The 139,470-nt window shown below is 47.6% G+C and overlaps 6 protein-coding genes and 1 long non-coding RNA gene across 12 annotated transcripts; 3 read left to right on the top strand and 4 right to left on the bottom strand.

Moving 5' to 3' along the window:
- Positions 1 to 10,341: 10,341 nt before the first annotated feature.
- LOC116963855 lies at positions 10,342 to 14,696 on the bottom strand. 2 transcript variants are annotated; one of them, XM_033001732.2, is made up of 4 exons: positions 14,415 to 14,696; positions 12,067 to 12,157; positions 11,363 to 11,634; positions 10,342 to 10,559 (listed from the first exon to the last, which is right to left on the bottom strand). In XM_033001732.2, exons 1-4 carry the CDS (start codon positions 14,578 to 14,580, stop codon positions 10,474 to 10,476), a joined length of 615 nt encoding a protein of 204 aa, XP_032857623.1. In that variant the 5' UTR covers positions 14,581 to 14,696; the 3' UTR covers positions 10,342 to 10,473. The 2 variants fall into 2 exon arrangements, with proteins under 2 accessions (XP_032857623.1, XP_032857624.1); XM_033001733.2 differs by having other exon boundaries at positions 11,363 to 11,631.
- A 6,166-nt stretch (positions 14,697 to 20,862) lies between these two features.
- SPINK4 (serine peptidase inhibitor Kazal type 4) lies at positions 20,863 to 24,076 on the bottom strand. Its single transcript, XM_009973219.3, has 4 exons — positions 23,822 to 24,076; positions 22,962 to 22,996; positions 22,522 to 22,634; positions 20,863 to 21,029 (listed from the first exon to the last, which is right to left on the bottom strand). The coding sequence occupies exons 1-4, from the start codon at positions 23,883 to 23,885 to the stop codon at positions 20,975 to 20,977; spliced, it is 267 nt and encodes an 88-aa protein (XP_009971521.2). The 5' UTR covers positions 23,886 to 24,076; the 3' UTR covers positions 20,863 to 20,974.
- A 12,153-nt stretch (positions 24,077 to 36,229) lies between these two features.
- B4GALT1 (beta-1,4-galactosyltransferase 1) lies at positions 36,230 to 65,076 on the top strand. The gene is made up of 6 exons (XM_042787694.1): positions 36,230 to 36,637; positions 49,101 to 49,336; positions 56,615 to 56,802; positions 58,238 to 58,360; positions 60,967 to 61,071; positions 61,690 to 65,076. The coding sequence occupies exons 1-6, from the start codon at positions 36,361 to 36,363 to the stop codon at positions 61,823 to 61,825; spliced, it is 1,065 nt and encodes a 354-aa protein (XP_042643628.1). The 5' UTR covers positions 36,230 to 36,360; the 3' UTR covers positions 61,826 to 65,076.
- Positions 65,077 to 78,366: 13,290 nt separating this feature from the next.
- LOC116963853 lies at positions 78,367 to 96,349 on the bottom strand. Of its 3 annotated transcripts, XR_004408425.2 has the most exons (5): positions 96,179 to 96,349; positions 95,656 to 95,737; positions 93,408 to 93,482; positions 79,498 to 79,720; positions 78,367 to 78,543 (listed from the first exon to the last, which is right to left on the bottom strand). It is a non-coding gene; the product is annotated as an uncharacterized LOC116963853 (long non-coding RNA). The 3 variants fall into 3 exon arrangements; XR_004408423.2 differs by lacking the exon at positions 96,179 to 96,349 and having other exon boundaries at positions 95,656 to 96,165; XR_004408424.2 differs by lacking the exons at positions 78,367 to 78,543; positions 96,179 to 96,349 and adding an exon at positions 79,178 to 79,265 and having other exon boundaries at positions 95,656 to 96,165.
- A 151-nt stretch (positions 96,350 to 96,500) lies between these two features.
- Positions 96,501 to 111,127, top strand: SMU1 (SMU1 DNA replication regulator and spliceosomal factor). Its single transcript, XM_042788027.1, has 12 exons — positions 96,501 to 96,614; positions 96,949 to 97,159; positions 97,267 to 97,419; positions 97,976 to 98,086; positions 99,398 to 99,526; positions 100,765 to 100,884; positions 101,275 to 101,391; positions 101,551 to 101,678; positions 106,161 to 106,287; positions 107,562 to 107,729; positions 108,022 to 108,174; positions 108,808 to 111,127. The coding sequence occupies exons 1-12, from the start codon at positions 96,589 to 96,591 to the stop codon at positions 108,904 to 108,906; spliced, it is 1,542 nt and encodes a 513-aa protein (XP_042643961.1). The 5' UTR covers positions 96,501 to 96,588; the 3' UTR covers positions 108,907 to 111,127.
- A 7,258-nt stretch (positions 111,128 to 118,385) lies between these two features.
- Positions 118,386 to 126,681, bottom strand: DNAJA1 (DnaJ heat shock protein family (Hsp40) member A1). The gene is made up of 8 exons (XM_033001722.2): positions 126,432 to 126,681; positions 126,070 to 126,247; positions 124,808 to 124,912; positions 124,491 to 124,718; positions 122,960 to 123,074; positions 120,886 to 121,001; positions 120,232 to 120,332; positions 118,386 to 118,992 (listed from the first exon to the last, which is right to left on the bottom strand). The coding sequence occupies exons 1-8, from the start codon at positions 126,561 to 126,563 to the stop codon at positions 118,774 to 118,776; spliced, it is 1,194 nt and encodes a 397-aa protein (XP_032857613.2). The 5' UTR covers positions 126,564 to 126,681; the 3' UTR covers positions 118,386 to 118,773.
- A 64-nt stretch (positions 126,682 to 126,745) lies between these two features.
- Positions 126,746 to 138,024, top strand: APTX (aprataxin). 3 transcript variants are annotated; one of them, XM_033001726.2, is made up of 8 exons: positions 126,746 to 126,948; positions 127,958 to 128,094; positions 129,009 to 129,055; positions 131,453 to 131,782; positions 133,273 to 133,332; positions 136,157 to 136,383; positions 137,261 to 137,364; positions 137,665 to 138,024. In XM_033001726.2, exons 1-8 carry the CDS (start codon positions 126,746 to 126,748, stop codon positions 137,817 to 137,819), a joined length of 1,263 nt encoding a protein of 420 aa, XP_032857617.2. In that variant the 3' UTR covers positions 137,820 to 138,024. The 3 variants fall into 3 exon arrangements, with proteins under 3 accessions (XP_032857617.2, XP_042643552.1, XP_032857615.1); XM_042787618.1 differs by lacking the exon at positions 126,746 to 126,948 and adding an exon at positions 126,969 to 127,249; XM_033001724.2 differs by lacking the exon at positions 126,746 to 126,948 and adding an exon at positions 127,148 to 127,574.
- Positions 138,025 to 139,470: the final 1,446 nt, after the last annotated feature.

The following is a 139,470-nucleotide window of genomic DNA, read 5'->3' as shown; positions in this document are numbered from 1 at the left end:
CAATGGAGATCTTTTGTATTTACTCTTCTACTTAATTTGTAATAGAAATAAATCTTTGTCCTGTTGTTTGTAATAAAGTGCCTCTGAGTTTTTCAAGTACTCCTAAGAGCAGGAGAGTGATAATACAGAGCAAGACCCGTGCCACGTGCTGCTCCTTGCATTTCACTGTGTCTGTCTTACTTTGGCTTTTTTTGGTCTGATGGGATTGCTGAAGACATCAGAGGGAGGGAGGGGTGCCAAGGCCAGGTCAGAGGTGGCTTACTGAACTTCTGCAACCCACCGAGTCACCAGCCTGGTTTCAAGGACTCCTGTCAGGCCATAAATGTGTCCCAGACATCAGTGCATGAAGTTCTGGCCCAGTCAGGTGCCTCTGCTGAAAAGGGGTGGGTAGAGAAGCCAAGGCTACTACCTGTGATAGGAACACAAGCTGAGAGATGGGCAAGGGAATCATGCTTGGTGTTATTTACTCTCTGATTGCTCCAGCATGGAGCCAGGCCAGCTGGAGGAGGTTTTACTTCTGGACATGTTATGTTGCCTGTCGTGTCGTAGCAGCAAAAGAAATGCTTAGTCTTGCCTTCCGCACCCTGGGCCAGCCAGTGAATTTTTTTGTCTGCAGAGATGGAGCTCCCGCAGCCACAGCCTGACACTCTGTTCACCTTGTACAAGAACAGCATCTGTGGGAACGATTCATCAAGAAACAACTGTAGCTAATGGAGGGTGTAGGCCTTCAGGGGCAACTCCACACTGCAGGGTGATGATCTGGCTTGTGCATGGCTAAGATAGTGGCAGATGTTGCCCCTGGTCCTGCTGAGAGGGTGGTGACTGGCTTCCCAAGGGGTTTTGAGGGAAAGCCAGCTCTGCAGCTGGTGCCCTGTCAACAGCTCAAGCTGCCTGGAGGGCTATGAATGAGATGGGAACAGGTAGTTTAATGGGATAAGTTATCAAAAAGTGGATAGGAAGGTCTTCTTCAGTAGCTCTGGGACTTCCAGATATGATTTATCTGCCTTTGGAAGAGGCCAAGAAGTGCATCAAATTTCTGAGAAAGAGTAGAAGGGTGAGGCAGCTACCATTTGGCCAGGAGGGAGTACCTTGGAGGGAATCCAGAGCTTTGCAAGTTGTAGAGGCCAGTCTGCTCAGCTGGAGATGGGCTTTAGCTGCATCCGTTACCTAGAACTGTGATGCCAGCATTAGTGATCAGAGAGGATGTCCCACTCAGGGAAAGCCTGAATGTGAACTAATGTGATCACGGGAAGGCTGATGCTCTTTGGAGGACTGACTGTACAGTGTGTGGTGTATGGAGATACAGTGGCCCATGTTGGCACAAAGAATATCTTCACATGTTTGTCTTCGTGTAGACCCAGAGCCCTGAGTGGTAGGAGGCTGTTGTGGTTTAGGCCTGATTGGCAGCCAACCACAATGCAGCAGCTCTCTCTCCCTTCCCCTCCGGCAATGAGAAGGGACAGAGAGCCAGGCTTGGGGTTCAAGATAGGACTGGGATGGGGAAAAATCCCCCTTTTATGATCACAAGCAAAAGGCAGACTCGTTAGGGGAAGAAAAAAAGAACATACATTTATTACAGACACTAACAACACATAACAGAGTAGGACAGTGAGAAGCATTGCCACATCTTGAGAACACCTTCCCCCCACCCCTCCCTTCTTCCCGGGCTCAGCTCTGCTCCCGATATCTCTACCTCCTCTCCCAGTGGCACAGGGGCAGGGAATGGGGGGTGCAGTCAGCTCTGCCACTTCCTTCGTGTTCGGTGAGGGGAGTGTCCGAAACTTGTTCCCCCTGCTCCATCGTGGTCCCCCTCTCACAGGAGACAGTCCTCCACAAACTTTCTCCTACATGAGTTCCTCCCATGGGCCGCAGCGTTCCCCACACTGCTCCGTCATGGGTCACTAACTTCCTCCGACTGGATTCCCTCCCACGGCTGCAGCCCTTCCCGAGCTGCTCCGGCGTGGGACTCCCCGCATGCTGCAATCCTCCCAGCACTGAATTATAGCAGTGGGGCTACCTTTTCCCATGAGACCCCGGCCTTATTCGGGCACAGCACCTTGATCAGCTGAGCAGGAGCAACAGGCTGTAAATCAATGTCTGCTCCACCGTAGATCTCCATGGGTGGCAGGGGGGGGGCCGCCCTGCCGTCTCACCACAGGATACAGGGGGGTCTCTGCTCCAGCACACCTCCCCCCTCCTTTCTTCCTCCATTCCTCCACTGACCTTGGTGTTCATGCAGCTGCAGCAACTCCTCCTCACAAGTCCCACTGCTCGTCACCACGTCCCTTCTTAAATACATTATCGCAGAGGCGCAGCCGATTGGCTCAATTTCCCAAACAGAAGTGGAGCTGAAGTGGAGCTGGGGGAGCTTCGAGAAGCTTCTCACAGGGGGCCGCCCCGATAGCCCCCTCCCCTGCCACCAAAAAACTCCACCACTCACTCAACCCAGATCAGAGGCACCATCTAGGCAGTGGAGCTGATTTCTCAACTCAATCCTGTTTGAGTTTATGCCTTCTCCCTGTCCAAGGCCAAGAAGTCAAGGTTGGAGATGGCAGCATCAGCTATACCTGGAAGCTGGGGTTATTTCTAGGAGCTACTTTTGGATATGAAGTAGTCAACCCCTTCTTGTGCAGGCAAACTGAGAGGGAGGGAATTGGGGGGTCTCGGTGGGGAGCCCCAGCTCAGGGCTGCCAGACTCTGAACTCTCACCACCTCTGTCAGTATTTGAACACGGGGTGCAGCTGGTGGTCCCTAGGGAGTACAGGGACCAATAATGTGTTGAGCATGAAATACCCTGGCCACGCTACTTGGGCCAAGAGGAAAAGGAGGCTGTATCCTAGCCTCTTCTGCTGATTGGAAGTCCATAGGGTTGTTGTCTGTTCAGGGCCAGTTGTCTGTCTGAAAATGGCCATGGAGCAAGTAGGAAAGGTAGCCGTGGGTTGGCTCAGAAGAGCTTACTGTGCCCACTGCTATCCCTTCTCTTTCTCTGATGCCAGGAAGCTCCGATTTGCTAGTCAATTATAAATTTGCAAAGCTGTTGTCTGGATGTGAACTATCCAAAGAGATCTTTAATTGACAAAGGAGGTAACAAGCAGCTTCTGACCTTTTTGTTCAGAGACAGTCCTGAGCCAGCAACAGAGCTCTTGGTCTGACAGCTGAGATGCAGCTCGCTTGGCGCATGAAGCCCTCTGAGTCAATCATATCTATGTCTGGCTCTTGCAAGGAGACCCTCTGCACTTCATGCTGACCCCTTCCACCTGGAAAAGGTGCTCATGAGTCCAGGTTGTGACCTTCACACAAACTGCATCCTAGGCTTCATATCACGTCGATAGCTCTATGTTTTAGCACACAGGCTGTCATCAGGTTAGTGCTCATTGGGGCGTCAGCCCTGGAACTGACCAATTAAACAATGGTTCTTTGGACACTCCGTCCCAACCCATCATGCTGAGTTTGGGATAGGCTCGTCAAAAAGTTGCAACCATGGAGATGTCTGCTGTGATGGAAGTGGCAGAAGGTGGTGAGCCGTCTGGAAGATCTTGCTGTGTTGATCAAGATCTGGCCATCTCATCTGAGCATGTGGGGGATCCCCAGAGCTGTGGCAAAATGGCACATTATTTAGCTATGAACATTCAAAAACTGGGTTGTGTAAGTAACAGCCCAATGCTGGACTCTGGAAAGAATATTTGACACTACAGATATTCCCCTTGCTTGAATGCTGTAGTGGGGTGGATCATGGTCCAGTTGTTTAAGCAACAGCCAGTAACACTCCAGATCTTGTTGTGGACAGAAAAGGAAACACTGTAAGTGAAGCCAAGGGTTTACTATTACTATATGAAAAAGTTTTAACAATATTTTCAATTATTAGTCTCATAGTCCAAATTAATGCAGAAAAACCTCAGTAATCCACCTGAGGTTGCTATACACACACACACACATTCTTAGTATCTAACCCCAAATCTTGATGTTATGTTCACTGTTCCTGTGTCCTCAGGTTGATGGTTGGAGGGGTGGGGGAGAAAGAAGAGGGGGTCTTACAACAAGTTACCAGCATCCTGATGGTTATTAGGCAGATCATGATGTCCCTGGTGAAGGCTTCCTCCTCTTCATCAGGAAGAACATGGTGTTGATGGTGATTTCTTACTTCTCAGTCTTGGGATTCACTTCAGTTTTTTTATGTATGTATGTTGTTTTTCAATGGTTCACAAATTGTTTGGGGCTTTGGTTTGTTTGCTTGTTTGTTTGGTTTTTTTTTGTGGTTTTTTTTGGTTGGTTGGTTGGTTGGTTGTGGGTTTTTTCTGTTTTCCTTGTTTTATCTAAAATTGCCTTTACTTAAATAGCATGAGTTTACACTCCAGCAGCAACAAGTGACTGACCACTACGATAGGCTGGGATCCATGGTGTTGCACTGGAGTCACAGACAGTTCAAGCTGCACCAAATAAATAATCGTTATCAGTATAAATGAAAACAATGTAGATTCTAGTTATCTGACTACTGATTGCTGTCACAGCCAAGCAAGATAAAGATCAGCTCAGGCCAAGACAAGACCAGCGAAGTCCCAGTCCTCTGCATTTCTGTCCCAACCCTCTGACCTTGTGTGAGGTCAACACAAAGCTATGGCTCTTGAATGACAACATATTTGCAAGCTGCATTTAAGACCAGGTCTTATTGACCATCACAATCAAGAGACCCCACACCAGAAGACTGTCTTTTGGGGTATTCAAAGTTTGTTCTTCCTGTTGTGTTTCAGGGCTCCACATCTGTTGTGACCTGGCCTCCTGTTCTGCCAGTGGGCAGGTCTTGGGGGTATAGGTGAGACAGACACAGCCTGGGGAGGGGGTTCCTCAGCTGGGGTTGTGTCCACTGACACCAACCCAGAGTCCCTGCTGTGGGATGGAGGCTGGGAGCAGGGCTGGGGAAACACAGAAAGGCAGTGGAACTCTCAGCACCTCAACCCTCATTGTGGATTTTTTGATGACCAGATATCAGGTATATGTGACTTTGTCAAACAAAAGGAAGTATGGATGGGAGAAATCTGAATGCAGACCTGTATGAGAGAGCTTCCACCAGTGTGGGATGTGGACAGCCCTAAATGCAAACACTATGAGAAGGAGAAGCAGAAAGGAGATACAAAATTTCCCTGAAAGACCTGCCTGAGCATGGCCACAGATGCCTAGTGAGTGGTCCCACTCTGTCATGGTGTGAGAGACTATGCCTGAGGTATTTCTGTTTAATAGTATTGGTGGCTTTATTCATGGAGGAAGCAGAGGATAATTCAGGGCTTGGACCTTTTTGCAGGGAACATTAATTAAAAAAAATAATAAAAAAAAAGAGGCCATGTTGCAAAGAACAGTTTTCCTTCTTGGGTCACCCCTTCCATATTTCGTCTTCACGGAGGTTTTCTCCATCCCCTCCCATCTAGAGAAAAGGCAAAAGAAAGCCCCACTTGAAGCAGCCAAGGCAAATGGTCTCAAGCCTTCGCACTTAAGTGGCCATAAGATACACTACCTCTCTGCCATAACAGGAGCTAGACTTAAGTATATCGACACTACCAGCTGTGCAACCATTAACGCTGTTACGAAGGAAATTCTCAGCTTTGCATATCCAATAGAAACAAGGCGCCTTCTTCTTCCTTAAGAGCCACCGCAGCCCTGCTGCGGGCAAACTGAGACACCAGGAGCTAAACCAGGCACCGGGGGCCTTTCAACAACCGTGAGGACAAACTCTCCCCTTCGCTGCGCTCGTCGCCACCGGGGCCGGCACCCCGCTTCTGCACCGGCACCGCCGCTCCCGCAGCGGCCTCCGCCGGGTCCCGCCGGGCCCCCGGCACAAGGACAGAGCCTTGCGACCCCCGCCCCGGCCCCCGGCTGCTCCCCTGCGGGTCGCCCCGAGGGGTCCCGGGCCCGTCGGGGCCGGTGCTGCCGCTAGAGAGCACTGCCGGATCGCGCCGCTGACGGAGGCGCCGCCGGGAAGCCGCGGGGACGGGCGGGTCACGGTTTTGCTGCGGTGGTTGTGCCCGGAGGCTCTGCCGGCTCGGGGAGCTGTCTGCTTGGGGTCTCCGGTTCGTCGCTGAAGGCTTTTTCCTGCTGGAAATGCAAAGCTGCTGCTTTGGGTGGCTGAGAGTTGGCGGCTAGTTCGTTTGCTGAATACAACGCTTAGCCGTGAAAACGCAGCGCCGGAGCTGCGCCTTCAGCCTGCAGTTAAACATTTCGAAAAACAAGCAGTAATTTCCAGGGGCATGTAATTCTGCGCTGAAGCCATGCTTAATGCTTTTGCAAATTACTTGGAAGATGGTGTGTACAGGAGAGGGCTGAAAAAAGAATCGTTGTTAAGGCTACGAAGCCCAGATCACACAGGTTACCACACAAGCCGTGTCTTGGTTTCTTTGCTCAAAGTTTTTTTGTGTTTCATCAGTGAAGAACTCGGGCAGTCTGAGGGAAACAAAGGCATAATCGTGCTCAAAGCCCCAAGTCCATCCAGATGGACTGAGTTTCAGCCAGTGGGCTCAGGCAAGTGGGCATTGCTCCTGCTTCATGTGGATGAGCCCACACCTGGAATACTGGATCCAGTTAGAGTAACCCAGTACCAGAAAGACATTGTTACACTGGAGCCCAGCTGAGGTCATTGAGGTAGGGAGCTGGAGCATAGGACAGACTGAAGGAATCGGGTTTGTTCACCTGGAGAAGGCAAGCGTGGAGTCGAACTTGCAGTCCTGAAGAGGGTTACAGAGAAGATGGAGCTGCACTCTTCTCTGAGGTGCACCGTGATGGGGCAAGAGGTAAGTAGCAAAAGCAGTTGGTGAGGGAAAGTCTGGTTGGACATAAGGAAAAAGCTTTTTCCCTCGAGAGTGGGGCAGCCCTGGGATGGGGACCAGAGAGCAGGGGGATCTCCAAACTTGGTTGTAAAAAGCACTAAGCAGCCTGGTCAGAGTGAGCCATGCTCAGAGCAGGAGTTGGATTCAAGATCTCCAGAGATCTCTTCCCACTTAACTTTTTCCACAGTTATGTGATTCCCTGGTGAAACAGGAGAGCCAGGCCAGCCAGTGGAGCACTGCTGAGCCCAGCTAGGCACTCAGCTGCAGTCCATGCAGCCCTGGAGTATGAGAGGTATTTATTTAAATGGCTAACACAGAACAGGAAGGATCAGAGCTAACATGTTCTGAGCAGGAAATGACAGCCAAAGAGGGAGTGGGTATTTGCTGTCACCAGGATTTACTGCTTTAAAGTCAATATTTATAGATCAACTAGAAAGTTTTCTTATCTCTGCAAGACCAGGCTCTTGTGGCATGGAATGGATTTCCATTGACCTCTGGTGGCCTCTGGCTCTAAGTTGCTGGCCCACTTCTTTCTGCTCAGACTTAGCTATGACTTCACTTCTGCTAAGGTCCAGAAAACCCTCCCAGCTCAAAACATCACCTGTGAGCAACAGCCTGCTGCAAGTCACCCCTGACTTTCTTCAAATGCAGGGGAGCCTGTTTCATAAGAGCAATTTCAGAAGCAGGAAGCCTGGGTGCGCAAACCAGACAGCCTCTCTTCTCTCATAGAGCTGGAAGCATGTTTCCTGGGAGGACATTGGAAGGTAATTGGCAGTGGACAGAGGACAGTCTGGTTCTCCTGGATATGTTAGCTTCCCTCTCCTTAGCTGTCCTGTCATGACTGTCAGCCCTCAGGGTGGCTCCCCACCCTCTGCAGGACCTGGGGACAGGACCTGTGACCCTGAGATGAGCTTACAGCATCATGGTCAGCCCAGCTCAGTTGACATTAACAAACACAAAGCTGAACTTCACAAGTGAGGAGACAATCATAGCGGTTGTGCCCACCGCATATCACAGCGTGCCTGCCTTGGTCTGTGTGGCGCAGGTAGTAAGTAGATCAGAGCATCCTGGAAGAGCCTCATGCAGCCCTCTCACCACTACAGCACAGCAAGGAGGACAGCATTGTGTCAAGCACTGACCAAGTTCCCTATGCTCAGAAGCCACCTCCCTGCACCCATCACCTGTTCTTCATCATCAGGAAGGCTTCAGTCAGTTAAAGGTCTCTGACCTTCCCCCAGCCTTGACCTTCATGTCAGACCCAGACCCTACTTGTTATCCCAGAGGGTAGAAATTTCCTTTATTGGACACTGTTAAAGGCCCTGGATAAAGACATCTCTCTGGGGCTCAGGATAGAGGGAAGAGAGGGAGAAGGTGATGCATTGCACCTGCGAAACAGCATCCTCCCTGCCCTAGATACAGCTGTCCTTGCCAGCCTGTCCCCAGCTCCATTCAGACAGCAGGATCTACCTCAGGGATGCACATGGACCTCTACATGTCCAGCTTTGCACTTGAACCCCATCCGTATAAGCAACAGCTCTGTTATCTGTCCTCCTGTCAGAGAAAGAAACAGTGCGTTGTAAGTGAAAGTGCTGATAGGGAGGGCTTTATCTTTCCCTTGGTTATTTTGCGATAAGATTTGTTGCTTGCAGGCACACCTTTCTTACCGGCTGCCAAAGAAGCCAGTTAGAGTGAAAACAGCTCTAAGACAGAGTGTGCAGTACCTGGGGTGATTCCAGGACCTCATGGCCTCCAAAGGCACCTTTGCAGAGACGGACAGAGGTGCTTTCTCTGGTTTCTGCAAGCTTCTGCCCAGGGGGAGCTCCCCAGCCTTTGTGGTGCAGGATCGGCAGTGGTGTAACTGAAGAGGTCATCCCAGGATTTCAGGGTGGGGAAGTGGCAGGAGCACACACACACACCTCCTTGCCCCCCCCTGCCCCAGCAGGGGATAAGGCTTTTAACAAGGCCCTCAGCCAACAAAATGCCTTGGTCAAAATAAGTTTCTAGAATGCTGACCATATATCACCACAGTTCAGATCAGACCAGGCTATAAAATGGGGTCCCCGCCAGAGACCCCCTTTGAGTGGTTCTCCTCAGAGCAGCGGGTTTGTGATCAGAAACCCTCCCCGTGGACACCACCCAAAGAAACTTCCTGGGATTGAGTGCCCTCACACCCTCCTCGGTGAGCAAATACTTCTGGGTATCCTTGAGAGAGCCCTTGCTCTCTTGAGTGAGCAATTACATCTTCTGGGTACCCTTGAGTGAGGGGGAGTGAGAAGTCTCCCTTTCAGTGAGTGAGTGCACGCACACTTTGGAGTCATCGTTCTTATGTATCATCGTTCTTCTGTGTCCTTGTGTAGTAATAACTTCCCCAGCTGGTACACCAAACTTATAGTTTGTTAAATGTTATCAGAGCATTGTTTAGGTTACCCCCATTGTATGGTTGGTTTTGGCTCTTAGGATTTGGTTACAAATTAAAGTTTGTTCAAGTTTATTGTTTGTGTGAAGCTGCTTTGGTATACCTGCATAACAGGTGCTAAGCACTTGTGAGGGCTTGCCCCACATGTGAGGCCCCTAGGACTGAAGCAGGGATAGGAGTGTTAACTGGTGTCACCGGTGAGATGTCGCATCTGCTGAGACACAGACCCTGCAGGGCCCTGGGACAGTGGCAGCGACATCTCCAGAACCACAAAAAATCCATAAATCGCCCAAATTGAGGGTGACCTCAGGATCTGGCCAGCCCTGTGCTCTGGGAGACAGGCCCTTGGTAAATCAGATAATGGCAATAGAGACCTCCACCCCACCCCAAGAGAATGGCTCTCTGTGTCAGGACATTACAGGAGCCTAAGAGAGCCATCCCCCCTGCCACACAACGGAAAGAAGACCACAAGACCCAAAATGTGGGAAGAAAGAGAAACCGGCCCATTCCTTCCTGGCTTCAAGACAAACCCTGGGTGCATGGCTGTGGAGCCAGGGACACAGCAGCTGTGCAGAGTGGCTCCTGTCTTTGCCCCAGATGTTGTTTCCATAACAAAAGTTTCAGCCTGTCACACCCAACTGTTTCTAACCAAACAGCATCTCAGCAAGATCAGCAAAGTGAGGTTGCCCAGAAATTGAAAACAAAACACTTTCCAGGCTTTAGGAAAGCAAGCTGTTTACCAGGAAGGAAAACAGAACATGAAAAAGGCCTTTAGAATGAACCTAGTAACACAAGGAGCTGGAAAAGGCCAAGCTGGGCGGCTCCAGACAGCTAAGAATCACGGTGGGTTTCAGCTTCACAATGCCATTTGCATTTCTGCAAATCAGAAATGCCTTTCAGAAACATGGATGTGGTCTGTACACTTAAACTACAGTGTGGTGAGGCACCATGCAGCCCTCCACAGGACCACTACCCAGGTAAAACACCCTGCAGGCAGAGAGGGCAGTGGGGCTCACAAGCCGCAGGCAGCAGACAAGTCCCAAAGGACTGTCTTTATGTGAGTGACCATGTTCTCCCTCACCATAACCTGAAAGAAGCAGAAAGTAGACTGACTATGAGAGGATGAAATTTATTGCTTAGCAGAAAGTAGTGAAAGTTGATCTCCAGTGCTTATATGTTTTGCCCAGGCATGAGTAAAAACAAAACAAAAAATAAATTAGTGGAACTGGAAAACCTGTGTGTGCTCTATTCATTATCTTGGTGGTGACTTTCCAGAGAAGCATTCAAATCTTCTTGGTTTTCTGTTTCTGATGGTTGCAGCACCACTTCACCTACAAGGCAGGTGAAAGGTAGATCATTTAATATTGGAAGGGCTTTTGTGCGTTACCCCTCCATGCTGTAACAAAGCCGCCATGGCCAGGCTCCTGCAATTGCCTTTGATGTTAGATAGCTTCTGGTGGCCTGCCTGCTTTTCAGAGGACACAGCAGTCCCAGGGGTTGTGGAGGGGAGTTGGAGAGAGTAAAGCCCTGGTGGGTTTAAAGGCAGGAGGCAAATAAATGCATCCCTGATGCTGGCCTATTTCAAGATCTCCGGGCTGGCAGCTAGACTGGGATGGGGTGGAGTAGTCCCCTGCAGACACCCACCCGTTGCCCTAGTGCCCACCTTTCCCTCCCCCCTACTTTGGTGTCAGCCCCAAAACTGGGTGGACTGTGGGCAATGTGTCCAGGCTTTGGATTTCCCTGACCAGCTCGGGCCTCAAGAGACCACATTTTCTCTCCACAGCATCTCTGCTCTATCCTGGCCCTTGGCCGAGCCACATAGGTGTCCTTAGGACAAGGAGATATTTGGGACCAGGGACCACAGACCCTGTGCTTGCAACTCTGTAGACAGCAGTGGGCTTTTTATTACTCCTCACGACTTGGATAGTGGCATCTGCCCCCCTCCACCGCAACATCCCCCCCTCCCCGCCTTTCACAGCTACCCAAGTCACATTGGTGGAGTAGGGACCCATGTCCTAGTGGTGCTGCAGGCTGGTTGTTGATAAGGTGGGCAACCTTGTCTGACAGACCTCAGGAGGTCACACTGAATGGCCTCCCGAGCCCTCGCAGGGCCAGCAGCTCTCTGGCATCTTACCCCTCGAGTACAGGCTCCAGTCGGGCAGTTCCCCTTCAAAGGGCCCCACTTGCATCTCATGCATCTCACTGAACACATCCTTGCTGGCTAGGGAAGTTTCTGGAGGCACTGGGTCAGCCAGTGCAGGCTTAGTGTGTGCCGGACCAGCCTCCAGTGCATCGGGCTTTGAGTCTGGCTCCAGATGTGGATTGGTGGTGGTCTCATGATTCAGCTGTTGGATTTGTCCTTTCTTTTGTCTTCTGCCTCTTTTTGTCTGTTTTCTCCTGTCCCTGCTAGGGGATTTCACAAGGGTGAAGAGTTGGGCTTGGGGTGGAGGCCTTTCCTTCCTGCCCCAAGGCAACCCGATCCATCCCAGCAGGAGCTGCAGTTCTGCAGCCCTCCTCCCCAGCCCCTCACAGCAGCCTCCTGTGGCCATCCCGGGGGGGGGGGGGGGCAATCAAATTTTTCCCCAGCCCCACACTGTGGTTGAGGATTGCTTGCCACCCAACCCACCACCTACGTAACCCAGCCCCCTTCCACCTCTGCCTCCCGATGCCTGCCTAGACCTTCAGCAGCTACCGGCTGCAGGTCACATTTCCCCACTGAAGACTGATGGGGCCCAGCTCGGCTCTGTCTTTCTGCAAAGATGGAAGGGCTGAGCTGCCACGCCTGGGCTCAAGTGAAATGCACCAAGAAAATGACTCCACAGCATAAGTAAGACTGACCCTCTATACAGCTTTGATGCTTTTTCCATGGATGCTGCTCTTCTTTTCTGCATAACCTCCCGATCTCTCAAGTTGTAGCGGCATCTGTTACCTACAAGGACAAATTGAATGTTGACATGATATCCTGGCAAAGGGAAAGTTCAGTCCCTCCCTGGCAGGTGACGGAGCACTGATGCAAGAGGCATTCTTTTTGTCATGAGTCAGGTCTTGCTACAAAGCTGCTTGGGCACTGTACTTCCACCTCAGCTTCAGTGGGTAGGATCTGATGACACACTACCCAAAACTCCTAGGCTCCTGTGCTAGAAGTTACTCTAAATTTCTAGTTGCAGTTTTCCTCCTGCTGCTGCAGCCTTGGGGTGACACTTCTCTAACCTACTCACCATTGTAGGCACCTGGGGCCTGGTAGAAGCACAGGGCAGGCTTCCCATGCCATGAGGACACCATGAAATGCCTTGGCCAGATATCAGTACAGGCTGCAAGACTGTTATGTTTGCTCAGTTGTTACCCTTTTCCTCATCGAGCTGCAACTGGCCACTGCTGAGATTAGGATGCTTGTCTGACTAACTAGCTCAGGAGAAAGCCTTGCCCTGCAGAACAGCCAGCCCAACAATGTAGGAACAGGTCTGGGGAGGGGCAAGGGGATGTGCCAGAGGGCACAGGCTTTCCTGGACACAGATGCTCATGTGTATTAGGCTGAGACCCTGTAGGGGATGGTGACCCAACCAGAGACCAGGACAGGGTTAGTACACACTGCTGGGGGTGAGGAGACTGGTCCCAAAGACCACACAAGCAGCCCCAAGCAAGACTTTCCTACTTTCTGTTGTTGCCTGCGGGCGGCGGAGGAACGACACGCCGAGACGGGTTCAATGTGGGTGATAGAGCATCATATATCGTGTTTTTTTATTGGTCCAGGGTACATATATTTATACAGACAACACTAATTATTATGCCTACTAGTCACTAGCTGACTGGCTTAATCTCTAAAGGTCGTATTCGCACGGTCCACCTACTTGCAGTTAGCTAACAGCACAAGCTTCTCATAACACTAAGTTTCTCAGACCACTATTTCCAATTCCCCTTAACCTGTTTTCGACACACCACGGTACACAAGCCCGAAGCATCCTTGACATTCCTCCTGTATCAGCAGCTGCGAGCAGCTGCAGGCAAACCCTAGTGAGGCCCAGCATCAGCGAGGCAGCATCAGCCCCTAGAACAGGCTCTGATCGTACAACTGCTCGGTGGGCTCATCACCCTTGTCTCTGAGCCATCCTCCAACAGTTGCCTATTCATTTTTACGTTCTTTTATTGCTGTTTTTTGTATGGTAATTCAGTGAGCCCCCTTTGCTCCCAGCACAATACCATACAGGAAAGGATGTCTCCTTTCCTACAAAAAATTACAGCCTAACCACCTGAAAGAGAAAGGGCACAGCAGGAGGTGGTACAGATGTGAAGTCCATGTGCAACGACAGTGCCAGAGTATCCCAGCCATGGCAAGGGCACCTCAGCAGGACCAGAGACAGTGTCAGCCTCTGAGACAAAAAAAACCTCTGCACGTGGGCTGCACAACATATAGTCATATAGACCATCCCCAAACAGGAGGCAGTTGCCCAAACTGAAGCCGTGCTGGAAACATCAGGGTGCAGCCGGCAGAGGACGACTCTGCCACACACATCCTGGGAAGTTGAGGTTTCGAGCTTCAGTAGCAGGATCTGCACGGGGCTTCAGCCTAACTACTTAAGTATATAATCCCTTGCACATCCCTTTGCACCCAAAGTAACTTCCTTTCCCTTTCAAAATGTCTTGTGAGCCCTAAAAGCATTTTTAGCTGCTTGCAACCAATCTCCTTCCCAACCCATACTAAAAAAATTGTTTCACACCCGGAGCAAACACCCTTCATTCATTTCTAAATGTTCCAAGAGAGCACTCCCACAGCTGCTCCAAAGCTGTCATCTGCTAGCACTAGGCAAGAAAGATCACAGTAAAACATCTGCATCCTGATGAAAAATCATTTAGCAGAGGACACAAAGTTACAGACATGAAGTAAAAAGAAAAAAAATAATCCATCAAGCTAAGATAGCAATGAGACACTATTGCCAGTCTGCAGGCAATATATTGATGCTACCTGAGGGACTTTGTCTGAGTTGAAAGGCCTTTATAGGTGCTTTTGCCTGCCTTTGTGATCTGAAACATAACTCTGGAAAAGCCACATATATTTTCAGTTAAATGTGCATCTTCCAACCTCCAAGCATAAACTGGCAATTACTAACTCATTTTTTAGAAACCACTGGTCACAAAGATCCTTCTCTCCTCTCTCCAGAAACTCAAGTTAGAAGTGGTTTTATCCTTACCTGGCTGATCCTGCTCCACAGTGGAGTCAGTGGGTGGCAGGGAAGAAGAAGAAGCTGAAGCAGCGGAAGAATTGACATCAAAAAAAGTGGCGGCCTCAGAAGAAAGAGCAACAGCAGCAGAAGGAGCAGTAGCAGCATCACTGGGTATTTCATTGGGCTGCTCCATTGTTCTTTGCAGTTTTAAGAAGAAAGCAGCTTAGTTAGGGACAGGCATCTGGAGTTAGAGGAGAAAGGAGCGTAGTAAGAGCTTAAAAAAGGGCAGACTGTCCGCCCCAAACCTCTTATCTATCCAGGCCAATGACAGGGCTGTAATACTCTCCTTATCAGAGCATGAAGTGTTAAGAGTCTCTGCACTTCTGTCTGGATTGTAAAATATTTTAGTGCTTTTACACATCAAATAATTCCACTTCAGCTAAGAAATTTATACTCACTGCTGCTAAACTGTGGCTCAAATGCCCTCTTTTATACTAGAGGGAAGCTGCATGGCAAGACAGGACACAGCACTGCCTCTCTGCTGGTTTCTAGAGTAAGATGCAGGGAGATGTTGTTAGTCCTTGGGGACCCTTTGTGAGGTTTATATGCTGTTTGAAAGGTGTTTGCATAAGACCGTACCAGTTCTGGTGGGAAAAGACCTCTGTCTCCACTCCAGCCCCCCTCACAGCAGGACTGTCCACTGCAGAAGGTCAGGATGGCTGTGGCATCATATACTTCATAAACCCCCTAAGGATGGAGGCTGCAAAAATTCATGTGACCTGTCCAAGGGCTGCACCACCTTCCTGGGAAATTCAGACAGAATAATGAATCTACATCGTGACTCCAGACGAGGGCCTGTGTTTGCTGAGAACCTCCCAATGACCTGGTCCAGCTCCCCAGCAGGCTATGAGCAAAGCACTTCCCTTGTGAAGCAGGATGACAATGGGCATCCCAAGTAAAACCACTAGGAAAACCCAGCTGGTCCTTTGCTCCCACGGGAGGATATCCTCTAGTGGTCACTTCTAGCTCCCTGTTGCCCATTGCAGCCCCAGACCCGCCCAGCATACAGGCACACATAGCCTCTGTAGGACCATCTTTGGGATCAGTATAGATGCACAGGGGAAGCTTCTGCTTGGTACAGTGGCTTTGATCCTGAGATCCTGCTCCCTGCCTTGTGGTCTGCACGGCCGGGCCCCCAGGTCAGTCTGCCTTCCATTTCCTGCATGTGAGATGAGTTGGCAGTCTTGGCCTCCTTTGCAAACTGCCTTCAGGTTTCTTATGCTGGGATAGTGCAGAAAAGCTTATTATACCTGCGTAGAACAACTCTGCTGGACCAGGGACATGTCACCACTTTGGCCAATTTCTACCATACTCAGTGCCAGAGTATTTGGGATTCAGCTTCTACCAGCACTTTTCTCCATGAAATACTCAACTGTTTATGCTCTGGTCAGGTGTTAGTGCCCCTAACACCCCCACCCCACTCCCCAGTGAATTCAGAGTGATTCCAAGGCTGGTAGAAGAATCCAGCTGTGTGGCTACCCCCAGGTCCTCTGGGAATTGCCTGCTTTTAATGTCAAGGATGATCCCACCTTCTTGTGCAGTCCCAAGACTTGCCCTGGAGCAGAGCAGTTCCTCAGGGATCTGAGCAGATCTGGCCTGCCTCCAGTCTTTACCAGGCCTTTTTTTTTTTTTTTTTGATGTACAGACTTCACTCTCTGCAGGTTCTCTCTCTAGGTCCCTGGAAGATCCAAAATTAGAAATTTTGTGCATGTGAGTTTCTTAACACATAACCTGGGGGTCCATGGTCATCTCTGCTGCCTTTCTGCTTATCCCTTGAGTTACCACTTTGCTCTAGGGCTCCTCCCCTGTGTCCACGGCAGATTACATGGTAGCTCCAGAGAGGTGGGGCAGGTTTAACAGCCCCAAAAGAAGAAGCAGGGTGGTGGCAGTAGAGCAGATATGGGAAGGCTCTGATACAGGAGGGTGGGCCAGGAGCATGGATGGCATAAAGAGATGTGAGGCTTCCAAGTCATTCACAGGGGAGTTTCTTGTAGTTCAGTCACAAGGGAAGGCAAAGTCTTCCATGCTGGTGTGGGTGACAGTGTTCCAGCACTGTGTGATGCTGCATAGCCATGGGGTCACCCTGCCTCACGCAGACATCCTGAAAACTGTACCTCGCAGGATGCTCTACCATGCAAAGACAGTGCTTTGGAAGGAGGTAAACATATCACACTTCAAATACTGTGTTCAGTTTTGGTGTCCCCACTACAAGAAAGACATCAAGTTGCTGGAGTGCATCCAAAAAAGAGCAATGAAGCTGGTGAAGGATCTGGAACACAAGTACTGTGAGGAACGACTGAAGGAATTGGGGTTGTTTAGTCTGGAAGAAAGGAGGCTCAGAGGACACCTTATCACTCTCTACTTCTGAGAGGAGGTCGTAGTGAGGTGGGTGTCAGGCTCTTTCCCCAAGTAACAAGTGATAGGACAAAAGGAAACGGCCTCAAGTTGCACCAGGGAAGGTTTAGGCTGGGTATTAGGAAAAATTTCTTCACTGATATAGTTACCAAGCACTGGAAGAGGCTGCCTGGGGAAGTGGTTGAGCCAACATCCCTGGAGGTATTTAAGAGATGTGGTGCTTAGGGACATGGTTTAGTGGTGGACTTGGCAGTGTTAGGATAATGAGTGGACATGATGATCTTAAGGGTCTTTTCCAACCTCAATTCATCTATTCTATGATAATATATACCTGGCCATAGGGGGACATCACCTCTGGTAGCACTCTTTCAAAGAGCATGACATATTCTGGGCTGCTTGCAGGTGATAAGAAACATGGAAGAAAGGGTGGAAATCCCTGGGTGTTTCAGTGCTTCATGAGAACTGTCTGCATGCTCAGGCTGTGGCTAACTCAGCTTCTCCCTCCTCCCATCTACTCAGTCACTCCAAAGCCTGGTGAGGTCTGATAAATCTACTCTTGACTCAGCAAAACATTGCCATGTGACCTGCAGAGCTGGTACTGTGAGTATTTTTCCGTCCCTGCCATCTTCTAGCTGGGTAGAAACAAATAGGTTTGTAAAGAATGTTTGTAAAAGAAAGAGTCACTGTGCCCTCAGAGTCTTTAGATACGCCAATGGAATAGATGGGCTTTAAAATCTTACAAAGTCTGCACTTGCATCTCTCAAGACAGAAATCTCCGTAGATCCATCTCTTGTGTGTGAATTTAAATCCCAAGTAATTGATTTTGTTATCCCATGGGTAGGCTTTGGCAATGGTTAACAGTGTGGAAATTACAGGTTCCACCCCCTATTTTCAAGTTGTGTCTGCTCTGAAGTGGAGAGACTGAGAGGCAGAGACTTGACAACAATGCCAGGGACACTGGGCTCATTTCATTAGGTACATCTCACTCTGCTGGTCCCCCACACAGCCTTCATTACCCAAAAGCTGGGGGAATGCTTTCTCCAAGGGACAACTGGATCTAGGACTTGATCCTGCCACAGGGCCTGTCTCCTGGCACTGTCAGGACTGCTGCCACTGCAGACACAACACCACCAGGCTTTGGAATTATGTAGGAGTCAATGTTCTTTATGAGCCTAAATGTTATCTCTACCCCAGTCTGGCATTGCTACTGCAAGGCAATAGCCAGAGACCTGCCTGTCCCCCCCTGCAGTCACGGAGGCAGCCCTGACGGAGGCAGCCCTGAACCCAAGGTTATCTGGAGGATCAACATGGGAAGCTGGGGGAGCTACACCCCTGTCACTCTAGTAGGGTGTCAGGGCACTTCTTCCAGTTTTGTCTTGCATGACAGTGACAGAGAAGCAATTTTCAGGCTTGTCCTTCACTCCGTGAGTTGAGGCAGGTTTGGGGGCAGCTTGCCTCGCTGCAGTACACTTCTCTGGGAGCAGGACTACCAATAGCATTGAGTGACAGACTACGGTGACTGTGAAAGCAGACAATCTCTTCCTCCCCCTGCCTTGACTGAAGCATGAAAAGATGGGAAACAGATGGGTAACTACAACAGGCAAAACTGTATGCAAAAGTGCAAATCCATGTGTGTACCCCCTACCACAGACCAGTGCATTGCAGGCATCTCTCTGTCCACCAGCTGCCTCCTGAGTCTCGCCTGACCTTGCCAGACACAGATCTGCCAGTCTTCAGAGTCAGGCCCTCTGCACCCAGCTGGGTCCAGACACCTTGCACCAGCCCCTGAGGTCTGCGGTGGTCTTAAATCATAGGGACTTAAATCAATCTCCCTTTTCCTTCCCTCAATCTGCCACTTGCTCTTGACTGTGTGAAACAGGCAAATACACCAGTCCCCGGGGAGCAGGGAATCTCTGAGTTTGCAGCATTTAGAGTCAACACTGATTCTGTTCTGAAGCAGCTCACACTTTGACCTTGAGGTCTGGCCTGCAAGTACGTGCTTTAACTCTGCAGCAGAGACTGAAAAAACACCCCATGTTGTACCAGAGGCATGCAGTTTCTCTCTTCAGAAGAGCCCCCAGATTGCCCGTGTCAGTTTTTCCTGGCCCCTGCAACTAAATAGACGTGGTTCTTGGGGTTATACAGTGACAGGCTGCAGCCACTCTGCTAATGTGGCTCAAGCCACTGTGTGGGGCCGAGATGCCAGTGCCCCCCACGCTCCCCCCGGACCAAGCAGGGAGAACGGCTCCCAGCTACCCACCACGCTATGCTGGCCATAACCTCACCCTCCAGCCTGGCAGAAAGCTGGGACGGAGCTGCCCGAACACACCTGCCTGCAGCTGGGCTGCCAGCAGCAGGAGCAGAAAACCCCAGAGGGCAGATGAGCAATGAATTTGATTGTTCACCATGGAAGTGGTTCTGGGGGTGACAACCCCACCAAAGCCCTTCCGTACAGTGCAGGGGAGACACCATCTGAAAGCCTGCACAGAAGGACCGGCAGTGCAGGGAGCAACATGCAGCCAGACCACCTCTCTCTTGCTACCTGAGGACTGGAAGAGGGCAAGCAGGCTTGCAGAGCCGTGGGAAAAATGAGCAGATGGTGCAATAGCAGCAGCTGTGGACAGGTGGGTAGGGCTGTGTCCCCTCCTCTGCAGAAGTGGAAAGGGTCTGGGGGAGGGAAACATGGACCATCAAAGCTCTGGACAACTCTGGGCAACTAACCAGGCTAGGACTTCTCAGTCTGGGGTAGAGCTTTTAATGAGCGAAAAGCTTTTAATGACAGCAGCTGCCTCCAGGCCAGAAAACAGTCAATGCTGGTTCAGATGGATCTCCCATCTGATGACACATGACTGTTTTATACTCCTTAATACTATTTCCAGCTGCAGCATTAAATCTACCAGCAATGGCTTTGTCATGCATTATGGTGCTGCAGTGTCCCACTTTGTGGTTTCAGGAAGGTGCAGAGTGGGACGAGGCATGTGGGGATGGATTACATGACCAGCTAGCCAAGCACAGTATCCATGACACTGGCACAGCTCCCAGACTTACAGGGTGGTCACTGACTTCAGGGAGCTTGCTTGACCATATGATGCACCCCAGACCCTTACCCAGATGCCTGCAAACGAGTCATGTGGGTAGAGTAGCAAGCCAAATTAGCGTGATCCCTTGTGCATGGGCACACATCTGTCCTTGGAGGGTTTCAATTCACCCTGAAGCACTTTTCAAGGCTCATCAGAAATCTCAACCAGTCATTCTGTAGAGACACAACATTTGATGAAGGACTGAACTGAATTTGAGAGGCAAAACCCAGATTAGCCAGTGCCCTCTTATCTCTGCCACTGCGAGCAAAAGGAGCCTTTTGCATACACAAGTTGTACAAACTCATGACAGGTATTTTGTGAAAGGGGAGTTGTGTCCCATCTGGTAGAAGTGGGAGACAAAAGAGCAGAGGGAGCCCCAGGGACTGTTGATGCACACATACACTATTACCTTGGAGATACACTTACGCTATTATTCCTGGAGAGCATTTCTGGGTAATTAATTCAGTTTGTAGGTTGCTCTGAAGTGCTGGAGCGGAGATCTGGGGTCCCTCGCATTCAGGGTCTTCACTTGGGCTCTTTTCATGCTCCCATGTGTTATACGAGCTGATTCCTGTTGTGAAAGGCTCTTGGATAAAAAGCTGAGTAACATCTAATATGAGAAGTGAAGGTGTTACTATTTTCAATTTACATCAGCTCTGGAAGTGGAGGTGTTTACTAGTGAACCACAGAGTTGTCTTCTCCCATGCTGAAGAAAATTTACTTTCTTTTCCCCTAATTGCCTCCTGCAGAAGAAACCTGTACTTGTTCAGCACCTTCTTCACCAGGATCTGTGTGTTTCTTGCTACTCCCACGTGGCCCTGCTCACAGGAACATGGGTGAAATAGTACAGTGCAGAGCCCTGATTTGTGATGTGGATTTGAAATGAATCTTTTGACTGTACACTTTTAGTAGCCTTTTGTGGTAATTGGGTTGTGTTGTTTTCCCTCAGCCTTGCATAAAAAAGTGCTGTTGAAATAAGATTGTGCATGTCATTTTATTGTTCACTATCTCTAACTTAAATGTGCAACCAGCACAGAGCACACAGGATCAATTAATCATCAGTTTCTAGGCTCAGGAAAGCTACCAGAAAGCTCAGATATCTTGACACTCCCTGTCTTTCAAAATCCAGATGTCTTGTCTGGTTTTCCTAGAATAACACAGGAAAAAAAAGTAAGAGCTCAGAAAAAAACTCCTGAGTCATGTTTTCACTCCTGTCCAGCCCATGGAATGGAGCTGACTATTATAAAATTGGCTTGTTCATTTTCCTGTCTAAAAAGCTGAGGTGACTGCAAGCCACCCTGACCCACAGACGTCCCCTCTCTGGGTGTGCAGCACTGGTGGTGGGTCTCCAGCCCAACTTGCTCACAGCAGGGCTGTCCCCAGTGTGAGGTTATGGTGGCCATGGGTCTGTCTGAGCCCTAACCATGCCCCCCTGCAAGGATGGAGACCCCCCAATGTCTGCATCGTGCACCACCCTCCTGAGGAAGTGGTTTCCCACATGTCCAACCTGTGCCCTCTAGGGCTGCTGCTTGTGGCTGTTGTCCCTGTTGCATTACCTGTTCCCACCAAGAAGAGTGTGGCCCCATCCCGTTTGCAACCATAGCCTGCTGCTAGATCCCCTTAAGCCGCCCCCTCCCCAGACTAACCAGACTCAGCTCCTCCACACCTTCTTGCCTTGCAGCTTCATTTGACAAGCTGGTCATCCCTCTCCTCCTGCAGCCCAGCACGCACTTTGTGTTATTTGCCGTGCAAAGGCACTGCTGATGTATATTCAACCTGATCTTTACCTTTGGTCCCTTTCTATCAGGAACCCCTGCTCAGACACTCACTTCCCAACCTGGATGAAATCACTGCCCCAAATCAACCTTTGTGCGTCTCATGAGTTCCCTGTTGCCCTAGTCCTCAAGTTTATGATGGTACCTTTGGTTTGAAGTTCTGCCAAAAGAGCCATGAGGCATGTAACTGGGAATCTGCATTCACAGATGTCTCTTTGAAGGACTTAGTGGTGCTATTTGACTGTCCAGACTAGATGTCTAGTCGACCTTTTTGCCCACCTAAATTCAACTCTCTGTTCTCTAATTGCAGGCAGCACAGGTGGTGGGGCCTTTTCCCGTCCTCTATGAAGCATCTGGTTTGTTGTCATCTTGCAGGCTCTCACGTTGGAGGGTCTCCTGGCCATGGACTCCTGACCTCACCTTTTGGATCTGCTGATCATGCAGCCACAGGGTGGTCTGATTTAGCAAGCTGATCCAATGGATGAATATTCAGCTCTTCTGTGGGATTAGTCCCCTGCCAGCACAATGAGCTAAATCCCTCAGCTTGCAGCTACAAAGTAGTCACTAAATGTGGTGACAAGGATGGGGCAGGAACATGCAGGCAAGGGCTGGGGGCATGCCTACACCTATCTGCAGGCACTAGCCAGTGCAGGAGGGTGAAGCTCACAGGCTTCACAGCCCACCGCCCAGCTCAGCTGATGCAAAAAGGTTGTCCTTTACTTTGCTAGCAGAAACATGTGTGCTTCCTGTCTACTATGGCTTTTTCTGGTCTTGGGGGAGCCTGAATGACAGTATTTCACAAGTGCTCAGTTTCAAAAGGCCAAATTAGACCCATGGAGGTCTCTGCCAAGGACATGAGCTTACATTTGTTGCACACAGAGCTGGCATTCATTGGCGTAGGTGTTCCCATCGGTCCCACAGACAGGCAAGTACAGGAGGGGGCAGGCCTGCAGTTCGACCATGTCTCCACATACTGGCTGGAAAGGAGAAACCGCAGCATTCATTTCAGTGCTAGCAACATCCATCCCTTCCCCCCACAGCACTGGGACAGGAGCAAGTGCCACTGGTGACCTGGTTCCCTCTGCCCCGGACAGGGCCAGGTGTGCACCCAGAGTGTGAGAGCAGGGAGCAGAGGCTACCACATCCCTCACTGGGACTCACTATCTGGTCTTTGATGTGGATTTGATGCTGGAGCACCAGTACTCATGGGGCTGGGGATGACTGTGGGGAACAGCCTTTCTCCCAGGCATGCCAGGCACTAAATCCCATCTCAAGCCATCCCAAGGAAAATAGAAACCTCTTACCCTTCTCGAGCCATTCCCTTCATTCAGCTCTGCTCCTGAAACAGAGCATGGCACACATGTGACTGGTGGCAGGAGTGCAAGGCATCAACAGAGTCACACCAGTTCCCAACCCCTAATCCCTCTCCGGACCTCCTAATCCTCTCTTCCATTCTCTGGACCAGGAACTCCACAGAGCATCCAAAACACCCCAGGAAATGTGAACACATGCAGTGCTGCACGGGGACATGGGGTATCTTCAGAAGGCTGAGGCTGGGTGAAACTGTACATCCAGGTAACTGATCCCCGGGGAGAGCTGCATTCGGTGGGTGCCTTTTCTGCAGTCAGGCAAAGCAGTAGCAACAGCTCACAGCCCATCTGTGCAGAGCACAAATGTCCTGGGAGCATGAAAGCTCGCACGGTGCTGCAGAACCACCACCACGTGCACCTAGGTAGCACCAGTTTTACAGAGCCTACAAACAGCTGCTCCCCACATAAATATGCTGAGCATATAGTGCTCTTGGAAAGACTTGCAGGGCTTCTTGGAGGCATGAATGACAGTAGATGACACTGTGGGATATGTGTTGTCCTCCCAGATCCTGGTTCCCTTTCTCACTGAGGGCTGTCCCCTATCCCATCCTGCTCCTGAGTGCAATATGGTTGATGAACCAGCCTGTAACCCTTGCCCTGAACCGCTAATAAGGCACAGTGTGTCTCCTCCGGTCCTCCTTCCCCATCACGCTGCCACTGTGTTTGCTTGCCCGCCTCACCTCCTCTCCAAAGCAGAGGTTTTAGTTCGTTCTTCCCTCCCACCCATCTTTGGTCCCTCCGTGGTTCCCAACCCACCCCTGAAGAGCCGGCTGCCAGCAGCAGAGCAGGCTTACCAGTAGCAGCGATGAAAGTCACCAGTGCCACCACCACCGCCAGCAGCAGCTCCCTCGCAGGCATGGCCGGCGCAGACGCACAAGCTTGTGCACCTCGCTCCTCTCGTGGCTGCCTTTATAGAGGAGGGCACCGGCTTATCTCAGCAGTGCTGGGAAAAGCAGCATTTTAAGCAGCGTTTGATCTGCACTGGGAACAGGTGGACTGTGCACCCAGAGGGATCACTTGGGTGCTCTCGTGCAATTGATAAGACACCCCAGTGCCACTTGCCAGCTCCAGGTGCCAGCACTGGAGGCTGCTTTACAATCCCTCTGCGCTGTAGTCTGGATTGGGCAATGCTGCCCTTCTCTGCTCCACCCAGCCACCTTACCTCTGGGTGTATCTCGCCCGAACCAGCCTTCCAGCTTTGCAGCTGCCGCTCTTCATCCATGGCAGGTATCCCCATTTGGGTTGGGAGACTCCCCATGGAAAATCCAGGAAATTCAGGCTGATTTGGGTGGCTGTGCTGTGGCCTGAACATTATTCCATGAGACCCAGCTGCCTGACACACTGGGCAGGAACCTGGGAGGCCTGCTGTCATGCTGCAGCAAGCCCACCCCATCGCTGGGTGGGACAGGACGGGCTGGGGGTGCAGAGTGGCTGGAAGGAACAAAATGCAGCTGAGTGGGAGCAGGAAGCTGCAGGTGTAGCCACTGCCTGTGCTCCTCTACCCATTGTCATGGGCAGTTTAAAACCTTGCTCTACTCACCAGCTTGGTCACATAAACTGTTGCAGCTGAGATCAACAGAGCAAAATGATCTTTATCAGAAGATTCAGTGTGATGGAAGAGTGCTGTGTGCACGGATACCCAGTTTAAATACACAGAGGTGGTACATACAACAGGAAGGGGACAGAGAGGATCCTCAGAGGTAAGAGACACCAACTCATCAGTGAAGGACTTCTCAGCAAGCATGACCACATCAGAAAATCCCAGCTGCTTTGCCTACAAGACTGGATGCTCGACATCTGTCTTTCCATGTAAGCATCGTCATCACCTCTTTCTGACAAGCTGAATTTTCCACACCTGTCCCCACTTTCCTCTGATGAATCAAAATCAATTGGTGAAGGGTGAAGGATGAAAAAGAGGACCACTGTGTGGAAAGTCGGTGTCGCAGCTGAAGACCAGTGTTGACTTAACAACTCCTCTGGGACAGACTTGCCGAGATAAAGTCTGGACCAGAAGTGACAGAGGGTCTTCTTCACCCTGGGAGTGGGGAGGAGATGCTGTGTGCATAAGGGGCAGGGGTAGGTGTCCTACAGAAACCACCAGCAGGCTGGGAGAGCTCCAGACACTCACAGCATGCACATCTGCACTTGCTGAGGAGCTGACCACGACTGTGCTCTCGACGTTTCTTCCCCACAGTCTTACCTGAGGCTTAGGAAGGTACATGCTGGCCCTGGCTGGCTGAAACAAGAGGGAATGGCATGGTGAGATTCCCCTGTGGCCAGAGGGTACAGGCACTGCACAAGGCTACCTCCATCCTTGCCCTTGGGAGGTCCCTCCACCCAACTCAGCGGAGTTGTGACCAGGTTTTGGGAAGGGGGAGGGTGACCGACTGAGGGTTCCCCTTGCAGAACCAATCCTCTGCTCTGCCGGGGCAGCTGTGCACATGTTTTATATTCCCTCTTCATGGAGTTTACACAGTTCAATAACCTTTGGCTTTTATTCTTATTCCACTTTGGAAATCCCTCAACTAAAGTAAATATTTAACTGCATTAGCAGTTGCTCCTGAGGCACATGGGGGCCTGTTGGTCTTGTTTAGTCTACTACAAGGGAGGCCACAGGGGGATCTGATAGCAGCCTACAACTGCTGGAAGGGCAATTGATGGAGTCAGCATCTTTTTGGTAGTGCCAGATGACAGAATAAAAAAGCAACAGGCACAAACTGCAGCCCTGAGATGTTCAGGTCAGGAGTTAGGAAAGAAACCTTACACAGGAGGGTGAGCAACCCAGACCAGCAGGGAAGTGCAACATCTCCACCCTCAGTGGGCTGTGTACAAAGCCACGAGTGCCCTGACCAAGCCCTGCTGTGCACAAGGTTTTGTGGGCAAGCCCTGGAGGGCCCTGCCACCAACACACCGGGTCCTGGGGACACAGCAGCTCTCACTCTCTGGCACATGTGGTTGTACTTTCTTAGGTGCCCACCTTGCAAATCTGGTCCCAGTCAACACCCAGCTATGTGAACAACATGGGGCCACCTCCCGCAAGCTGTTCCCGCACCACTACTCAGCACAACCCTGGATGAGCACTGTCATGGACTTTTACAATCTTCTTCAACATTTTTACTACCAAACCCCCACCCAAATGGTGGCGGTGCTGATGCTGCTGCTGCTGCAGGAGAAACATGCTGTGCAGCTGCTTCCGAGCACAGCCTGGCTCTTTGGGCCAGTGGCAGTACAGGAGTAATGGTCTGGGGCTGTGCAGCTGGGACATGTTGTGTGCACCAGATCGCTCTCCTGGACTGAAGGCAGCAGGAAATGTCTGTATCCCCTCTGTGCTGGAGGCAGCAGGTCGTGTGGTGCTGTGGAAAAGCCATTGGCTGATACAAGACTTGATCTTCCTTTACCTGGTTCCTCAGTGGTATTCAAATGCCACTGCCTTTACAGACCAAATTAAAATGACACACTGAGAGATGATGAAGGGGTAATCACCTCTTGCAAATTGGTTTTGTCTTTTCCTGCTTTTCTCTCAAGAACAGGCTTGCAGCCTCTGATGAAAGTCCTGCCTACTATCCCCCTTAAAGAAGAGGTGGGGAAATTCTTCCTCGGGTGGGATGGAAGGTTTTCTGGTGGCTGCTTGCCCTCACATTGACCATGCAGTTCCAGCTATGTCTGAGACAGTCATGCATCTGAGCCTGGGCTTTTCTCCTCTGCATTGCAGCTATCGTGAAGAAGGACACCCTTCTGCTGTCCCCAGTGGGTCTCCAGCTCCCACATGCTCACCAGCACCCGCCCACTGGTGTCCACACAGCCTGCCCGGTATTGTTCATCACACTGCATGTTGCATCGTGAGCCCTTATCATGCCTTTGCCTCCTGGGTGACCACGGTGCTGTCTGCAGGCTTTCCATCTGGCTGGGCACAGATGGCAGGAGGTTAAACCGGATTGCATCACATCGCTCTTGCTCCACTTGCTCTTGCCTGATGGCCTTATCTGTGGTGTGGCCTTGGTGTCGTCACAGCTCCACCCAGCACCTGCCAGTTCCTTGCTGTTATCTGTTGCCTTTCCTGGATTTCATGGCTGTTCTCAGCCTCCCAGTTTGCAGCACTCACACCAACATTTTAACTCCTGTTCTGCTGCTCCTTCCAGGGTTTTTGTATACCAGCAGATGCCAGGGACCCACAAACACCACAGTGCCCTGGGAACAGAATGTTGTTGCCTTGCTCCTGCAGCCCAAGCCCAGAGCCCGCAGCCGATCCTCCTGTTGCACAAGGGGACAAGTCATAAAGAGGAGGGCAAGTACCACGCTCATTTTCATCCTCAGCTCCTTCCCTGCCTCCAGATGGTTTTCACAGAGGTGACGCTAGTCTCTGTTCTGCCTCTCCACTCACCTTGAGGTCTCCACATTAGAAAGAGGGAGAAGGACCAATCTGTTCTCTTTTGCACAAAAAAAAACCAAACCAAAACAAAACAAAAAAAAATTAATAATAAAAAAAAAAACCAAAACAAAAAAAAAAGCAGGAAAAAAAAAAACAAACAAAAACAAAAAAAACAAAAACAAAAACAAAACCACAGAGATGCAGGTGACCAGAGGTTTTCCTTTGGATATATAGGGGAGCCAGAACCTCACATCTGACAAGATGTCCCTGGGTAACCAGGGCAGGGACCAGCCATTGCCACTTCCTGGCAGTTTCACCAGACTTTCTGGATCCAGACCACACCTCTGACTGCCTCCCTCCTCCCTTTATTACTGTGGGTAAATACTCCCACGTGGCTGGCAGTGAGTAATGCTCATTATTTCTTTGATGATTCAAAAATTTCCCGGTGGCACTGCTGGCTGTGAGAGCACAAGGCAGGGAAAGTACACAGATAAGTCCTCCTGCCTGCTGACGTTCCTACCTACATAGGGGACAGGGTCAAGGTGGTATTGATCTGGAGATCAGAGCTTCCCACCAAGCCATACTGTGTGCTGGACCTCAGAGGTGCAGCAGGCTAGGGGGAACATCCATTGCACACCTTTTTCCCCTGCTTCACTTGCCTGCTGGAGTCACAGTAGCTGGGCAGAAGTTGCGGCGGCTCACCTCGATCTGAGGACACCTGCCTCTCTTCTCCTTTAGGTTTGACTCTGCCTATTCAGACTTCTGGACTGCAAGGCATGCTCCGAATGCATCTGCAGTCCACAAATGTCCTGCAGCTCCCTGGTAGCTTAAGGATGGTGTTGACCTTCCTTTTCCACGTGCTCTCATGTGAGGGATGGGTGTCCCAATCTCAGTGCATCAGATAAAACAGCAGAAAACCATGGATTTACTTTTTCCCCAGCAAATACTCAGCATAGGGTAAATCAAGCCACTGTGCTGGCCTAAGGGAAGGGATAAGTCTGTGTGCCTGGGCTGGATGGTCAGACCTCTGAGCTACCTGATCTGGGATTGCTGCGGGACCGTGCCCTTCTGCTCTAAACTGACACAGTTAATCTGGATGCTGGCAGCAGGGGTGGGTATACTGGATGTCCCAAGCATACTGATGGTCACTCTTGTTTATCTGGGAACTTGCACCCACTGTACTTTACCAAAAAATCAGACTTTGGAGTCTCTTTCTCCCTAGAGTTTGTTTCTGAATGAACAAACCTGTACTGGGCCTCAGTCTTTTATACCTTCTGAGAACAGTGTTACTAATTCCATCTCATGTAGGAACAAATGCTGTCACCATCCTGCGTTTAGCACCCCGCTGGAGAGGTTCCTTGGCTTTTGCAGGAACGGCCTGGTTTTCCCAGTCTGTCACTTGCTAAAGCCCCTGAAGCTACCCCAGGATGAATTAATGTGTGGTGCGTCTGGCTGAGACTAAGTTAATTTTATCCCCTAGCAGTCTTCATAATGCTGTGCTTTGTATCAGTAGCTAGAAAAGTGTTGAGAAAGCTTTGGTTTTGCTTTGTTAAGCTGTCTTTATCTTGATTCATGAGTTGATTCACTATATTTTTGATTCACTGATTCTTGATTCACTATATTTTGTCTGTCCTGTCCAGGTGAGGGGGTGAGTGTTAGACAGGTTTTGTTGGGTACCTGACATCCAGTCAGGGTCAGCACACCACATAATGTAAAGAGGGATGCACTTTAAGAGAATCAGGGAGGTCTTTGTTTCTCTATGCATTGAAAGGATGTTTGGTGATGCTGCATTTTCACAGACCTTTGGCAACAGGGTCACCCAGTCATGCCTGGGCAACTTTCCACATTGACACTAGTAACATTCTTCTACACGTCCAGGGGTGCAGCATCCACCTGAAAAAAAAAAAAAAAAATAAACACTCTCTTGTGCAGTCTTTATACAGTGAATGTGTAGATACACACACTGCTCAGCACTTTCCCTTTAGCTAAGTTGCCACAGAAGGAAGAAGCAGGTCTTACACTTAGATACTAAAAGCAGAACTGTATGTCCTTGGGGTTGCCTGCTGCTTTTGCCTGCTGCTTCCAACTTCAGAGCTCATCTACTGTGCAGGTATCATTTTTTTTCAAATAACCTATTAACTACCTCAGTTTGTACAAATTAACACCAGGAGGGAGCCACAACAAATTTCATCGAACAGAAGAGCACTGTAAGCCTCAGTGAAATTCACCCAGTGAAATCATGTTTCTTCCAGCACATTCCTGCAGCTTTTGGTTTCTATTCCTCTTAAAAGTTGCAGAGTGAACTTTGCAGTTTGAAAAGTTCGCTTTGAGACATCTAATTTATGTCGAGATAGCAATATTCTCACTTAACTCACATACTTGTTTTATTTTTCACTCTCACACTTTGACCATTTAGATCTGTACTGGTGGATCAGAGCAGAACTAGAAGTATTGCAAGCAGCTTGCTTTTGAGTAACCAGATGCTAATGCAAAGTTTCTCCTTTGTGAAGCTGTCAGGCAAAATGATCTCAACAGTGGCACCAAACAGATAGCGGTGAACTAAGATTATTAGAAAATTTATTTTTGTGGAATAGAATTATTAAGATCAATTTAAGATGCTTTAACCATTTAACAATTGTGCTGCAGAACAAATACTGATCTTTTGAAGAACCATTGGAATAACTGTAGGATAAGGAACTCATAAATAATCTTACTGGAGACGGCTTGGCTTTGTAATGGCGGGTACAAAGAAACATAAAGAGGCTGCAAATTAGCAACAGAACCAGATGAGGCCAGCCTTGAAGGACAAATATACGTGACCACAGGACTGAGTTTGCACAGAAGTAAGGGTCAAATGTCAGACACAGTGAAGAAGACTACGAGCTGTCATCTGCAGACCCCGGATGACCACCTGAAGACTCCAACAGACACCTGCAAGAGACATTAACAGATGCTAAATGAGTTCCTGGAAAAGTAATGAATATGATAAAAATGCAATGAATCTGTGTGATTAAGGTAGCAGAAGTGCTTGTTGATTTCATTCTCACATGCACACATTAGGAGGAGCTATCTCCTGTGTGTCCACTGCTGTAATAAAGAATGCCTGCTTTCTAAAACTCCAAAATTGAGTCTTAGAGAGTGAATTAATTACCACTTTCCAGTAACCGAACCACACATTTGCGTGTAACCTTCCTCCTAGATTCTGCTCTGGAAAATACACTGTTCAAGGGCCCAGCCAGGTCCTGGCACCCCTGGACAGTTGTTACTCTTGCTGCTGACTGTCCTGGGAGGCAAAGTAGTGCATAAAGAAGAAATGCACTGCTGATAAAGACAAGTACAAAGCCTGAGCACCCTTGTAATGGATTAACGTTTAAATTGCAGTAACAGTGAGGTTTCCACAGAGACAGTGATGTCCCTGATTTGACTCTTCCAGGCTTTCAGCAAAGGGCAGCTGGGTGTTGCTATTGGACCTCCAGAGCTTTCTGCCTCTCTTACTTGTTCCTCTGCTGTCTGCCTGCCTTGGCTGCAGCCTGCCCCTGCAGCTGAAGTCAGCCCTTGCCAGCTCTCCTCCCAAACCACTGCCTTGGCAGAAGAGCTCTGCAGCCCACACGGCAGCAAGCGGAGCAGGATTCCGAGCGCAGGAGGCCATGCGGGGACGCTGAGCCTTGTGGCACTGCAGCAGGGTGACCTGCAGGCAGCACGGAGCCGTGCCATTGCCTCCGGCCCCTGCCCCGCAGAAAAGCACTGCCCCACACTGCTGTGCCACGAAGGTTCTCGAAAAAAAAGCAGAGGAATGTGCCTGAATGGTGTGGAGGGACAGACCAGTGATGCTCCGTCAGCCATGCCGCGGTGGGGGAGAGACAATGGGGGAGAGAGACAGACACTGGGGATATCCCGGGGCAGGGTTTGCATGCCTTGAAGGGAGAAATGACCTCAAAGAGGATTGCCCCCCATCCCACGCTGCTGGAGAGGGGAGTGTATGTCTGAAATGCTGGCACTCCTGGAAGCAGAGTGTAGCGGCACGGCAAAGCTCACGGGCTGGAGTCCAGAGACCACCTGCACACACGGGGTCCGTCACCAGTGCTCAGGGTGAGGGTGCCAGCAGAGGGCCCTTGCGAATTAGGACCCCACGCACGGCCCCCCACATGCAGCCTAGGGTGCACGGCCCCACAGCCACCCACTGCTGCCCACTAACCCTCTGCATCTGGCCCTTCCCCAAATCCCAACCTTACCTTCCTACCTCTCACCTTGCCTGCACCCTGCCCAAGCTGTGCTCAATCCAGGCACTACTTTCACGCCCTGGGGTGCATGTTTTTTTGCTCTTTCGAGCAACCCGGGGCTGTGGGCTTCACCCCAGTGCAATCTGAGGTGGCTCACACGTGCAGGGATGCTGAGGGCTGCTATGACCACCCTGAAGAGCGGGGTCACAAACCCAAGATCTCACTCTCCCCAGAGAAGCTGACGCGATGCATGCTGACCCTGGGGTAAGCTACAGGAGAGCTGCTGCAGGGGCTGTGCTTCCCTGTGTCCTAGCCAGAAAAGGGCTTGTGAGGCTTGACCCAGGGATCCTCAGAAGGGCTAGGCCAGCTCCTGCACCTCTGTTGTCCCAACCACCTTCAGCTCCACAAGGCCATGCACACAGAGGGGCCACGTTTTGCTGTGGACTGGCAGACAGGGCATTTCCGTGCAGATAACACCCCTGCAGTGGTGGTGGTGGTGGCCACATGCTACTCTTCAGGCAGGGAGTGGTTGCCCTGTGGCAGCAGTTGGTGTTACCCTCATGACTAAAACATTGACCTCAGCATGGACCTGGAAAGTTAGATCACACTGAAACATATCCTGCCACGACCTGCAGGATTTATAAACTTCCACTTGGCTCATACTCACATCCTTTCCTGGATTCTGCCATGCTCCTTGAGAACCTTGCTTTTCTTCTCAGAGTACGGGGCTTATAACCTCCCTCTTCCACCTCATACTTTGCTGCCTAGCTGTAAATGTCTCGCCACGTTACCAGTGAACTTTCACTCTGTTGCACCCTGGTGGCTTGTTTCAGCAAGTATTTCAGATGTTTATGATCTCTTCCAACTGCCAAGTTTGATTAAAATCAGACTTACAAGTCATTAGGCGTGGTGGGTGGACAGATGTATTCATGTGCAGCAAAGCAGTATAGCCACCTAACAGTTTTTTGTAGGGAGAAAAAGGCTAAAAATTATCTTCACCAAAAAAAGAACATCACCACCACAATAAAGCCAGTGAGCTAGAAGTTGATTCAAGTATAACTGGAAAAGTGAGATCTCCAAGGACTCCACAGGCTGGGCTGGGGTGGAGATTGCAATGGTGAAAAGCTGGAGAGGGTTGATATGCAGCATGCGCAGCTGGACCTTGCCTAAGGACATGCACGTATGCATTTTTCCTCTAAGGTCTATATTTCTATTTCCTCATTCACAGGTTCAGTAGGACATCTTACCTCTACACAAAAATAGGTATGCCATTACATCTTTAGATTTGTATGCCTATATTTACCCATACCCACGTGATTGCACACTTGCGTGTGTGCAGGGTACAAATGACCCCTGGCTGCAACAGAGGCTTCTTTCATCACAAAGCCCTGCTCTACTTCCAGACCTGTGTTGAGTGTGAGCAAGACAGTGGTCCCGTGGGAAAAAATGGCAAAATTTTTATACCACTCACACAAAACACAGCAGGCATTCACAGCAGGGTGCTACAATGGGCCTGTGGAAAAATGTGTCAGACACTTCCTAACCCACTGATCTTTCTACTGATCACTGTGCTGTACGTTCTTTTGCTATTACTAGCTAAATTTAAGACGTGACATACATAATAGTGTCACAGGAAATCAGATTGACTCTACCTTGAGTCACAACCAAGGTCTGACTCTTAAAGCGCCACAGGGAACTTTTCTTACAAGTGCCCAGTTCAAAGCTGAAAGGAAGAAGCAGAAGCCCAGTTATTTGCTGATGGCATGGAAAGATGGAAACTCTGGACTGACCTCCAAGTTCTGAAGGATGGATTGTCTACCAAGAGTCCCATTTCTGGGTTGTCTTTTGCTAATTGATCCATAAAAGATGTCAGAAGAGCCTGAAGGCTTCAAAAGCTGGGTCTGCTCATCAAAGAAGGCAATTTACGAGCTGGTCCTTAATTGAATGTTGACTGAGAGTATCAGCAGTGATGGCATTAGTGCCATGGACACCAACATTGTCATCATGATACTCACATCAGGTTTAACCAAAGTACAGGGTGATTATCAGACTAACTTGCAGAATACATCAGAAAGAACTGAGAAACATGTAAGTGAACAGAAAAGAGGAAGCAGACATCTCTGGTCATGCACCTTGACTGCAGGATAACTTTCTCCTTGAGCTTCCTTGTGGCAAAAGTGATGTCCATCTTCCAAAGAGCATTCAGGTGGCTAGCAGAAGCCACTTGGGAAGGGCAAAGAGACACTCAGACCTGAAATCAACTCCTTGTCCTGCCACAAAAAGGAAACTCCTCTGTCGCAGAGCAAGGTAGATTTGTCCAGATTCAGGACTGCTCCTGGACATCATTGACGATTTCAGTTTTTAAAGATGAGTGCAGACTGTCCCACTGATATCAACAGCCACACTTCCTGGCCATTCTCTTCCTGTTTCTGCCACCTCAGCACAGCATCACAAACCAAGACTGTGTTCTGCTGGTTTTCACCGTGGCTACTAGTAAAAAAGCATGTGGGCTTGCTTGTGCATAGCATTGAGCAGCTGTAGCCCATGAGATCAGATGACAAAACATTGATCTGGTGAGGTCCAGCAGGTCCAAACCTTAACACAAACCAAGAGAAGCAGTCACATGCAGTGTCTGATCTCACAGAGGAGTGCCAGTCTTGCAGCTAAGAAACAGCAGTGTTGTCAGAGGTCAAATGCTGGGACACAGTATATTTCTTCAAAGACCACAGACAGCATTTAATCTAGAAGAGTACCTGCGAGCAGTCAGTGAATGAGCATCGAAGGAGCATCCAAGCATGTTGGACGACAGCCCAGCTCCACAGACCAGCACTTTGGCAGCCCACCAAGCAGCACTGGAGGCTGCTGAAATCAGCAGACCACGAGGTCTGCGGGAAGTGTGTGATGCATTCATGTGTTGGGAAGTAGTTTTAACCAATGAGAAGAACATAGATTCACTTCTCCTTGCAGTGACTTTGCTTTCATGAGATGAAGTAAACAGTAACATTAAATAGTAGCAGTAAGGACTACTGGCAGGAGTTATTTATTGCACTTGAAAACCACTTGAGTGTCACCTGGTGTCCCTGAAGCACTCTGAGGCTCATGGGGCTAACCAGATACATGCAAATCTGCCAGGCTGCCAGTGGGATTTTTCCTGGTGAGCTGTCAGTCTCACTTGCCCAGTGAGTCACTGATGCCCACTGACTCCTCTCCAGTGAGCCATGAGCAAGGTGCCTTCAAGGCCAGGGGAACCAAAGGTTAGTACTGGCTTCCTGACTGTCACCGCTCTTACCGAAGGGCAATGCTAAACCCTCCCACCGTCACTGCCACAGGGTTACAGGGCAGCTCCAAGGAGGTTTCTTTCCAGGCTCATGGATTTGCCACTCTTAAGAAACACATGTAACTTTGAGGGATGTTGGATGGTGCCCAGACCTGCTTGCCCAGGCACTTCTACGGGCTTGATGATGGACATGAGGAAACTCCTTCGTCAGGAATGTGGGACAGCTCTGGGACAGGGAACCAGAAAGGTGGAGAACCCCATGCTGGGCAGCTTTCAAGGTTCAGCGGGACGAAACCACAGCTGATGTCACCTACTGCTGGCAATAGTGTTGCTTCAAGCTGCACGTTCGGCTGGAAACCTCCAGAAGGCCCTGTCACTAGCCCTGCTGGGGTCCTGTGCTTTATTCAAGAAAAAGGTGGTCCTGGCCTAGCTTTTTTTGCTTTGCATTAAACACGATGAAACAAGCCCTTCTGAGCGGACAGAAAACTACAGCTGATGCTTAGTCGTCGCCAAGTGGGGACTACCTGCAGCCCCCCAAGGGGTGAGAACCCAAATACAACCGGCGCTACCCCGCAGCAGCTCACAGCTGCCTGTTGGTGCCCTCGGCTGAAGCCGAGCGTTTTCGCACGCCGCTGCAGTGACCCGCAGGAACCTGCAGCCACGGTTACCGCACGGTGTTACCGGGTACCGTGCGGGGGAGCCAGCCGGAGAAGAGGGAGGGGTGCGCTCCCAAGGGGCGGCCCGGCCTCGGGGCTGCCCGCTCCCCTGCAAGGGGAGAGGCTGCGGCGGAGGCGGGCGGGATGCCGGGGCGGGATGCCGGGGTCAGGCGGCGGAATGTCGGGGGAGGGCGAGGGGCGGGATGCCGGGGCGGGATGCCGAAAGGAAGCGGGGGAGGATGCCGGGGCGGGATGTCGGAGGGCGGGGGGGGGCGGGATGTCGGGAGGCTGGGGAGAGGGCTGCCGGCGGGGCGCACGCTGGGGCGGGATGCCGGGGGTAGGGGGTGGAATGCCGGGAGGGGCGCGATGCCTAGGGGCCGGAGAGCGGGGTGCAGCGTGGGGGGGATGCCGGAGGGGGCGGGATGTCGGCGGGCTGAGTAGCGGGCTGACGGAGGGGGGGGGGATGCCGGGGCGGGATGCCGGGGAAAGGGGCGGGATTCCGGGGGGGCGGGCCGGGACGCTGGGGAAAGGGGGGGGGGGGGGCCGGGATGCCGCGGAGGAGGGGGTGGAATGGCCGGGGACGACGTGCGGGATGCCAGGGAGGGGGCGAGACGCCGCGACGGGATGCCGGAGTGGCGGGGGGGGGTTGGTCCGTCCGGTGGTCCCCGCGGTGGCGGCAGGCTGCGGGAGGAGCGCTGGGCGGGGGGCCGCCCCCCCCGGGGGGCGGAGCCGCCGTCTCCCCCCGCCCCGTCCCCGTCCCTCGTCGGCGGCGCGGTGCGGGGCGGGCGGCGCTCCCCGCCAGCGCACCGGCATGAAGGAGCAGTCGCTGCCCGGCACCTCGCTGCAGCGGGCCTGCCGCCTCCTCGTCGCTTTCTGCGCCCTCCACCTCTCGGCCACGCTGCTCTACTACCTGGCGGGCAGCGCCCTGGGGCCGCCGGGCAGCCCCGAGCCGCCGCCGCGCCGCCCGCCGCCCGCCAACCTCTCGCTGCCGCTCTCCCGCCCGCCGCCGCCCGCCGCCGCCCGGCCCCGGCCCCCGCCCGCCTCGCCGCCGCCGCCGGGACCCTGCCCCGAGCCCTCCCCGCTGCTCGGTGAGTGCCGCCCCGTCGGAAGTTCGGGGCGGTTAGAAGAGGGGCTCCGCTTCCCCCCCTCTTCCCGCCGCCGTCCGCTCCGCGAGGGCTACCGGGGGGGTGCGGTGGGGGCCGCGGGCACCGGCGGGGGGCCGCCGCTCCCGCCCCGACGGCAGCGCCCGCCGCCGCGCTTGGGGAGGGTCGGTGGTTCCTCGCGCCCCTCCTCGTAGGTGTCTGTCCCCGCGGGGTGTGACAGCCGCGCGGCTGCCCACGCGTGCCGCCGGCCGGCCGGCGCAGCCTCGCAGCGCCCGGCGGAGGGGGATTGTGGGAGAATCCCCGGGGAGCCGGGGTTTGGGGGGGCGGGGGGGACGGGGCCGAGGCGCGGATGCTCTCGCAAGGAAGGCGGCGGCGAGCGGAGCCCCAGCGCTGTCGGGCAGCGCGCCCTCCCCGTCCGGCTAGGTTTCTTTCTGGTTGCCGGAGAGGTTGGGTAATTTCCTCTGGGAACTCTACCCAAAATACTCCCGTTGCGCAATTTCACGGGAAGGGTCGGGCGGGCTGTTTGTGCTGTGCAGGCTCTCGCAGCCTTTTGTGTGCGGGGGGGGGGGGGACCTGCTCGATGAGCGACATTAGCTTTAAAAAGTGCTGCGAGGCAGGGTCATGAATACAGTTGTTATGCATCCCAGCGGCGCTTCCCACGTATTTGGTCCTGTGATGCAGTATACTGATACGTGGCAGCCTGGCGTGTGTTTTATCTGCGCTGGATCTGTGCTCCCCACGGGCCTTTCCCAGGACTGCTTGGGTGCTGAGGGGCTGGCAGGCTGTTGGTGCCGTTGCAGCCTGCTGGTGGTCTAATTTTTTGCACTGATCACCTGTAGCTGTTTTGATCCACTGGCTTTGTCACAAGGCAGAGGCGAGGCGAATTCCAGATTTTTTTTCGTCCCCTTACAAGGCTCTCGCCCAAACTGCCGTTTGTATCTGCTCCTCCTGGAGCAGACCCTCTTACGGTGTAGGTAGAGTTCATAACCATAACCTGCTGGCATCCCAGTTGATAGTGGCCGGGTCACAGGCTATTTGGGCCCTGGAGCCTGGGGATCGTCTCCCTCTTCATCAGTGTGCCACACTAGCACTGGCACCTTTATTACCAGAGATCACGACGGGGGGAGAGACTTTTGAGAAGCTACCTTCTCAAAAGTGGTTTTCAATTTACGAAACCGACACAGAAATTCATGGTTTCTCTCTGTGCTCACTGGTCAGCTGTTTATGGATCAATGCATCTGAATAACAGATGACTGGTTTGTTATTTTAGGAAGGTGGTTTTGAGGTCACCAAAAGGAACTGAGCTATGCTTTTTTGTTGTTGTATTTGATTCGTATCTTTTTTCACTTTTTTTTTTTTTTTTTCCTAGCTCACTTTAAGTTGAAAGTGGCTGTGCAGGCCTGACCTTACAGAGTGGATGTGGGAGCCCTTTATGAATATGTCTTTGCTTTAAATGGTCACCACTTACCCCGATCCTCTCAGGAGTGAGTCGTGTGCTTTTGAAATGCCCGGTTTAGAGAAACGCTCTTGGTGTCCCCAAGATTCAAAGCACTATCAGAATTAGTCACTGAAGAATCGATCAAAATACTGTAAAATGTTGTTCTTTGTAGCATCCTCAGTGCAATTTGCTGAACCTGCCAAGGGAGGCTCTTGGTAGTGGTGACAGGTGCTCAGAGAGCAGAGGGCTGCATAGAAAGTAGGTTTTTATAATGCAGTAGGCAAACGGTTTCTAGCTGAGTTACCTTCAGAACTTGTGGCAGGGTGCAGTCAGGTGCAGGCTGGCACCGTCACTGCTTCCAGATCTGTAGCCAGCATGTAGGTGAGAAACCTGATGGGTATTTATTTTCTCCTGCTCTTTTCACGTTTTGGTAGCAAACAGCATTTGTAAAACAATCCTGTGGTGCCTCAGATGTTGGTCACAGCTGAGCCTGCTCTGATCATCATCTCATGTATCTCTAAGGCCAGTGTGGGGGATGGAAAGGTGTACACTCCACAGGCATTTCTGACACTTAACTTACCCACCTAGAATTCAAAAAAGCTCTTTATTTTTGTGCACAAACCTCCTTACTGGTATGAACATATCAGGCAGGAACCAGCAAGGACCCTTCACCTTCCCAAGGCCATGGAAAAGTGCTCTGATAGGAACAAGTAGCTCCAGCTGCCCTGTTCCCTCAATGTATACCTAAATTTATTGAAATGCACCACATCCTCCTTGTGGTTTTTTTTTTTGTTTGTTTGTTCCCTGCCCTCCCCCCCCCTCCCAGTCGTTGGGAAGCATGTGATGAATCATGCAGGATATGTGTGACTGAGCTGGTCCGGATTTTTGAATGGTCAAATAGCCAGGTACTCATTTCAGAGGCCCGGAATTTTCTGTCTAGCAATATTTAGAGTAGTTTACAATCCCTGCTGTCTGACTCTGCAGCAAAGGTATTAACTGAATGAGGTTTAATCTCTACAAGAAGCTGCCAAATTTAAAATGCTTTTATGGTTCACTTGCCATTATTTATAATTTAAAAGCATAAATCAGGGCTGGGTAAATAATACTATAATTCAGCTTTTAATTCAAAGTCCTTAACAGCTATGAAATTTTCTAATACAAGGTAATATAAGCATTTTGGATTTATGCTCCAGTTTAGAGATGTGTGCCAATGAGTGTTTTAAATGGGGTATTGAGAAACAGAGCCCACTTGCTGCAGCGAATATTTCAGCATCTGAGAAACCCAAAACCAATTAAATCCAGGTATGTCCTGTAGATGTCCATTCCCCAAACTGTTACATTCTCTAGGAGCTATAGAACAGTATTGGCTTTTTTTGTTTTTAAACAAACAAAAAGTTAAAAGGTTGCTCTGTAGAAGTAGTACATATGTTGGCCTAAGTGCTTTTGAAACAGTCAAAATGCTTTTCTTCTACTTTTTCCATAAAGTCTTTGTGTTTTGGTGATGGCATAGTTATGTGCCAGCTGTTTTTAGGAGTGTGGAAAGTAGCAGGTTCTTTGATAGCAAGATCTCTCTCCAGAATCTTAAAACAACGCTTATCTTTTGATGCCAGAAGTCTGCAAAACAGAATCTCAGGGACAGGCTTATCAGTGTTTCAGGGATGTAATTTTCCAAGTTCTGCTTGATTGAGAGCATGTGTTGTTTATGGAGTTTATTTTAGAATACAGCTGCCTGCTTAGCCATTTTTGATCTCCGTTTAGATAGCAGGTGCGGCGGGTAAGGGATGTCAGACCAAAGAGATGTGTTCTTACCTCAGCCTCCTGTGCAGCTTACGGCAAAGGTGACCCAAGTGCACTAAACACGTTGCAGTCAAGTGTCTGTCTGGCTCAGTAGCTTTTCACCCCCAGGTTTAAGTTTAGAAAACTGACAACCCCAAACCCTAATAATTAGAGGGATATTGACAAAACAAAAAAGTCTAGGTTAATACGTGAACCAGTCAGATGTCCAAAGCACAAGCCACTAGAGATGTACTCATTTTCACTGATGTTTAAAAAGGAATACAGTTTCCAAATGGCTGTATGCTGAGAGATCATGGGCATGCAACAAAAACAACTGTTTCTTCGAAATGCCAAGAGTCCTGGATAGAAACTGAAGCTTCCCACTGTTAGCAAGGCATATTTAAAAAACTGAGGACTGAGAGAAAGAAGTTCCTTTGTTGCTCAGTTGGAGGGGGGGAGGAACTATGGCGTTGGCTTTCTCATTGATGCACCTCTTGTGATGCCTGTGTAGTCAGTGCTAGCAGTTGCTCTAAACTGTAGATGCTGAGAGCAAATGATGAGGGTATTCTGATACTCTGAGGTTTGTTCGGAGAAGACAGGTAGCCTGTCAAATCGGTGGTGGTGCTCAGTTGCCTGTATTACAGAAGTGCTTAGAGGTTATGTACTGCTTGAGAAGTCAGTGAACTCACAAATAAACCAGTTTGAGGCCCCTGTGTGTGTGGATGTTGCATGGGCAGCATAGCGAATGCTTTCACACTAGCAGATTCCTAGCAGAGTGTGATTTGAGGCAAGAGAGTGGAAACCAAAGAGGTGCTGAAAATACCATTTTTTAAGAAGATTTCCAGTGGTGGCCGTGCTGGGGAGGTTTGGTAGGTTTGGCATGACTGAGGTCTGCTTCCTGCCATGCTGCCCACCTGCAGTCATAGGCTCTCATCTCCCTGTGGGAGGTTTCTGCCCCAGAAACTGGGGGCCTCTAAATCTGTGGGGTCCCTTATAATACCAAGAGGCAGAGAAGGCATTTTATTTATATGCAGCATCTCCCTCTCCTCTCATCTGAACTTGCTGTTGTCTGCTTTGCTTTTTTTTTTTTTTTTTATGTTTTATTTGAACCTTTCTGAAACAGCCGCACTCTCTGCTCCCTCCCATCCCAACCCACGTGCTGCAGGCATTGCCCTGCTGAGGGCCACAACCAGGGTTGTGCTGTGTGCCTCCACTGCCTTGTTTCGAAAAAGTAAAACAGAAACTCAGAAGAGGATGGATAGGGCTGGGGGTGGGGAAGCTAGCACGTGGACCAGTTTGTTCAAAGTTAGTCTTTCTTGGCCTCAAAAGAGAGGTTGAGAAACTGTGTTAAACTTCTCCAAAGAATATGTTTAAGATGTTTGGCAGGGAGCAGATGCGTGATCCTGGCAACACTGCCAACAGCTCTGCAGCTACCCGTGTGGTCAGGAGAACGCTGTACCTCTGAAGTGCAGGCTTTCCTGGCAGGCAGGGAGCAGCCTCTGTGGTGAGAGCATCCGTAGCATCCTCTTACCTGGCCAAAGTGAAGGTCAAGGACTATTAATTGGGCTTGCAAACTAACTTGGAAAGACTTCCTGGAGAGCAGCTGTTTCAGGGACACGGCACAACAGACAGGAGGTGCTGGGGAGAAAAGGAGAGTTTTCCGTCTCGTGCATCTAGAGTTTTAGAACATGCTTGTTTCTCTGCCAGCATTGATCTGAAGCAACAGCTAGTTTCTTTGGAAATTGGGCCAAGTCTGTGTTTGGAAAGAGACAGATGCTTGCAGCTTCCCAAACTGCACTTGGACGGAGAATTTGGTTAAGCTCTTGATTTTCTTGCTCTGGTGTGGAGCTCCTTAGTCTGACTTCACTCAGCAGATGGAGGACGTTGCTGCTGTGTTGAGGGCCTCCCCCTCCTTTCAAAGAGTAGTGTGATGGGGGTGCATGGTCCTCAGCAGGGAGGTATCTGGGTCTGGTGGCCTCGCGAGCCAGCCCAGGGTGCTGGGCTGCTGGACTCCACCGCTCACCTCCTCTCCTCCTTGGTGGACCCTCCTCCCCACCCCAGCACCCTGCAACTACTGCTCCCCTCCCTCCCTCCCGCACACCCTTCTCCTCAGGGCAGGAGGGGTTTTGGTTGTAGAGGTTTTGGGGACAGAGCTGGCCAGTCCACAGCAGTGCTGCAGTGGTGGGGCCAAAGACCTGGGGGTTTCTGGCATGTGGATGGAGTAGTGGTCAGTGTCCAGCATGCCCCTGTCTCTCTGGGCTGGAGAAGGTCTCTCTGCTCAGCCAATCCCACCAGGACAGTGTTTTCCTTTGTGCAAAGCAGTGCCTAGAGTCCCTGCCTGCAAGGAGAGGTGCTCCATGAGCCAGCCATGGATTAGCGCCTCCAGGCAGGCAGGTGGTGGCCATGGCTGCCAGTGTGATACTGGGGCACAGCAAACAGCTTTTCCAGCTGCCTCCCGGCTGCAGCTGAGCTTCAGGAGCTTGGGGCAGTCCCCAAGCCCTTGCACATGTTTGTCTGAAAGAGGGCTGCTTTTTGTCACCTCCGCTACCACCAGTCCCCAAGGCTGAGGTATCACTAGACTCGCTTTGAGGGCACTTACCTGCAAACAACTCTTGCTTGAAGCTGGGAACAGCCCTGTAAAGACTTTATGGGACAGGTTTCCGCAAACTTTTGTGCTCAAGGGTGGCGGGGTTCCAGCAGCCATCTCCCCAGGCGTGCAAGGCCCTGCTCCTGTCCTTGCCTCCTGCGTTTCCACCACCGGTGGCACCCCGTGCTTTTGGGGGTGGACAAGCCCTGGCTGAGTTTCAGCCAGATGCATGCACCTCCACTCCACCTGGCACCCGGTGCTTGCCCGTGCCATCTGGGGAGCGCGCCCCAGACCCCAGGCAGCACTGGGATCCAGGTGCAGCCACTGACGGGATGGGATGGGGCAGAGGGTTGGGGGCTGCCTTGTGATTTTTGGGGTTGCCCCTGGCAGAGCCACTCAGTCCTGGGATGCCACGCAGCCCGGGAGAGCCCCTCTCTGCCCATCCCATCCTGCGGTAGGCTGGGGGGCTCATGGTGTGGGACAGCTCAGCCTTTTTCTGATCTAGGCCTCTCTGTTTGTTTGTTTTGGGTTTGCTGTTTGAGGGCCTGGAATTTAATTTCACTGCAGCAGCGAGAAAGGCTAATCGCATGCAGATTGCCCAGCTCAAAGTGAGACAGTTCAAAGCTGCTTCAGTGAGTGTGTGCTGGATTTGAGCCACTGATGAGGACTTTGCTTCTCTCTCAGAAGTACCTTCTTGTGGAAATGACAGTCCTTTTTATTGTTTTTTGTTTGTTGGTTGTTTTTTTTTTTTTTTTTTAAAGACGCCATGTGCCAGTGTGAGACCTTGTGTTGGAATCGGCAGTGTTTGGGGTTGGAGTAAGAAATTATTTCTCTGGCTGTAGTTGCTCAGTTGATCATGCAGACCCAGTGTTGCCAGCACGTGTGATGCATCCTAATTTTTTTCAGCCTGTTTCCCTTTGGGGTTCACAGCTGCAGATGCCAGACTCTGTGTCAGCCTGCCCAAGACACAGGGTATGTGCTGGTGTAGCATGTGTCGGTGTAGCTGACATCTGTAAGGAGATGCGACTTCGCAGGTGTAGACCAGCCAAAGAAAATGTACCCTGGTCCTTGGGAAGGGTATTTTTCCCTCACTGGGATATTTCTAGCCAGACCCAAGGATTTGTTTGGGGTTTTTTTAAATGCTTATGGTGGAGTGAGGGCTGCAGGCAGCAAGGAGCAGCAGCTGCCAGACAGTTTGCAAGGAGACAGAATTGTCCCCTTGGCTGTTTTGGCCAGTGGGTTGCATGCCAGGACAGGGAGCTGCTCGGGGGATCCAGCTGGGCGAGGGGTGCTGGGGCTATCCCTTCTACTGGTTCCATCACCCCCACCACGGGGCTGAACCCCAAGTCAAGCCTGGCTGGTACCACCTGTTCAGGCGCTGGCACAGCTCTGAAATTCAGCTGATTTTAATAGGAAAGGCTTGCTTCGCCAAGCCGTGGGATGCAGATACCTGCCTGCCCTGGAGCTGCCACCTGGGTCTGGGGGCTGGAGCGACCCCTGCTCCACAGCCTGGGGTGGGGAGACTTGCCCCCACATTTTCTGGGGTGGAGCTGGTTTGTTTTTCCCAGCCAGGGTGAACTTAGTGTGGCTGACAAGCCCTCCCCTTTTCTGTTGGGCCCCTGCGAAGAGAGGTTGTTGTTTTTTTCCTTCCTGCGAGTTCTGCTTCTCTTTTCCAGCTTTCCTTTCGCATGAGGTTTGTCTGAGTATGGCAGTCCGGGTGTGAACGTGGCTCGGCAGCTAGAAAGCAGTGCCCGGCTCTCAGCCAGCGTGATGGAAATGTTCTTTTCTGCTCCATTTGGGGAGAGATTTTTTCCAACCTCCATGCTACGTGCTTTTGCTTTCATTCTCACTAAATTAAATACCTGAGATTTGCACCCAGCTTAGAGGGTGCAGGTGAATTTTGCTGTTTTTCCCAGTGAAGTGCTTGGGAGGGCGATTCGGTCTGCTGGATCACCTCTCCAAACGTGCCCGTGAGCCCAGCTGCCCTCCTTCCCATCTACCGCTGCTGGGGCCGCACCACCCTCCTGGGGAAGGGGTTCCCCCACACCCCATCCCATCCAAAACCCTGGGGCTGCCCTTTGTGGCTGCTGCCCCATGTTGTATCACCTGCTACCACCTTCTTGGATGGAGCGTGTTGCCGTCCCGTTTGCAGTCCCCCCGGGCACACAAGCATACAGTTCTGGCTCTGTAGGGCATTGCTGCTTGAGTTTTCCTAACATTTGTAGTATCTGTGGGTCAGGGAGGCTGGAGCAGCCTCTAGGTTTATTATAGCATGAGGCCGAGTGGATTCTGGGCTTTTTGTGTGTTTGGGTCAGTAGGATGAGCACTGGGGAGGACATGTGCTGGCAGCCTCACATGGCAAGAGGTTTAGCTGCTGTGGCACGCATGGCCGTTGAGAAGCCGCCGGGGGGGGGGGGTTTGAGAAGATCGCTGGGGCTGTGGTCGGGGTTCCTGAGGCTTGAGCACTGTGCTGCCTCTGGCTTTTTGCAAGCCTCACCTTTTGCTTTGTGTGAGAAGCTGCTTCCTGTTTGTGTGCTCTACGATGGCCCCCGGCATCTGCTGTGCCTGCACAGGGCTTTTCCTGTGCACCTTCCCTTTGAGCAGAAATGCCTCAGCGTCAGAGGTGGGGGGTGGGACAGTTTCACTTTTTTTTAGTTTTTTTATTTTTTTTACTGTGTGTCTTTCTCTTACAATCTCTGAAGTGTTTGGACATGATGCTATGTGTTTATGTCTTTTGCAAGCTTCTGGCAGTTGCTTATTCATGTTTTCAAGGTTTTCTTTTGCTAAAATATATGATGAAGGCTCACGAAGCTGCTCTGTTGGAGCTTTGTAACTCTGGACCCAAAAAGTGTCTGCCTACAAATCTGGGGCCATGTGGATGGCTGGAGTTGCAAGTTCACATAGCTCCGTCATACCTGCCTGTTTTTAGCAGGGGCTCAGTATATGGTGGTTCCTAGGTCAGGCAGTCACTTTGAACAGAAGCAGAAAATACTGAGATGGAGTGAATCGGGCTGGAAAATTTACCTAGTAAACACAAGTAGGGATACAACTTTGGCCCGTGGGACAGCACTCTCAGCAAACTTCGCATGCTTTCTTGGCATCAGCAGATCACCTGAGTCAGCATCCTTGGGAGACTATGGCCTTGGGGCTGCTTGCTGTCCAGGCAGTCAAATTTTGGTCAAAATTATTTAAAACTAGCAACTGGAACAGTGACTCTGGTCACTGGCTGGAAAGCCTGTGTTTGCAGACTGGGCTTTAGCCTCATCCTGCTTGGGAAGTGAAGGCATCGATTCGCAGTGGGTGGTATGCTGCTGTTGCTTTCTGTCAGCTACATGGCTTTATGGGGTCGAGTTTGTTTTAACTGTTCTGTATTTGAAAGCAGCCTATTTAAGTTTCTTACATTTTAATATTCTTCCTGACACCAGTGAGTGTATTTACAGGGTGATTTGTGTCACGCCTGTGTCAGAAGCGGCTGCCTTGCTGTGCCAGTGCCTGGTGTACCTTCTCACTGACCTGCATGTTGGCTGCGTCCCTCGGGGCAGCATTTGCAAGAATGTGTGCTGCCCTTAAAACTGATTTGATTAACTAGAGGTTGGAGCGGTACACATCATTTCTCATTAGTGTCCTTCAGGACTCTGACATTGTTAAATCTCTGTCTTCTGCAGCTGTTTTTTGTCATGAATGTGTTTTCCTCTCCCCTCTTTTCCTTGCTGACGTTCCGGCCTCCTGAAGGCAAACAAGAGCAAGCACTGGCAGGATGAGCTGTCCTTGTTTGGCCCTGGGGTCCGGCGGGTGCCAGCCTGCAAAAAGCCCTGCTCGCAGCGTCCAAACGCTTGTGGCTGTCCTTCCCCAGCTGGAGCTCGCAAGCCGCCAGCGGGAGATTTCCCCCCGTAAATTCGCCTAGATGGCAAACTCTCGTTTCCTCCCCCCCCCCCCCTTTACGCTGTGTGTGAGTGGGTTCGAGACACTGAAAGCACCTTTGTTCGTTAAACCAGAGAGCATCCCCTAGGCTGGTGGGACTCGCCGTTGTTTCTCAGGGGTGGCGACTGGGAGCGGAGAGCGCGGCTCGCCCCGGCAGGAAGGGGTTTTGCGTGGTGGGACGGCGGCCGCCGGGCGCCTGGGCGCGGGGCTGTCCTGGCAGGGCCCCGCGAAGGGATGTGCGGCTTCCGCCCCGCTGCTGGCGGCGGGGTGCGAGCAGGGCAGGAAAATAACGTCCCCCGGCACAGAGCCCTGAGCGTAATCGCGTCTGCTGGCCGTGACCCGTTAGGTGAGCCGTGCCCAGTGCAACGCCCGTTGCTGTTTCACACGCACCAAAGCGTGGCATCGTCCTGGCCGTGAGTGCCAGGCTCCTGATGGAGGTGGCGCTGGGTTGCGGAGGGATGGGCAGGGGGAAGCAGGCATGGAGGTGGGTCAATGCCAGCGGCTGTTCAGGGAGAGCACCCACCACCGTGGGCAGGGAAGCAGTACCCAAATTCAGAGGGAATGATGCGCTCTCTCCCCACCCCCGCTGGCCTCGCTGATCCGGCGCCTGCTCCTCTGCTTGTCCCACTGTGCCGGGCCCCCCCGATCCTGCCCCCACAGAGCCCCAGTCCTGGTCATCCCGCTGCATGTTCCTTCCTGCCCCGGTTCCTCCCATTCTTGCTTCTTCCTCCTGCTGCAGAGCGCCCTCCGAGCTCCCCCTGCAAGCTGCTTTTTTGACCAGAGAGGCTTCAGCCCTGGCGGTGCAGCCGCAGGGCAGGCATCCGCAGGACCCAGCTTGCACCGTGGGTCAGAGAGGGTGGGGAACCGGGCAGGCACGCCGTGGGTGCAGCAGGGAACTACTGGAGTGCTGAGAGCGTGAGCAGACGGATCCCAGTGCCTGGAGTCTGAGAAATGACTGCCCTCTCCTTGCGTGAGAGGGAAACATGCAAACTTGCCCACCGAACCTGTGCAAAATGCAGATCCCTTTTACGTCCCACCTGTGATGCTGGTTTCTGCAGGGTCTTGCCTGTGCTGTTCAGGCAGTGAATCAGGCAGCAAAGCTTCCTCACTGCCTCCGGGGGTACATTGAGCACCTCTGCCCACATGGCTGGTCTCCTTCTTGCTTTCTCCAGCCTGAGTGAGCACAGGTTTGTGGAGCAGCGCAACCAAACTGAAGTAGCTTCTTCTAGCTAAATAACCCGGGAATGAGCCATGAGCCTGGAACGTTATTTCTGCTTTTATAGCAGTCACATGTTGGGGTGTGCATAAGGCTGATTGTGATGGCCACTGCTTTTTAGACCTCTAAGCATCACTGGTGCCCGTTCATAAGTGCAGGGTACCCACCACTGGCATGCGCACACAGAAGTGTGCATGCTGTGTGTGCCTTTGGAGGGGCCTGGGCAGGGGGATGGATCTCTGCAGCAAATGCAGAGAGGAGACGGTAGCTCTAAGACACGCGTGCAAGTGCGTGAATGCATGCACGCGTGCGTGTTCGCGCCCAGATGGAGGGCGGGGGGGTGTACAGCAGCCTAACCTTTACGGGGTGACCATCAGCCTAGTGTTGATGGTGAAGACTGTCAGCTTTATGCGTAGGGCCCTCAGCATCCCCATCTGCTGCAGAGTTTTTAGTGCGAGCCCAGCGTGCGTGCAAAGCCCAGTTTATCAGCTTGCCGTTGCTGGGAGCAGGACATGGCAGCAAGAGAGGTCCTACGGCAGGCAGCTACCACTCTCGTTCAGTTTTTACAGCAAGTTTGTTCATCAGGGCTGGAGCAGCTGGAAGCAAATACTGCAGGAGGGGCAGCCTGGATGATAAGCGGCTGTGGTCAGCGATGCCGTGTTTCGCCCTGCACCCACTTACAGCTGTATGGGAGCCGTCCTGGCCCAGCAGAGAAGCCCTGGCAAGCAGAGAGCACTCGTGAAGTCTTGCACAGTGGGTCTCATCAGCACTGTCAGTGCCCCGGGCTGTCACTGCCCTCCTTCCCTGAGCTCAGCCTTGAGCAGCTCAGAGACAGCCGTCCTCTCTGTGCTGCCCGGGGGCTTCTCAGTTTCACACACCAGCTTCGGTACAGGTTATTTTGGTAGTTTCAAAACCAGCTGTTTTTGAAACCAGGCACAGGAATTGCCAACCTGCACGCAAATCTGGATATTACTTTTTTCAGCCGCTCTGATACGGGACTTTTATTAAACAATGGGCGTGCCCACAGAACACTGAAAGTATCTATAAGAGAAAAACAAGAAAGGGGGTTTTGTTCACTTTGCATGTGGCTAGCCTTGGCATAAGTAATTACGCTGGTAGGAGACCAAGACTATTTTTGAAGTGCTCGACTCTGTGCTGTGCGAAGTGGGTGAGAGCACAGAGGGCAACTTCTCTAGGATGGTTTTGTGACACGTGCTGGTGGGAGCACAGTTCTTGGATTGCCACACACATAGGAGGATTTTCAAGTCTCATTTGGCATCAGTGACTTGGTTGGGGTCTGATACCAAGAGGCTACAGCTTTTGCAAGTTTGCTCTGAATGGTGTCGTGTGGTTGCTTTGGGTACAGCTGGTTCTGCACCACCAGGATTTTGTTTGGATCCAAGCCTCTCTTTTTAAAAAACAAAACAAAAACAAAACATGTGTAAAGGATGTGTGTTCAGAGAAATAGATTGTGTGTGCTAACTCACTTTGTGCTGTGCCTCTCTTCCAGTTGGTGCACTACGTGTGGAGTTTTCCCAGCCTGTGAACCTGGAAGAAGTGGCGAGAATCAACCCCGAGGTCAAACCAGGAGGTCGTTTTGCTCCAAAGGATTGTATAGCACTTCAAAAAGTAGCAATAATCATACCATTCAGGAACCGAGAGGAGCACCTGAAGTACTGGCTCTATTACCTACATCCAATTCTCCAAAGGCAGCAACTAGATTATGGAGTATATGTTATCAATCAGGTAAGATGCTAAAGACGTGAGGTTTTTATACCTCTCTCATAACAGTGCCCGTGCTCCCTAAAACAGAGGAGTGATTGCTTTATCCTGAACAGCAGCGGGCTGGCAGTCAGGGACAAGGTTGCCTTTTTTTTTTCTGTTTGTTTAAAAAAAAAAAACAAAAACAAAAACAACAAACAACAACAAATAAAAAAAATTTTAAAAAAGGCTGTAGCACCAAAAAAGTGAAAATGAATGTGACCAATTTTACTTTGATTCTGATGGAAAACCTGAGGTCCCCTCTTCCAGTCAGGAATGATTCACTCTAAAAAGCCTCTGCTTAAAAACACCACTTGATGAGGAGGGAAAAAATCCCTAATAGCACAACCCAATCTTATACCTCTTTCCAAATGTTCCTTCTTCCCAACCCCTGCAGAAACTGCATACAGAGATCTTTAAGGTGACAAGGTAGCATTAATGCCAAATCTGGTATTTGGTGTGCTATAAAGCTGTAGGATTTTACTTACATTCTCAAGCAACTTCTGTTTATGTTAATTATAGCGCACAAAGTGTTGGTATGGAGAAAGCAAAGCTATGGCAATGGAGCAGGTGAATGGCTGTCTTCAGGTGAATAGAACAGAAAAAAAAAAAAAGTAGTGACAAGGGGCGGGGTTTATTGTTTTGTTTTGTAGGTGTTTTTTTTTTGTTGTTTTGTTTTGTTTTTTTTCTGGTATCTGATGGCCTTAGATCTGTCTCTTTTTTTTTTTTTTTTTTTTTTTTTTCAAAAAGGCATGTTTCACTTCAAGCTGTTTTAATTAATAAGTGGGTGATGTTCACACTTGGAAAGGTTTACAATGTGCAGGCATTTGCAAGGAGTGCAGCGTGAAAGGGCAGATGCAGTTCTGAGAGCCCTTACAGAATCTGCTCACTGGACGGTCTCATAGTGCAGTTTCTCTCTTGGATATGTATTTATGTCCTGTTTTCTCAGCTCTGTGAAAACTGAGATTAAATAGCATGCTTCTTTAAATATAATGCCTTAAACTTGCAGGTCAGCTGATGTGTTTGAGCAATAACAGACACCATGAATATTTAAAATGCTCTCCCAAGCAATAAATTCCCCCACAGAATTGAACGTAAAGGGAGACCTTTTCCTAGAGAGAAAACCAATACTCCATTACTACTGTTTCTCTTACTTTGCTCATTTCCAGGGTGCCAGCGATCTGGGAAAAAGTGATTTGTAGGGAATTAGAAGTAACTCCCAAGCACAGCAGTGAATATGTCCAGTGTCTGTGGCTGACTGTGCTTGCGGACTGGTGGCATGTTGCTGAGGGCACAAGGCGTTTCTGCAGCATGCGGGCTGGCACCCTCTGCCCTAAAATTAAGCCCTGTAAGGAGACTCTTCCTGCGTAATGCCAAGAGCAGCTGGTGCCGCTGCAGTCCAGCAGCGTGGGGCCAGCCCCAGCCCTTCGTCCTTCAGGCCGCGTTTCCTTGCACGTCCAGTGTTTGCCCGTGCAAGTTATTGGTGCCGCAGGGTTGCTTGAGCCACGGTCCCCACTGGTCACTGGGGTGCAGGTGGGTGAAGGTGGCAGGGCAGCGTGCCCCCCCTTTTCCGAGCGCGGCTCGGAAGCGAGGTTGCGATGTGGCTTCCAGCAGTGGTCCTGCGGTGGGGGCTGCTGCTTTCCTGGCCAGCGTAGCAAACCCGTCAGCTCTGCAGCAGGCTGGGGGGAGACGTGGACCCACGGTCTGGGGGCACTGCTCGTGGGCGAGTGGCTGTCTCCGTTGCAAAGAGGCAGCAGTGCAACTGGGGCTGTTATTTCCCCATCAGTGGTGTTCGAGGGTAAGGAAAGCGAGGGGCCCCATCACGTGGAGCTGGGCCAGCACCCGTAAAGGCAGGCGGTGTCCAAAACCCAGCTGGGGTTCTTGCTGGTGCTGCGATTGGTGCATGCTGGCTTGCACTGCCCTGCATTGCTGCCTCCTCCTCTTCTCTGGTTCTGTCCTCCAGCACTAGGGCTGTGGGGCTGTCTCTCTGCTCTGAATTTAACTCTCACAGAAATTACTGAAGCAAATGGGTTTTTCTCAGCTTCATCTCTTGAGCAAAGTTGGAGTGGGAGTGACATGCAGTACACAGGGTATATATGTCGTGGACACATCCAGCAGTCAGATATAGGTTAGCAAGTAATCTTACTTGATTTGTAAAATAAACATACTCCTTCTGCATGCCTCTCGCAAACTCTGTCTGGAAGAGGCAGAGTGGTCAGTGGTAGTAAACCCACTAGATGCATCTCTTGAGGGTGAGTGGGAATACTGAGTAGAGAGAGTTGCAGAAAATGTATTAATTCTGCCAGAAGTACAGTAGGAATACAGTCTTATTTCTCTGCTGTCTTGACAATTGCTTTTCTCTTTTTCTTGTCTGTCCTTCCCTTTGCATCTGCCCTCTTTTTTTTTTTTTTTTTTTTATTTTATTTTTCCTTCTAGTGGGGAAATATTACCTTTACTTGTTAATCCTGTCTATATCAAAGCAATCACTGAAGCAACGAGAATTACTGTGTGATCTGGTTCTTACACGCTGCCTACGTGCTCTTCTGTGCTCTGCATCTCATAGAAAGAAAGAGGAGCGCTGAGCCCTGCTACTGCTGCACTGGTAATGTCAAACTTCTTCCTTTCAGCGCAATGTGTTTCCGTCACGAGTCCGTTGTGTCTCCACCGTGCTGTTCTTGCGTGCCTGAATGCCTCAGAATAGGATTTGGCTGAAGTCAGGGGGGATAATGTTTGTAAAATATCCAGTGTATAACAGGAGCCAATGGAAAATATGTATTATGCTTCACCCTCTGCACTCTACCCCCAGCAAAACCCAAACATGAGTTTTCTCACTGAATTTCAGACTGTGCAAATGCCCTTGCAGCCAGGCTGATGTTTTGGAAAGGGGAGACTTAGCAGATTCCCTGAAAACCGTGCAATTTTCAATTGTTTTCCACTGGCCCCTGGCATTGCCTGCAGTGTCCTCAGTAGCAATTTTCCGGAGTGTGTGTGTGTGCGAGTGAGTGCAGAGTGGTTGGGGCATCGCACTTATTCATCCTATTTTGCAGGGGGTATCAGGACCCCCCACATATGTGGACAAAGGAGGGAAATGTGCTGGGCTCCTGCTTACCCCCACAGTGGTGGGGAAGGCGAGTTTCCCCCAGGGCTGCTCTCTCCTGCTGCCCGATGTAATGGTGCTGAGGCCTCAAAACACCCTCTGACAGAGAAACAGCAAGGTGTCTCCAGGTGTCTCTGTGTGGCCCTGGAAATCTGCTTCTACCTGCTCAAGTCCACTGGAGCATGGACTTTCACGTGGACACTGTATGTGTGGTTCAGGCTGTCTTGATGGATCCCTGACTTTGCTAGCAACCTCCTGTTGGAGGTGATGGGTCTCTCTTAGCCACCCAGAAACACATATCCTCACCATTACCTCCCTGAGACCCAGTGAGTTTAGGATCCAGGTGATACAGCCACAGGTCCTCTGCACTGCTGTGCTGTCTGCAGAAGGAATCACAGAGCTGCCTCCTACATGGAATTGGGAGGCAGGACAAAATTGGGACAGGTGGCTTCTTGATGATTTGCAAGCCCTTTAACTTGAGTGGCAGTTTCAAAAACCTTGATTTTATCTGTCACTAAAAAAAGGTAGCATCCTTTGGTAGGTCTGGCTGAACAAACCAGATTTATCAAAGGTAAGGGATGGGAAGTAAAAAAGTCTGGATGTCCTTTTCTTGGGCTGATCATCTCCAAGTGTCAGTGGCAGACCCTGCAGGACTGAGGCAGCAGGTTGGCCCCCTTCAGTCAGTCTCTCGTGGACCAGGGAATGGGGCTGGGCTTGAACGTGCTGGGAGAGATGTAGAGAGTAGAATCAGGAGCCTGAAACAGGTGCAGGGCACCAGCACTGAACTCAGAGTTGGGTTAAATTGCAGGACAAGAGAACATAGGGAAAAAATTATCAGGAAAGAAAAACAAAAATTAGGAAAAAAAAAAAAAGAAAACCTAAACAAAAATAACCAACAAAACAAACCATGATTGGACTACATCTTTTCTAGTTGAAAGCCTAGGAAATAAGCATGGAGGCTGCATCTAGAGCTTGGCTGTACTGTCAAAGCAGCAGTCCCCTGTGCACTGCCTAGCTCTTCAGGATGATGCTCCTTTGTCCAAGCAAGTCCAAACTGATCCATTTCCTTTTGGCAAGTAACAGGAAGCCTCCATGGGATGAGGAGCTGCCAAGCAGAGGCAAGGGCTGGATGTTTCTTCAGTTCTGCTTTATCTGCTCTCTTGAGAGTTGGCTGTGGTACTGTGCACTGTGCTGACCTTGAAGAGACAGCAGCACAGAAGAGAAATTTCCCAACTCTGCCTTTTTTTTCCCTTTCTTTCAAAAAGTTGGGGATCAGTCAAAGATGGAAGCCTGCAGCATGTTTCTGAGTTTTGAGAGATCTGATTCTCAGATACTGCAAGCATGCCAGTGCTTCCACATTGCCTCAGGTAAAGAAACAGCTTTCTGCAAAAAGCAAAACTTCTTGTCAGTCTTTTTTTCCTCCAAAACATGCTGTAACGCCCTCTGTACCTTCTGGGACAGAAAACCAGCCTCCTGCCCTCAAAGGAATCATAATTGATAACATTGCAAGGTTTGCTGTATGAGCTACCTGCTTGCTGTAAAGTTACTGAAAAATGGCTTGGAGAGGGTTAGGGGTTTTTTTGTTTTGTTTTGGTTTGTTTTTTTTTTCAGTTGTGAATTTTTTTTCCCCACCCCCAGGCCTTTTGGATCCCACAGTGTGAAGCTGTGTGGCCATTTGGGAGGAGAGCAGCAGTGCCCATGTGAAGTGTCTGCCCTGTGTCTGTTCCCTCTCCACGCACGGGGCCCCATCGTGGGCTCTGCTGGTGTCTGGTGGGTGAGGCAGCAAAGGGGTCCTGCATGCTCTTGGTCTGGTCACGGTGCTGTACTTCGGGGTTTTTCGGGGAGAGGTTTAAAAACACAGCTCCTTGTACCATTGTTAATCCGTAAGTGTCACCCAGAGGAGTTAGAGGCTACCTGAAGGCATGGGTTAATTACAGCTAAGCCTCAGCTGGTAACCAAATTGGTGTAAAGTGCCCTTTACCTTGAAATTTCATTATGAAAAGAGTAGCCAAAGGGTGTGAAATGAGGACATTCTCCTAGACTGGACCTAACAGGTGATTTGAGGTGTGAGCACATTGCACTTCGAACCAGCACTGGGAAAAGTCCCCCTTGGGACTATGGAGCGAGGCCTGGGTTTGTTGCCGTGGGACCCGAGGGGTGCTGGGCAGCCCCTTTTGCTGGGGGAAGAAAACTAATCCCACAGCCTGAGCCACTCCCTCTCCCCAGTATCTTTGTTTGACTTGCCTTTTTTTCTGCACTCAAGTTTTCACTGCTCTTGCTTATGCATGATGGTGATCGTCTTCCCACCACCTTAGTTATTGCGGGAACCCTTTTGTTTCGGGTGAGGATGCTGAGAATTTGCTCAGATCCTCCTCCACAAAAGCTCACTCCTCCCTGTTTAGTCATTTATGCCTGAGGCAGGTGATGAATGCTTTTGAAAACCTTGGTTTGACACTCGCATGTTAAAACCTTCATTTGAAAGATATTTGTGGCTGTTTCAAGAACTTGCACTGGCTCTCCAGCCACAGGTCCATTAACCAGTCTGGATTAAACAGTTTCCAAACTGATCATTTATTAACCAGGCAAAGTCATTTGGGAGGAGGTGATGTTTTAAGCTGCTGCTTCTTGGGCACAGTATTTTATCCGTCCTTGATTCACCTCCCACGCAGGGTGCAGGTACCACAGGGTGGGGGGATGGTTTTGCACAGCGGGGGAGTTCTTTTGGCTTGACACAGCTCATAGGGTGTGGAGGGGGAAAGGTGGGAAGTGGTAGAAGATAAAGTATTTGACAGTCTTGGTTTCCAGGCTGGCAAAAAACTTGAGACTACTTCAGCAGTGCCCTGTGAGTTCCCTTCCCGGCTCTGTTCCCCTGAACAGGGTTTGAAGCTGCTGCTGGAAAGTTGGGACCTGGATTGGAAATCCTTACTCTTAAATCACTGGTATTCTTGGGTTTGTGGGTATGATCCTGTTGTTTTTTGAAAGCACTTGATCAATTTGTGAGCCCGTACTGGTGCTCAGAGCCACGTGTGCTTTTGAGACATTTCTACCTGAGAGGCCAAACTGATTCTCCTGGGGCACCTTGTTGCTTGGGGAGGAGAGCGGAGATTTTCGTGCCCTGCTCTTTGCAAGTCCCTTTGCTATCTGCAGGTCCCTTCATTAACTGTGCCTGCCCAGATGGTCCGTCACATCATGGTGACAGCCCTCCTGCTTTCATTTTCCCAGCAAGTCCCCTGGGATGGATGGTGGGTCATGCCATACTCGTGCTGGCAGAGGGGCAGCCAAGGAGGGGCTGTGCACCGCAGCAGACGGCAGCGCCCGGCACACGAGCCATAGCCCTTGCAGGAAGCAGCTCGCACCGGCCTGCCATCCGTAAAGAAGGCTGTGTGTGACAGCCACGTGCTGAAGCAGCAGCACCCGTCCCAGGGCCCGGGGAGCGTCCTGCTCCCGTGCATGCACGACTGCCCAGGGCTTGGCGCGGGAGCGAGCGGCAGACCTTGGCTCCGGGTGCCACGCCGTGCTTTGCGGATCAGGTCTGGCACGTGCTCGCTTGTGCTGCTCAGCAGAGGACATGCCACGGTCCCGCCGCCGTGTTGTGGCAGAACTTGGGAAGAAGGTGCCGAAATCCTGGCCACAGAAAGGTTTTGGTCCGTGGTCCTCGTCCTGGCTGCAAGCTAAAGCACCGCCAAGGTTTCCCTCTGTAACAAGGGTCCCTTCTTCCAGAGGAGCTTATCTCTTTGCTTTTCTCTGCTGCTCCACAAAGCCCTAGCTGCTTGCCTCAGCGGTCCATAAATTTTACCACAAAATTCAATCTCGACATGCCTGTATGTGGGGTGGGACAGGGGGACCACTCGGCATCAAACCTGCCCTCTTGGAGCTCCCATCAAGAGAGGGGAGCTGAGCCAGGTCCAGCCTTTCCTCAGCCGTTTCGGCTGCCCCTGTGGTTTGCAGCTGGCTCAGATGCCATCGTCACAACTGCAGCAGTCTGGGTGGGGAGCTCGCTGTGGATATTCTGTGGGTGCTGCGTGGGGAGTGCTCAGGCTCAAACTCAGTCCATCACAGTCATGCCAACCCAATGCAGCAACACAGGCGTCTGGTGACAGGTAAGAAGCTGCTGATGTCAACTGTTAAATGAAGTCACTTAACTATTTTTATTTGTTTTAAATTAGGATGGAGAAGAAGAATTTAACCGTGCTAAACTGCTGAATATAGGATTCGCAGAGGCCTTGAAAGAGTATGACTATGATTGCTTTGTGTTTAGTGACGTAGACCTCATCCCAATGGATGACAGGAACACCTACAAATGTTACAGCCAGCCACGGCACCTCTCTGTATCCATGGATAAATTTGGATTTCGGTGAGACGACTTTGGAGGGGTATTTTGTTCCTAATACTGCTGTTAGTCTAGCAGGCTAGGCACAGCGTTAGACATCCCCACCCACCATTGAAAGCATGGGAAAATGTCTCTGGCAAAAGCCTGTCTTGGCGTGTGCATCCCTGCAGGGAGCGGGTGGCTGCAAGCGGGATCGGCTGGAGGGGAGGAAGGGGGAGAAACACAGCTGAGCAGTTTATTAAAATTCACAGCTTCTGGAAAGTGAAACATAGGGTGAGGAAAAACTAAGAGCCTGTCGTTTTGCAGATGCCCTCATATCCCTTCTTGTGTTTCAGGCTGGAAGCTGGAAGACAGCTAGTGTTTCCACCCAGTCTGAAAAGTGAGACACTCACACAGTGAGAATTATGTGCAGCTTTAAAAAGACTATATTAGACACTATTTTAAGAGCAAAATTAAATATTTTTGACTGTTTGATTTTTGGGCCACTGAAGGACCTGCACTGGTATCTGAGAGCAAAACAAACCAAAATGCCTTTCATCATACATTTGAGTTCAGCAGGCTGCTGTAAATAAAAATGTGTCTTGCTTTTCCTTTTTTTTTTTTTTTTTTTTTTGTTCTATTCCAAATCCCCAAGGGGGAGTTTAAAGCTCGTCTGTAAAGTGGAAACCAATTGTGACCCCATGGTCGCCAGTAGCGCTAAAGATGCAGCCGCAGTGTTGGTGGCAGGACACCTGCTCAGAGCAGGACTGTCACTGGCATCACAGCAGCTGCACGTTTTTTCTTGCAGTTAGGTGAAGCTTAGAGCAGAGATGCAGGCCCCAGGGGTTTCTTCTGCTTATTGAAGCAGAGACAAGGTCTGTGGTAGGTGCTGGTGATCCCTGCATGGACCCTCTCTTTGTGCTGTGGGTCTGAATTTTGTCTGTCTCCAATCCCCCAGTGAATCGTCCCCCCATTTGGAGCAGGAGCTGGTTAGATTTGTGCATGCAAGGTCATGCTGCCAGCTTAGTTTTGGGCTGTGAGCTTTGCTTTCTGTCACTGGGCAGCGTAGAGGTGAGCGGTGGAGCTGCAGGAAGAGAAGGCTCTGAATCATCTCTGCCTCGCTGAGCTCTTGCTGCTCCCAGGGCGTGCATGTCACCCACCTGTCCTTTGGCAAGGTGATGTGCATCTCACCAGCCTGTCTTTCAAAGGCTGTGTACGTCTTAGTGAAAAGCTGCAGCCATTACCAGGTGCAAAGTATTTTGCAGCTGTATTTGGGACTGAGCCCACCAACACCCCTGGCCTCTGCCAAGTCCAGGGCACCAAAACACATGCTGCTGCCTGTTGCAGAGAGGTGCCTTGCAGTGGGCGCTGGCTCGCTATGGGCTGGGGTGAAGGGCAACAGCAAGTGCTTTTTGGGTGGACAGGCTGCTCCCTGGTTAGTACCTGTCCTTCTCTAATGTCCTTTTCTCCCTCCTTCCAGGTTGCCTTACAATCAGTATTTCGGAGGCGTGTCTGCCTTGAGCAAAGAACAGTTCACAAAGATCAACGGGTTCCCAAACAATTACTGGGGCTGGGGTGGTGAAGATGATGACATTTATAACAGGTAAATAAATAGCCCCCTTGGCACCCAGAGTGCCTCCAGGGTGAGGATGAGCACAGACCTGCTGCTTTTGCCGTGGGGGGGGTGGGGTGGGGTGCATTTTCACCCCAACTGCAGGAGCTTCACCCTCCAGGTGGAGGACAGAGGTGGTGCGTGGGCGACTTGCTGGCTCAGCGAAAACGTTTTCCTGCTGGGTGCTGGCACCCCATTTTGCAGCTCCCAAGGTGTGCTGGGGAGTGAGTCCAGCTGGAAAAATCCCACTCCTGCCTCGTACACTCATCACTTGTTTGCCGTGCACCCTTGCAAGCATCCGCGCCAGTTGGAGCAGCACGCTTCTGGCTCTCCCAGCACTGGCCAAAGGAAGGGCATTCGGGACACACAGTGGGGTGGAGAAGACCTTGACTCACCTAGCTCAACACAGCCTGAGGCTTGCCTGGGTCTGCAGACTGGTAGCAGATCCCTTTGTTCCCAGGAGAGCTTAATTTGTCAGGCTGTAAGTGGCTCTAAATAATGCTGTGAACAGTCATCAGGCAAGGCTCAGACCTGCAGGAGAGGAGGAGGGTGTTGCATAGGACAGGCTGGGACCACCTCTGCCTGAAGACCAGAGCAGAAGGTGGATGTGGGATTGTGCTACCTTATGGCTTCGCATCTCCAGGGAATTCACTGTGAGAATTCATTGAGGGAGCTCGGATTTGGGAAGCCCTCTTCATGTTTCTCAATGGCAGAACCACTCTGTGTGGTCTTTTCTTTGGGCTTTCCTAGCTCACCTGGGCTTTGGAAAGGGTCTTCCTAAACCTGCTTGTACCTTCCCAAGGTTCAGCACTTTTGTTTAATAAGGAAGCAAGGGACAACCTTCTGTTGTGGTTTGGGCCCAGAGGACAGCTGAACACCATGCAGCTGCTCACTCCCTCCCCCCTCAGGGATGGGGTGAGGAGGGAGAATATGGAGCAAGAATGGATCAAAGAATCCATCTAAGGACAGGGAAGAGTTGCTCACCCATTATAGTCACAGACAAAGGACAAATTCCATAGAAATACAACACTTTAATCCAAACACTAACAAAACCAGTACTTATCGGAGTGGGACATTGTGAGAAACATTATCACATCCAAAACCACCTTCTCCCCACCCCTCCCTCCTCCCCAGGCTCAGCTCTGCTCCCCATCTCTCTCCCTCCTCCCCCAGTGACTCAGGGGGCAGGGGATGGGGGTTACCGTCAGCTCGCCGCTCCTTCCCGCTCGGGAGGTGGGGTGACCGCCGCACATCCCTCCCCAGCTCCACACGGCTCCCCTCTCACTGCAGACAGTCCTCCGGGAACCTTCTCCACAGGGAGTCCTCCCCACGGGCCGCAGCCGTTCCCACGCTGCTCCGCCGTGGGTCCCCCCGGCGTGTTGCAGTCCTCCCAGCGCTGAACCACAACAGTGGGAGCTGCTTCTCCCCTCAGGGTCCCAGCCTACTTTAAAGACAGTCGCCTGTCCTGGAGTGGCTTTCTCCTCAGGCTTCAGGTCAGCCTCTACTCCACCGTGGACCTCCATGGGTGGCAGGTGGGGCAGCCCTGCCCTCTCACCATGGGATACAGGGCTCTCTGCTTTGGTACACTTCCCCCATGTCCTTCTTTTTCCTTCTGCTGACCTGGGTGTTCATCCTTCTCACAGCTCCTCACAAGTACCGGCCCCCTCTCAGGTTCCATTTCTTAAATATGTTATTGCAGAGGTGCAGCTGATCAGCCTGGCCAGAGCCGAGTCCAACTTGGAACCAGGGGAGCTTGGAGAAGTTTCTCACAGTGGGAACTGCTGTAGCTCCCTCCCTTGCTACCAAAAAACTGTGCCACAGAAACCCAGCACACCTTCCAGTGGGGCAGGGCATTCAGGACAAGGTAGCAGTCCTCTCTTTTTGGGGCACTCAGGTTTTGAGAAGTGGAAGATGCTATATAGAAATTAAAAGGGAGATGCAAAGAGGAAGAAACCAAGGTACTTTTCCATCATTAGTGTCCATAAACTGCAGATGTCTTTCAGGGACCATGCATGCAAAGACAGGCTGCCCCTTGCCCAGTAGGTCCCAGCTGGGACCATTGTGGCTCTGACCATGTGGTCCCCCCCCATTCTTCTTCACCACCATTCACTTCAGTTTCTACCAGCACTGGCTGCACCTTTCATATCCCAAAAAATTAATGCTCTTCTGGCTCATTTCCAGATGGGTTAAAAACTAGATGCCTCCCATTCAAATTCCAGTCTACACCCCGGAGCAAGGTTAATGCAGGTGTTGGGTGTTGGAGGAGCTGGTGAGGGTGCGATAAATTAGCAAATCCTTGATGTTGGCAGGGGAACATCTCTTTTACCCCCATGGCTGATGTGCCCACTTGGAAAGGGAACACACTAATGACATCTGCCCAATAAAAAAAAAAATAAATAAATAAACAAGCAAATAAATAAATAAATAAATAAATAAATAAAAAAAACCACACAAAAAACCACACACACACCCCCCCAAAAAAAAAAAAAAAAAAAAAAGGCAAAACCCCAAAAACCAATGGTTATTTGTGGAAGGTGTGGCAGAACATCCCACATCCGTCGCCTGTCATGGGTGTTTAATGTATTTACTTTTTACAGGCTGGTGTTTAAAGGCATGGGGATATCCCGTCCAGATGCCATCATCGGCAAGTGCAGAATGATTCGGCATTCCCGGGACCGAAAGAACGAACCCAACCCCGAGAGGTTTGTCTCCCTGGTCTCACAGCATACCCAAGGGGTGCCTCCCACCCTTGCTGCTTGGCTTTCTCATTGCATGCAAGAATCCCGGTCACAGAAAGCCCACGGCCATTTCCTCCCTTGCTCACCTCTCTGTTCCCTGCACTGTTAGCTGCCCTGTTTGCCTGGACAGTTTATTACCCTATTACAGACCTTTTCCCCAAGATTTCACTGTGGCGTGAGTGCCTCTCACCTCTTTTTTTTTTTTTCTTCTTAAACACAGCAAATTAAGCTCCGAGCAATTGTTTCCAGCTTGTATTTTGTATACAAAACCTGGGCTCTAGTTCAGAGCTGGAAAAGGACCTGTGTGATTTAAAAGCTTGGCTGCTTTTTCTGGCTAAAATTTGACCCCATAGGAATGCCTTTGCCCTGTGTTCAGGCTGGCCAAATCTGGGAGTTTATGGGACTTCTACAGATACTGAGGTTCTTCTTAAAATACCAGAGATGCTGTCTGAGAGGCTATAAAAATATAATGCAAAGTTCGGTTGTTTTTTTCCTTTCTTTGTTCTTTTTGGTTTGGTTTGGTTTATTTGTTTTTTCCCCCTTCCTTCTTTGTGGATTTTTTTTTTTTTCCCCCCTCTGCAGGTTTGACCGAATTGCTCACACAAGGGAGACAATGAGCTCTGACGGCTTAAATACACTATCCTACAAGGTGTTAAGAACTGACAAGTACCCTCTGTATACAAAGATCACAGTGGACATTGGCTCACCAAATAGCTAACATCAGAGACACAAGAGAGATCTTGCCTGTGTTGCCGAGGACATCTGGCCTCACTGATATTATATCTGCTGGTTTTATAACAGTTGCAATGAACAAAAAAAAAAAAAAAAAAAAGCCTCATGGCATGCCAAAGCTCTCCAAATTGGTTGGACAAGTGCTTTTTTTCCTTCTTTTTTTTAAAAAAAAATTCCAAACTTGACTTTACAGTTTTCTAGCTCTCCATTGTTTTGTAAGTCCTGAAGCTGTACAAAAGAGTTGTAAATATTTACTTTGCCAGAAAATGTTGAATCTGATCTATTTGCTGCATTGCTCCCCATGTTGAGTTAATTGCTGGACCCAGATTTTACTGATTACAACTGTGATGCATCAGCAATTACTGCCCATTATATTTGGTATTTTAAATGAGGTGGATGAAAACATCCTTTTAATTAATTCCTGGTTTTACTTTATGAAGGACTGTAAAATGCTGCTAAAATTGTACAAGTTTACGTTTTGCATTAGATGGTTTTTTTTAATGGAGACAATATCATATATTTTTTTCTCATAGTGACCAAAACAAACATCTCCTCTGTGTGCAGAGCAAATGTTGAACAATCGAGTCTGGATTCAATGAATGTCATTATTTCTTTTAGTCTCAAAGGAGGCTTTGAGTGAGTTGAGCCAGAGTTTGCCAGAACTTGCCAGTGAGCTCTCTGCATAAGGTGGGAGCTACACAGATGGCATCTGCAAAAACCGCTGGCTTCAGATAACCTTATTTCTGGATGTGATAGTGACTCTTTGCCTCAGCCCGATTAACACCTGGGGCTTTTGAGGGGGGGTGGGGGAGTGGAGGGTGTGGGGTTTTTTTGTTTGTTTTTGGTTTTTTTTTTTGTTTGTTTTGTTTTGTTTTTGTTTTTTTTCTGAAATAAAGACAGATTAATTTAATTGTGTGATGAGATTATGGCCTTAAAATTTGCTGTCACTTATTAATAGTGGTAGAAAGTTAACACGCTATTTAAACATTGTCTGAAGCTTCCTAAAACCAAAATTTTTACTGCGAGGTCATGCATAAAACTTGAATTCACTTATTACTTCTGTTGTTGTTGTAACATTTTAATAACATTTTAAAGTAATTTGTATATTATAAGCAGTATATTTAATACTAGATTAAACTAGGGTGCAGCATTATAGGATATGATTCAAGGCCTCTTTTATCTTCAGACTAGTAGGCTTTTTATGTGCGTCATTATATAGAAGCCATGTATTATATTTGCTCTGCTATTTGTCCATGAAATCTCCTGCGGTGCTGAGATACTCACAGCAGGGCTGACATCCAATCAGTTTTTCTTTGCCTAAAGCCTGTTGCAATGTGTGTCCTCTATCGGGAAACTCTTCTGATTTTCTCAGGCTTTGAGGGACATGCATGTTTTGGAGTACTACTTTTTGTCAGTGCACCAGGGCACCACCTGTACAGACACCCTGCTTTCCTTCCCGTGACCGTATGAAAGCCTCAAGCGCTGACACCTTTGGAGCTGGTTTATGTGATTAAAAGTTCTCAGTCAGCACTGAGAACTGAATTCCTTCTGGTGAGTATTTTGCCACCAGCTCTGACCACAGCAATTTGCACTTCCTTGGCCTGTGCTGAAGGCTGTTAAAATCAGGGATGCTTGTTGTATTGGGGATCATCTTCAGCACTGCCTTTTTTTTTTTTTTTTTTTTTCCTTTTTGGTGTTTTTTTTTAGTTTCTTCTTCTCTTTGGTTTGTTTTTTTTGTTGAGACCTGAAGGTTTTGCTGAACCCTTGCACTGTAGGGGTGGGATCCTGCAGGGGCCAGGGGACAGTGCATTTTTTCTTAGGCCAGCAGTGGCTCAAAATATGCACAGAGACTTTAATTACTAGGGAGACGACTAGCTGCCTTTTCAGTCTCACTTTGAAAAAGTGTTCACCCCCTTAGCTTAAAAGCTGTTGCTGGCCAGACTTCTTGCTTCAGTCATGCTGGGAGCTGAGCAAAGGTGGGCTTGCATGGATCAGGAGTGAAGCCCAAGGAAGCAGGTTTATGTTTAAGAGCTGCTCTCTTGTGCTTATCGTTGCATTAAAAAAAAAAAAAAAAAAAAATTACTCCTTTTTAGCAGGTCAGGCTCCAGCTCTTGCTGGAGTACAAGGGGGTACAAGAAGAGGATGTGTTACATAAGTTAGGTCAAATGTCTACCCGTAAAACATCGGTGTAGCTGTAGTCTGCACCAGTAATGGAGACGCGAGGACTTTGTATTTTATTTTTTCAAATGTGCCTTAGAAGCAGGGCCCCACTCCCACAGATGGCAGGTCAGCACCTAAACTCATTGAGGCTCCACTGAAAATCCCAGGTCTCTGCAGAGAGCACCTCGATTTTGGGCTGAGCCTTTTGTAATTTGAAGATTTAGGGCCTTTAGCTGCAGTGGTGTCTGTCTACTAACAGGCTATGCAAAAGGACTACCTGTTGTAATTGGCGGGGGCGGGTTTCATTGCCTTGGGATTCTCTGAAGTTTAGAAAAAAGTGTAACAACTTGTTTCGCTGTATGCTGAAATCATTTAATACCGTGGAGGTAGTCTGAGCATTTATTTCTGGCTGTTGCAAAGGTCTCTACACATGTGCCTTGTAAGAGGAGAGCAGTGGGAACTGGAAAACCAGGAAACCTGAAAACCATTTTTAGCAGAGAGACGCTAGCGGTGCAAGAAACTGCCGGTTAGTTTCTTTTCTGCTCAAGCCACAAGCCATGTAAAAGCCGCAGCTGCCTTTCGTTGCTTGTTTTGCTCTTCATTGCTGACCTGTGATTTCCAGATCTCATTGCCCCTGTGTAAACTCTATTGCTCAAACTCATGAAACACTCTTGACTCAACGTGGCCATGAAATTTCTCTCCCTGGGATTTTCGGGGTGCTTTTCTACAAATGCTCATGTTGCACAGAAGTGAATTCTGGCCATGACCTGTGGTGGGTGGTGTTTTTTCCTCTCCCATACTGGTAGCAACACTCTGTGTGTAACAGTTGAAACCCAGAACAAAAAGCTGCAAAAGAAACTCTAATGCTTGGTTTCTTTGGGATTACTGTTGCTTGTGAGGATGAGGGAGGGTCCTGGCATGCAGTTTTTCCCTGGGATGTTACTTGTGTACTGAACTGCTTATGGGTTTCCTGTAGATGGTTTTGCTTTTGCATTTTTATCATTTATATATCAAGGGATGTATAATCTGATGTTCCTACTTTATTATTGATGTCAAATAAAGTATTTTCAGTTACGATGTCTGGCAGCATTAATCTGAATTACCCGTCTGGCAGGGTGGGTTTCTGGCTGACGGGGTAGACTGGGCCATGCCTTAGCTTCCTTGCAATAACTTTCTTCAGTTTCATTCTTGTGGCTGTCATCCCCATTCCCACCTCCCTACCCCCCCACCCCCTCGTATTAATTTTATGTCTGCACAGCCACATTTTCGCTGGTGTTAGAGAAACAGATTCAGGAGTCCCCAGATGACGCCAGAAAACAATAGGGCAGTTTGTTTATCTGTGAGTAGGGGGACAGCATGCAAACCCCTCCTGAAACCAGGCAGGGGACACAAGCCCTCACCCAGGCTGTCTGCTTGGGGGAAACTGGCCACCGCTCGCTCCCCGGGTGCTTGGGGGTTTGGCTAGAGTGTGGATATGGAGAAGTCATTCCTGGGAAACTGATGCAAACATTTGCCTGTGTTCCTTGGCACTTTCTCATGAAAACAGTTTCCATGGAAGAGATCTTTCCAGCTGCAAGACTGTGGCCAAGGCTAGGCAGCAGGGGTGAGGTCCTCAGTGCTCTGCAGGGAGGGGTGGGCTTGTTTCCAGCTGGGATGAGCTACCAGCCTCTGGGGCCCAGGCTGGCACAGTGGGCAGGACATCCCCAAACCTCTACAGTTGCCTGGAGGCATGCTCTGAAGGCCATACTGACTGAGGGCACTGGCCTCTGCTGTTTTATCCCTGCAGGGATGGCTGCCGGGGCAGTGGGGACAGTGCAGGAGCATCATTGTATGGAAGTTGCCAGCAGACCAACATGCAGCAGAGGGTTTGGACAGGGATGTGCAGGGGGTGGGTAGTCCCTGTGGCACCTCTTGGTAGCTTTTGGATTCTGGAAGGTGTTGCACAGAAATTGTGGGCTTTTTTTTTTCTCATAGTTCAAAGTTTGGTATCCACAGGCAGGAAAATGGTCCAAGAAGGACCTTCTACTTTCTCTGACTTCTGTCCCCAGAGTATTGAGCTGTCCCCCTCCTATCCTGCTTGGGTGGGTGAGAAATGGGCAGGAGTCATACAGCTGAGTGGCTGGAATAAGCCCTGTGTGGAAATTTTGCCCCTTGCTGGAAGCAGCAGCTGAGAAGTGTCAGTAGGATTTCAGCCTTCTTCCCACTGGTTGCCAAAGCTTCTCTGGCCCAGATCAGCATGTGGCTTCTAAAGGGTCCCTTGACTCTTCGGCTGTGAGACTGTATGTGCTCTAGCAGAGCTTCATTTCCCACCTCTAGCTCCACCTGCCTGCCAACAGCCAGGATGGATGAGCAGAGGTCTCTGACATTTATTCTATATTTTATTTATTTATGTTCACCCTGCTACACCTTCCTGTTCTCCAGCCCCTGGGATAAAAACAAAACAAAACAAAACAAAACAAAAAACAAAACAAAACAAAACAAAAAAACACAAAAAACAACAACCAAAAAAACCACAAATAAACAAGCAAAAAAACAACAACCCAACAACAAAAAAGAGGCTGTTGTTAGGCGGAAGGAAAGGACAAATCTGTAGTTTGCTCGCCCCTTTCACCCCCTTGGAAGGAGTTTGAAGTGCGTGTTCTTGCCCTTTGCTCTTGCTCTGTCTTAGCACAGCAGTGCTGACACTGGATCCATTCTTATTTGCCTACATCCTGTTTGCAGGATGTCTGTGCACTCAAGGACAATGCACCCGCACGAGACTTCTGTTTTCTGTCTACCCAAGGCAGCAGTCCTGCTCCTGGAGTCTGTTTTCCTTTTCCATCCACTGCTCTCTGTTAATACCAGCAACACAGATGAGTGTACAGAGACAAGATCTCTGCATAGTCAGAGGTGATGGACTTCTCAAGCCTGTACTACATCTTGCAGTGAAGAGCTGAGTGGGGAAAACAAGGGGCTAGGGTTAAGTCCAAAGCCTGGACCTGTGGACCCTTCCTGGTTACCTGCCTGCCCTTCACATGCTTGAAAATGATCTCCAAGTAACGTTACTCTATGACTTTTCCAAAGATGGAGGTATTGCTTACAGACTGCTGTTTCCCAGAATCTTCTTGCCCTTCTAAAGGTGGGCATAATACTAGTCTTTTCAATCAGCCCTTGCCTAATTGCCATGATATTCCTCTGTGACTGACAGCAGCTTCATACACATCAACCAGCACTGTCAACTCCTTCAAGTGAGTGCCATCCATTCCAGTGATATGAGTATGTCCAGCTTCTCTAAGCTGTCCTTAAACCCCACGTGTGGTCCTCCCATCTCCTTCTCAAGCCATTCTGATGAATGCAGAGATCTGGGAGCAGGCTTTGCCTGTGAAGATGCTAGAAAAATCCATTGATCATTGTAGTCTTTTCCATATTGCCCAGTACCACTCTGTCTCACCCATCCAACAGTGGACGTGCATTTTTCCCAACTTCTAGCATGCCTGTAGGGTCCCGTTGTACTACCATTGATGATCCTCACTAGTCTGAACTGTAGGTGGTCTTGGACAGGCCTGATACTACCTCTAAGTATCCAAGCAAACAATGTTTATTATATTCTTTTGCTGTCTATTGTATTTCCCGTTCTTACATGCATTTTTTTTTGCATTTTAGTGCAAGAAGCTCCCCTTTCTATTCAAGCAGGATTTCTACAGAAAATCCCTGTCTTCCTCCAGAAGGGAAGTCTTGGGAGGTTTAGGACGGACACTGCAAGAAAAACCTTCCCCAGGAGGGATATGGACCCTGGGGATGGCACACTGAGGTGGTGGGAGATCTCCATTCATGGGAGGTTTCAAGGGTTAGTCAGCAATTCCTCAGCTGCGTGACTAATACAGCAACAAACCAGCATCTCAGGAGCACCAAGCCAGAGCCAGTGGAGCATCAGGAGAGCATGGTCCCTGTGCAAAAGAACACTGATGCTTTGGTGGCCGGGAGCTCAGGCCACGGATCATGTCAGCAAGCCCAGAGAAGCCTGCAGGACACTGCCAGGGAAAGAGTGTGGAGCCAAACAGTTGCCTGCGCTTTCCAAACCCGCTTTACAGTGTGTTTCAAAAGCCAAAATTGCGCATGGTATTTACTACTGAGAGCACCTGCCTGGTTGCAAGAGAGAAAGGGATGAGCTGTGAAGTTTTCCATGGTTGGGTCCAACTCATTCAGAGCTGGCAAAGAGATGCTGATGCCATGTCTGGGAGCAGTTCTTCCAGGCGTCTGTGGAGGTGCTGGCTGCTGGCACGTAGGACATTGCAGTATGAGCTCACTGACTGGGTTTTTTTTATACCCTTCAACTTTATCTTGGGAGGGAGAGAAACAGCTTGGTGAAAAATGCAGACTACCATGTGAAACAGAGATGGGCTGAAAAGCCATCCCTGTAGCAGCACTCCACCTATCAAATGCCTCAGTTTTCTCTCACCAAACCACAAGCTGGAACAGAAAAAACTCATTTGAAACAAAATTAAAAAAAAAAAATGATCATCATCATCACCTTATCTCTTTACCATGGGATTTAGTGGTCATTCTAGGGGAAATGCACTGACGAGTCCTCACAGGGAAGAGCAGTGCTGATGAAGGGGTTCTGGAGTCACAACATCGCTTGAGAGGCAGGATGTACCAGCATCCTGGGAGGAGACATCTCTGCGGCATAACTATTGTCCTCCCCATTTCCAGAAACACTGTCAGAGATATATAGGCCCAATGAAGAGCATGATATGCCAGAGGAGAGATCAGCACTGGAGAAAATCAGCTCTGAAGGGAAAATAGATTATTGTTCTGTGGTGGTCCAATTTCTTTGCCTTTCTGACTAAAGTACAACCAGGGCAGATGTGTTCCTACAGAGGAGGCTGTGCTAAGCTCAGCCCAGGCACTGGAGTCTGCATGCGGACCCCTCTAAACATCTCACTAAGCATCAACACCTGGGGGCATGCTTGAGACCAGGAAGAGGAAAGGCTGTGTGAGGACATCAGTGGCACTGGTGAGGTGGGCTGTGGAGGTGAAACAAGTCCGTGGATTCAGTTGCACTCTCAGAATGTCTGAGTTTTGTCCATTTCTTGTAGAAAACACTGACTTCCTGCCTATGTCTGTACAACTCAGTTTTTCACGCAGCTGCTAAGAGTTTGCACCACATATTTTCCAGATCTGGGCAGTTTTCCAAAGTTTGGTCTAAGCAGGAGTCTTACTCTGGAACACAAATCTGAGGGGATGGTTTGGGTGTCTCTGGAGCAATAGGAAGGGGAAGACTATAGCTTTCACCTCACCTGGACAAACCCCTGAGTGACCTAATTCAGATTTACTCTGGTTTTGAGCAAAGAGACTGAGCAAGACCCCTTCAGAGATCCTTTTATGCCTAAATCACTCTAAAACACCATCATTCCTTTAGAAAACACAGTTGATGAGGCAGGGATTGGCTGTGGTTTGGTTACCTCTAACCTGCATGAACATTGTGGTACTTCTCACCAGGAATCCTACAGAAACAATGTCCCAGCACACCTCGTTGATATAACATGGATTGTCCAGATAACACGGGGAACGTGAGTGGGAATTGGGATTGCTCAGGGAGGTCCACCTAGCAGCCCTCAAACCTGTGATCTCACTGAAATGAGAATTTCTGGTGGACAAGAAGCTAGGTGATTGCAGAGGTGGTGTGAAATCAGTAAGGGTATGAACCCTTCACATGTAAAGTGCAGCTGAACATCAGAGGCAGTGATGGCAGCCGCCACTGTGACCAGCTGACGCAGCACTCTGCCTGGGCTCTTGCCCTCTGGAAAATCAGCTTCTTCGAAAATCAGTGTATCTAAACCACTGCCACTGGCCTGCCTCTGAAGCATTTTGTTAAGGAGTGATCTGTCCCACTGGTGCTAGATTATAATGCTGCCCAAAACCATGATTAGACACATAGAGTTGATACATAATAAAGCTTCACTGAGGACTGGAGCATTAGATAGGATAAATGTGCACAAAACCCCATGCTCAGACACACACAACGCACCGTGCAGCAGCCTGAGTGACACTGGCAGCCCAAAAGGGTTTTGTCAGGGTTTGCAACCAGGCAGATGGTGAGAATCTCCATCCTTGGAGATGCTCAAATGCCATCTGGACATGGTCCTGGGCAACTGACCCTAGGTGGCCTTGCTTGAGCAAGGGGGAATTGGACCAGATGATCTGCAGCAATCCCTTCCAACCTCACCTGCTCTGCGGCTGCATGTGGTCCCCAGGAGAGCAGGGCTACATGGAATTAGAGGTACTCACAGCCCCACAGTCATCCTGCAGCAGTGATTCTGGGGAGAGAAACCCCCAGAAACACACCACATTCAGCATCCTGGCACTTCTTCAAGGCCTCTGAGTTTCTAGTCAGCTCATAACCCTCGTCCTCCACCCCCCTTCCTGCGTGGCACCGGCGGGTGTTGCTTTCCCATGCCTCAGCAGGTGCCTGACCCTGTTGCTCAGATGTGTTTCTCATTGCTCAGCTGCTGCTGCTTTTCTTTGGTACACTTAACACAGGCCTTTCCTAGCTTTTGAGGCTGCACAACTTACCGACCTCCAGCAAGTTATTTATAGTCCTGTAACCTCAGCTTTTGACCTGTTCCAAAACTTTCAGGGCCTCTATGCTATCGCACTTACATCACACATTAATAAGAAGAGACACCTGGTACTTCAGGCCAATTCACACACCAGGCACTCATGACAAGCTGGCAACAAGTACCACAGGCCAGGACAGGCTCCTGATGCGGTCAGCATCCACTGATTTAGGGTGGGGACTGTGGTGAAGCCCTGAGCAACAGCAGCAGACGATAGAAAAGCAAATTATAAGTCTCAGAGCACCACAAAAATTCTGGCAGAAGCTCATCTTGTAACAATGCAGCAAAACTCACTGTGGGACACTATGGGAAGGGGGAATATTTATTTTGAAACTAAGCTGGTTTCCTCACTGCCACCCCCGCACCCTGTTACTCAGAAGGATGTCCAGGATAGGAACATCTGAATGGTCTGTCCAGGATGCAAGCACCAAAATGCAAGCAATCTGTCTAGGGACACTTAATGGCAATGCAGAATTAAAGGAACACTCGCTACTGAGGTTTTACTATGGCTCCAGGGTTGTTACTGCAGCAACTGTGTGCTGCTTTTGAGTCTTACCTTTTTGTATCTGTTAAGAGCTGATGATGATCATGGTCTCCTGTCTCTCCACTCTGCTCCTCTTTGGGGGACCATTAAGACGCACTCACTGTTCTTTGTCTCCTTATCACGATGTTTTATGTCTCCTACCCTGTACCTTCTCTTCCAAACACTATTTTTAATGGCTTTGGCATAGCCTGCTGTAGGCTGTTGCATATTGCAGACCATCCCTGGTTTTGGGGTGGTCTGGAAATCAGTAGAACCCTTGTAATTAGTTAATGCAGGTGCCATCCATGGCTGCCCACCCTGTAGCCACTCCTGCCACTTGCTCCTGCAGGTGCTACCATACCCACGCACTCTCCATCCACACCAGTCAATGTTTTCATTTCAGACCCTTCCAGAAAAAGAAAACCTGCACAGTATTTCCATGAAGATAAAAGAAGCAAGGACAAGGGAACAGTTGGCCACTTATACAAATATCAGTTTGGCGCTCAGGATCAACAAAGAGGCTGAGAACTGCTATTGAAGTCAGCCATGAGGCACAGCATAGTCAAACAAACTTATTTTTTTCTATTTTTCTTCTTTCAAAAAAAACCCAGCACAGGATTATTGCTTCAAGCCAATAAAGGGAATGGTGTTTCTGTTACATAATCAGATTTCCTCAAGGCATTTTTGACTTAATATCACCTGATGCTTTGGTAAGACCCATGCCTTACGCAAAAGAAACAGAGCTTAAAAAGTGGTTTGGTGACCTTTCAAAAAGTAGCCGTTACAAAACCTTTATGAAGTTTGCAGATAGTAGAAACATGGTGGCATAGCAAATAATGGCTCTCTGTTACAGGAGGCTCTGGATCTAAATAAATCATTACAGTCCAGTGAAATTAACTTTAATAAATAAATTACAGAAACGCAACCGGAGGCCAATAATGCCAGATGCGAGATCTGCCTTGGAAAGCAGTGCTGCAGAGAGACTGTGGATAACACCATGAGCTCTTTGTGCTGCCGTTAATAGGGATAATGCAACCTCCAGCTGTAAGCGAGTGAGTAAGGGCACTGGAAACAGAGGGATCTTGCTTCTGTGCACAGCCCTGGTAGGAAAAGCACTCAGCTGCTGTCTGTATTTTTGAAGCAACAAGGAAACACGCATATTCACAGAGGTTGCTGAAATGCGCAAGGAGTGCTACAGCAGGAAGATTACCTTCTGCTGCACATCTGAGAGGGAGAAAACATCTCTAAACCCTTTTCAGAGGTACAGCACAGCAGAAGGGAAGGCTCTGATAGTCCCCTCTGACCTTCAGTCTTTCCATCAACAAGGTCTCTGCTTTGCTCCTTTTTTTTCCCTGACACTAGGTATGTCTCTGGGGAGGAGGCACTGACAACTCTGCAGGTAACTTCTGCGGTTATGCGTTGCGACAGAAACGCTAAACCAGGGCTCAGGCTGCAGTGCTGGTTACTTCCATGGATCGGGAAGAATATCCCCTTCCCTGGCCAACTACATTTTCTCTTTAAACTCCTCACAACTGTTTAATCAGAGATGAAAGTGCTCAGCAAGCTTGACATGGCAATCAGTTAAAATGATCAATGTGTGCAGGATGCTCAACTGGCACAGGGTGGACAAGCAAAGCTGAGCACACCTGCACATCTGAAGCCATTCCTTTGGGTAAACAATTTCACGTTGAAGGGATTAAATTTTTAATTCCTAATCTTGTCTGCACAACCTCTTGCCAGATCTCAACACTCGAGGCATACCTTTTGTTTCTGGGCACACAGCATGAGCCCCGTGACTTGAGTGTGTCAGTCAGGAGACCTATTTTCTCTTACCATTTATTTGCCAAGCCACAGATGTGCACAGTCGTGGGAGAGTGGCCTCTGCTCTGCCAAATCCCTTACTGTCTGCCAGCGAGAGGACAACCTCTCTGCAAGCATCAGGTGCAAAAGCCCTAGCGTGGGGTCAGCAACGGTGGATGCAAACATCTGGTTTTAGCAAACCAGTTCTTCCTGAACTCCAAGCCAAGAGCAATGCAACTTTCACTCTGTCCCTAGGAGGAGGCGACTAGACCCCGGACCTCGGATGTTTTCCAGCAGAACATTTATACAAGGCCTTCAGCAGTCTGCCAGAGGAGTGCCACGTGGCCAGAGAGACATTAAACAGAGCTGGTCCCCGAGGGGAGCCGCGGTGAGGACGGGGGAATCTTGGCAGCTGAGTGAAACAAAGCCCAGGAGAGGGAGAAAAGCAGATAAACCCCCAAAAATCCTGCTGGGAGGATGGGGCAGGACAGCTGCATGGCTCTCTGAGGAGACACCTGAAACCCGCATGTGCTTTTAGTGAAACAGCCTTGGGATCACAAAGCCAGAGGGAAGCCCGGCGGACGGCTGCTGAGGGGAGCTGGGTGCCTCATACGCAGAAGGGAGCGGGGATAAGTGCTGCCCTACCACCTCAACCCCTCCAGTGAATTTCTTCTTTCCCTGTATCTGCCCCAGAGCTGCCTTCCAAGCTCCCACCAGCATAGCTGGTGTTAATGCAGCACCAGGGGCAGGGGGAGGTGGGCTGCACTCCCATCCTAAACCAGCTGGTGCCAGAGGAGCATGCTTGGTGCAGAGGTCAAGTCCACTGACTTCTCCTTATCTCTGTTATGATTACTTCCTCCCCCCTTACTGCATTCCTCAAATAACAACATTTGTTTTGTAAATTCCTCTCCTGAACAGTTTCAGGCTGGAAATTTGGGAGGATGGGGGAGCTGGGTGGGTACAGAGGTTACATTTGCCCTGGTCCTGTGTACAGGCTGCCTGTGTGTACTCATGCTGCACCCACCAGGGTGGCTGGGGAAAGCAATGCCCCAGTCCTGCAGCTGCTAAACATGTGGTGTATGTTGTCCCATCACTTATGGTCCCTCTGTGGTTCAGCACTTTGCTGCACAGCAGTGGTGGCCCAGCAGAGCAGTCCACTCCCTCCACCTCTGCTGCCCCAAATCCCAACCCCTGACCTGGCTTTAGGACTGTGAAAGCTGAAGGAGAAAGTGCTTCCCACCGCAGGACTGCAGTGCAGCAGAAGGCATCTGGCAGCAGTGCCACCAAGCCCTTTGGCATGTTTTGCTTTCTCTGGTGGCCACTTCACTCTATTTCATGTTATTGCCTACTAAGACATTCGCAGCTGTGCTGGATGAGGGAAGCCGTGCAATCACAGATGAGCCTGAGCACGGGTGTTTTGGAGGACAGATGGTGGTGAAGGAGCTCCTGGCCTGTGTTTGAGCACGCTGAGAGGTAGATCAGTGTTTGGGCTGCAAACCGCAACCTGGGAAGTCAAGAATCGAGGGAGGGGAAGGGAGTGTGTCATAGTTGTACACTTTTCACCCCTGGACAGCTGCTTGGTGTTCTGGCCCCCTCAAGAGACAGTTGTAAAGCAAGTACACAGGGAACATCCTGACCCAAACAGGACTCGATGGAGGAAAGGTTTATTGGCACCAAACTGAGCAGGTGTGCTCTTGACCTCAGCCCGATGCCAGCAATACCTTGCCTGACTAGAGAGCAAATCAGTGTCATAGATCAAGGACTTATCTGCCACATTTCTGGGGATCAGAAGACATTCCAATGTGCTCATGCATAGGACAGAGCCATGGCACAGCATATACAAAACAATTCCCCACTTCTGAAACCCTGGGCAGGCTGAAGGAGGGACATCCAGATCTCTCACTGTGCATGTGCAATGAGTGCACACCTCTTGCCAGCAGAAACCATGAAAATGTCCATATGCCAGACAGGCTGGAGGCACTGCTGATGGGACTCCCAAAATCTGCCTGCTACAAAGCTATGCTCCTTCCAGTGGGTTTTGGGCTTTTTCTTCAGCCACAAAGGCACTTCATCCATTAGGAAGGTCCTTAAAATAAGAGGGTAAGTTCTTTGAACTGCAGACTGACCCCACTGGGTGAGCAAGAGAAGGGAAACAGCTTGCAGGATGCTCAAAAAGCCAGGCAGCATGGGGATGGGTCAGAAGCTGAAAATCCACATTCTCACCTGCCCAAATATTTCATTGTGTTGTGGGTCCACACTGTGTCTGGATCAATGTCAGTGTGTATCTTACCCTGGACCTACCACACCTGGAAAAATATCAATCCCATCATATATGTCTCTGGTCACGTATGAGCTTCTGCAAGGTCCTAGTATTTAAAAAGGCGGCAGAAACATCTTGCACTGGACCACAGGACAAGTAATAAGGCTGCTGGGCTAGGGAGCTGCTATTTTCACAGCTCCAGGCAAACCTGGGTAGTTGTGGGGAGTCAAACTCCCACATAGGAGGCTCAGTCCTGTGGATCAACGCATAGAAGAGAAACAACAACACCAAAATCCTATGGCAGAGAAAGCCTCAGTTGCAACATTTTTTTGGGGCAACTTCCAGTAAGTTAGCCTCGCTTTACTGCAAACAGAGATTTACATACATATTGAGAGACAGCTGATGAGTTCTGGGAGCTGTGGCTGTACTGGGGAGAGGAGCTTGAGCTGTTCTGGCCCCAAGGGCAGGCTCCGCTGTTGTTTGGGACAGACATCCTCTGTGGCAGACAGGGCAAGGAGGCTGCTCATGGGTTACAGGAGTTCAAAGCAGTTTGGTCACAGCTTTGGTCGTGAAGAAGTGTGAAACCAGCGGGGTGAGGGCAATGGCCCCTTAGAAGTCAGATGCCAACACATTCACAGCAGAGAGGAAGAGGGACCACACGGCCAAGAAGGCTGGCAGTGGGTGAGGGGCAGCAGTGCCTTGGGGGATGGACAGGGGACAGGTTTTTCCACCTTGTGCTTCATTTGGGTCGGTTCCTGCTAGGAATCCTGCGCTGCACCCAGAGGAAGCACACGACCTTTCTCAGAGGAGTTTCATGTTTCAAGCACAGCTTGCTCCCAGCACACCAGTATTTACACAGCACTTACTCTTCTCAAAACAGAACACTTAAAGAAACACTGGGGGACTTCCCCACATCCTCATAGCGCCATTTGTTACCGGGACCTGTCGCCCAGGTGGAGACAATGAACTGGTAATTTGAATCTGTTCACACAGTCTGTGGGTGGGGACTGAATACTTCAGCTGCCTCATCAGATGAAAACATATTTTGCTGCACATTTAAGACTGAAGCCTACCTTGAATGCCAGAAATGTTGATGGTGTTCACATGACTAGAGGCATTATGCCTTTTCCTGTCCCAGGGAGGGAGAATAGCCTTTCCATTTTTCACTGGCTTGGCTTCGTCTCCTTGCACATTCTGAGCAGAGACACCAAACCTCTTCTGGCACCCAAACCCTGCACAGTGACTGCTGAGGATGCTCGCTGGATGCACAGCCTGGGCAGGGAGGCCCAGCATGTGTGGGTGTATGCTGGGTAAAGTCCTGCCTTTCCAGTCAGACTTTCTCCTGACAGTCCAGTTCCCTCACTGCAAGCAGATGCTCACAGACCAGGGCTGCGTGGTGATCTGCCTGAGAGCTTTTACACCCTCTGACTCCCACAGATGCAGAAGCTAGGGTTTGCATCGCTGCTGCTAATGGTAATTTGCAGCTCCCTGCCCCACGCAGGGCCTCAGCTGCAGTGAGTCGTGTACAGAGCACACAGTGGTGCTTGCTAGTCCTTCACACTGGTGGCTCGTCCTCTCAAGGTGGAGCTGCACAGACAAAGACAGTTATCTCTGTGCCTAAGGAAGGACCACGCCTCAGCTCTCTTGTTGCTCTTGCCTATGAGCCTGAGCGAGTGTGTATCTGGACACAGCATTTTGCACACTTGCACGTGGCAAAAGCACAAGCAGATGTGTTCGGAGGAAGCTAAGAGGAGCCTCACCCTCCCTAAACAGAGCACATGTCCTTCAAGTGGGCATGGTCAATTCCCACTCTGCAAAAGGGATCCCCACATTTAGCTGGCAGAAAAACTGATCTGATCCTCCTTTTGACATATTTCCTGCTCTCCCAGGGTGGCTCAGACCTTATATACATTCCCCTCCCCAGCCCCAGCATTGCCTTTTCTAGTGCCATGCCCGGAGCGAAGCCGGAGTCAGGCAGCTCTGTGCGCTCTGGCCACGGCAGCAGGGAGATGCTGATTCACGCCTGCAGGTTGCCTTGGAAACCGCAGTCATCACGACTGAAATGCCGTCATACTCCCTTCTTGCAAACCAACTTCTGCCAGCCCCGGAAAAAATTCAGCCGTGGGCTGAACCACCGCCTGGGAAGCACGGCTCCAACGCACCACCACGAGTGGGGACCGCGGGGAGAGGCTCGGCCCGGCACTGCTGCCGCTGGAAGACAAAGCCCCATCCCCGCCGCCGTCCTCACTGCCAGCCCTGCAGAGAGGGGGGGGGCAAAGGAGGCAGGTCTGAGCTTCGAGAGGCCCTTTTATTGTTTCGGCTCCAGCTCCCCCTCAGACTCGGGGACTGGGTTTCCCTGCGGCTTCCCTGTGCAGTCTGACAGCACGTAGCTGCCTCCACCCATCCTCCAGACCCGCTCGGCACCACGTAATGTCTCCCTGCAGCAGCACTTCTTCCTGCCACGTCTCCTACGCTCCAGCTGTGCTTGTGTGCCAGCCGCTCTACCCCAATGCTGCAGAGCTTCATTCCCCGCTGGCAAGCCGACTCTTCCCTGGCCTGCCCCTGCTTCGGGCTCTCGATCCCAGATCCTGATACTGTCCAGCCCTGGGCTCCCAGGGATGCCCAGGCAGATGGAGGTGCTTGGTGTAAATCATTACTCATGTTGATTACGCATTCCTGGTTGACTGACAACCCCAAAAACAAACGCCCATCTGTGTTCACATTTAAACATAGAAATGTTTTTCAGATCTGGTGTTAATAAAGGTTTGAGATTGGGAGAACAAGAAAAACTGCAGAGGAGAAAAGGGGAGGCGGTTCTTGAATAAGCAAATCTTTCTGTTATAAAAATGCCTGGATAGCTCTTGAATCCTCTTGGATCTGCGTGCAGAGAGGAGACAGATGTTGCTGATGCTCTGCTGTATTAGCTGTTGGTCCAAAATTTGTGCCTGGACCTGATTAAACTAAAGTCCTCCTCTTATATCTTCTCCAAAGTATTCCATCTATGGTAATGTGAATGCACTAGATAAATTAGTACAAAGAAGAAAAATCTTCCCCATTTTGACATTTCTGGACTAGGAATAATTACCTACAGGAAAAACTTCAGACCAAGGTCCTTATTCTAAGACTGAGGTCCCATATCTTCCATCCCCCCACTGGGGTTACTTGTAAGTGAGAGCAAACACAAGTCTGAAAAAAGGGAGAAATTTAATGACTTTGTTTTGGGAACTTTGGTTGGAAAAATAAAACAGAAAGGAGTTCTTTTGTTAGCAAAGGCTGCGGCTTCTTTTGTGAGCGGCTTCCATGTGGTCGTTGGTTGCACATGAGTAAGTGATTATCCTGTTTCAAGTAACATCCAGGAAACTCTGAAAAAGCACCAGACATAATGACATTGCAATGTCTTAACAAATCAAATTTCTAACCCCTGCTGTCAGAGTTACAGTATTGCTGGGACTACAATACAAAATAAGGGCAGAGCTATACAGATCCCCCCTTTAGGGGAAATAAGTAACTTCTGCTAATGTTTAACTGTGGGCTGCTGTTGCACCAACAGCTCAGGGCGGAGACTGCTCCAGCATTTCAGCAACCCCTGCTCCACTAACATGAGATGGCATGATAGTCGGAAACCCACCCAGAAACCACAGTGATATCAGCAAGAACAACACTAGAAACATGGTGTGGCCAAGGATCCCAGACCTCCAGAGAAAACAACGCCTAGCAGAAGCAAAACACAAGAACAAGCTGAAAGATAGCAGACTGCCAAAAAAATCCCATTTTGACTTAAAAAGGAACAGGCTGTGTCGCAAGATCCACCCTAACCTTTGCCTTTCCAGCATGCCAGGAGAGGTGGCCCCAAGAGGAAGCAGAAGGGACGGTACTGCTGGCACCCTGCACATCTCTCATGGCTGCCCCATCCAGGCAATGAATTATTTAGGCCATGGCAGCAAGCTGTATAGTGTTCACTCCAGTGCCAACACACAGCAAAACAACTTGCCTGCCATCTTCTGCCAGCACGCCTGCTCACTTCAGTCTCCCTGATGAAACACTTGGGTTTCTGCCGGTCTGACAACCTGCGACCTCGGCAGGGCTGTGGAGGGTTGCAAACAAATATTTCTTGCACTTTGACAGCGTCATCACCCATTTCTCCCTAATACAATGCATTGTCTTGAAGAGCTTTTTGGACGCACAGAAACACGAGAGTCTCTGACACCCCTCCACTGGGCTGGCTATGGTCCTCATTATACAGCCCCATAAGAAGTCTGCATTATTCACAGTGAGAATTACTTTTGGCCCGTGTTCAAGCTCATGTTCACCGTTACCTCCAAGTTCTATCCAGCAGCTCCACCAGTCACTTCCCAGCCTGGACTGATGCTCAGGGTTATCCCTTGCTCACCCTGGTGTACCAGGTATCACTGGCACTCCTAATTGCTGGGCTTTGTGAGCATCCTGGTAGTCCACTCTTTGCATTTAGAGAGGTCTCTCTGGACTGAGGATCTGCCTTTCACTGTGTCAGCCACTCCTTCATTATGATTATTCCCAGCACTGTAAAAAAAAAAAAAAAAAGAGAAAGTATACATGTACATATATATATGTGTGTATGTGTGTGTATACATAAAAATTTCCAGTTTTCTAGAACTTCATCTTTTGTCTGCAGACATGTGTTGCTGCACTTCTGTTTTTTGATGTTCCCTGGCAAAGGAAGACTTTTATTAAAAGCAATAAAAATAGAAATACCCAATCTACAAAAGAGGAAAACAATGGGAGCTGGAGTTTTCTTCAGGGTCTTACCTGTAGACCCCTTGTGATGCTTACAGTCATTTCCCTGACTAGTCAAACTTTGAATAGCTGGGTTTGTCCTGAGACGTGATGCTGTTGGCAATTTATGTAAGCAGCTGAAAAGCAACAAGGTTAATTATTTGTGAAATTGTTACCATAATAATCTTCCAACATTTGCTATCACAATCCCTGAAGCCAGCCTGTAACTGAGAAATGGCATCACTGAATGTATCCCAGGTGGGTTTGTCTGGTTTTGTTTTGTTTTGTTTTCATGTTCTTCACATGAGGCATGTTTTCTTATCCAGGTCTTTTTGTTGCATTTATAGAGGCGCTAGTAAAAACACAGCAAACTGATGCCTGAAGCTTAAACATGCCTTGAAAGAAATTATACTCCCATCCCAGGGAAGCGCAGCCACCACAGGCATTTGTTGTAACACTTTCCTTGGTTCAGTCATGTGAATGAGAGTGCAGCACTGCCATGCGCCTTGGTTGTGGAGAAGCCTTCCTCAGTTCCTGGGTGCTCCCTTATGGTGCTATTTGTGAGAGGAATGTCAGGATGGAGATGGGCCAAGCCCAACTCCCCACATTCCCCATGGCCACCTGGGGCTGGGAGGGAGGGGAGGTTCCCTTTCACACATGTATCACTGCAGAGGTACAAAACTCTTCATGGAATATCATCAACGAGTCACTGGGACCATCCATGGATCCTCTGCTGAGTCCACGGCCTCTGTGTTGGCGTGGTGCTATGACCTGGCCAACAAGTCCAAAAGGCCCAAGGTGGTCAAGGGTCTGACACTGGGTGGCAACCTACCCTTTTGTTATAAGCCAGGAGAAAGCTCTCCTGGGGCAGCAGTTAAAGGAAGAAGGCTCTGTACAGCCTTCTGACCACAACAGCGCTTGAGCTATGGCAAATTTGTTCTCAACAAATTATTGTTTAGAGAAATAAGAATGAAATCCAAGCAAACCTGCAATGACAGAAGAATTATGGGAAAATTCAGGTTGGGAGGGACCTCTGGAGGTGCCCAGCTCCAAAACCCTCTTCACAGCCCGGACAGCTTCAAGGGCTTCTACAGCCAAACTGGGAAACATTGAAGGTCTCCAGTAGGTCTTGTTTCCTTGTAGTGCGAACATCAGACCCACAACCAGAACTCATTGCATGGTGTGCCTCCACAGACACCCTCAGCATAGGCAGGTACTGTGGGTATGTTCATTGCCACTGTTACGAGCATAGGAATCCACCACACAAGCTACCACAGCTTGGATGGTCAGGAGGACAGGGCACCAGGGAGGGAGGAGGTCTCCACCCTTGGGGGGTTTCCTAGACACTGCTGCACAAAGCCACAGCTGTCCTGGCCTTGTGCCGAGGAGAGAGCTGCCGTGTGCCAGGTTTGGAGACCTTCAGAGAGCCCTGCTGGCTCCTGTGCTGCTGGGTTCTGTGTGACCCTGTCCCCCTGCCGTGCTGTGCACAGAGAGGTGAGAGCACAAGGAGGTGTGTGCCCACTGTACTGCCTGAGGTGCATCAGGAGCTGCCACGGGTTTCACCTCCACTACCCTAGGGCTATCTCTAGCCCGTGCCACCTCTGAGCTGAGCTGCTAGAGCACGTTTAGCCCTGGTCTTAATCGGGGGGATGACCTGAAGACTCCCAGGGGCCCCACCACTAGCACTGCTGGGGGTCCAAAACCATTCTGGAGAGGCAAGTTAGTCATAAACAGCAGTGGCTGGAGGTGCTTGACTAAGTTACTCAGTGAAGTGCAAAACATGGTCTGTGGTAGACAACTGAAATTAAATTTCTAAGCAATGCCTACAGCTTCTCATGTTGCAACAAATGAAAGAAAATTCTGCTTGGGTGCAAATACCTACTAAATCTGCCTTTCTTAGGAGACATGGGTTCAAGCTGGCCCACCTTGGCAGCTGTGGCATTCCTGTCTTGGCTTAGAGGTTATTCTGCAGGCAAAGAAGACAACTCAGAGATGGCTTTGCTTTTTCTGAATGTCAAGGACCTGGCTTTCTCCCTTTGCCAGGAGGAGCTGGACTTTGCCCCTACTCAGCTTGGGGTCCTGGCTATAAAAACAGTATGAGGAGGGTCCCAGCAGATATTCCCAAGACTCTCAAACTTTGACTTCAGCCTCTGTGATGTGTGTGCTCCTCAGTGACAGGGACAGGATTCTTGGGCATCTCATCCAGCCACCCTGCTGCATGCTGATATTGCAGGTATTAATTCAAATAACCAAACAAACAAACAAAACAAACCCAAACAAATAAGCCAAACAAACAAAACACACCACTTTTAATTGGAGGATTCTGCTTGTCTCCAGAGTGTGCCTTGTCCACGCTGAGGTTCGCTATGGTCAGGCTACACACAGAGCTGCAAGAGGACACCAGCTCCTTCACTGCCACACCCCCCCCCCCCCCCCCCAAGCCAGGCAGCAGTACAGCAGCTGGAGAGTGTCTCTGTCCTGGTGGCAATTCCTCCCGTCAGCCCAGCCCTCCCTTACCAGCCTGGGAAAAAGCTGGGTGGGTTTTCCCCCCGCCCAGGTTCTCACACATGTGTGTGAGAGGAGTTGTGGTTGTCCTGCACCCACCTAACTTGAAAGAAAGCACCTTTCTCCATCGGTATGCTGCTTCTTCAAAGGGACGGCAGCTGGTCCCCTGGACTGCACCCCCCAAGAGACACCCACAGGTGGAGACACGGCCAAAAAAAGGGCAGGCAGCTCGGACATTTTGAGGCACCAAAACTGGTTTTGATTGGTGTGTCGGGGAGGAAAGGCCTGAAGAGATTGCTCTTGCTTGTGCCTGAAATCCCAGCCACCTGGATGCTTTCCTGCCATGCCGCGCAGGAAAGTGCGGTGTCCCATCAAACCCCAGCCCCCCGAGTCTGCAACCTGGGCGCAGATGAGCCTCCCTGTGCTGTCAGATGGTTTGTTTTGCTCTGGAGCCAAGCCTTAGTCACCAGCAAAGGCGTTTCACACTGGTGACAGAGCAGCCAAACCACTGTTCCCGGAAAAGCAGACCGAGCGTCTTCCTGGTGCTGACAATTCCCAGGAAAAGACTTGGACTGGGGCTAGCCCTGAAGAAAGGCTGTCACCTGCCAAGCCACAAACACCATTCCCTGTCCCTTTCTTATTCCAACCACTCATGTTATCGTGTCTCGCCTCATTTGTAAAAGGGTCTAAGAGCCCAGCCCAAGATTATGTCTTGGAAATATAACACAGCCTGCAAGTTAAATATACTCAATCCTAATTAACGTCACCAGGAAGTGCCAGTATTCATGATTAGTCTCCAGTTACACAGAAATTATTCTTCTCACAGTTCTCCCCTGCCTGCAGTCCTTAAAAATGAAAGGCCAATGTCTTGAATCAATTTTTGCCTGTGAATAACAGCCCTTTCAGCATAATTTCTAATTTCACTTCTAACCTCGAAGCAGTTTTGACATGAGTCACACATTAAAATCACTCTAAATGGCAACAAGATCCACCTTCAGAAATAAATCTGTAACATGGTCTCCCCCTCCAAGATGATAAAGCCTAAGTACACCATACTGTGTTTTGCTTTCAGGAGGCCTCTGCTCCTTATGCACCCAAATAAATGCATGGCTGTCCTCATATCACAAGTAATTCAGGGCTTCAAAAATCATGCAAACAAAAAGCACAGCAGGCATCTCCATGAAGAGAGCACAGGGGTGCCTGCAGCTCTATTGGTTTAATGCACCCCTGTGCTCCTGTACCAGTATATAGTTGTAGGCATGGCTTCTGCAGATGCTCCACACTAATTGCATGCAGAAATATTACAGGGATGGATCCTGAAAACTGTTCTCCATGGGAACTCCAGCAACTGCCTGGACATCTGCAAGTTGTGCTTGATCTCCCCATGCCCCTCAGCTGCTGCTCCTCACTGCAAATAGCAGAAAACTTCCCTGCACAACCGGGTGTTAGCGTTACCTTCCTTGGCCTCCTCCTTCCAGCATCCTACTTTCCTAACTAGCCTTCGCTTAGCCACTCCTCGCAGCCTGCAGAAGGTGTCAGTGCTTCCAGGATGCCCAAGCCAGAGGTCAGAGGGCTGAGATGAAGTAAGAGGGCAGTCTGAGAATAGGTCCTTTACAAGCTGCTGTAGACCCCTTCAGAGCCTCAGGCACACATGAGAAGCACTAGGCAAGCCAGACTCCTCATCACCAGCTGTTCACCCAAACCAGAGCTCAGGCCCCACGGCAGCCAGATTTGGTCCTTGTCCCCACAGCAGTGAGGTAGGCTTGGTCCAAAAGAGGATGTGAAACCTCCAGTTCAAGGGCTGCAGGTGGCCTGACACTGAATGTAGGTGCAGGAAATCTCTGACCACACTTAGGCTGTCCTTTCACCTCTCAAAAGGAGAAGTAAGAGTGGCTCAAGCTCTAACCACACTCCATTCAAGTCATCTTTTGCGGCAGGGCCACCTTCCAGGGAAACGGTGGTTCCCACAGCTCACCCAGGTGTCTGGCCAAGAGAGAAAGAAACGCTGAGCAGCTCTCAGGACCCTTGCTGGCCCCCCTACACACCATGTCTGGTGGAAAGGTGGGTTTCAACCCATCCCAAGAAAAGATAAGAAAAATCCCATAGCTAATTGTCATAGTTTAAACCCAACCGGCAGCCAAACACCACACAACCGCTCACTCACCCTTCCCTGCCTGGGGGTGGAAGAGAGAATTGGAGGGGTGAAGGGAGACTCAGAGATGGAGATAAAAAGTTTAATAATTGAAATAAAATAAAACAATAAGTACAAATGGGTAATGCACAATGCGATTGCTCATCACTCACTGACTGATATCCAGCCTGTTCCCAGCTAGAAATTCCAAAAACCAAGATCCTGCAACTTCAATCCTGGAAGAGAGATCCCCCTACTTTCCACCCATTGTGACCTCAGTGGGCTGGAGGAATGTGCCAGAAGCAACCTCGAGAATTTCAGCACAGGAGAGGTGATCCTTCCTCACCACTTAGTGCTGTTAAAGACTCATCTCTATACCACATCCAGTTAGAGGCTACCCAGTACAAGGAAGAAACTGACAAACTGGAGACAGTCCAGCAATGGCCACCAAGGTGATGAGGCTACAGCACAGGGTGTATGAAGGGATGCTGAGGGAACTGGACTTCCCCAGCCTGGAGAAGAGACAAATGGGGGGTTCTCATGGAGGTTATACACTGCCTGAATGGTGGTTATGGACAAAATGGAGCCAGACTCTTCTCAGAGGCTGACAAGGACAGGACATGGGGCAATGGCTATATGCTGCGGGTGTTGTCCCTCAAGCAGGGTTCAGTACCTGGTATGCAATAAGTCGATCTCACACACGGAGCTGAGGTATTTATTTATTACATGTTTGCACAAAAATGGCTGCTAGGTGATACTGCCACAAAACTAGCACACCACACAAAAGAACTTCAATGTATTTATCCTATTACATAATTAGAAAAACTCATCTAAATTTACATTCATTGGTTACTATTTATACTTTTTTTCTAGTGTTGGTTAGTTATATTTAAATTATCCTTGCTAGCCCTGCTATGCAAATTTGCACTCATGCTCCTTACAGGCATGTGGGGGGCAAGTCTTTTTGGTCTTGAATTGAGTTGGTGGTTGTGATCTCCCCCTGCTGCCTTTAGCTACCATTGATTTTTGTTGACTTCATACTTCTCAGGCAATTATGCAGTCTTCTGTGCCTTTTGGGGCAGGATGCTCCTTTCTTGTCAGTATTTTAACTGTTCTTCAAAGGTATAGTCATTATTAAGGCCTGCATTGTTTATACAAAGTATCAGGCTTACAGGGTAGAGCTAATGGCTTAACTGTCCTCCTTACAAGACTGGTACAGTACATTCTATCCTAAATTAAAGCATTAACCAAACATGGTTTTATATAGTCTACACACATGTGGTGGCATGCTCCCCCTCAGCCTGCCCGCTCAAGTGATAACCAGCAGTGGCAGTGTAATGGATGTGTCTGGGTGTGATGGCTGCATCCACCAAAGTGGGTTTGGGGGAGACAGGTAACACCACAGTAGCCAGGAGCTAATTTGAGCAATGCGCCCACCTAGCCACGGTGCTGGTCAATGTCTGACTCCAGCCAACTCTGGAAGAAGTTAACACCTGGAGTTGGTATGTAAATAGAAGCCAGTTATCTTAGTCCATAAACAGCGCACAGCCCAAGGCCCGCTGAGCTCTCCTGCCCAGCAGCAGGCTGCACGCCAGGCTCTTCCCCTAAGCAGCAATACCTTCAGGTGTGGAGAGACCTTGTCGCAACAGATTCGTGGTAAGTGCTTAATAGCATGCTAAACTTTGAAATCCTAACTCTGAAATCACTTTTAGGAGTGAAGTGCATCACTCCATTGACAATAAATTGGCATAGTCAGCAGGATGGCAAGCAGTGTCACCAATTATGTATGGAGGCATGGAGTGAATCAGAGGCCCAACTTCTCAGAAGAAATGGGCTTGTGACAACTAGCATAAGTAGGAAGTCTTTGAACACCTCTTAAAGGCAATTAGAGACCAAAAAAAGGATGGACAAGGGAAAGGAGTTATCTGCAAGATGCTAGGTAACTGTTTAGAAGCTGCATATCAAGAAAGGGACAATAGACAAAGGAAGTAGCAGGATCCAGAGAAGAAAATAGAGGGTGGGAAGGCAACTGAGTTATTGTTGTCCTTAAAAATTGAACAACTACAAAAACAATTGCATAAAGAGAAGAAAACACAAAAGTTGAGAGAAAAAGATGAAATTATGCTTATGCAGGCTCCCTGTCCCACTAACACCATTCAGATTAGGAAACTAACTATCCCCTTAAGATTGAGGGATGGAGACATCTGGGGTGATCCTGATAGTGAGCCAGAAGAAAACGACCCTTTGTTCACAAATCCTCCCAAATATGAAGCCAGATCCATTGTTAAAACAGAAACAACTCTGGCACCTCGGGGTGGTCATCCACAATATACTATATGAACCACTTCCTGGGATCCATTGTAATTGACAAATTTGCAAGACAGGTATAGCAGAAAACCAGGTGAAACTGAAACTGAGTATTTGTGGCAAGTATGACTAAGTGGTGGTGACTGAATAATATTGAGTGAGGACAAAGCAAACGGCTATTAGGGTCCGGAAGTTTTCTTAAATTTAGGACCCAACCCGACCAGTACACCCCACTATCACCCACTGAGTAGTTCACTGGGCTGGAGAAACAGCCATCATGGAGCGAGGGGAACCTGCGATAATCCCCATTAAATTTCTAAGCAAGTTCTCTACAGCCACCTGCGTACAAGCCATGTAGGTAACTGGGACCCCATGATGTCCCGCGATCTGCTACAGTAAATTTCGAAACGTTAAAACCCCTAATTAGAGGGGCCCCGGCAATTGTTAAACCCTATCTAGCTGCAAACCTGGGTGAGACAAAAAGAGATACGGAGTATAATAAAACCCAGGGCAATACTGCTCCTAAACAGCTCCCTAAATGGGCGGAATTAATGCACGGCATTGTTAAATACAGCTGTGAAATGGGCTGGGACGATGCACTCGCTGAAAAACAAAACCTGAAGCCCCGGGGAGGAGACCACAAAGTAAGATCCATCAAACAGGGAACAGAAACTAGATTGAAGGTAAACAAACTTAAAGATCTGCAAACCGCACCTGGAGAAGGGAGGAAGGGGTGGCGGAGGAATGCATTAGCCCCGGGCAGCCCACGGGCGTCGTCTCGAGTCCGACCGAAGCCTTCCAGAAACGTGATAACGGCGAAAGGAAGAAGCGTATTTCAGTTCATGCGGTGCCAGTCCCTAGGAAGGGGGACAACACCCACCTCCCCCTGAGGGAGGAACTGCAGGGCGTGAAGTCAAAAAACCAGTCGTGTCCGGAAGGCGGTTGGACCTGCCTGTTCGGGAAGTGGAGGCTTATCAGTGGGTCGGTGATGACGGCCCACCCATTTTAGTTACCGTTGGTCCTCAGGGACAATTGGTGACGTTTTTAATAGATACGGGGGGGGGGGCGCAGATTTCGATACTAACACAAAAAGATGCCGAGGAGCCGGGCATGCGATCCGGGCGGCAAAGGGTGTGAGCGGGGCGACTGCCCGGGTCAGCGGGTGGCTCCGGCGCCGGGGGCGCACGGCGGGTGCTGCCGGTGCAGTTAAAGACCACCAGGAAAATATTGCAGTTTTCGGTGTTCTGAACGGCCAGACCGGGCGCTGCCGAGGGGACACAGGCCCCAGACCCGGCAGGGAGCGCGGTACTCCGCGCAAGCCCGGAGTCAAAAATGACCACCGTGCCGCAGCACCCGATCTCTGCCGGCGGCACGAAATGGGACTTCTGGAGTCACAGCCGATTTGGAGAAAGGGCAAACGGGTCTCCAGAACTCCCTCCCCGCACCACGCACCGGGTCACCGGCGCCCGGGAGTCGGCACGGCCCCGGTACCGACCACAGCCAACCCAACAGTTACTTTGCAAAGCAGCTGCACGCCCACGGGTGGCGGCGCGAAACGTAAAAGCTGTGATCTTTACGAGCTCCCCTAAAGGAGGAGGATAAAGAGAAGTTCGCTTTCGCTTGTGTGTGTGTGGGGGAATACACTATACCTTTAACGTACTCCCACAGGGGTCTAAACATGCACCCACAATTGGTCACGCCGCATTTGCTGAACTTCTTCGAACTGTCTCCCCCAAGATGTGAAACTGTAGCAATGCTTTAGATGGTATTCTGGCTGGGGGAATTTACCCAAAGAGTGTGGGGGAAGCTGCAGCAGTGGCGTGGCAGCCACGAAATAAAGCAGAAATTGAGATTCCACCTGGAAAATATTAGGGACCTAGTAAAAAAGTAAAATTTTTAGGTACTTGGTGGATATCAGGCAGTGCAGTGATTCCTCCATATACCTTAGGAAAAATCGAAGAGCTGAAAATGCCCCAATCAAAGGAGGACTTACAACAATTAATGGGAGCTTTAGGATACTGGAGGAAGCATGTATCTGGATTTTCTATTATTTCCCATCCATTATACTCAGTCTTATGGAAAAGAAAATCCTGGGAGTGAAAACTAGAACATAAAGAGGTGTTCAAAACCCTTGACTGAAGAATTAATAACATACCAGTCACTGGGACTACTACACCCCTGCAATCCTATTACAGCTGAGTGGGGTTTTGCCGAACACTGCTTAATGTAACCTGTTCCAGACTGGCCCCAATGGGCCAAAAAGACCTTTATTTTTTAGCTCAACAGCATTTAAAGAAACAGAGCAACAATAATCTGAATGGGAAAAAGGACTTTTATCTTTAGCCCAAGCAGTTAAACAAGTTGAGAAAATACATCAGGGACAACTTGTACAAACTAGAAAACCATTTGATTTAATAGAAGCAACCCTAAAGGTGACCCTTCCCCCAGAGGAGTTCTACAAAACCCCACTATCAGAAAATTACATATCTACCTAACTGGAGTTGGCCTTAGCTAAACCTAACAGCTGACTTGCCCAGGAAGCCACAGATAACAGTGATGCAAAGCACAGAATTAGTGCATGACGGATTTTTCCTTATTTTCCTTATTTTTAATGGGGTAACCTGTTCACACTCTCCCCTCCAAAACAAGGCTCCACTTTCTCTTACAGCACCCCGGAGGATGGCAAACGGAGATGCTGTGTTCATTTTACTATAAACTGAGCACAATACATGATTTAAACAAATTAGAAGACCCATTGCAGTCTTCTCTATTAGTATTGGGAACTAAGTAATGGCTCTTATCTGATACAGTGCCACAGTGGGAAAGAATTAATGAAAGGGACCACCAATTGACTGTGGATGTACACTTACTTTGCAGCACAAAATAATGTTCCTCTAGCCTCTAGTTGTATCCAAGCTCAACTGTGGATGAAATCTATGTAGCAGCAATTATAAGAGAAGGTGAAGATGGCACCTTACCCACTGAAATTCAAAAGGTAATTTGGGATATTGCAACTAAATTTGAAAAAGAATTCCAATCCCAGTGGTATTTAGTGAATTTTACTTATGACCCTATCAACAATAAGGCCACAGCTTTTGTCTTATCAATATGCAATGCTTCAGTATATACCATATCCCTAATCATTGCACTAGTATTAAATCACAATGGAGATATACTCTATCCATTAGACTACAGATTATGGGCCCAATGAAACAGAAACAAATGACAAACTGTTGATGTTAATGCATGCGTTGTATGGGAACAACAAGAATTTTTTTTGTGAGAGTAACACCATCAAAGCCCAAGACAATTGTCCCGACACTGAATGAAATGTCTGACATTTGAAATACATCCAGATGAAACCCCTGAAACTACTTGCATACACTGGGCAAGGATGTGTTTGTATGAGAACCCTTTGCGGTTTTATACTCATCGATACTGTTATTGTAGAGACAAGCAATCACTCAAATATTTCTGTTTGCAACCTTACTAAAATTATGGGATGTAACTTTATTTATTCAGCTGATGCTATGTCTTACCAGTTGTTACAATGTAATCATATACTGAGTCAAGATTTATTGCCTCCCCCCACGGGAATGAATCTTACATTAATGAAGAAGCTACTACAACTGGATGACCTATGCCAACTGCTAGAACACATCCAAAACAATGGACACAAAACTCTAATCACTCTTCAACATGATATAACAGATATACACCATGTCTTGGAAAGAGTAAAGAAGGATGGAAAACACAACTGGTGGGAAAATCTTCTTGGATGGATCACCAACAGCAACAGAGTTTTTAATTTCATGCTTCACCCAGTTGTAATTTTACTAACTCTAATGTGTCTATTGCTTATAATTATATTGCATACAAAGGTTTGGTGCATGATAAAACAAATAACCCAGCTAAAACCACCCAAAACATACAGGTTAATATATAGCAAATAGCAGTGCTTCACCATCTACTTACTGTGGATCTGTAAGCGCATAAACTATTGATATACTATTTATGGCACAGGGACAGGAGGTGACCATACCACTACACTCTGAGGGTAAGGTGAATTAACTATAGTCATGGGGTGGAGTGTAGCAGCGTGCTCTCCCCACCTGCCCGCTCAAGTGATAACCAGCAGTGGCAGTGTAATGGATGTGTCTGGGTGTGATGGCTGCATCCACCAAAGTGGGTTTGGGGGAGACAGGTAACACCACAGTAGCCAAGAGCTAATTTGAGCAATGCGCCCACCTAGCCACGGTGCTGGTCAGTGTCTGACTCCAGCCAACTCTGGAAGAAGTTAACACCTGGAGTTGGTATGTAAATAGAAGCCAGTTATCTTAGTCCATAAACAGCGCACAGCCCAGGGCCCGCTGAGCTCTCCTGCCCAGCAGCAGGCTGCACGCCAGGCCCTTCCTCTAAGCAGCAATACCTTCAGGTGTGGAGAGACCTTGTCGCAACAGATTCGTGGTAAGTGCTTAATAGCATGCTAAACTTTGAAATCCTAAATAAGTGATATAGAGGATTGACTGTGCACATATAAACCTCTAGACATAAACCACTGACCAAGTAAGTCTGGGACTAAGTCTGGATTCAGATGCCTGTAAAGTCTCCTCTGAGAAGGAGTTTAGAAAGTAAGGTGTCCTCTCTGAAGCTCATGACTCAACGGGAGGGCCTCCCTGACAGTTATGTCTGACTTTGTCCTCTATGCAGTAAACAGCAAGTATACCTTGACATCAAATCTTGGTAAACTGCCTTTGCATTCAACTATCAAACTTTATTAACTCACTGCTTTGTATCAATAAACATGTTGCTACTTCTCTCTGATGAGTGAAGTGTGTCACTCCATCTGCGACAGCAGGATGGGACATTCCAGCTGGGCATGAAAAAATTCCTCCATGTGAGGGTGGTGCATCTCAGAGACCAGATCTCCATCCCTGGAGGTGCAACCTGATCTAGCTACAGACCTTCAGAGATGCCCTCCCAACAAGACCTTCTGGCGATTCTGCATTATGGTGGGAAGATGGGAATATCACTGCTCTCCTTTGAGGCCTTTGGCTACCCCCTGATCTGAAACATTTCTACTGCCCAGGACAGATCTGGGACACTCTGTGCCTCTCCCTCATCACGCCTGGGCTGCTTTCCTCCTTGTGCAGCGTTAATGCGAGAGGGTGGATGTTTGATGTGGTTTCTCCATGGCCTGGCAAAGGCTGGAAGCTGTTTGTCCCAGCAGGCTTGCCTGCAAGAAAGGTCTGAAAACCCATAGCTGAGCTGGATCTGGCACCATTGTTCTGCGTAGTGCTGTGCACCTTCCAACCAGCCCAGAAAATAACACAGCTGCTGCAACTCAGAGCCCCCTGATATGCTTTTGGAGATCTTCCCTGCTATTTCTTCAAGGAGCATTTCTGTCTGTGCATCCACAGTTTTACTGATGCAGAGCAGAGACTGAGCAGCCAGAGGAATGAGACAAGGGAGGAAAATGACTGCAGGCATGTATTAAAGTATTCAGCTTGTGCAGCTGAAAGAGATTTCTGCCAAACGATTTTATAAGGAATGAGGCATTTTACAGGAAAAGCAGGGCCTCTCCTCTCATTTCCTTTCCCCTCTTCTCTATGAACTTCAAAGAAAAGAGGGGTCAAAACAGAGGCCAGGCAACTGGAACTGAGTTCCTGAGCCCTCAACCCTAATTAGTCCAAGATACATTTCATTGGATATCTCTTAGAGACAGGCCTAAATTACCAATCCTCCCCACCGTGCTGTCAAGGGTTGGACAAAGCCAGAACGTCGTCTGAAGTTCACAGGGCCCCAGGAGCACCAAAGCTCCTGTGGGGGGTCTTGGACCAAGCCCTGTCAGTGACAGGGCTCTCCCAGAACCCCAGGCTTTGTGTGACCACAACTAAAGCCTTCTCCCCAGGACAGGGATCGTCCCCACCTCAGTGGTGCCTTATCCCAGGGCTGTGTGTGAAGGAGTTGTGCCAACTAAAACCCTCCAGCGCTGTGTGGTTGTTGCCTCTTGCTGCATCAGCTGAGGCTACCAAAGAGCCTTCTTCCATTTGCAATTGACCTTTCAGCAGCCTTAGGCTGATGTTAAGCCCTGCTCCTGCCTCCCCTCGGCCAGGCGAGCCCAGACCAGCCCCTGCCAGCTCTGCCTGCAGGCCATGTGCTCCACACCCCTTCCCATCTTGTAGTTGTTTGCTAGCCCCTCTCCAGCTTCTCCACATCCTTCCCTGATGGATGCCCAGCAGAGAGGATAACAATGTCCCTCAATCTGCATCTCCTCATATGGCCCAGCACGCGGTTTGATTCGCCAGCAACGAGAAACAATGCTTGGTTTTGCACAGGTTTAAGGACTCTCTGGAACAGCATGCCAATTTCAAGTCAAAGTCACACATCTCTCCCTGCAAGATACAGCTTTTGGGGTGTGTTTCGGGTTTTGTTTTTCTTTTTTTTTTGACCCGTAAAAACTATTCTCAAGAACAGAGACAGAAATGACACAGGCTGTTTCCCTTACACAGCCTCTCTCAAGATACTCACCTCAGAAGGGTGCATCTTATTTTGAGACTACATCAAATATGCTTTGACAGAAGGACTCATTTCCGGCCTTGTGGTCTGAAAGCAGAGAAAATTAAAACTGCAGGTCACTAGAGTAATTTGGGGAGCAGAGAAAGGGCATCATTGTCACCGTAAGCTTATGTGGCTTTCTGGTGACATGGCACAGCTCTGGATCATAGGAAACTAAGTCTTGCAGCTTTCAAGGCAGCGGACAGTTGCACATGAAGCCAGACAGCTGTCTGGCAGGGACAGTGAAGTCCTCATGGGCGTAGAGCTACTCTAAGATGGGAGCTGTGATTCTGCACCCCAACCAGCATCCCCATCCTGCACCCTGGAGACTGCAGACAGGTGACCAGGTCAGTGTAAGGCACAGCTCACTCCTGGCTTGGTGCTCCAGCTCCTCTCCCAGGGAAACAAGAGAACAGGAGGGATGCAGGACGGGAGTGCAGAAAACTGACTACTTTTGAAATGGGAATGATCTGAAAATTATTTTATTAGCTTTTCTGCCAGGAAAAAAGGCAAAATTCTTCCCTTACAAATGTAGATTCCAATGCATTCGCGCAGTTCTCACTTAAAGAGTGGGTCTGGGACCAATAAGGACTGGGTTCAAGTCCATTTTACTGTAGATCATCTGGGCTGTCTAACTGCAGCAAGACAGTTTATCTCCCTTTGCATCCATTTCCCAGTGGTGCCAAAATATAAAATGGAAACCTTTCCTTCCCTTTTGTAATGCTCTGCCAGTGTTGGCATCCTGCGAGTGTTGGCTGGAAGGACCTCTGGAGGTCTCCAGACGCAGGTCTGCTGCCAGCACCAGATCAGGTTGTCTGTAGCTGTGTCTAGCCAGAAAGCCAAAGTCTGCTTCTCATGTGCTTGCGCAGCACTTGGTGCATCAGGACCCTTTTCTCTGATGAAGGTCACGGGAAGCTCTGACTCACTGCACAGGGAGATTTAGCGGGGGTGTGCACTTCCCCCTGCAGCTATTAGGGAAGGAAGGCCAGATGGGCTATACAGCACCAATATCCATCCAGTCTGTTAAGAGTGTTCCTGTGCCCGTTTCACCTTTCAGAAAAATGCAATTCTGAGGACTGTGATAGTTCAGGACCAGGTACCATGCCTGTTTGGCTTTTCCTGCTAGAGGCCAGTAACACAGGAGCGAGAACAGGCAGGAGAGCACCAGTTGAATTCACTGACAGACCAAGCCAGATTTCTGTGTGCTGCCAGCACAAAAATAGCTGCCATCTTCGGATTTTACGGTTTATCTTTGTTATAGTCTGGATCAGATTTGTTTTCAAAACAACCTTCAACAGACATAAATACACCTGTCAGTGAAAACAAATATGCCTAGAACGATAAACTGATACTTCCTGGCAGTAATCCCCACACCTCTGTAATAGTTTAAAAAAATGAGTTGGGATTACAGAAAGGAAACAACAGCACGCAAAACATTAGCTGTGTGCCTCACTCACTATTTTTTCAATTTATGCTATTGGATTACTTTCTTAAGCACGCTGGGGACAGAGACAGCGAAGAACAGATTTCATTGGCAAAAGCAGGCAGTTTCTCACACATGGCTCTATTTTCCACGGCTCATCCAGCAAATCGTATGCTAAGCCTAAAAAAACAGCAAGAGGGGCCGAGAACAGTGGATTTTACATCCCTGTGTGCTGGCTATCTAGCACTGGTATCAGGCACTTACTGGAAGCAGGTGGGAAGTTCCCCATGCCAGGCAGACTTGTGCAGCAAGATCCTCAGTGCTGCCCAGGGAGTGAGGAGCTCCCTTCCAAGCAAGGCCACCTAAGCCTACACACAGCCAGGAGGTACACAGTCAGCTTTACTCGTCTTCTAGCATTAACTGGGGCTTCAAGACTTTTGGCCTCAGTCAGAGTCCAAGCAGCACAGACAGGCTGCGACTGCCACTGCCACCTTTTGTGTCTTTAAAGGACATTTGTCTCCCATGTCCACCCTTACCACTGGAGGGCTCTGCCTGGTACAGCTACATTTTTCCTACTCCTAATCCATAATTAAAGCAGCCAAGACACACTATTAATTTCCCTACTACTTAAGTATTACTTTATGTGGTGTCATTCTTTCACACACGACCGCAGTCTTGAACTGCAGAGCTGACACTGGCTTAAGGTTGGCAAACAATTAAGATCCCTGGTTTGCACCTGCAAACCTGCATGTGCAAAGAAGCAGGTAGCCAAGGAACTGTTCCACATCCATGCCTGACCTGCAGTCCAACACGTCTGTGTGATGGCAGGGAATCTTCTGAAATCCTGATGAGTGAAGGACAGTGGCGGGACTGCAGGTCTCTGGGAAGCCAAGTAGAAAACCTGAGTGCGGTATTCCAACTGTAAAACACTCAAGGCTTATGCTGAAGGTGCAGACATTACTTCTTAGACAACTGTGAAAAGCCAACTTGCAGTGTAACTATGCAGGTTAACTAACAGTGCTCTTGCCTTGATGTTACACTTGCTGTCCTCACTGAAGCGACTGTTCTAAGTGCTGGTGTTTTGAGGGGCCGGAAAAAAAAAACCTCCAAGCTTTTTCAGTTCCCAGAACTGATAAGCAATCCTGAGGGAATATCTGACCCAATATTTCTGGTGCTTTTTTCCCCTCACTCGTTCTCCCTCTCAGCCTTCCTGCGCCAGGCCAGCACGCGACTGGGCTCACCGGTAATCCCACTTCCACGAAGCCTGCGTTCTGCTTGTGCTACGTCACAGGCCTTAAGCTCAACATTCGTTCCACCTTACCGACATGACGAGTAACAATGAGATCAGGGAAAGCTGCTGGGTCCTCCAGCACTGCCGAGGGCGGGCCTGAGGGCCCCGGACCACCCCCCACCCCGGGGGCACCGGCTGGGACCGGCTGAGCACCGGCTCGGCCCGGCCCGGCCCCGCTCCGCGCTGGGGCACCGGGCGCCCGCAGCCCCCACCAGGGGGCGCACCACCCACCCACCCACCCGCCGCCGCGGCGCAGGGCCGCCCCAGTGCGCATGCCCGCCGGCGGCGTATCCCCGCCCCTCCCCGCCACGTGACGCTCCCTGAGGGGCGGTCCCGCGCGGAGTGGCGCGGACCGGAAGCGGCGGAGCGTGAGGGCGGAAGGCGGTCGTTGTGGAGGCAGTGGCGGCGGTGGGCGGTCTGTCTTGAGCGGTTGGCGTAAAATGTCGATCGAAATCGAGTCCTCCGAGTGCGTGAGGGGGCGGCGGCGGGGGAGGGGGAGTGCCAGTGGCGGTCCCGGTCCCGGTGGCGGGGTGGTGCCGGGGGTTGGGGAGCGTTTGAAGCCGGGCCGCCGCGGGAGCCGTTGTGGGGCGGCATGGCCGGCGGGAGCTGCGCCGGCGGTGGGGGGACGAGACACACACACACACACACACACACACACACACACACACACACACACGACACAAGGTGAGGGTGGTCGCGGTGGCGGTGACCGGTCCGTGACGGTGGGGAAGGGCAGCCTCCCCTCCCCTACTCCGCAGGGCGGTGCCGTGACTGCACTTGGTTTCCCCGCTTTCCCGCAGCGTGATCCGGCTGATCATGCAATACTTGAAAGAGAACAGCCTCCACCGAGCCCTTGCCACCCTGCAGGAGGAAACAACTGTGTCCCTCAATACTGTGGACAGTATCGAGAGCTTTGTGGCCGACATCAACAGTGGGCACTGGGACACAGTGCTGCAAGCCATACAGTCACTGAAGCTGCCCGACAAGACCCTCATTGATCTCTACGAGCAGGTGAGTGGGTGCGGGCTGCGTATGCCCGGGGCTGCTCAGGGTGGGAGCCCCTCTCTGCTGCCTGCCGCTTTCCTTCCACTGATGCAGATGTTTGTCTCTCGGTGCAGGTTGTGCTGGAGTTGATTGAGCTCCGGGAACTAGGTGCTGCCAGGTCTCTCCTGAGACAAACAGATCCCATGATTATGCTAAAACAAACTCAGCCAGAGCGGTACATCCACCTCGAAAACCTTCTGGCCAGATCTTACTTTGATCCTCGTGAGGTATGTTACACTCTTCCTAGAGACATCACGATGCTGTCTTGCGTGACCTGTGGCATTGGTCCAAGTTGCCAGTGGCTTATGGCATCTTTTCCATTTTGGGAGTGAGAACTTGCAGCTTTCCAACTTGATTATTTTATGCATTTTACAAAGTGTTTGGGAAATGGGGTATAACACTTGGTCGCAAGGCAGCAGGGCAGTGATTTTAAGGTATACTGCAGGTGGGAGTTTGGGGACTTGTACCAGTATCCTGCCACAGGATGACATCTGTGCCTTGCTTTTCCTGTCCTGTATATGCAGGGGAAAATGTACATTTTGCAAATAAAATTGTCATTGTATAATAGCAATAACAGGGTATTATTCCTGGCTGATTATGTCAGTCTGACACTTTTAGTGAAAACATATTCTAAATGTTTCAAGGGTTGGTGTTAAAGAGAAGGGTTGTTTTGAAGGCCTAATAGAAAATGAGTCTGGAAGAGACTTCAGTTCAGAGCAACAGATGTTTTTATGGAAAATGGTTTAGAAGAATCACTTAATGATGAAAATAACTTCTCTCTAGGCATACCCAGATGGAAGTAGCAAAGAGAAGCGGAGAGCTGCCATTGCACAAGCATTAGCTGGAGAAGTCAGCGTGGTACCTCCATCTCGTCTTATGGCGTTGTTGGGACAGGTAACTCTTGAAAAATATTTTTGCTGTGTCAGTTTCTGTAGATCTTGGTTGCATAAACTAACTATGATGTAGTTGATTCTCCAACTCCAGAAAAGTAAACCTTCAGTATTGCACATTTACATGTGGTATAGTTAAAAATAATATTTTCTCCATGTGGCAAGGATTTAGCAGTTGTAGGAAAGGTCAGCACTCTAATAGTAGATTTCTTCCCATAGAATAAATACTGAGTACATAGAGAAGATTAATTTTCAAAGTTCATACTAACACACACTGTTTCTGTTGTTGCACTTTGTCCTGGTTTGAGCCCAAAGGTCAACTGAGCACCACTTACCTTCTTGCTCCCACCTTCCCCCTCAGGGATGAAGAGGAGAAAATACCATAAAAGTCTTGGGAATCCAGATAAGGACCGGGAGGGGTAACTAACGACAGGGAGGGATGACTCACCAATTATTGTCACAGGCAAAGGATAGACTCCTTAGGGGAAGAAAACATCAATTTAATTTGAATACCACCAGCACTTAATTTACCAATCAGAGTAGGACAGTGAGAAATACCACCATATCTTAAAAACGCCTTCCCCGCCCCTCTCTTCCTTACAGGCTCAGATTTATTTCCAATTTCTCTACCGCCTTCCCCCCAGAGGCATTAGGGATCAGTTCATCACCTGTTGTTTCTCCCAAACAGAAACCCAACACACAACTTTTTTTTTTTTCCTTTCAATTCTCAGAATGTATTCATTGATATTCTGTGCAGGCAGTATTTATTATATTTTGTCATTCTGTGGCTTACATCTTACTTTTTAAGTTTGTAAGTGAGGAATAAATTCTCTATTCATAACATGTATCCTGTGACTGAAGGCAGCTCTCTGCTGAAGGGGTTGTATTAGATTCTCTTTTGAATTAAGTTCACTTGTGCCTTGCAAGAAAGCTTATGTGTCATTTTTAGTTTTTATGTATGCAGTTCTAGGCAAATAGACAACAGATCAGGTAATTGAAATTAACACAAGATTGAACTCACCCTGTGTATATACTGTATACTGCATACGGAAGTTAGACTGAGCATGGTGGGCCTAAGTGATTCTCACTTGCAAAAAACATTTCAGGATAACCTTATTCTGTTTGTGGTCGAGTTAGGAAGCATAATCTGTTAAGGCTTGTTTCAAGTAATTACGTGCAGTACATTTGTTTCAAATTTTACAGGTATGCAATTTGTAAGGGTACAAGAAACTATTGTGTTAATTTGAAGCAAGCTTTGATGAGGAAGATGTATATTAACTGATACCTAACTGTATGGCTTTCACCTCCTTAAAAGGCACTGAAATGGCAGCAGCATCAGGGCCTGCTTCCTCCTGGTATGACAATTGACTTGTTCAGAGGCAAAGCAGCTGTGAAAGATGTAGAAGAAGAAAAGTTTCCAACGCAGCTGAGTAGGCATATTAAGGTGATGTTGTGTTTGCTTTTGTGTGTGTTGCTGCTTCCTTCCTATGCTTTATGTTGGGAGATAAGAGTAAACCTTCTGAATTCTATTATTTTTTTATAAGTAATTTTTCTTTCTCTTTTGTGTTTTTTTTTTTCCATCTCCATGCTTTCTCATGAGACTTTTTATGAGAGTCTGAAATGAGCTTCCTTAACAAGAATGTGTGCTCATGGTATTTTTGACTATGATAAATTTATTAATTGTTTCTTTGACCTCACAGTTCAGAATCATTCAGTTTTCAGAAGTGGTTTGCTTAGTCCCCTTTTTATTTATGCAAGGAAATACTCATGTCTTAAACTTACATGCATGCATATTAGCTTCTGTGAAACACTTAGGTTTTGGTCATGCACTACTACCTACTAGGTCTACTAATAATATCAATATCTCCTTTTAAAATATATTATTATATAGATTTCAAAAGACAAAGAAAACTGCTGTAATGACATAGTTGTCCTGCAGCACTCACAGTGTGGAATAGTCAGTTTCCTCCCATGAAGGCTTTTCAACTTCACCAAGCAGCTCTGTACAGTGAGAAGTGTTAGCTCCCTGTAGTAGCTCTACCAGCTCTCAGAATGAATGGGAGATAATATTTTTTTTGAAGTTATGAAGTGGAACTTGTGAAATCAATTTATTGTGTTCAGTAGCAGCTTGGTAAAAATTCTTTATTAGAACTTGTTTTGTTTACCAGTACTGATCCTGGATTTTTACATTAATTAGTGAAAACTTTTTTCTAGTCTCAGTTGTCATGGTCACTTGTATTTAAAAAATACCAAACTTTCTCTTCAAAATTTCACTGGAGAAACATCATTCCAAGTGAAGCAACTTGTAGTAATTCAGAAATTTCTGAAATCTGCTAGGGATATATATTGGGTACTGGAAAAGTGTTTGTTAAGATACAATTTGCTGCAAAAACAAAAATATGAGGACAACCAACCCAAATGCTGCTATAAGCATGGAGTATTTGATCTATGTTTCACAGATATTACCAGACTGAAAGGGTGTGTGATTTTTTTTTAAGTGCTATTATATAAGTATTGACAGGGTTTTTTTGTACATCAACATTGAATTTGTGAATGCATACCTCTAGAAAATACTGTATTTTTGCCACCAGAATGAGCCTACAGTTTTGTTTTAATGAATTGCTTATTTTAAATGCTTATTTTTTATTCACATAATTATGCTTATTTCCTCCTATAAAACAGTTTGGGCAGAAGTCGCATGTAGAGTGTGCTCGGTTTTCTCCGGATGGACAGTATCTGGTTACTGGCTCTGTTGATGGTTTCATTGAAGTATGGAACTTCACTACTGGAAAGATCAGGAAGGTAAATTGCACCTATTCTGGACAGATTGTCCAGAGCACCTGGTTTTATTCTTTGAGATTATATTTATTTTAATTTCTCAGGGACTGTGAATCTGAACAGGATCTCTGCTTGGGTGATTCAAATATTAGACTGGAATCTTTATTTGGGTTTAATTGTCTCGTTTGTTATAAACTTCTCTCTGCAATAACATTTTTTTACCTTTTTTTATCACTCTTGCCTTTAAAATGGTAACAATAGCACATCCCTGTTATTATAATGCATTGAGGACAGCTCAATGATAGGTTCTAAAATATAACTGAAGTTAAAACTGCTAGTACTTTTACACTTTGCCTTAAAATACATTTAATTGTTTTCACTATTTTGACTGGTGGATCTTTGGATTTCATTTAGGATCTGAAGTACCAGGCACAAGATAATTTTATGATGATGGATGATGCAGTGCTATGCATGTGCTTCAGTAGAGATACAGAGATGCTAGCAACTGGAGCACAAGACGGAAAGATCAAGGTACAAATATTTTTGTGTGGTGTGTTGGTAGAACTTGTGACAAGAAAGATTCACTTGCAGTTTCAGTAATGTTGCAATATATGTACTGGCTCTGGTGTAAGCTTCTGTGATCTCATAACAAAGTAACTACTTCTGTTTCATTTGGTGTTTCCTCTCCAGGTGTGGAAAATCCAGAGTGGTCAGTGTCTGAGAAGATTTGAACGAGCACACAGTAAAGGGGTTACATGCCTCAGTTTCTCTAAAGACAGCAGCCAAATTCTTAGTGCTTCTTTTGATCAGACAATCAGGTAAATAAACTGAGAATGTGTGAGCTACAGTACAAGGAGAAAACTCAGAATTTTCACATTAAGCAGTTTTGAATATAGTTTTGTTTGGCCTGGGATTTGAACCTTTAGTATTGAGTATTAAAAGTAATAGGCGAGCATGATTGCTAAGGGTTGGAGAGCAATAGTTTGAAAGTTTGACCTTTCACCTTGATTACCTTGCATTATTCCTGGGCCAGGGGCCAAGTACTGCTTCTGCTCTGTTGTCATTTATATTGACCTTGTGTATTTTCTTTCTGGGTGATTCCTAGCTTAAGAAACAGTTATGACCACCTTCAAAAATAAGATTTTTTTGTAATAAGCTTAGAGGGAAGAATGGTCCTGAGGATAACAGGATGATATTTTTTTTAAATAGCCTAAACAGCCTAATCATACTCACTAGCTTTAACAGGTGATATGACAGTAGTTGGTCCATCCAGTTAATTTTTCTTGTGAAGTGGTATTATGGGCTCTTCTTTTCCTGCTATCTAAATAAATCCTTTAGAGAACAGCTTTAAGTATTTTGATGCATCTTCTCTGCTTCCTCTTGATAGTTGTTGAATACAGTAAAATTTCCAAAAGTCCCAGAGTGCTTGGTAATCCCAATTAGCCATAGAGATGGCTCTCCTGTGGGCTTGAATAAGGGTCTGTGTGTCCCTGTGAGCTGTAGGTGGCTGAGAGGAGATAAGGTGCATCTCTACATGTTTGGGGACAATCAATTTGCATCACGTTGCTGCTCCCTAAATCATGCGTTGCCAGCCCTTACTGCAAAAGGGTTCTTGTCCAGCTCATGCCCTGAATCCATCTCTCTAATCCCAGCCTCCAGATCTACCCCTCTCCTTTGGATCCAAGGAAATCCATTTAGAATGAGAACAAGAGGAAGACGAACCCAAAGGAAATGTTTAGGCATATATTTGTCCCAGCAGTCTGACATAGTATACTAGAGTTTTGACCCTGGAAGACAGCCAGACTGACAAACCTTGAGAGCTTCAAGAGCAGTAGTTGCAATTTGTATCTGTAAATGGCAGTAGAGCCTTTCCTGTCAATTAGGGTGCTGGGTTTTAATCTGAGTATCTCTTCAGATGCACATAGTGTATAAGGGAAGGCTGAGAGACCTGGGCCTGACTGAACTGGGAAGAGAGAAAGGATCTAGTTGCCTTATCTAGAGGCAGTCATAGATAAGACAATGCCAGACTCTTCTCAAGTGCACAGTTCCTACATGGGACAACCTTCAGGAAGTGAAATTCTGATTGTATCTAGGGAAAAACATCTTTATATTTTTATTTTTTTTTTTTTTTTTCCCCCCCTGAGAAAGAAGCAGTGCTTGGACAGTGCTGAGAGAGTTGAGTCAAGCTAGGGGGGGAATCTTAACCCCTGAAGAGTTTCAAAGCTAAATTGAACAATACCATGAGTGACTTTGAGGTTGATGTTGCTTTGAGAGCAATAGAATAGAGGTCTTCTGAGATATCTTCCAGCCTAAGTTACTCTGATTATCTGACATGTACCACTGTCTTGGAATCTGTTAGAGAAAAATCTTGTGACCAGATGGTTCATACATTTATGCTAGCAAGAGAAAAAAAGCTTCTTTCAGTGATGAAAAAGAGCCATAGAGACAGGATCATTTTTTTTTCTTTGCTCCCAAAAGATACTTCCCATTTCTCCAGGCTGTCTATGCAGTTCTGGTTTTGGGCATGGAAATTCTTTGTTTCTCATGCAAACCACCCCTTGTAGCACAAGCACTATCTTGGGATGTAAGATGTGGGTTTTTTAACCGATCTGGATAGTTCAATTTCCCAATCTCTGTGGCATTCCTTTTGGGCAGTGAAACTGTTCATGATGTTACAGGGTCATAAGCCTTTAGATCTTGGGGAACTAGGCATGGGAGTTGAGTCTATAGACTTTGGAGTTGCTTTGGTGTGTGATCTGGTTAGTGTAGTTCAGCAGGTTGATAGTGTGTCAGCTCAGTTACAGCGGTTGGATATGAGGTCTGTCTACAGAAAATCCAAGGAAGTACATCCCTCTTAATGTGGTTGGGCTAAACTGAACATATTTGTCATTACCTGACACTTTCCACATGCTAAGACTCACATGCCGTTACTGCAGCTTACCTGGTGTGCAGATAGTCTGTTAAGACACAACATGATAAAGCAATGGATTGTTGTGGTGCAGGTGTGAAGGTGATTAGGCTTGCATCCATGCTCTAAGAAAGCTCAAGTGTCTGTGCAACCTGTGTAAGGCAGACTAGGCATTAATTATAAAAGTTTAATTTGGAAGGTACCTCTAGAGGTCTCTAGTGCAACATGCTTTTCAGAGAACAATCAACCTTTCAGTTAGGACAGCTTGATCAGGGCCTTGTCCAGCTGAGTTCAAAATCTCTATGGGTGGAGACCATACTGCTTCTCTTGGCATCTGTACAACCATCTTGGAGAATATCCTGTTTAGACATGAAGACAGACGTTTGGTCTCTGTGTGTGTTTTTTGTTTGGTTGTGTGGTTTTTGTTTTGTTTTTTTTTTTTTTAACTTCTGCCCTTTGCCTCTTGTCTTCTAGCTGTGCACCTCTGAGAAGAATCTGACTCCATTTATTCTGTAAAAAACTGGTTAGGTCGTGATGTTAATCAAAGTTACAATTTTTCAGGTGTCTAGTAAGGACTTAGATATGCCTTTTTTTTTTCCTAATTTTTCTTTATTTTTTCCTCTTATTTTTCCTTTTTTTATAAAGGATCATTGCAGAGTAGATGAAAGCAAAATGAAAGTTGAATGTAACTTTTAATACTAGCAAATAGAACAGAGTTTGAGTATTTTTGTGACTAATCTAAGTTACCAGATGGGCAGCAACCTCATCCAACCCTTGTTTTTACAGCTCTTAACATCTGAAAAGTGTTGCTTAACGTGTTGTGCAACAATTCTGGTCCTGCACCTATTTTGTGTCTTGTTACTGAGTGGAGTTTGCTCACTGCTCGTACCTCACTGGGTAGATTTGGTTTGCAACAAAGCTCTTCTGTTGTTATGCAGACACTTTGCTGTAGTTGAAAGCAGCTTAGATCAGATTTGTCTAGTTCACACTTACTGTTCTTTGGGGTTATTCTGATTTCCTTAATTTGTTTAACTTCTTTGCCTACAAAGAAGACAGCAGTTGGGTGCTCCTGAATGTTCACTTCTGTGGTCTGAACATGCCCAGCCCTCTCAGCCTCTCCTCATGCATCATGTAGTCCAGCTCTCTGGCTGTCTTGGTGGCCCCTTAGTGGGGCCCAGAACAGGACACGTTATTTCAGAGATGGCTACATCTCTGCCTAGCAGGGAGGGAACCTTCATCTAAGGACTGTTCTCTCCTAATGCATCTGGTGTGTGGCTGCGTTTCCTCAGTGCCACAGCATGCTGCTGCCTTTCACTTTGTGTTCTACAAGGCCGGCCAGGTCCTTTGCTGCAGACCTCCTCTGCAGCCAGTCAGCCCCCAGTTGATTGTGGTGCCTGAGGTGGTTCTGCAACAATCTGTTCTTAACATCATGAGGTTTATCTCGGTCCATCTGTCTGGTGTGTCAAGGTTTTCAACTTCCTCATCTGTCTTTTTCAAAATTGAGTTGCAGGATACGGGAATCACATTGTGAATCAGATTGATCCAGTGCTTGATGACTGTATGCATGTTATGTTTCATAGAATGGGATTATGTAATATGTTTTAGGCTCTTGCCTGTACTGTAAAACCCAGTCGTACAAATGGTACTGCTTTAGATGAACATGAACAAATGTGTGGATCTAGAGGCAATTGCAGGGTGAACAGGCATTACAAAACATCTTAATGAGAGATGTTCATCTGTTTAAATCATGATATATATGAACGATAGCATAGGCGTTTTAATTGAAATTATGTAAGGTTGGGTGTTGCCTCAAGGACAGCAGGCTTCAAATGGGATAAGGAATTTAATTCTCAAGGCTTCAAACTTCTGCTTGAAAACCATGTTTCTGTAGTCAGTAGGTACTACATTTAAGGCTGGTACAGAGTACCAACATAATTTCTTCTTAGGTAAGAGGCAATGGCAATAGCTTGCAAAAAAAGAAAAATGTGGCTGGGTTTAGGGAAGTAATTTTTCTTAACTCAACCAGACAAGGCCTTAGTCAAAGCCCTGAGCAAGTTGACCTCACTTGAAGTTGAGGAGTCTGTTGGATTAGACTTCCAAACTCAATTATGTAATTTTTGTTTTGTCAGCCTTATAGTTTCCCCTTTCATAGTCCTGTCTTCCAGTATATACAGTGTATATTACATACAGGTCCTTGATGCTGAAGGTGACGTTATTTCCATAAACTTTTCACAGAAACACATGTCTTTGGAAGGGGCTTCTCATAAAGACTTGCGGCTTGTGGATTTCTAGCTCTTTTTATTGTTGCCTATCAGAGTTATCTCAGATTTAAAATATGTTGGTTCGGACTACTTCAGTTACTCACTTAATTGTGACCTCTGTTGTGTGACAGGATTCATGGTTTAAAATCTGGAAAAACTTTAAAGGAATTCCGTGGTCATTCTTCCTTCGTCAATGAAGCTACTTTTACCCAGGATGGACACTATATTATCAGTGCGTCCTCTGATGGCACAGTGAAGGTAAGATAGCATTTACTCTTTGTAAATAACTCATTCAGATTCTGCATGTTATAGCTGATCTGTTGTAACTGATGCAGTCATTGGAGAAGGACTTGGGATTATCTGCAATAGTAAGTATTCTTGCTTGTGACCTTTTCTGTAGATCATTGTAAATGAGAACTGATGAAGTTTCATACTGTGCTTACAGACTGCTGCAGAGCCTATTTCTGCTGTATTTGTGAAAGGAGGATGGAAGTGCAGTACTTGCCTGCCTGTTACTGCTTTATTCTAGAAATAGAATTGACTGTGACAGCTCTTGCCTTAGAATGCGGGGATTCCCTTGTCTGAAATAATGGCATTTTCTTGCTTACTGTGTTGGACACCTGTTTATTTTTTTCGTGCTTAGGCGTCCCTTGCCATGTAATGTAGGTAATCTAGCATTAATGAAACTGATTGTAGAAGTGATAGGTTTGACTCCTAGTGTCAGAGTGGAACTGCTCAGTGTATAGTAGTTAAGAGGAGTAAAGCATTGTTGTTTACAGCGCATTACTGACTAATAATAAATAAATAAATAAAGTAGGGCATTGATGGAGTGCATGGGGGGTGGGTAGACATCAAGTTTGCAGATGAGGCCTAGGAGAGTGTGATGGATTTTGCTCATATTAAATGGGGCATTACTTCAAACTTGCACTCTTTTGTAGACTGCCTCAATCGCAGGAATAACATAAAAAGGTGGTATCCTTATTCTGATTGTACTAGTATGTAAACAGCAGAAATATTCCACAGATGGTGAATTAATGTTTTAGTTTAAATATTAAACAGCCAGTTCCATTTCTTGTTTCTAAACAGCTAGAACAGGCTGATGTTGAGCCTGAAGCAGCTGTAAGCTGGGATATCTCTCCTGCAGATACCAGACTTTGCTTTTTCATTGATTTTTATGTCTGTCTTGTGTTAAGCAAATAGCATGTGCAGAGGCTGCACATGTCTTCACAGATACCAGCTAAAACCAGAAGGGAAGTCTGGACTTACCCCGCAGGGAGTGTTTAATGAAAGGGAGCCAGGCTGAATTTGTATAATGGAAATCTACTTTCAGTTCAGTTGTAGTGAAATTGTTCCTGATGTCCACACTTCAAAATAGATGTGATAATTTTTTTCTCAAATCTGCTATAAATTACAGTTTTTGTAATTCATATTTCCCTTCAGGCACCTTAAAAATCTGAATCCTGTATCCTCAGTCATCTTATTTTTGTTTAATTTTAAAATGCTAATTGGTTCTACATTTATTTTTGTACTAGGTTTGGAATGTGAAGACGACAGAGTGCTCAAACACCTTCAAATCTCTTGGCAGCACTGCTGGGACAGACATTACAGTGAACAGTGTGATTCTTCTGCCTAAAAACCCAGAACACTTTGTTGTTTGCAACAGATCGAATACAGTCGTCATTATGAATATGCAAGGACAAGTATGTGATCTTATTGGTGTCCTTTCAAATCTCTCTCTGTCATTTTAAGAATGCCAAAACCCCAGTTAATAACTAGCCTTGGGTTAAAGATGACTTATCCAGTGCCCTTTCCTTACAAACTATTCTGTGCCCAGTTTATAGAACATCTGGATTTGCAGAGAGCATCTGCAGCTATGTAGAGATCCTGTGTTCTAAACAGACCTAGTACTGCCTAAATATTTTTGCCTGGAACATAGTGATGATGTGCCACAGTTTAATCCTGACAAATATTTTGGGGGGCTTATCTTTACAGATTGTAAGAAGTTTTAGCTCTGGTAAGAGGGAAGGTGGTGACTTTGTCTGCTCTGCACTTTCACCTCGTGGTGAATGGATCTACTGTGTTGGTGAAGATTTTGTGCTCTATTGCTTTAGCACAGTGACTGGCAAGCTAGAGAGAACTCTGACGGTAAGTTCCTAGTTTTGAGCTTTTGCAGAATTCTAAATGCAAGGATGATCTATATGTTTGTTATTAATGAAGTCCATAACAAGTCTCATACCAATGAATCTCCCCTCTGGCATCCATGATTGGCTTTAGTCTTTAGGTTTGTTTGTTTTTTTTTTTTCTTTAAGAACCATTTTAATTACAAAAGCTATGAAAATGTTTACCCACCAACCCAGGAGTGAATTGGTTCAACCTTATTTGAACTAGAGCATCTTTTGACCTGGGCTCTGGCTGGTGGAGAATCGGACCAAGCTGTCAGATTTAAAGCTGTCAGGCTTAAATTTGCCTTGCATTAAACTAAAGAGGAATACCAGCTTGCATGTCTGAATTTAATGGCAAACACCTAGATGTTGTGGATTACAGTGGATGTAAACTTTCACTGAACCTTCCCTCGCCCAACAAAAAGTAACTTTTGTCACAAAAATTGTTTGCAATGGGAACTTAATACTGGGGAGGATGTTACTCTGCTTTTGCTGTATGCATGAAGTATGTTAAACCTCCGTCCAGCTTTCCTCTAGTTCTTGTTTGAAGAGAATATTTGGCTTGAATTTGTTAAAGGAAGAATTTACTGATGCATCTTTTCTGCTTATTCTCTAGGTTCATGAAAAAGATGTCATTGGCATTGCTCATCACCCCCACCAGAACCTGATCGCCACTTACAGTGAAGATGGCCTCCTCAAGCTCTGGAAGCCATAGTTGCATTTTACAATGAGCTATGAAGTGCGCCTGTTAGTTGCAGATTATTGGTGTTTGTGTTTTAACCAGGTTTAAATGCACAGTGTGTGTTACTTGCTCAGTTTTCTCTTCAGGTTTCCAGAGAATGACATTTTAACTTCTTGGCCTAAAGTTAGGTAGACTGATGCTTAAATATAAGCATCAGTAATTTCAAATACTTTGATTTTTACCAGAGTAGCTGAAGCAACTTCAGTGAGTGTTTTTTGTCTCCTGAAGTCTGTACTCTTCCTGCAGTGTTTATAGAAGTTGAATGAGCTAGGAACTAGATACACTTAAAAGTGGTTGCTGACTTCCTAGAATACAGTAAAACACTTTCTTTATTTGAATAAAGAAAGTGGAGTGGGAAAACTGTCTCTTCTTACTGAAGCAAAGGCAGTTTTCCTGGAATGCAGATGAGGCTACTCTGTCCTCAGCTTGAAGGCAGGGGCTTTTCTAGTCCAGTGGGTTTTGCTGTGATCAATTTTCAGTATAATTTTTCCGATTATACGTATTTAGTATCACGCAGCTTCCTTGGAAAAAAACTAATCTTCCCCATCTCCCAGCACTTCCTGCTATATACCTGCCTAACATGGCAGTTATTTTTTGGTTTTTGTCTTTTTTTTTTGTCATTTTTTTGGTTCATTGGTTTGGGGTTTTTTGTTTTTGTTTTTTTGTTTTGTTTTCCTTCCAGGCTAAAAGGAATTATTACCTGGGCCCTCTTCCAATAAGTATGTAATGTTTTCAGACCAGCTTCAACTGAAGCAGATCTCAAAGGATCAATATTCTAAAACATGCAAAACCTAGTTTACATAGACCAAATTCGTAGTGCTGTAATACTGCACATGCTGCAGTTTTGGGGTTTTTTTTACAGTTTACTCGGTTTAGCTTCCTATTTTCTCAAAAGGGCATGGCATACTGAAGCTTTAGGTATTTAAGATTTAAAAAAAAAAAAATACACCCGTGTATCTAGTTAAGGTGATACTTAGGTCCCACACTATGATAAAAAGCAGCTTTCATGCTCTTCAGTTTGGAGCAGATGGTGATTCCATTTGTGATTCTAACTAATTCACTCTTGTGAATGTACACCAGCATCTTCTAAAGTCTGACCATAGTTTTTCCAGGATGCAACAAAAAAAGAGGCTTTGTCTGTAATGACTAGACAAATGTATGTAGATTTGAATCTGCTGCAGTGTCCTGTCCTCATCTCTTGTATAATGCTTTTCTGTCCCAGTAATCTTTCAAACCGTAGTAACTTCTCTTTAATGACTTAGTTCAAACTTAAATATCCTCAAAATTTTTTTCAGCTGGAGGTCTTGAACATAATAATGGTTGTTAGCTGGTGACCGGCCTCCATCTCTAAGTCTTCTTGATTGGTCCATGTTCATTTGGGTCTAATGAAATGTGGAAAAATTTCAGCTTTCAGCATAGGATGGCTTATTCAGTGCAGCTGTAGTGTGTAGTTTTGTTTAACTGTAATGCTTTATTTCCTAAGTTGTTTTTTACTTCCTTGGATATGGCAATAATTTTATTTTTTCAATAGCAAACAGTGATTATTTTTCCTGCCTGAAAAAGACTGATTCAGAAATATCTGACAGTAATACCTCTGGCAAGCTCCATTAGCAATTAGTACTTTTGATACAGAAGATGATCTTAACAAAATATTTTTAATACTATCTAACTTGTGGTTCATTTTGCTTTCAAACTATACAGACCTGCTAATCCTCAATGTAAACTATATATTACATTGTTCTTTAAAAGAAAGTAAGTTGTAGCAAAACTGTCAGAATCCTGAATGTTTAAGGATTGAAATACATTCTCTAGCTTAAAGATGTGAGAAAATCTGGCATTTCTTATTCTTTTTAACAGTTTCAGAGTTTACTGTGTCAAGTTCTCCAGTCAAAAAAGCAAAATATACTATTACTTATGAAAGGGCAATGGTAAAACTTACTTCCTGGACTGCAGCTTGTAAAATAGCTGGCAGTTGGCACAAGAACAATGATAATCCTGAAACATTAATTGTTTTTAATGTAAAGTGTATTTTTTTTTTTTTTTAATAAATGTGGGTTTTTTTTTTAATACAATCTAGGAAGACATTTTCTCTCTGGAGAATCAGGCTAGTGTTACGCCACCTACCTGTATGTAAGACTTGAACAAGGCAACATCTAGTGCTTTAACCAATATTAAAGAAAGCGTTGTTCACCCATGGGCCTTGCTGTATTTTTGCATTATTTTGCTTGGACCTGTTGAGTTCTGTCACACATAGAGGAGTACAAAATTATTTGCAGGTGTAGTGCCATGTAGTGAAATTCTTGTAGGTTCATCTTCCTGTATCTTAACCAGGAATCAATGAATTTCAGCCTTGCTTGGGTGTGTTTGTATGTGCTTGCAGAATGTATGTGGAATAGCTACTGCCATCTCTGCAAAAAATAGGCAAGCTTAGGTTCTTGCACAGTTATACAAGTGGTGATGTAACTTCTTTTAATGTTATTGGGTGTTGTGGTTTGAGCCTGGTTGGCAGACAAACACCACACAACCACTCTCTCCCCCTTCTCTTCTGGCACTGAGAAGGGACAAATGAGCCAGGCTTGGGGTTTGAGATGGGACTGGGAGGGGCAAATCACCCATTATGGTCACGAGCGAAAGGCAGACTTGTTAGGGGAAGGAAAAAAGAACATTTATTTGTTACAGACACTAACAACACATAACAGAGTAGGACAGTGAGAAGCATTGCCACATCTTGAGAACGCCTTCCCCCCACCCCTCCCTTCTTCCCGGGCTCAGCTCTGCTCCCGATATCTCTACCTCCTCCCCCAGTGGCGCAGGGGCAGGGAATGGGCGGTGCAGTCAGCGCTGCCACTTCCTTCATGTTTGGTGAGGGGAGTGTCTGGAACTTGTTACTCCCTGCTCCATCATGGTCCCCCTCTCACAGGAGACAGTCCTCCACAAGCTTTCTCTGACTTGAATTCCTCCCATGGGCCGCAGCGTTCCCCACACTGCTCCATCATGGGTCACTAACTTCCTCTGACTGGATTCTCTCCCACAGCTGCAGCCCTTCCCGAGCTGCTCTGGCCTGGGACACCCCCGCATGCTGCAATCCTCCCAGCGCTGAATTACATCAGCAGGGCTGCCTTTTCCCATGAGACCCCGGCCTTCTCCGGGCACAGAACCTTGATTATTGCAGGCAGAAGCCACAGGCCACAAATCAATGTCTGCTCCACCGTAGATCTTCATGGGTGTCAGGGGGGGCCGCCCTGCTGTCTCACCACAGGATACAGGGGGGTCTCTGCTCCGGCACACCTCCCCCCTCCTTTCTTCCTCCATTCCTCCACTGACCTTGGTGTTCATGCAGCTGCAGCAACTCCTTCTCACAAGTCCCACTGCCCGTCATCACGTCCCTTCTTAAATACGTTATCGCAGAGGCGCAGCCGATTGGCTCAATTTCCCAAACAGAAGTGGAGCTGACGTGGAGCTGGGGGAGCTTCGAGAAGCTTCTCACAGGGGGCCGCCCCGATAGCCCCCTCCCCTGCCACCAAAAAACTCCACCACTCACTCAAGCCCAGGATATTGGGGTAATACTTTGTCTAAGTAACGTGAGCCTGTAGATAAGGGGTGTAGTCTTGCTCTGATACCACTACCAGCTTGCTATCTGCAAAGAAAATTCAAACCCTCCCTTGAGTCCTAGTAAGATTTAGAGAGACCAGCTGAAAACTGAAGAGCTGATCTGAAAAGGAAAAGAACCTTTGTGAATATCTTACAGCCTCCAAATTCACAGGTCTGAGACTAGACAATCTCCATGGATGCCTGCCAGACCCTGTGAATTTGTGATTCTGCATGTTGCTGAGGATTTTGAACCATGAGAGGTGAGAGGGCCTGCTTCTGATCAGGGGCAGCTTGGTAACACCAGTGTTCAGTCTGAGATAAGAGAAAGAAAATATAGTTCAGAGATTTATAGGAAAGATGATGCTAAAAATCAGTTATAAATGCTCTTCAAGTACATCTTCTCTTTCTGCCTAGTAGTCTGCATGGGTTTTAGGAGTCCTTAGGGTTACTCCATCTGTAGTTCCTGTTGATGTGAGCTCCAGTGTGTTCACTGGATAGCTGTGAAGAAACCTTGTGACCACGTGGATCATGGTGACTTGTGACAGACAGGCTGAGCGAACTTGGATCTGAACATCAGGGGGAAAAGCACAGGCTTCAGGTGAATCCTAAGGAGAAAGATTGCTAAGTATTTTATTCAGACAGCAGAGTAGTAATCATATGTGGGAATTCTTTGGCTCCCCGTGGAACAAGATACAAGGAGATGGATGCTGCTCAAGTGAGGGAAGCATAAGTTTTACCTATAATAGGTGCTGCTTGCATTATGAAACAGGGTAATGAAACCTTCAGTTTCTTTGTGTCCCTGCATAGTAACAAATTATTCTGATACGGCCTCTCTGCCTCTGCTTTGTTGTGCAGGAAATGGTGTTTGCTTGTCTGGGAGCAGGCACGTGCTGCTGCCAACTAGTTAAACTTTTCCTGTCTTTCTGAATTAAAAGCTTTGTAAGCCAAATCAACAAATAAGTTCTTCCAAGTTTTATTCACAGGATGACAGGATGTCTGAGGTTGGTAGGGTTGGAGACTCCACAGCCTTGTTGAGCAACTTGTGCCAGTTCTCAGTCACTCTCACAGTAAAAAGAGTTTCCTGATGTTCAGAGGGAACCTGTGTTCCAGTGTGTTGCCATTGTCTCTTGTCCTGACACTGGGCACCACTGGAAAAGAGCCTGGCTTCGTCTCTTTGCACCCTCCCTTCAGGTATTTATATATATTATTGATGAGATCCCCCTGAATCTTCTGTTCTCCAGGCTGAAGGCCCAGCTCCCAGGCTTTCCTCATATGTGAGATGCTCCACTCCCTCAGCATCTTTGTGGCTCTTTACTGGACTCTTGCCACTATGTCTGTGTTGCTTTTGTACTGGGTAGGCCAGAGCTGAACACAGTACTCCAGCTGTGGTCTCACCAGTGCTGAGTAGAGGGGAGGGGTCACCTCTGGCAACTGGGATACCATTACCCTTCTTTCCAAAAAGGGCACATTACTGGCTCATGTTCAACTTGGTGTCCATCATGACACTGAGGTTCTTTCTCTGCCCAGCTGCTTTCCAGCTGGACAACCCCCAGCATGTGCTGGTGCCTGGGGCTGCACTTCCCTTTGAACCTTCATGAGATTCCCATTAGCCTGTCCATTTTTCCAGCCTGATAAGGTCCCTTTGGATGGTAGCACAACCCTCTTCTATCAGCTACTTCTCTCAGTTTTGTGTCATCTGCAAACCTGCTAAGGGTTTATGCCGTCCCACCATCCACATCATAACTGGAAATGTTTAACAGGACTGGACCCAGTACTGACCCCTGGGGTACACTGCTAGTCATTGGTCTCCAACTAGATTCTGTTCCAGTGATCACCACCCTCTGGGCCTGGCCATTTATCCAGTTTTCAATCCACCTCACTCCTTATCCATGTAGCTTCTCTATGAGGGCATTATGGGAGACAGTGTCAAAGACCTTACTGAAGTCCAGGTAGACAATATTAACTGCTCTCCCCTCACCTACCAGGTCAGTCATTTCATTGTGGAAGTTTATCACGTTGGTCAAGCATAATTTCCCCTTGGTGAAGCCATGCTGACTACTGATGATTTTCTTGTTGATGTGCCTGAAAATGTGCCAGGTTTAGCTGGTCCATCACCTTCCCACGCACTGAGGTGAGGCTGACAGGCCTGTAGTTCCCTGGATCCTCCTTGCCCTTCTTGAAAACAGAAGTGACATTTCCTTTCCACCAGTCTTTGGGCACTTCTCCCAGTCACCATAACGAATCAAAGATTCTAATGAGTGGCTTCAGAATGACAACTGACAGCTCCCACAACAACTGTGAGTGCATCCCATGGGGGCACACCAATTTATGTATAAGTCTTCTACACCCTTGGGGGATGAGAATCAGGTCACATCTTCCTTGCTCTAGACTTTCCTCTTGGTGTCTGGGATCTGAGATTCCTGAAGGCCAGTGCTGCTAGTGCTGAGGCAAAGAAAGCATTCAGTACCTCAACCTTTTCCATGTCCTGTGTAACCAGGTGACCCACCTCATTCAGCAACAGGTCCACATTTTCCCTAGCTTTTTCCTCCTAAGTACTTATTGAAGCCCTCGTCGTCTTTGACATTCCTGACCAGATTCAACTCCAGTTGAACTTTAGCTTTTATAACTTCATCCTGGATGCTTGGACATCTTTGTGTTCCTCCCAACCATCCTTGGTTACACCCTCTGGTTGCTTCCTTTTTGGTTTTGTGTTTGGCCAGGAGTTCCTTGTTCATCCACACAGACCTCCTGGCATTTTTGCCCGACTTCCTATTCATTAGCAAGGACTGCTCTTGAGTCTGGAGGTGATCCTTGAATATTAACCAGCTTTCTTGGGCCGCTCTTCACTCCAGGGCCTTATCCCATGGAATGCTTCCAAATAGACCTTTGAAGTGACCAAGGCACGCTCTCCTGAAGTCCAGGTTTGACAGCTTGCTTCTTATCCTCCTCCTTCTTCTTAGGATTGTGAACCACAGCCAAGCTGCCTTTGACCTTTACAACCCCAACAAGCCCCTTGTTGGTGAGTATGAGGTCCAGCAGACCAGCTTTCCTTGTTGACTTGGCTAATCACTCCTTATCACTTGGCTCAGGAAGTTCTCACCAATAAAACCAGGAACCTCCTGGTTTTATTATATCCTGTTGTGTCATTCTGTCAGCAGAGCGGGTGAAGTCCCCCATTCTTTGGGCACTATCATAGTGCTCATCTTACCTCCTAAGAAAACATGAAATGTGGCATTTCTTTTTCTGTGGTTTTGGAAAAGGACAACTTCAATAAAACCTTTATTCTCTCACTGTGTGTTAATAATGATTTGAGCACCAATCAATCACAAATGGAAGCAGGAACATGTCTCCCCAGATGAAGTTGCTAATGCAAAAGTCATAAGGCAAGTTGCTTTTCTTGCTTGACTTTGCATCACACTGCAAGGTCAAAGTAGATTTGGGATCACTGAATTTACTCCCCTGGGCTGAGCAAACTTCTTGCACTGCTGCTGTGTAGCAGGTAGACAAAGCACAGGGAGCAGAGGACAGTTGGGGCCCTCAAGTCTTACAGACAGAAGTTAAAAATTAGAGCAGGCTCTTAAATGAGTCTGAAGTGGGTGTTCTCAGCTTCACAGCAAACCTGTGGAATAGAATAGTGGAGCCACTAGATTTCTGGGGAAAAAACAATATGCCTGGTGCACAGTGGAGAGAATCACTGTAATATACTATAAACTTGATGATAAAAATTTGGAGGTGTTGAAACACTGGAAGTAATTGCAAATATCAACTCAGGTTATGGTATATTGGATTACTATGCTGGTAGTTACAAAAGCAGCTATTTTGTGCTACTGTGTCCTCAATTTCTACAGCTGTCCATTCAGTTCATTCCCCAAAATGGGAAACTATCCCACACAGAGCAACAAGAAATCAGAAAAAAGTGTCTTATTTCATTTTTCAGTGGCACAGAACACGTTTTCCTGCTTGCTGTAGCTGTGACACCCAGAATGTCACAAGAGGACTAAGAAGCTTGGAAGAGGGCATACACTGTGTTCAATATCCCACTTGAAGGTCTGAAGGCTGGGTCCTCCTTGCTAGCTCTTGTGTTTGTTTGCTAGTGCTTTTTGCTGAAGGAGTACACTACTGCTGTCAGTGTACTTCTTTGGGACATTGCTTTTCATTTCAAAGCAGAATGCTAAACTGGTGGTGTTTCTGCTGCCCTTCCTGCATTAGTAGTAGCATCTTTACGTGGGCTGCTCTGCAAAATCTTTTGGAGGCTTCTGGTCAGCCACCCTCATGGAAGCTAGACCTGGCTCATCATCAAGCATGAAGCAGAATTGGCCATCACCATCTCGAGAATAAGTCAGGAACAGAAAAATTACCTCAACTGTGTTGAAGCTATGAGTGTTGTGAAAGGAAAACTAAAGTGTCCCTGAAAAAAAAAGGCCATGCAATGTTTTTTTTTATATAGTACAGTCATCTGAAGCAAAATAATGTCCTGCTGTCATCCTCAAGGCACTGCACCAAGCTTGGTTTGCCCTAGCAGTTTTGATCCACTGGTTACCGAAAAAGCAAGGGTGCCTACTGACCTGAAAACAAGTAGCATATTTTAGTGGTGTTTAGTTTCAAAACAGTTGTGCAGGTAGGATTACTTTGTTTCTTCCCTTGACTCAACCAAACTGTCTCCCTGGTAGAGAAAAGGCTCCTGCTGGTAACATTTGCACAGCTCAGGGATGAGCTCATTCAAGTAGGATTTGGAAAGACATTTTATTCCTTCTGAGAAGGTAAAAAGGAAAAAAAAAAAGTAGGTGAAACATGCAGGTGATCACTATTCTGTAGGTACCTGAAAAGGAACTACACTTGAGGTACCAAAACCATAGTACCAGCTCTTTGTAAAATTAAACCCATAATACAAGAGCTGGAGATGTTCTCAAAGAAGTTTCCAGGTATTCAAGTTACAACATACATACTGTCATGTAGCAGCTATTTTCAGGAAAACTGAATTATCTTTGTAACACTTTTGCTTCAAAGCAGTTTGAAAAGCATCAACTGTCCCAAGCCAGATGGTAGAACAAGACTAAACTACCACTCTAGAGGTTAAATCCGGACCTGTCTTCTCAGCATATTTTCTGAAAGAATTTTTTGCTAAGATTTTTCTGTGAATAGCTCTCTAAAAAGGGGGTGGTATCTTTAAACCAACATCTGGTCTAAGAAAAGAGGCAATGAACAATTTTGTAATTATATTGGAAATGCTTCATCTACAATAATTAGAACATTCATACAGAATTTTCCAGAGTCAGCTCAAAATAATGCACACAATACATTAATTTCAGAACATCCTAGATGCATCAGTTGGTTGTACTGACAGGAAGTTTCTCTCATCTGCAGCTTCACCTATATCCACCAACAGGGCTAGTACTGCTTTCCAAGACACACCACTGAGGGGTACCCGGTTTCAGCAAAGGTGGAAGTGAAGCTTCATGTGCCAGCAGGCTGACAGATCCCAAACTGCACTGGTGGTAAAGCCTGGATGTTTTTACTCATGCGTGGTAGTGAAAGAAGCTCCTGCAGCAGCGAAGCAACCACTGGCTCTATACACAGTATGCTGCAGGATAGCAGCCAAACAGTAGGCAGCGATGAAACAAAACAAGCTTCACATCTAGCTCCAGGGTCAGGACCAAAGCTGGCAGAGGAAGGGACTATTTGACTCTTAAGTGCAGTAGCTTGAGGGAGCTTGTGCCCAACTCTAATGGGCCTGTGAAGATTGACCACACCCATGTCAGCTTCACATAGAATATGGCTGCATTAGAGCCAGTCCCTATTTAACAAACACCAGTACATTAACATGTCATCCTAACTGGTACAAACTTAACTATATCTTATCATGAATTATAAGTAGTTGTGCATACTTTATTAACAGAGTATAAGATCTAGAATTCCTAAAAAGACCACCACAGAATCTTAGTTTAAGCCTGGGCAATTGCACAGATACAGGAATTACAAGGCTTAGAAAAAAAGAAAAGCAGGTAAGGGAGTTTTCTTGACCAAGAGGCAGGGGTGAAGTGCAAATCAACTTCATTTGAGCTTGCATCCTGGAGCTTTATATAAATTGCAAAGTCAGTTTGATTACTTAGTTTATTTCTTTATGCTTTTAGAAACAACTATGGCTGGATAGAACAACAAATAGCAGGAAGTGAGGGTGAACTGCTTGTAGTCCTTCACTTGTCCACTAATGCATACAAAACAAGCATCACAAGTTATTCACTGGCCTGTTTATGATGTCTGACATTGCACACCACCTCTAGGGTGATGCTCATCATCTTCATAGACTTCTCCATTATAGTGGTGTCGTCTTTTCTGAGATGGATCAAAGTCCACTAAATCCACTTGTTCCATTTCCTCAGTTTCTTCTATGTCCTGCCTTGTAGGTAGCAGTTTTTCAAGTAAAGACAGCTTATCTGAGGAGAGGAAGCCACTCTCTGGGAAGTTTACCTGAAATCATCAAGAACTCAGGTTACTCAAGTCTGCCTGAATTGGCTTTTTCCATCGCCAAAGTCACAGATGACTTAAACCCAGTGCTTAAAAATAAATCTAAGTCACTAAGCTATTTTTTAATGCCTGTGAGAAGTTAGCATCTAACTCTTAGCACCTTAACCAAATCTTAGCCAACATTTCTTCTGTCTCAGGCTGCTCTCTGGAATCACCCTAGAAGCAAAGCACAGGATATATCAGCATTAGTCATATGGCTGAATTTCCTCTAAAACCAGAGCAGACAGAGCCTGCTGCCACAGCTCTCAGCATTAGCTTCGCTCCGGAGAAGAAATAAGCATTTTGCAGCCTGCTTCTTTGCTCCAGAGCAGGGAAAGTTACTAGTCCATCCTTCCTACAGAATGACAGAAACTAAAGAATGTGCCAGGCTGCCATGGTTTGAACATGGCCGGCAGCCAAACACCATGCAGCCGCTTGCTCACCCTCCCCCGCCCGGGGGATGGGGGAGGGAATTGGAGAGGTAAGAGGAGACTCCTAGGTTGAGATACAAAACAGTTTAATAATTGAAATAAAACAATAACAATAATAAGTACAAATGGGCAATGCACAGCACAATTGCTCACCACCCATCGATACCCAGCCAGCTCCTGGCCAGCGATCCTGAAATACCAAGATCCCAAAACTGCAATCCCAGAAGCGAGAGAGAATCCCCTCCTTCCCGTCTGACCCTCCTTTATATACTGGGCATGACATCACAAGCTATGGAATATTGTATTGGTTTATTTGGGTCTGGTGCTCTGGCTCCGCTCCCTCCCAGCTCCTTGTGCACCCACACACAGGCAGGACATGGGGAGTTGGAGAGTCCTGGATCTCCCAGCAGCTGAAAACATCAGCGTGTTATCAGCATTCTTCTTGCACCAAACCCCGTACTGAATCCAAAGTACAGCACTACTCTAGCTGCTAAGAAGAAACATTAACTCTATCCCAGCTGAAACCAGGACACAAGCAAATGGAAATTTCCAAGCTATACAAAGAATTTCTTCTGGTACTTAATATACTTTCAGCACCAATTTTCTAGAAGCTTTCTCTAGTTCCGTTTGATGGATTACATGTTTTCACCATTGTTGAAAACAAATACAAATAACTGGTACCTCTTCTTGATTGGGGCAATTACTTAGAGGCTAAATTTTGGATGAATATTCAATGCTTAACTGTGCCATGGAAGTAAGCTGATCCACTTACCCTGAATTCTATGATCAGACGTCCTTTTTCATATGGTCTGCGATAAATTGGCATACCTTCATTCAACACACACTTAACAGCCCCATGCTTGACAACCTGGCCTAAGGAAAAAAAAAAAAGGAAGGGATCCATGCAGGTAATAGAAGCAGCTTTAGTTTTAACTCCCTTGAATATTTAAGTAACCTTCTACATTGCGTTAAGATAGCTACACCAATATGTAAGTCTAATAGGGACTTACTGCCTGGTAATTTCCAAGTAGGAAAGCAGGTTGACAACTACATTACATTCTTGTAACCTTGTTATGCTTCCTTTCGGAAGCATACTTACAAATTTATTAAGTGCTCCACCAGTTCCAAGGCTGAAAAAGTGGTTTTCAGACACCCATGGCCTTCAATTCTCATGAGGTATCCTCAGGATACAAGTATGTCCATGAGGTAAGGTCTGTTACTATATCATGCAAAGAGAAAGTTACTGCTGACTGCTATTCAAAAATCCTTCTTTGTTTAAAGATTTTTACTGTGAATACTAGGAAAAAAAGCTTGATATCATCACACATCCCTTATACATCAAGATGGGGTGTTTCTGTCCCTTTAAATTTCCAGCCTACATTCACTGTATGCTTGGACTTCTAGCAGAAAGCAAACCAACACTTACCAGGATGAGAGGTAATAATAACAGTTCTATTATCCAGCGTTGTGATAGGCTTTTGAAAGCCACACAGTGCTTCAACCAGTTGGATATCCATAGACATCAGAAGGTCTTCATCTCGTCTAAGGCAGAATCAATCAGAAACAGTCAGAGGGAGAAGCAATAAAAGGATCACATCCAACTTCAGTACTTAACTTCGCAAGGACAATAAAGCTGAAATTTTAATAGAAGCACAGGCAATTAAATAAAGAATACTGATGCAGCACCTCAAGCCATCAGTTTCAGGAATGATACCCATGCTGAGAGCCATCACTAATCAAGTCTAGCCATTCAAAGTGTAGAAGTGTTTATTGAAAAGAAATAAATACAGCAAGGTTGACTTGCATCCTGTTTCACATCCTTCCCAATTAAAAAAAAAATTTATCTCTCATTCTCCTGAACGTTTCAACTGAGGCAATTAACCCCTTCCTTTACGTATATGAATACTTTAAGTGCATTAGCTACCTTTCTATTATTCTGTTACTCCTGCTTTCTTAAGATCTGGTACTAGGGAAGTTTGAAGAGGTGATGGCCTCTCTGGGTCATGATGGAAGTCCCTTCTAGAAAGCACCAAAAAATATCTAGGAGAGATAACATCATTGTTTTAATTGCCTATTCTCACTTCATTATGGCAGTGCTAGTGATGTCTGCAGGCACTGTATGTTCAATGGCTGCAGAATCCTACCAGCCTATTTAAAGAACTTATAGTTATTTCACTCACCCTGTTTTTAAAGGTCTCTGGGAGGAGACTTGCCTGAAAAGTTTATTTTAGACTCTATTGAGAGAGGGGGGGACATTCCATTTGTCCCAGAGTAGCACGACCTCAGCATAACCCCACAGAACCAGTAACATCAAGGATTATCTAAGGACACTAGAACTGAAGGCAGCAGGCAGAAAGATGGACAAAAATAAGCCAGCAGAGTTGTGACTTCCAAGACTCAGGTAACTGTGCAAACAGTTTGGCCCAAACTGTCCCTTTGACATAGCTGATTCAGTATCTGGTTTCACTGTAAGTTAAGAAAAATCAGCCGAGTAAGCTTATCCAAAGCAAAAAGTACTGATTCTTAGCCTGTGAGCTCAGCGTTCTTTGAGTAGAGTGCTGGCACCAGCTTCTAGAGTTCAGCACCATACAGTACAGTCAGGCAGACCAGCTGCAGGTCTCCCAAGAACCTTTGACTCACCATTCCTATTTACAAGTACATGTCAGTGGTTGGTTTGGGACAAATGATTTCTCTAAATCAACTGATTCCCCTGTTACTGCTCTGATCAGAAGCTGTGAGACACCAAGTGCAGCACATTCCTGCAAGATGACCAGTGTTGCTTTTAATTGGACCAAAACACGCTAGACAGACTTATTCCACAAACAGTAACTTGGAACAAGGAGGCTTGCAACACCAAGAAGTACTGTCCAATAACATGAAATACTTGAGACACGGTCAATGCTGTTTGAGTCACTTCTGCTTTTGGAAGAAAGAACACACAGGATTAATTACCCTGCCCGGTGCACTCAGGCAGGAAATGAAGTGTGGGAAACCACCTTTGGTCAGCAAGGTGCATGCTATATTTCAGTAAGTTTGTCATAAATAAAAGCCCTAAGCAAAAGTGAACACACCAGAAGTTCTGTGCCTTGAAGACAATTCTGAAGTAAGTGACAGAATGCTATCCTAGAAAGAGCAAGGAAATAATCACAAATACTCACACCTATTAAACAAAATCTCAATATTTTAAAGAGTCTTTAAAATTCAAGATTTGTAAACTCCCAATAACTGTAAGTGGTTTTGCTTGCCTTCCATCGTCTTCCACTGCCAAAGCTCACATAAGTATATCTGGTACTACTAGAACATGAGTGACTGTGACTAATTCTACCAGGATTCCTGCACATCCTAGTGCTCTTTTGGCCACCCAAACAAACTCACAGGTGAGTTCTAGCCACATGATCCTACCTACTGGTATTTTCAATAAATAGAAGGTGAGTGGTAACCAAGGAAACACATGGACAAGCATCTCAGGAGTTAACACAAAGGACTTCCAGAGTTTTTACCTTGTAAATAGAGAGTGGTCTTTTTGATCCAAGACAATAATAATGTCCCCTGGTTCCAATCCTGGCTCTTGGTCCCCTTCACCATGGAATGTTATTTTCTGACCATCCTTCATTCCTATTCCAAAAAAACAACCAACCAACCAAACATTTTATCTTTTTAAGTGAAAAGCAGCAATAATAAATACTTTTGTAGGCACAAGCTGGTACCAAGAGATCTCTGCATCTTTAAATTATAACATCAGGATGTTCCCTTGATGCATTCTTTTTTTTTTTAATCCACTGACACATCCAACCTATTTTAGTGGTGCCAACCTCAACTATGTCTCAAGAATGTTAAGCGTAACTGCAGTACAAAACAGGCACCTGCCAAGACAAAAGTCTTTAAGGGAAACTACCAAAATTGCTTTCATTATAGGCATGAGTACTAAAAAGAAAACAGAAATACTGCATAGAAAATACCTCTTGAGAGCTACTGACCAAGCAGCTTTTATCAACTTTCAGTTTAAAAAAAAATATGTAGCAGAGCTGCTTGCGAAACACCATCTCAGTGCCTGCCGAGTGCATGAAGCACTCTCCTTTGAACTGTAACTGTCACATATGAAAACTATTTCACACCCACAAGTCTCTCTACCATAAATTCTAGCTGCTCCATGCTAGCTCAGTCTGTTTTTCTAAAAGGAAGGGAAAAGAAACTCTACTCAGTGATTTTCTTGTTTAAAATTTCAGTAATATATCCCTACTAGCCCTCATATTAAAGATTACTGTAGGATTTTCCCTGCTAAGAACAAATCCAGGCATTGCATAAGGTGTGCTTACACACAAAACAATTGCAGGTCATAATCAGGCCCAAGTCTGTATAAGCCACGTGCTTGTCAGCTTGCTCTATTTTACAATCTGCACTACTCCAGAGACTTCTCCCACCAGCTTTTGATCAGCCTCCTCAACAGAGATGCATTTGTCACTCAACACTCATGTTCGCCCATCACTGTGAGGGTTTGCATATTGAGTTGCATTTTGCTAGGCAAAAACTACCTGCACTGAGCAGTGCTGTCAGGGTTGCATAGCAAACAGAGTTCTAAGCATGAGAGGCTTAGCACTGTCTCTGCACCCTATTGCTATAGCAGACCTGGTTCCCCTTCACACTGAAACACAGCAGAAGTGATCGGAGTCTGCAGGGTTTCCCTAAGGCAGTGAGAACGCATTAGGCAAGCCGAGACAACAAGAGATGAGTTTTATTTTAGTCGGTCCGGCCACCTGATCAAGACTCACACTGCTCTAAAGCAATTCACCGCTTACAATACTGCAGATTTCAGAACTGATTCTTAATTATGTGCACAGGTATTGGATGCAAACGTAGAAGTAACCAACCTTCGATAAAAACAAGTCTCCTACTTTTAAAGGCAGCAACAGGCACTTTTACATTGCATGTATTCAACAGTGTTACTCACCAAATCAACACCATGCATTTGCTAAAGCTTGTGTTTTAGTGCAGCGAAGTCAGACAGTACATCATCCTAGTAAGACATCTCACCTTTGTCAATGTGAACTTCTAGTATCTTCTTCTCTCTAACAATTTTTCTCCCAGTGCAGCTCTTACACCGGTCCTTGGGGCTGATACGCTCCCCGTGCCCCTGACACTCCATACACACGGACTGGATTTGTTGCACCATTCCTGGTCCAATCTGGTGAATTCTGATCTGCATACCTGTTCCTCTGCAATTAGGACAGCATTCTACCGCACCTTTCTTACCACCACGACCTGAGGAGAATTAAAATTGAAGAGAGATGGTTATGCACTGCTAGAAAAAAAAGCTTTAGCAACAATTTTAGTTTCAGCTTCATAGTTACCTTCACATTTGTCACAGATAACATTCTTCTGCAGTGCAAGTTTCCTTGTTGCACCATTGTACATATCTTCTAAACTTACTGACAACTGATGGACCACATTTTTGCCTATAAAAGAAAATGGATACTTACTCAAGTTTGAAAGCTTGGTTTCCAAGTAACAGTAAACTTCCCAGGTCACTATACTCAAGTCATGATAAACCAAGTCTATGAGCTTTAACATCCTGTTTTAATACAGCTTTATCTCGTTTTGCTACTATTAGTCAAGAGCCCCTTCCTAACTGATGTCAAATTAGGTAACAGTTCTGATTGCTCTGTCAGTAACGCTTCTCTGTCAGAAAAAGTCAGTAGAAAAAGCTTTCTGTGAAAGCACAAACAATAACAGAGACATGTAAGTTTTATAATGCAGGACTTCAGTTCTAAGTGTCTCCTGGAAGGAAGTGGATGCTGTTTAGTCAGCAAAGTACTTTCTTCCTCTCACCGGGGGACTTCCTGGAAACTGAATTGAGTAACTACATTTTTACACTCTGGAATTCATTAGAACTTTGGCTACTCCAAGCTTAGTTTTGTGAGGGATAGCAGGTTCTGGCTTACTAGACATACTCTGATACAACACTAACGTTTTGACACAAACTCTTTTTTTCTTCCCTTTATCACCACGTTTACACTAAGAAGTGATGGGTTCAGCACTACTCTTCAACAGCTTAATACTGGAGTCTATCACACTGTGATTACTCTGGACTTTAATTTCTGAGCAGCATTTTACTGCAGCTTCACTCAATTCCACTGAACAGCACAGGAAAAAAAAACGGTTTCACAAACTGAATTTGATTTGCCTATCTTATTTAGACATTGTTACTCGCAATTAAAGACAAAATTAACATTCAGACACTAGCTCACTTATGGCAGCTTAGTTTAAAAACAATTTTAAACTTTGTTACCGTTCTGTTTCCTGTTCAGCCTAATAACAGCTGGGCTTACGCTCAGCTGAAGGCTTTCCAAATATGAAATCTGGTTAGCTATTAACATGAGACAATACACAAGAGAGCAAACTACCACTGTATGAACCAAGTGCTTTCCCCTGCTCGTTTCAGGTGCTAAGGGCTAGAGATGCTTTCTCTCATTTTGAGATCAAGCCTGTAACTTCATTTTAATGGTATTTAAAGTCTTATATCTCTGTCATTCTCCTCGGAGACTTTGATCCTGCCTAACACAGCAGTCATGCTGTAAAAGTCTAGGAAAAGTGTTGGAAGATGACACATTACCGCGTCTCTCTCTCTGCATCCTCCCACCACCGCCAAAGAACATATCAAATATGTCCATGGGTGACCCGAATCCACCACCGGAGCCACCCTCTTTGATGGCTTGCTCGCCTCCTTTGTCATACATGTCCCTCTTCTTCGGGTCCGACAGTACCTCGTAAGCTTGGGAAATCTGCTTAAACTGCGAGAGACGGAGATCGTGCCTCAGGCATCCGCGCCTTGAAACCCCAAACAGCATCCCAGCGGGCCCCCCGCCCCCGGCCACCCCCCCCCAAGCCTCCCCGGCCGGTCCCCTCGCCCTCCGCGCCAGCACATCCCGGGGCAGCCGGTCACGCAGCCCCGTCCCGCCCCGTCCCGCCGCCGACCTTCTCGCCCTCATTGGGGTTCTTGTCAGGGTGGTACTTGAGAGCCAATTTTCGGTAGGCCTTCTTTAGCTCTTCGGCGGAGGCGTTGGGCTTCACGCCCAGCACATCGTAGTAGGTAGTCTCCTTCACCATGGCGGAGGACGGCCACTGAGCAGCGGGCAGTCCCGCACACCCCGGCGGCGGCTCGCCCGGCACCGATCCCGACTTTTCTGGAAAGTTCCGAGCCGGTCCCGCATCCGGGCGCTTTTGAGACGGCACCGCCCCGCCCGGAAGTCTCGCCCCGCCGACCGCCGGGCGGTGGGCAGCCAATCGGGATGGGAAGCAAAAGGCGGCTGGCCAATCACCGGTGCTCGAGACAGCCCGCCACCGCCCCTCCCGGCGCGCGCTGCCCGCGCGCCAAACCGCGCATGCGCCGGGCGGGCAGCGGGGAAAGCCCCGCAGCCCCCTCAGCCTGTGGGTACTACGCGGGTACCGGGCGGCGGTCGTTCCTGGCGGGGAGGCGCCGCGCCGCCGGCGGGTACGCAGCGGCGCTGCTCTTTCCGCCGCCCTTCCCGCCCCGCTCCGCGCATCGCGGCGCCGCCGCCACTCGCTGCGCCTTCGCCCGCCCCCGCCTGTCGGTCACGGCGGGGGCCCCGCGCTGCGGCAGCCGATTGGCTGGGCTGGCCGCGGCGCGCGCCGCGGGGGCGGGGCCCGGCTCCCCTCTCCCCCTCAGGGCCGTGGGCGAGGGGGGCGGGGGACCGGCACCGGGAGCGCTGCCCTCGCCTCCGTGCCGTGCCGTGCCGTGCCGTGCCGTGCCGTGCCGTGCCCCCGCCCGGGTGGTAGGGTGTCGCGGGTTGAGGCGGTGCCCCGGCGGAGGGGCGGCCCGTCCTGAGCCGCGGGCCGACGGGGAGGCGCGGCGGGGTGGCGGCGCTGGCGTCGCGCTGGGGGCGGAGGGTGGCTTCCCGCCGGGAGAAGCTCGCCACAGCGCTGAGGGGAGGAGCGCTTAGCGCCGAGCACCGGGAGGGTGCGGGGTCTGCGCTGCCCCGGGTCAAACCGGCGTGAGGTCGGGGGTCCGGCTTCCTCGCGCGGTCCGTCTGCAGGCTTGCTGCACGAAGCTATCCCACTCTTTCCCCCACTCGGTCTTCGGCCACTTTCTTTGTCTTGGTGGGTAAATTAATGCCCCGGATCAACTCTGATTCAGTGGGAAACAAGTAACTTTTTTTTTTTTTTTTTTTTGGTGGATAGGCTTTTCTGCCAGATAGAACTGTTGATCCAATTGATTTTTCGTGTCTGTGATCCACGGATGTGAGAACGCATGGTGACAGAAAGAAGGAAAGTAGGATTGACCCTTCAGTAGAAACTTGCACTTAGATTATGCTAGTGTTAATGCTGTGCTTTGCCTGGAATTTCAGAAATAAGAACCCTGTTAGCAGAAGTGACTCAGCTAATGAATGAGCTGACAGCAGAATTCCTGGACCCCGTTCCACAGGAGGGTGACCCATTGGGAAGCTATATGTTAGTAACATACTGTTTGTTTTGCTCTGTAGCACAGTGATGCGTGTGTGCTGGCTTGTGGGGAAAGACAAATGCAGTCAGCGAATGAAACTGCCTCACCTGAAAGCAGTGGTAATTGGGCGTGGCCCAGAGACTGGGATAACAGATAGGAAGTGTTCCCGGCAGCAAGGTAAGGTTTAGCTCAAATCCCGCTTTGTACATGCAACAGCAAACAGACTTGTGAAGAGTCTGAGATACAAGCACATAATTCTTCCATTTGGCTAAATTACAGTGAAGCTAATGGGCCAGTGTTTTAGCCTAATTCATAAGGCTGCTTTGTGCAGGATCTAAAAGGGAAATCAGTTTTTTCTTGAAATCTAAGTATGATTTCCTTAGGCTTGCTTCTGCTGTCACTGATTTATGGTCTCCTGTCTCTTCATGGTCCATAGCGTTATCTGATTCTTGAAATTGTCAAGCTTTTTTTATAAGCACTTGTGGAGATCTCTGGGTCCTAAAAAATCAGGGGAGACACCTAATAACAGGAAGTTCACCTTCATAAACTAAGGCATTGAACCGTAACACACTGAGTCCTCAGGCCCACAGTCATGTTCCGCTGTGTGCACTCTTCCTCTTTGAGTGGCACTTATCTCCCTAGTCTTGCACCAACTGATTTTTAATATGGCTTGTTATTTTATAGATGTGCTGGGAGAATATATAAAAACATCTGTGATGTATGAAATATTCCACATCTTCCCTGCCTTATCTTTCTTCCCTCTGGACACAGTGAGAATAGCAAGAATGTGTAGAAGACTTCTATAGATTGCACCTTTATTCTGCTGATCCGTGATCTGAAATACATGCAGTAATTTTGTTGATCCATAATGTGCAATACTAAAGTGTGATTCAGTATATGGGTTGGTTCCATTTTACCTGTGGTCCTGGAAAGAGGTTGAGGCAGAAATATTCTTTGCCTATATTCACAGAGATCAGCTTCAGAAGGTAGCAGATCTTAAAATGCAGGATTTTTTTCTACAAGGGCTGGCTCAGCAGAGTTCTGGCCTTTTTATTTACACTGTTTTGTGATACTTTCTTCTTTCTTTCCAGTTCAGTTAAAAGCAGACTGTAACAAGGGGTATGTCACAGTTAAGCAGGTATGTTTTTAAATGGGTATACAATATTTCAGATACTGGGACTGTTGTTTTACTTAAACTCCACAAATGCTGCAAGTGATGATGCTGATCACTGGGTCAGAAGGACCCAAAGCTGTTTTATGACTGAGGAAAGCACAGTGGGTGGTCCTTAGAAGGGATCTGCCTTTTATTTTCTCTTGTGTACCTCAATGGAGTGACTGCGCTATTCCTTCCAGATATGCTCCAGTCTCAGACAGCCAGACTTGCAGCATGAGGGAACACGTCTGTGAATCCTCAAGCCGTTCTTCCAGGCTTTACGTCTGGGAGATTTGGGAGTTCTTCCCCTAAAATTAATGATCTGCTTCCTGAGCCTTAAACTTCTAAGTCTGAGGCAGCCCTTCATTTAAGGTCATAATTGGTTTTTGTGTTAATGGGACTGAGCAATTGTGGAAGGTTTTTGTTTTGATGGCTGACAGAGTCAAAGTTGCGGTCACCTCTGGGAAGGGATGGGATGTGAGACAGCACTGCAGGCCTTCTTGTGTTACTGACTGGATGGATGTAGGCCTACTGTCTCATACTTATGAGGAGCAGTATCCCTGAGATAATATGAAGGGAAAATTCTCTGGCTTCGGGTGCTGGGACATGTATGTGTGCCCGCAGCATCAGCATGTGTGGACAACACATGAACATCTGTCTACTGAGGAGTAGAGGAGTAACATCTTCTGTCAAAACACCTCCAGAGCTCATCTGGTGAATCCAGCAAAGATCCCTCAGGCAGTTTTTCACAGAAGCCAGCCTTAGCCACAGTTCGAATATCATTTTACTGGAATCTCAGGGCTGAGAATATTTTCTGGCAGTGGGTGCTAGCATGTTTTTGCTGCCTGCTCTTGAGTTGCTTCGCAGGTGATTTGTGTGTGGCACAGGGTTCCAGTAATCAGTTGTTTGTTAATGTATTGGCCCAGGGGATGTGAAGTGTACTTCACTTGAGTGAAACTGCGGAACTGTAGACAAGAGATCCTGGCTGGAGTCAGGTTGGTGCCTCATCACAGTGAATACCAAGTGATGAAAGGCACAGTACCATCTTATGAAGCAAGCAGGTGTCTCAGTGACAAAGCTCAAGAAACATTCTATGATAGAGTTTATTGGTCACAGGGAAGAGCTTGTTTCCTAAAGCTTGCTTTGTGCATAAACGTCAACCAAAAGCATTTTGCTGAAGTTGGAGACTCCTAATTTCCCTAGGGTCACCTTCATGATCAGGCAAAATCTGTCTATCAAACAGGCACTGTAGGTTGTCCATGCCACTTTGTGTTACTGATTATGCCTGAGACAGAAGAAAATGTTTTGCTTTTCAATTACCAGCTAAACTTTAGGTAGCTTCTCAGTCTTTAAAACAGTGTTTTAAAGTGAAAATTATTTTAGATTTGCATAGAGCTATAAATGAATGCAAAGAGAGGTAGGTAAAAATTTGACCTTGCTGTCCTCATTTTCTGCTAGAACAGAATAAATAACAGTTGGTTTTGTGAAAGTGTAAGACGCAAAATGAAAATATAAGTATTAAACCACAGAGAGGCTGGTATATACTTTGCACAAGGTAGATAGAGGTTTTGCCTCTTGAAGGAACAGGCAAGTGCTGTCACCGTGTTTGAACACAGTCTTCTGTAGGCTGGAGTTACCACATTTGTCTTGGGAAATTAAAGACTGGATCAAGGAGCTGATTCCTATGTAATGGACTCTTCTGGGGATTCAGGGAGACTTTTTTCCTGATTTTTATTTATTTATTTAGCCTATTTGAGAGGGAGTGTATTGCAAGTGTTAGCAGTGGGCTGTGCTTGGTGAGCCAGCGGTTGTGAGCCTGAACTCCCTTCTCTCTTGAAATGAGCCAGGAGAGTGTGCTTATGTATTTGAAGGAAAATGTGTTGATATGATAGCATTTGGTAGAAACAGAAAACAAAAGGTAGTAGAAAGGAGAAGAAAGAGAAAGTACAATAATTTGAAAACAGGAAACTTTCTGGGGATGATTGAAATAATTTGTTAAAACTACAGTTACTCTTCAGAAATAATTATGAAGACAGTTATTTTAACAGTTTCTTAATAGGTTGTCAGTTTTTCTTTTGAACAAAGTGCAGCATAGATCTCACTGTTACTCTGTAGTCAGCTGCTGCAGGACTGTCGGGTCCCTCTGACACCCTGCCCCTGAGTGTTGTGTGCAGGCAGCTGTGTTTGCAAGACTGGGCCATAGAAAGGTGTCTCCAGCACTGGACTTCCCTGGTCCTCTAGAGCGGGTTGGTGTGGGGAGGGGGTACAGTGAATACGAAACACGTTTGCTTTCCAGGATAGTGATATTGCAGGATGATGGAGTGGTAGTTGGTGATTCCAATTACAACGTCATTTGTTATTTTTCCTTTCTCCCTAACAAAGATAGGAGTCAACCCAACTAGTGTTGATCTCATGAACATTGGCAAGGATGAAGAGATGAAGATGAAGCCAGGCCAGGTTCTGCATATTGTGAATAAACTTTACCCCTACACGGTGCAATTTGCTGAAGAGTCAGGGAAAACTGTTTCAGAAGCAGAAGAGAAAACACAGACTGACAGGATGCCATATGAGGACTCCTGTGATAATGATGATGAAGAGCCTGTGCCCAGAAAAACAATGAAGATGGAGGTGTCGGATACACAAGGCAGTTCTGCAAATCCCAAGCTAAGCAATACCAGTGTATCTCCACGTGAAGGAACTTCAAGCAAAAAGGCAAGTATATTGGTATTAATACTTGTGCTGCTTCTCTTGGGGTTGTCTCCTCCATCAGGGTTTTGGTCTTTTGCCCTTGTGGGTACCAGCAATGGGAAGGTGTCTCAGGATCCTCAGAGTATTCAGAGTACGTGAGCCTGATGTGCTGAGGCAAAAACTCTGCTGCTAACATCACCTAGGTCCTGAGAAAGTTGCCTGGGAACCCATTCTAATGTGTGCTGGGGCGTGGGTATATGTGAAGGGGCTTGCCTGTAGAATATGGGGATTTATTTAACTTCTGGTTCCTGCTGTGGTTTCTGCTAGAAAGACAGTCCATGTGAGCTCTATTTATCTGGAATCACACAAGGATACTTTGCTGGCTCTTGAAATCTCAAGAATTAATTTATATTACAAATAGCGGTGATTATCTAAAAGCTTATGCATAGAGAATGGAACAACTTGACTTTTTTTTTTTTTTTTTTTTTTTAATTGCTTCCCCCTCCTGCTTTGGTCATTCCTTGTGGTAAAACCATGTTTACACTAATGAATGTTACCAGCCAAAATTTTTTGAAAGCAAGTTTTTAACCCTGCTGACATTGACATGGACAAAGTAGAAGACTGATTTGTGCATCTGAAACAATGCAGTTGCTGGAGGAGATAGTGCAGAAATGAAGCCCCTTAGGACAAAATTTCAGTCTCAGGTTGTGGTAGGTTGGCCACATGAATTTCTGAACTCGGGCTAGTTCTATTAGGGCCAGATTTGTTGTGGTATTAGCAGGAAGACAAGACGATTCACATTGTTTCTCTGTCAGCACTGTGATAATTGAACATCTTCCTCTGTAAGAATATGACAGAGATCTTTGTTGATAATGCCTGTAAAGTGATCTGAACAGATAAAACATTATCTGTTTTGAAGAAAGTGCACTTGGGCCACCTCCTATTAGATGTTCAGTAACCAAGTTAAGGGGTCTCTGCTAGCATTGGCTTTATCTTCTTGTGCCTTTCTTGTTTTCTGAACAAGCCACTTCTTGCACAATATCAAAAAATAAATGCATCAAAGAGTAGGGCCATATGCCACAACCACTCCTTTTTTCTGTGCAGAGCAGCATGTGGTAGGACAGTTTATGGAGATCCTTGTACTTACTTTGGCCCTTGTGATCCATGAAGCAAAGGGCATTGTAGTAAAATAATCTGTCATCAGTAGTAATCAAGGACTGTGCCATAACATGTGTGTGCAATTTACAAAATTCAAACAGATTTAGAGCTCCCTGTTGTTAAATTTCCAACATTTAAAAGACTTAACTTTGAATCTTAACAGTACCTTGTTAAAAGTTTTCAGAAGTAGCTTTGTGGGGGCGGTTGGAGCAGGTGTGTTGGCATTTATAGAAAGGAGATAATTCAGCTGTTATTTTACTGCTGTATACTAATGAAAGTACTTAATTGAATGTTTTAAAACATAAAACTGTATTCTTACATCTCTTGTAAATTATTATTTTCCTTATGTGCTTTAGGAACATTTAGGACACTGGAGTCAGGGCCTAAAGAGCTCCATGCAGGATTCAAAAATGCAGGTGAGAGCTGTAGAGCTGTACATTTGCACTTTACAGTTGTTCCTGTCTAACAATGTTAAATGAGCTTGCTTTCTTCCTCCTGCAGCTAAATGATCTGATTAACCAGTGGAGTACTGCATGAGGAATAAATTGTTCTTGCATCTCTTTCTGGAGTAGCATTAATTTGCAAGTTTCTAATATACTGATTTTGCAGGATGTCATTATCTTAATTATCTTCTTGGTCTCTACACTGTCAAATTTGGCTAACAGGATTTTGGGAAGGTTATTGGGAGAGCAGATGAATGGTGCAGTTGCTTTGTTTCCTCAGGGAAACCAGCTAAAATGGGGGAGGGGTTTGGAGCTGAGCAAGTAGCCGAGGTTCCTGCTTCCCAGCAGTAGTACTGCCTTGTTTCCAGGCATGGTGCAGTTTCCTGATTTCCTGCAAACTTCGCTGCAACACCCCTGTGCCAGCTGACAGGATGTGACCCCTGGCTCCTCCTCCACCCGGTTTCTTTGTGCCAGCAGGAATTTCCTGGGTGGTTTCTTTTAACCTTCTGCAGATGCGCCAGATGTACCTCCCTCCCGCGGCTTCCCTGTGACTGCGGCATGGTTTTCCTTGAACTCTTTTTTTTGTTGTTTGCTGCCTGCTTTTGGGGAGATCAGACTCAAGATGCAGAAATCTGACAGAGGTCTTCTGTGGCTGCAGTGTATACACACTTTCTCATTACTGTATTCTGAGAGCCCTGACAGAATCTTCCCTATCCATGTGTAGAACCTACTTTCATTTTATTTTTAACCTACTTTCATTTTATTTTTAAGTTATGGCAAATATATAGACAACTCCTTATCAAGAAGAAGCTTTTTAATTCAACTTCAAAATAGGGAGAATGCTCTCCATCAATATTCCACTGTCTGGCAGAGTAAGGCCTGAAGCTTGGGTTCATTTGGCTTGGGTTTTGGCTGGCTGGCTGCTGCATGGCCATCTTAATATTAGAGATGTGTTTTTTCCCTTTCTACTTCTCATCAAGGGAATGTGTTCAGGAGGACAGGTATCACAGACACTTGTGATACTTGGTTCTTGAAATCACTGAATAATTTCTGTTGGGAAAGACCTTTGGAGGTTACCCCATCTGACCACTTACACTCAGTGTGATTGCCCCAGCCTTTGTCCATTTGAGCTGAGATTATTTCCAAAGGCGAAGATTCCACAGCTCCACCGGGCCCCCTCAGGTGGTGATCACCCTCAGGCTGAAAGTAATTTCCTTGATAACTAATCAGAAGGTGTCTATTTTTTGATTGACTTTTTTTTTTTTAATTTTTAGTTCAAGTCTAAAGTGTTGAACTTCACAGAGTTGTAAGAGAACTGGATGCCCATTCTCCTGGGAACGCCAACAGTTTCAAATGAGTCTATGGGGGATGATAAAGCTATTGAAATACTTGCTTACTTTTTAAACATTAAGCTTACTCTTCGTCCCTTAAGCAGAATTTCATACAGTATTTACAAAGACAGTGTTTTCCTGACCCAAAAGATAAGCTGGTTTTAAAACTGTTCTTTGAATGTTAAATACAAATAACTGTTTGTGACTTGGTGTTAGCTTTATTAGTTGTGCTTCTGAACTAGGTATGCAAACAATAGAACTCCTATCTTTGCTTTTTAATCAAATATTAAATAAATGGCAGTATTTCTTTCTTCTGAAAACACTTGATCATGGTCCCATTCCCACTGACTGCATATGCAGACACTAATATGTGTATATAAAAGTATGACAGCATCAACCAGTCTTGCTGCTGAAAGAATCAGTCCTATGATTTATGTGCTGATAAAATTTTAATCTTCCTTCCTGTTGAGCAAGACTGATCAGCTCTGTATGTAAACATATGAGAATAATTGGCAAAGATGACAAAGTCATCATACATCTCTCACCAACATATGTGCCGCTAAGAGAGCAGAGACAGAGCACACAGTTCATGCTTCAGAACCTGACAGATGTTTATTGATGGTGCAGGTTGCCTCCCTTGTTCTCCACATGCTTTGCTACTGTTTCTCTTCATCAGCTGCATCAAGTGGTTGCAAAAGGCAAATGAAAACGGGAAGAAGGACATGATAGACAGGGATCTGTTCTTTTAGTGAGTGATCTTTACACAGTAGCACATTGGGTAACATGAACTGAAATATCTGGGACTTGAGTGTTTTTGTCTTTGTAATGCTGGTGGAGGTCTGTAGCACTGAGCACAGTATTTGTAGCACTTGAGGCCTGTGTTTCACTCCAGAAATCTGGAAAGGGCGAGGCAGTGCAATGTATTTCTGTGTGCTCTATATCGAGCGCAGTGCGGTGATTTTTGTTACAGTGACTGCAAAGCCTGAATGCAGCCTGAGGGAAGTAGTTTCCTAGACCTCATGGGTTTCTGAGTCCAGGTCATTTTCAAGAGAGTTCATATCCACCTGTAGCAATAGTTAACTTACTTCTCTGTAAGAATATAAAGCTTTTTCCTTAAAGTGTATAAGGAGGGATGCAGGAACATCTCTCCACAGCTGTCTGGTGCATGGTATGGAAGCAGGCACATATCCTGGACCACCTTAGTTCCAGCATAAATCCTCCTTGAAGTGGAATGCTCTGCTGCTTGATATTTCTCCCCATCTAGTAATCTTTCCTGGCTTCTTTCCTGGCAGTCCCAGTTGCACTAGCAACACATACATGTGCATAGGGACTTCTGTATACAGAGTGGGATGTGCATATATATATATATATATATAAAACACCTCAAAATCCACTAAATATAGTGTTTGTAGGAATAAGATATTTAACTTTCAATCAGTAAATAATCTAGTTATCTGTTTTGCAAGGTTTACAAAGATGAAAAGACTGTAGTCATCAAGGATAAATATCCCAAAGCACGTTACCACTGGCTTATCTTACCGTGGGACCCCATTTCAAGCCTGAAGTCAGTCACCAGGGACCATCTTGAGCTCCTGGAACATATGCATGAAGTTGGGCAAAAAATGATCGAACAGTGCCCTGCCAGAGAGAGTCTGGAGTTCAGACTGGGTTACCATGCTATCCCCAGTATGAGGTAAGACCTAAATGAGTCATCAGGTAGAGGTCCTGTTCTTCCAGTTATGCAGATTTGGGGCTTAATCTGTAACGTGATCTGGCGTTGCTAAAGTACAGCTAATCCTTTTAAGCACCGCAAACAGGTTGGTGTCAAAGTACTTTGAATGCAGCAGTGCACAAACTGCTGCAGACTGGGCTGCAGAGCTGTCTGGGCCGGGCGGGAAGTGCCTGTTGGGTTCCCCTAGCAGAGGCCGGCCTGTCGCTGGGGCCACCGTAGGTCCCAGCGACTGAGGTGGCACTGACTGAGGTGGCACTGACTGACTGAGGTGGCACTGACTGAGGTGGCACTGACTGAGGTGGCACTGCCGGTGGGCAGCCCCCCTCCCAGGGGGGCCGGCCTGCCATCAGAGAGCGACTCTTAAGCCTATCAAGTCCTGCCTGATACTGAGCAAAGATCTGAGTCTTGCTGGTAAATAAGCGCACATTTTACAGCGTGCAAATGCCTGTGGGGATTGCAGTCAGTGTTCCTAAGTTTTCCAGTTCTTGGATAAAGCTTTGAGTCACTGATCAGTCACATTCAGGTACGCTACAAACTTTAAATAAACCTTTTGTTTATTAAAACCCCTGCATCTGTCTTTCTGGAAGCAAATACAGGCTGTAGTTGGGGACCAATGGGGTATGCAGACTTGTGACCTTGACTGTTTAGGTGAAACGCTTGGCATGAGGCAGTGTTTGCAGAATAGACTGGGTTTCTTCTCTTGCAGGACTGTGGGTCAAGCATGATAAGGCTGTCAGTCTGACTCTGCTGAATCATGTTTGCAACTGATAATACTGCAAAAGAACTTTGAGCATTAACATTATTCTCCTCTCTTATCTACATAATATATTTGTTTCAGTCAGCTACATTTGCATGTAATCAGCCAAGATTTTGATTCTCCGGCCCTGAAAACCAAAAAGCACTGGAACTCTTTCACTACAGACTTTTTCTTGAACTCTGAAGGTAACGATCAGAAAAAATATCTCATAACATGTAATCCTGCTTGTGTGTTCTGGCTTTGGGCTTTTTTTCCAAACAAATGTGTAAGCCATAAATTCTATTGCAGTAAGTGAAAGCCTGTATGTAATTTCAGATATTGGGGCATAGCACTAAGTAAAAGTCAACTGAATTTTGTGACTGGTTTAAATTAGAATGCAGTGATGACATGCTGTGCATGTGAAGCAGTACACAGAGATTCTGTGGGGACGTGTTTCATGATGCTACATGGTCCCAATACCTCTGGTCTCTTTTTTTTTTTTTTAGATGTGATAGAGATGGTAAGAAGCAAGGGAAAAGTGAAGGTGAAAGATCATGTCTCCGAACTTCTCAAATTGCCCCTCAGATGCCATCGTTGCAAACAACAGCTGTCCACTATCCCACAGTTAAAGGAACATCTCAGGAAACATTGGCCAAAATGATTTTGCAAAAAATCATCTTACAACCTGTCTTCAGATTTCAGGCTAAACCAGAGACCTCAAAATGTTAGTGGAGATGTATGCTTTTTGTTAAATGGAATGACAAATGTAACATGGGGGAAAAAGTGGCATGGAAACAACTTCGTACTAACTTTGTAATAGTTTAGACCAAAAAACCCTATAAAATAAAGTGAATTCTGAAATAAAAGGTGTATTTGCAGATTTGTTGTGATACTGCCACACTGATCGGTATGTCAGCTGAAGTCTGGAAGAAGTGTTTTTTTGGACAAAAGGATTTATTTTAATTCAGAAGCTGAGGCATTGAGCCCAGATCTACTGAGAAAGTAAAGAAACAAACCATGATTTAGAGGTCTTTCTCTTGATGTCTTCTGCCTATCACTGAAGTTTCTCTCGAGTGATAATGTTGCAGAGGCTGGTGTGGCTGACAGCAAAACCATCAGTGGAATGCACTGGGAGTGCATGGGCAGGAGTGTCAGCATCCCCACTTCGCTGTGCCGCAGCATGGTGTGAAGGTGTCAGTGCTGCTGAACTTCCTGTTAGCTGTGGAGCAGGCATCGCCCCTCACCAGGGTGCTCGGGCTCTAAGAGGGGCAGCCTAACTTTTTTGTGTGCAGGGATGTATTTAATTTATGTATAAAAATACATGTACAATATGCAACGACTAGCTTTACTGCTCCCCAGAGTAATAAACTGCGAAGGTTGGCAGTTGTTTGGCTGCGTATGCCGAGGGCGGTACGGAGATTGTGTGGTTTAATGCTGCCCTTCTGCACATTGGGATTTTTGTTAGCCTCTATCATTTGGTTGTCATCAAGATGTGAACTCCTGGACAGGGAGCAGCAGAGCAGTAATAATGTAATTCTGTGTCCAGAACTGATTTGTAGGGTTCAATTTCATTCTAAGCCCAGACTTGACTTGTTAAGATGCCCTGTGGGTGAAATGGCTTTTCAGAAAAAGAGCACGCAGAGCTTTTGGTGTAGAAGGAAAATGCTGTCCATAACTCTTAATAATGTAGTCTTTGGCGAGATGGTGTGCTCTTCTGCGCCCCACGCAGCAGCATGTTATTGCACACACTCTGATGGGGCAAAGAGTGGCCTGTTGCTGCTGGAACAAGAGCAAAGATGTTGCTGTAGTGGAATGGGAGACAGTAAGAGCGAGGTGTTGGCTGTGGCCTAATTTCAAACACCAGTCCTGTTTTAGTTTTTGCTGGCATTAGTAATATTATGCCTCAATTTAGAAAGCAAAACTTAAGAAACTATGACAAAAGCAGCGTCAGCCTAGGGATTCACTCTTGACACTGTTGAACTAGGGCTTTGCTTGGCCCCAGAGGTGAAGCAGTGCTAATGCTCAGCAACAGGAACGACTTCGGACCATAGAGCAGTTGCAAATGCTGGAGAACCGTGATCTTCCTCACAGGGCAGGTGCAGGCCGGAAGGAAAAGCTGTGCTGCCTCACCGTGAAACGCACTGCTCGGGCCCCACAGCCCCTCACAGCTGGGTGCGTGCCCTGTTTTTCAGTACCTCTCAGAGCAGGTCAAGGTGAAGCACAAACACCTGCAATCCACCTATATAGCAACAGTGTGCAGCTGCCCGGGTGACAACCGTCACACGCTTGCAATGCAGAGCACTGGTTTCTGA

Source organism: Tyto alba, unplaced genomic scaffold (assembly GCF_018691265.1).
Source record: "Tyto alba isolate M040663 unplaced genomic scaffold, T.alba_DEE_v4.0 Super-Scaffold_13, whole genome shotgun sequence".
NCBI lineage: Eukaryota > Metazoa > Chordata > Aves > Strigiformes > Tytonidae > Tyto > Tyto alba.
Note: the sequence above shows the minus strand (reverse complement) of the source record. Positions and strands in the feature narration are given on the sequence as shown.

Excerpts from the sequence above, each read along its gene's own strand:
- LOC116963855 (XM_033001732.2), bottom strand. The coding sequence starts at position 14,580 with ATGGAGCAGCCCAATGAAATACCCAGTGATGCTGCTACTGCTCCTTCT. Across the intron at positions 11,635-12,066 it reads GCATCAAAGCTGTATAGAGG|CAGGGACAGGAGAAAACAGA; the intron begins GTCAGTCTTACT and ends GAAATCCCCTAG. Across the intron at positions 10,560-11,362 it reads CTGGAGCCTGTACTCGAGGG|GTGAAGTGGTGCTGCAACCA; the intron begins GTAAGATGCCAG and ends CCTGCCTTGTAG.
- SPINK4 (XM_009973219.3), bottom strand. The coding sequence starts at position 23,885 with ATGCCTGCGAGGGAGCTGCTGCTGGCGGTGGTGGTGGCACTGGTGACT. Across the intron at positions 22,997-23,821 it reads GACTTTCATCGCTGCTACTG|GAGCAGAGCTGAATGAAGGG; the intron begins GTAAGCCTGCTC and ends GCTCTGTTTCAG. Across the intron at positions 21,030-22,521 it reads CAGCTCTGTGTGCAACAAAT|GAAAACCAGACAAGACATCT; the intron begins GTAAGCTCATGT and ends GTGTTATTCTAG.
- B4GALT1 (XM_042787694.1), top strand. The coding sequence starts at position 36,361 with ATGAAGGAGCAGTCGCTGCCCGGCACCTCGCTGCAGCGGGCCTGCCGC. Across the intron at positions 49,337-56,614 it reads GAGTATATGTTATCAATCAG|GATGGAGAAGAAGAATTTAA; the intron begins GTAAGATGCTAA and ends GTTTTAAATTAG. Across the intron at positions 58,361-60,966 it reads GATGATGACATTTATAACAG|GCTGGTGTTTAAAGGCATGG; the intron begins GTAAATAAATAG and ends TACTTTTTACAG.
- SMU1 (XM_042788027.1), top strand. The coding sequence starts at position 96,589 with ATGTCGATCGAAATCGAGTCCTCCGA. Across the intron at positions 96,615-96,948 it reads ATCGAAATCGAGTCCTCCGA|CGTGATCCGGCTGATCATGC; the intron begins GTGCGTGAGGGG and ends GCTTTCCCGCAG. Across the intron at positions 101,679-106,160 it reads TCTTTTGATCAGACAATCAG|GATTCATGGTTTAAAATCTG; the intron begins GTAAATAAACTG and ends GTTGTGTGACAG.
- DNAJA1 (XM_033001722.2), bottom strand. The coding sequence starts at position 126,563 with ATGGTGAAGGAGACTACCTACTACGATGTGCTGGGCGTGAAGCCCAAC. Across the intron at positions 121,002-122,959 it reads GACCACTCTCTATTTACAAG|ACGAGATGAAGACCTTCTGA; the intron begins GTAAAAACTCTG and ends ATTCTGCCTTAG. Across the intron at positions 118,993-120,231 it reads GTCTGATCATAGAATTCAGG|GTAAACTTCCCAGAGAGTGG; the intron begins GTAAGTGGATCA and ends TGATGATTTCAG.
- APTX (XM_033001726.2), top strand. The coding sequence starts at position 126,746 with ATGGGAAGCAAAAGGCGGCTGGCCAATCACCGGTGCTCGAGACAGCCC. Across the intron at positions 129,056-131,452 it reads GGTATGTCACAGTTAAGCAG|ATAGGAGTCAACCCAACTAG; the intron begins GTATGTTTTTAA and ends TCCCTAACAAAG. Across the intron at positions 136,384-137,260 it reads CATGCTATCCCCAGTATGAG|TCAGCTACATTTGCATGTAA; the intron begins GTAAGACCTAAA and ends TATTTGTTTCAG.